Source organism: Furipterus horrens, unplaced genomic scaffold, assembly GCF_987537825.1.
Source record: "Furipterus horrens unplaced genomic scaffold, mFurHor1.1.pri manual_scaffold_3, whole genome shotgun sequence".
Lineage (NCBI taxonomy): Eukaryota > Metazoa > Chordata > Mammalia > Chiroptera > Furipteridae > Furipterus > Furipterus horrens.
Genome location: NW_028327173.1, coordinates 3,392,106 through 3,536,284, shown reverse-complemented (window position 1 = coordinate 3,536,284; position 144,179 = coordinate 3,392,106). Strand labels below are relative to the sequence as shown.

The window sequence follows — 144,179 nt, the reverse complement described above, 5'->3', positions numbered from 1 at the left end:
TGCCAATGATTAATGATGTAAATTCCGTCACTTCTGATGATGGATGCAGGGCAGCCGAGGGGCCTTCGCTTAGATTACCCAAACCCTGGCTTCCCATTGGATCTCGGGGCAAATGTGGTCTGTGCTGCAGTCAAGTGTAAAGGTGAAGTTCGTTTAGATCAGGAAAACCTCCTTCCGCAGGACGCTCAGAAGCAACGGACTCGGGCCTGGGCGAGAGAGTGCTCCTGCTCCAACACGTTGTCTTCGGCGGCAGGGCTGCCCATGCGCATCCCAGGTAAGGAGAGCGGCGTGACGCTGCGCCAGCAGGAGCTGGGAAGCATTCACCGCAGGGTGCCACCGCGGGAAAGTCAGAGGCAAGGGAGCAAGGCCCCAGGCCTGGGGTGACGGGCCCTCTAGGTGCTGGGTCAGACGCAGCCCCGTCCGGCGCAGGCCCCAGGCAGGCCAGGTGCTTCCCCACTCCTGCGCCGGTCACGGTGGTGCAGTGACCTGAAGGCCTTCCCCCAGTGCCCCCGCCACCACCTGGGAAGGCGTGTAAATGCTCCCCTTGACACAGACCTTTCTCATACCGCTCGGGAGTTCTGCCTCTGTCCCCCTTAAGTGCTGGGCCTTCGGGGGCTCTCTGCATGCCCCCTACACACACACCGTGCCTTTCCCTCGGGCAGCTTCTACTGACCCCCAAACCCGAATTTCCCGGGCTTCTGCTCACAGGCCCCGCTGCCCGGGTGTTTCCGGAGGCCGCACGGCAGCCCCTCTGCTCCCCCGAGTTGCGCGTGTCAGGGAACACCGGCTCCTCCAGCCGCTGCCCCCGACAAGAGAGCCTGGAGCCGTCCTGGACTCCCTGCCCCACTGACGACCAAATCCTACAGATTCCTGCTCTTAATCTCTTGAGCCTGTCGCTTCTCTCCGGCTCCGCTGCAACACTCCGGTCCAACTGTCACCCAGATTAATGACAGCAAGTCCACGGCCTGCAAACAGTCCTTGCAGTCTTGCCACCCTGGCCCTTCCTTCTCAGCAACAGAAATCTCATTAGCGGCCCTCCCCTCTGTGCCTTCCTAGGCCCATCATATAAACTCTCCCCCACAGCCCAGGCCGGGTGGCTCAGTTCGTTGGAGCATCATCCATACCCCAAAGGGTTGCAGGTTCGATCCCCGGTTGGGGCATGCATGGGAGACAGCCAGTCGATGTTTCTCTCTCTCTTTCTCTCTCTCTCTCACTGAAATCAATAAAGATAGCCTCGGGTGAAGATTAAAAAATATAATTTAAATCCCACCACAGCTGACTGGGCCTTGCATCGCCCGGTGCCTGCAGCCAACCCCAACGCCACCCTAGGCCAGCCTCACGCGTGCCCTCCGCACCGCACGCTCTCTGGACGTCCTGCAGTTTCTTGGACACACCACGCTCTCTCTGGACACCACATCTTCACAGGGTAACTCTCCCTGCCCGGAACAATCTTCCTCTCCCCAGTCCCCTTCCCCTGGCTAACTCCTGCTCATCCTCCAGGTCTCAGCTTAAAGACCACTTGCTCAGAGACATGTTCCCTGATCCTCCCACGCAGGCCACACAGCTCTGCCGTGGGCACAGCAAGTGGCCTGTGATTCTGCCTTCCTACCTCCTGACACGCCTCTGCACGCCCCAGGTGAGCTCGGGGTCCGGGCTGGTCTTGGTCGGCGGGGGCCTAGCGCCTTGCACAGCGCCAGCACAGAACGAGCGTCCATTACTGGCGCTCAGTGGCGCGCAGCGCGGAGAACCCACGTGCACAGTGGGCTTCCTCCCGCTCCTCCGAGGGGCCCCGAGCTACGGGAGTTCACCTCCGGACCCCTGGGGCGCCTGCCGCAGGCCTCAGAGCAGGCGCTCAGAACATGTTTCTGAAGAAACTGGGAAGGAAGGAAAAGAAAACCTCATACGGAGCACAGGGCACCTAAATACCCAGTGGCTTCTTTCCTAAGGCAAAGGCTTAAAAGTTTAAAGAAGGAGAGAGGATTGATGCAGAGAGCGCAGCGCGCACGCAGCCTGTAAATCAAGCTGTTGGAGATGCCGCGGGGAGGCGCCGGCCCCCTGCGAGCCTCGCAGCTGTGACTCGGGGGGGCGGGCCTTACAGGAACTCCCCGCGGCTCCGGGGCCTGGATTCCTGGCACTCCTAACTCAATTTGGCCGCCTCTCTCCGTGTTCTTTCTTGGAAAACGGAGGAGCTTTCTACTGGGTGGTGCCGGGGAAAGGTCCGGCTCTGTGCTGACAGGTGGCAAGGCCAGATGCAGTCCAGCAGGGGACCCAGAGATCTTGTTGTCCTGGGGATTCCCCTGGGGACAGAAGAGAGCCAGGAGAAACAGAGACATGGTGCCCTGCTTCCTGCGCCAGCCCTTCCCCGGTGCGGCGCTGCCTCCCACGCATCTGGGCCTGGGGAGGCGTCCACGGGCGTGCCCTGGAGAGCCTGGGGCCCCGCCGCCGGCACCCAGCGTGAGAGACCCACCCAAGAGCCACCCACACATCCAAAGACTCCAAACGCACAGCAGCGGGGTGGGGGGCAGCCCCGGGCCAGAACCTGGGAGGGGCCTGACAGCGGCATCAGACTCTTCGTTGGAGGGGAAAGGCCTCAGGAGCCAAGCGCCCGAGGGCACAGGCCAGAGGGAGGCGGGAGGGCTGAGTGAACACACCCCCCACGACGAGGAAGGTTGTTTTCCGAGTTTGGCTTTTAGGTTCCTGGAGTAAAAGGAGTGGAGAATCTAATTTTGAAACCTTCTTAAGTATATGTACTTTTTAAAAATAAAACTAGTTAAATGTATCCACTTTCGCCTGACAAAGTGGAGGAATCCAAAGCTCTCGGATTTTAAAAGCTTCCATTAAAGCAGCTTTTCTTTTTTCAAAAAATCACAAATTGCAAAATAAATCAGAAGGCTTCGTGAAGCCCAGGGCCGACAGGAGGCCGGACAGGGCTGCGTGGCCTGCCCTCCCCGTCCCCGGAGCAGCTCTGCCTTTGCGTCGCACGGAATTAGAATTCTGCTGTGTGTTTCGCAGGAGGCGCAGTATGTCTTCATCAGTGCTACAGCAGGCTCGTAAATTAAGATAAAAAGCTAGCAAGATGGAGACAAGAATGTGTTCCTGGGGAGGAAGAGAAAGCAGCAGAACGGTGCCCCAAGCTTGTAGCTTCCGACAGCCCCCGGCTAACGAGGCCCCCCCAGCCCCATTCCCTCGGACCAACTGAACCCAAAGCCCGGCTTTTCCACACCAGGCCCCGCTGACTGCGTCTCAGCGAGGGGAAGGCCCATGACCCCACCACACACAGGTGACAGGTGCCACCTCCCCGCCCCCCCACTTCCCGCAACATTTGCCTGGGACCGGACCCAAGGAGGGACACAGTGCCCTGTGCAGCGCATGCCAGGAGCAGAAGCCAAAATGAACGGAATGGGCGACCCCTCGCTGGGGCCTCTGGCTTCCCCTAACCCAAGTGCATGCTCTTTCCTTCAAGGGCGTAGGCAGCACCTGTTAAAGGTGTCAGGCGCCGGGCTACCACCAGACACAACAGCGGGAAGTCGGAGACGGGCCCTGCCTCTCGCACCCTGCGGTCAGCGGGGGCCGAGACATCGGACAGAACCTGCAGGAATAACCACTTGTGATTATGCTCGGTGCCTCTGTGTGGCAGAGGTCCCCAACCTTTTGGGCACCAGGGACCGGTTTTGTGGAAGACAACTTTTCCACAGAAGCGGGTGAAGGGGGAGTCGGGGCGGGGGGAGGCAGGAGGAGGAGCTCATCATCGCCCACTCACCCACAGGCTCATCCAAAAAGCAACCGGAAACACTAGGCAAGAGAAGAGAGCGGACTGCGGGGCAGGGGAGTTTGCTGACGGAAGCTTCCGGAAAGCAGCTGACCAGGGTGTACTCGGGAGGAAGCTGAGGGCGTGGAAGGAAAGGAGGAGCCGGGCACCAGGGGCAGAATGCCTCCCTTCCCGGGTGGCACCCTGCTGGGGAGGGCGGCCCCAGGAGGCTGGAGGAACAGGGAACCCAGAGGCAAGCTGCTCTGGGAGGTCCCTGCAGGTTCACTCAGCAGGGAACCAAGCAGCCTGATGAAGCAGGGGTCCCGCCACATGGGACTTGCGGGGGCGTGGGTGTGGGTGGCTGACTCCGCACCCCAAGCATCCCGGCCAGGGATTCGAGGCAAGCTGTGGCTGCCAAGGCCAGATGAGGGCGTGGGCCGAGAGCCCAGCGGGAGACCTTGGTCCATGAAACCAGACCCGCTCTGCTGTGGCCTTTGTCCCCAGGAGTGTTCACCTACGGGGGGGATGAAGGATGGCCCTTAGGTCCTTTCTCAGAGGGGGGACGGAAGCAGGGATGTTGCAGCTTACTCAAGGTCACACACACAGGGATGGCAGCTGGGGGGACACAGGATGGACAGGAGAGGCTGGGGAAGGCAGCCCGGCTGGAACCTCATGTTTGTGGTGTGTGGCCTGGGTTCAAATCCTGCCTCTGGGGCTGACCAGTGGTGTGCCACCAAGCCCAGGCTTCCTCCCCAACCAAGTGGGGACAGGTACCCAGCTGAGTAGGCGGGAGGGTTCTGTGACACATGCCGGTGATGAGCAGTGGGTCTGGCTCAGTCCGGAGTGGCTATAACAGCGCATCCCCTATGACCTGGGGCTAGGTCTGCTGCTGAGAGGGCGGCAGGGGCAGGCATGGGGACTTGGGAGAAGGCATCCGCCTGGAGGACAGGTGGCTGGGAGGGCCACCCAAAGGCACCCCCCCAGGCACTACGCCCCTACTGAGTGAGCACCCCAACCCACCAGACTGTCACCAATGTAAATCATCAACTTCTGCAGTGGTAAGATTATTCAGAGACGCGCTAAGAACCATTAATTCCCCGGGGCTCTTTATGTAAAGACAGACCAAAATCCAGAGGAGAGAGTGGTCCCCAAGAGGCCGGCAGGAAGAGACACGCACTTTAATATTTCATTAGTGTCCCATCAGCAACACAACACACGTTTCCCCACTTGGTGACTTCTTGGGAATAATGTCTCATTCAGAAACGAGCGGGAACCCCACTGGCCTGCAAAGCATCCTGAAGCAGCCAGCCGGAAAGGACTTGACCTTCAGGGTTACAGCTCCCCAAGCCACATGCTCCTCAAAACTGGCTCATCTGGGACCCAGAGCCAAGCAACCAAACGGAAGCCCAGCCTCTCACATGTGCCTCAAGCCAGGTCCACCAATTAGGGGATCCTAAAATCTGGGCTGCCAAGGCTGCTCACCCTTCAGTTACTGCACAGGACAGGGGAGGAGAGGAAGCAGGGATTCAGCAAGATGAGGGGTGGGATGTCCTCAGCTATCATTGTGCAAATCACTGTCACATTCATCTGCTCCAGGAGCATGTGCCAGGCGCCTAGTGTGTGCCGGGAACAACGCGCGGGGTGCTGGGCCCGGGGCAGGGGGCATGCAGCCAAGGAGGCTGAGAAATGATGTGGATTTCACAGCAGACCCAAGAGGTTTCCGAAGGATGGGCTGTTCAGGGAGGTTAACGGCCCTCGCCAGCTCCGGCCACAGGCTCGGCTGCCCCTCACTGCTGCTGGGGCAGGGACAGGAAAAGGCAGAGTCGGAGGGCTGTGGCTTCCAGACCCGCCCTGCTCTCGGGCCCCCTTGGTGAGGGATAAGAATGCACACGGGGGGGTGGAGGTGGGGCACTGTGCAGAGCGGCTGTTTCCTGGCACTTAGACTTGTCGCTGCCTCACTCTGGATGGACAGTTGCCAACCACGAGGGCCCAGGGAGTCAAAGGAGTGACACCAGGCAGAGAGCCCTCTTAGCCTAGATGGGCCACCTTCATGCACGTGGCCCCTGGCTCCCCAAACGCCCTCCCAAGGCCGCCTCGCAGAGCCGGCCCCCCACTCCTGGCCCCAGCAGCCGTTGCCATGCATGTCCACGGATCAGAGGCCCCTGGCCTCAGGGACACCGCCCGCCTCCCTGTGCCCTGGTCTCGCTTCAGGCGCAGGATCCCGGCCAGGAGCGGCAGACACAGGGGACGTCCGAGAGGATGTAATTAATGCAGCTGCTCCGAGCAGAAGGTCACACCTTGCGTCCTCATTAGCAGGTGCACCGCACTCTAGGATGACATCCTGGAGGACAGCGCCGGGACACACACTGCTCCCTTTCAGGCCCACACCCTGCCCACCGCTTCAACTTATTCACGGCTGAGCGACTGGGAAAGGTCCGTGGCCCCGGGGCCAGGCCCAAAGCACCCTGGATTCATCAACCAGCTCCACAGAGACCAGCCAGGTGACGGGAGAACACACCCGCATCTTCTAAATATTCCCAGTCAATATTCCGCATGGGTTCCTGCCCTGGTTCACTGTGCTCTGTAAACACGGAGGCACAAGAGGTAGCGTGAGGACGACGCAACCTTCCCAAGTCGTGACATGTCGGAGCGACCGAGGGAGCAGAGTGCTCTTCGAGGACTCACACCAACTCACATTAGCATCTCCCCTTCGACACACAAGCCCAGCACTTCCCTGTTAGCCTCGAACGCAGCAGGAACATTCCTGGAGAGAGGGTTAGCCCTGTACACTCCAGCCCGGCACACGCAGGGTGTGGGCCTCCCCAGGGACCGCACCCGTGCAGAAGTCAGAAGGAAGCGGAGCAAGGAAGAAAGCGAGTTGCCGTATTGGAGTTTTGAGATTACAGCTCTTCTCTCCTACTCACGGGTCACCTGGGGACAGCCCATGGCAGCTCTGGAGTCATCTGGATTGTGACCTTGGCTTTAGGTTAAGGCCAGAGGGGCCACCCAAGAGCGGTCACCATTTCTCAGAGCTGAGCCTGAAAGGCAAGGCGTGGGAAGTTCATCTGTGTACGCGGGTTCATGTTACCTGGGTCATACTTGAGATGACAGGACGGCCCCAGCAGCGTGTGACCTGTTCTGGGGCCTCCTCCTATAGGCCAGCCCACCTGCTCCACTGAAGTCCACATTGCAAAGTGACAGGCGCCCAGCTGCCCCAGCTCCGTGGATGACTACAGCCTCCACACCCTGATCCCACGGACCTAGACCTCTGCCAGGTGTAGCCCGTGGGTCTGCTCTAGGCCCACCCCCAGGTGGAGACCCATTCACCCGAGATCCTCGTCCCCCGCTGGAGAGGTCCCTAGGCCCAGCAGCAGTGACCTGGGCCTTTTCTGGCTCAGAATTTCCAGGGGATGCCTGCTCCCAGCCCACGGCCAGGGGCCAGCAGCATTTCTTTGTGTCACTATGGGGAGTTCTGAGAAGGAAACAATGATTCCGCTTGGAAAGCGTACCTATTAAGTCTTCTTCCAAAGTGAAGCTGGTGTGAGGCCAAACTGACATTTCACGTGTATTTTGAATTAATTCAGAAATACTCTATCCGAATGTAGACTATTAGGTGACTTGACTTCATGTGCCCTTTCATGTACATTACTACAAGTCCCAAGGATCCTCCAGGACTTCTAACAGTTCAGACACCAAAGCAGACGAGTAAGCTGAGTTTTCCCTTCAGGCAAGGAAATTCTTGGTTCCTGAAGAGCAAGAGAGAACATGGAAAGTCAGCCTGCTTAATCCTACCTGCCCCCATCGAAAACATGAGAAAGGGATGATATGAAATGACCAGGGTTCTTGTGGTTCTTACTGTACTTTATCATGTTATTCTTTGATTCAATGTCTTTTAATTAAATTTAAATTGACCGAGCAGTTTCGGCAGTGATTTCTCAGCGCTCGTGTGTGAGTCTGCAGGTGCCGGAGCCCGGCCGAGCAAGTCTGCACCCACACCGGTCAGTGCCGTCCTGGGGAAAACGCGCACACCCTGAGGTGTCGGGCACAGCCCGTCCGGAGCAGAGCTGGGAGGTGAGGGGAGGGGCGCTGGGGCACATTCCCGCGGAGCTGTGGAGGGGGCTCTCCGACACTGTGCGCCCAGCGCCCCGTGACACGGGTTTTGTCACAGTTAAAGCACACTGAAAAATGCTTCTGCCTACCGCCCAACCCTCCACCCCACAAAAGTAAAATGAACGCGACTAGGGTTTCAACTGCCAAGTCTGATTGTGCCAAACCCAGAGAGGGTGGCAGGGCCGCTGTCCTAAGAGGCTTCACTCGGGGACGGGTGGGGAGGTGAGCAAGTAGCCAATTCGCTGACACAGACCCCTTTCTTGGGAGAAGCACACTAAGCTCTCACTTAACATATCTGTCTCGAACACCCGAGGTTAGCGTCTGCCGCAGTGAACAGGGCCCCGTGCCGGGAAGCCGATGAGCTGTGGGCAGGACTGGACGGTGAGCGTGAAGACAGGAGGCCTGGCCACCAGCCTGCCCACCACGGGCGGGGGCTGGGCCCCACTGAACTCTGAGCGCCCCTGCGCCGAGCCCAGGGCAGCAGCCACACTGGCGGTCAGACGGCAAAAGCCCCTTCCTCCCAGGGCTTAGCCTCCAGGGACACAGATCACACACAGACAAGGAGATGGCATGTCAGGCAGCTGCAGCACCTGACAGGCACGTGGCAGTCAGAGGGGTGGGGAGGAAGCCATGAGAAGGGGGCGTCTGAGCAGAGCCGAGCAGCCCGGACTTGGTGACTATCTGGGTTCCAGGCAGAAATGCACAGGGATGCAGGATGGGGAAGCCGAGGCCTGGAGGTTCCGGGCAGTGGGGAGGGGTCAGAGCCAGGTTTGAGAAGTTGGGGGCAAGGCAGAGAGCTGGGCAGTTGGCCCGTCACCATGGGGTCTCTCTCTCTGAGAAACCAGGGCCATAAGGTCCAGCCGGGTATGGCCACCCATACTCCTGTCGGGCTGGTCTGGTCCCTACTGTCAACTTTGTCTTCCACGTGTCACCAGGAAGGGACTGTCACCCCAGGGAATGGTGCAAGCTCGCTGTCTGCCAGGAGGCACATGAGCCTCAAGAAGTGCCCCGGCTTCTGAAGGTCACAGAGCGGCGGTTTGGACAAAGCCCAGCACCCCCCAGTTGCCACTGTCTGAAGCTCACACCTTGCTCCGAAGTGTCCCTGAATTAAACTGCAGCGACCCGCTCTTGTCCTTTAAAATCTCTGTACCCCGTCCAGAAATATGGGAACTGGCGAGGCGGGAGGGGCCGCAGGGAGGGCACAGCTGAGGCTGCAAGTCACTTTGTCGGGTCTGCTTGCAGCGTGAGCGCCTAGAGGTCAGGGACTGCGTCCCTTCGTCCGTCCCAGAGCCCAGATGTCTGGCGACTCAGCAAACAGCGAGTGTTGACGATGCTGCCGGGCTCCGGGGCGGCCACAACTCCTCCTGTGTCACCAGCTCAAGGGCACCGTGGGAACCACACACCGGATTCTTACAAAGCAAAGAAACTGACACATCTCAGATGTTTAAACACTGAGGTCTAAGAATGAACGATGTCTCTGGTGAAGACAAATCTCCATTTCCTCGTCAGCGCCCAGGGACCCCGCTGGACCGCAGCGAGGCTAGGTCACCGCCACGTCCGCACACCGGCCACCACGCTCCGGCAGGAAGGTGGTAAACCTCACTAAAACGCACGTTTTGATTTACTGAGGAAACCTGCTCTGGCCCCAGGCAAACAATCACTGTATGAAAAGAGTCACATGGCACCTCACGCCCTTCAGGGAAAGGCTGCCGCACTCAGAAGCGAGGGGGAGGGACAACTAAATAAAAAATGTATTTAGATAACAGCCACAGAGCATGGATGGGAGGCACAGGTTTCTGAGTCAGCTTCCAAAATCATGCCGCTCCAATTTGCCTTTGAAACAATCTCACTTCGCCTTCTGTTGCTCAAACAGTAATTATTAAAGGCATCAATTAAACACTCCTGCCCGGCCGTTCCCATGGCCACGGTCCCCACCTGTCTCAGGCCCTGCCCGCAGTGCCCCCCACACGCCCCGGCGGTGTCTGCGGGGAGGGCCAGTCTAGAAGCGAGCCCCTCCTCCAGGCCCCCCCACGCCACTTTATTTTAGGCCGGGAGGGAGGCGGAGGAGGGGCGGCTCCCAGGACTGAGGCTCTCCTGCGTCTCTGACCAGCCATCGTGGCCCAGACTCGAGGCTCGGATTGGGCGTAAAGCCTCCCTCCTCTGTGAGAGACCGCACTTCCATTCCTCGGAGCCCCAAGGTGGCAGGCCCCCCAGCCTCCTCCCACCCTCTCTCGGGAAGAGGACAGCCCCGGAGAACCAGGTCACCAGGACCATTTTGACATGGCAAGAAGAGGAAATCCCTCTTCTCAGCATCAACTCCGGGAAGCTTTCAGGTCACAGTGGTCCTCTCTGGCTCGTCCGGAGACCACGGGCAACGTGGGGGGCTCCTGAGGCCAGAGCAGAATCATCCCAGCATCCCGGCAGGGGGGAGAGCGGCCCCGCTGCACACCCCGCAGGGCAGGGCTTCGGGAGGAGTGGGGCCAGAGCCTTTCCAGGGAGGGTGTGGCCACACTGGCAGCCACTCTGCACCTCAGGGACCCTTTACTGAGCGTCTTCTGTGTCCGAGGTCCTGTGTCTGGCCCGAGCACACACGTGAGAGATGCAGGCACTACCCCAAATGTGTAACAGACACAGCCACAAATTATTAATAAATAAATATGCCCAGTGCCACACGACAACCACCCGCCGTGCCGCGGAACGAGAGGGTAATACCAAGGAGAGAACAGAGCTGAAACCCACAGGTGTCCCCAAGTCCCCGGGGCGGGCAGAAGGGACAGGCCAAGGGTTTCACTGCCATTCGAAGGAGCTGAGGCTCCCTCCTGCAGAGCGGGGGTCACTGACGGCAGGAGCGGACTGTCGGGGGACAGGAAGGCCAAGGTGGGGAGACCCAGGAGTGGTTTGGGGTTCACAGGGGCCCACGCTGAGGCAGTGGAGGGACACCAGGAGGAGACAAGAGAGAACACAAGTTCTCAGGCAGAACCAGTGGGTCGTCCTTCCCTCTCCAGGGGGCACGGAAGGGCATCCAGAGGACCCCAGAGCTGTGAGCCTCGGCCACCGGCCTCAGGGACACGCTGAGCCAGAAAGAACCAGGAAGCAGCGCGTTCAGTACAGAAGACGTGGGATGGGGCGAGGCGGGGCCTACGGACCCAGAAGTGGTGTCACCGCTGTGGAAACGGGAGCTTAAGCGTCAGAAAGGAAGACAGGCCAGCACTGTTACAGGAGAAAAGGGGGCAGGGACACCATCTCTAAGGGGGGCCAGAGACCGGGCGGGGTCCGCGCAGGGAGGCAGGAGAAAGGATGGCATCAGAGCCAGCGGAGAACAGGACAGACGCCAGGACAGAGGCTGCGGAGAAGCCAGGGAGGATGAGGGCGGAAGACGGCCGGGGGCCCAGGAACTAGGAGCTCCCAGGGGTCCTCAGAGGGGGCCTTTCTACTGAACGGGGTGGTGGGGGGCAGAGGTCCAGCTTCTGCGGGAAGGAGAGGATGCGAAGGGCAACAGAGAGAGAAGAGTAGCAGGAAAGACCGAGAGGAACCCTGTGTACAATGGGAACAGCAGCACATCTGTGAGCAGGGGGGAGACAGCCACACCACACACGGCAGGTACCTAGATATAGTTTCGACTCAAGAAAAAAGTGAACTGCAAATGTGGGAATGGCAGAAAGACTGGTGAGGGCTGAAGCCATGCCCCCCGGGGACAGCACTGCCCCCCACGGAGAGGGCAGAACGAAAACAAACACCTCGGCATGGTGCCTGACCCAGGCTGGAACAAGAGTTGCTTTTCCCGTCCGGGCCCCACCCCCACCCGCTCAGTCCCTGAGGCTGGAATTCAGCCACATGAGCTTGTAGAAGTGGCTGCCCCTCAGAACTGAGGCGTCTCCCAGGTCTCTGCAACAATGAGGCTCTATAAATGGTGAGCTGGTAAAAATAAAGGCAGGTCCTAGCGGACCCAGAGTCAGAAGCACGGGTTACTTACCTGGCCCTTTGATATCGTGATGCTTTGAGCTGGGTCACACGTCCTCGTGCCCCAGTAGAACAAGGGATAACGTCACCAGGACGTACCACACAGAAACGCGGGCTATGCCAAAGGCACCGAATGGTAACCAAACAATAAACGGCTAAAAAAAAATCAGGACTTACTAAAGGCCTATCAAAGCTGAGTTTCAAAGATACTTTTATTAACGTATGATTAACATACAATCCAAAAGGAACAGACCTTCAGTTGTTTGATGAGTTTTAACAGCTACGTGTGCCCGGGTTTCCACAACCCCCGATGGGATTCGGTGCCTCTCCAGCACCCAGAAACCTCCTTGCTCTCTCCCTCTCCCTGCCCTCAAGAACCCACCCTCGACCTCCATGGATCGGTTTCATCAACACGTACAGCTGGCCCTTGACCACCACAGGTCTGAACTGCGCACGTCCGCTTCCATCGCGTGCAGGTTTCCCTCAATGCCACCTGTCCCGTCTAGGACCTGCGGGGGCAGAGGGCCAACTGTCTGTAGGGCCTACGTGCCATTTAACGCAGGGCGCTTGGGCATTCTCGGATTTCGGCGGCCACTGGGGCCAGGAATCTGTTCCCACAGACACCGGCAGACGACTGAGTTTTGTCGAAGTCAAATGCTGTGAGTTTCTGCCTGGGGGGTGGGGGGGTTGGAACCCCTAACCCCTGCGTTGTTCAAGGGCCCACTGTACTTCTGTTTTCAATATCCATCCGCCGGGGTGTATGAGCAGCATCCCATTGGGACAGTGTGTTTACCCATTTTTCAGATGACGGGTATTTGGGCCATTTCTAGTCTGGGGCCTTATGAAAACATCCTCTCTTGTACGCGTCCTTCTGTGACCATGCGGTTTCATTTCTCTACGGCAGGTACTTAGAGTGGACTTGCTGGATCCTAGCACAGATGTGCGACTTCACAAAAGTGGCCAAGCAGGTCTCCAAAGAGGACACACCACTTACCGCGCCTACCGGTCGACCCCACAATCTCACCAACATTTCACAGTGGCGGCTTTTTGTTTCAGCCATTCCAACGGACGCTATGTCCTTGTGGTTTTAATTTGTACATCTCTGATGAGTGCAGATGTCAAGCATCCTCCCATGTTTATTGGCTATTCATTGATCTTTTGTGAGGTACCTAGTCAAGTGTCTGTACATTCTAACAAATACATATAGTTGTGTAGCCATAGTAATCAAAGCATAGAGAATTTCTATCACTCCATCAATTTCCCTTGTGCCTGTCGGCTACTGAGCGCCGCCTTCACCTCCAATCCCAGCAACCACTGATGTCTCTCCACACAACTTCACCGCTTCCAGAACAGCCCACGGACGGGACCAGGCCGTGAGTGCGGCAGGCAGCCTTTGAAGCCTGGATTCTCTTCACGAAGCATAACGCGTGGCGAGGTGCAGTCATGCCGCCCGGTTTCTTTTTCTTCCGGAGCAGCACCCACGGAAGGTGCTGACTCATTCACCGGCTGAACGACACCTGGACTTTCAGCTTTCGGAACTCATGCCTCAAGCCACGCTCGTCACTCACATACAAGTTTCTGTAGGAACAGAACTTCTCATTCCCGTAGGTAAGTACCTAGAAGTGGGACTGATGGGTCATACTGTGGTACAGACTTAAGATTTTTTTAAAGTGTAGACTTAGAAGAAACTGGCAAACGTCTTTCCCGAACGGCTATCCCATTCTGCATTCGCGCCAGCACAGAGAACCCGGTTTTACCCGGGTTTTTGTTCTGACCACACTCTGCCAGGTGTGTACTGACTTGTATCTCGTCATAGGTTCTAGTTTCATTTCCCTGACAACTAATCATGTCAGGCACCTTTCGTGGGCTTAGCCGTTGTGTTGTGCACCTCAAAGCGTCTATTCATCACACCTCTTGCCCATGTTTAAAATGGGTTGTTTTCATGTTACTGAGTTTTAAGAGTTGTTCCCATCTCCTGGATACAAGCCCTTTATTAGACATATACTTCGCAAAGCTCCCTCCCATTCTGTGGCTTGTCTTTTCACTGTCTTAACAATATCCTTGGAAAAACATAATTTTAAAACTTGAATGAAATCTAAAATCCACTTTTTTCTCTTATGGATTGTGCTTTTGGTATCTAAGAAACCTGTTTGTCCCAAGCTCACAGAAACTTTCTCCTGCATTTTAGTTTAGTCTTAGTTTTGAATCTCAATATAGGTGTATGATCCGTTCTGAGTTACTATTTCCATATGGTTTGGGGCATGGGTTGAAGGTCATGGCTTTTTCACATGATATCCATTGTTCTACTGTGGTCTGTTGCCCCTGGCTGGTTTGGCTCAGTGGATTGAGCGTCGGCCTGCGAGCTAAGTGTCGCTGGTTCGATCTTCCAGTCAGGGCACATCAGAGAAGGAAAACTCTGACTCCCAAAAACCTCCGCTGCCTTGCGGCATACCTCTTCAGGGGAAAGGCTAAGGGAGTAAACCCCGACAGAAAATCCGGAGCTGGAGTCCCTAAGGCGGTTTGACGTTGTAGTCAACACCGGCAACTCCTGCGGCGCACCTGAAGCCAAGCTGTATTGACTCCGTCTTTCCCTTGGACCCTTCAGCTGCGAAGAGAGGGGGGGTCTGCTGCATGGGCAACAGCAGACCCTCCATATCACCCTGCCCAGGCTCTGTAGCTTCAGCTTCACTGGAGAGGACACTCCAGCGTCATCGCAAGATGTCGATTCAACACGGGAGGAGACAGATACCGTGTCACTCCCGAGTCGGACTGCACAGCCATTCTCGGTGGTGCAGATAGACTCTTAAGAAGCTACACCATCGTCTCTCGAGACGGACGGCTGCCGACGACGACTGTGGTCTGTTGAAAAGACCATCCTTCCTCCACTGACTTGTCTTTGCACCCTTGTCAAAAACCAACTGACAGTCTGTGTCGGGGTCCCCTGCTGGACCCTCTATTCTGTGCCCCCAATCTACGTGTCTGTTTTTGTAATACCACAGTCTCAATTACTGGAGCTTTATAGGAAGTCTTCGAAATCGGACAACGTAATCGTCTAACTTTGTTCTTTTTCAAAATTGGTTTGGTTTAGGTCCTTTGTATTTCCATATAAAGTTCACAATCAGCTTGTCTAAGTTTTGACAAGGATGGCACTGAATTCATAAATCAACTTAGGAAGACAGGCATCTTAACAACTCTGACTCTCTCAACCCACAGGGCAGCCCTCAGTGTAAGAAGATCTCCTCTCGTATCTCCCAGCCATAGACTGTAGTGGTCTTCAGGGGAGAAGTCTGGCACAGATTTACTTAGTCTTATTCTAAGGCAGCTGTTATTTTTGAAGCTATTGCAAATGGTACTGATATTTTAATTTCATCTTTATTATTAATATGATAAAATACAACTGACCTCGTATCTTGTAGCCTTGTTGAATTCACTCATTCTTTATATTTAAATTATAAAAGGTTTTTCATAATCACATTGTTTGCAAATAACGGTTAGATTTTGGAGTTAATTTGTCTGAAACTCCCAGAGTTAGGTGCTTTTCAATGACTGCAAAGTGTCCAACATTTCAGGGGGAAAAACCTTGGAGAAAATTAACTTTAGCTGCACAGGCTGAGATGGTAACATTTTTCCCTCGGGGTTGTATTTCCTCTCCTGGTTTGATGGACGCCCTCTTACCGGGGAGGACGGGAGGCTGTCCTCACCAGGGAACCCTGGTGGCCGTGGCGACTCAGACACAGGTCCGAGGCTCCCCCCTGCGCACCCCAGCTCTGTCTCCTGGGCAAGGCTGAGGAACGGCAGCGCATGGCTTAGGGCGTCTCCAGCGTCTGACAGCCGGGTATTTGCCATAAGCCCCTGGTAATGGCATCTGTCGGCCTGGTTAACAAACTTTAGATTTCACAGGTACTTTTCACAAAGCCCTCGATTTCAACTTCTCAAGACCTCCCGAGAGGGACTGCGAAGAACACCTTTTCCACCAGCACGAGAGGCCCGTGAGGAGTCTCGATTACAGGTGCCCTGCAGTCCAACAGTGACACACACACAGCGGTGTTTCCACCACGGTCTGGAAGCAGCCCCCACCGCGCGCCCGTGGCTGAGTGGGTGGAAAAGCTGCGGTGCGTTTACAGTGTGCTGCTACTCGGTCGTAAAAAGGACGGAACTCTTCCCCTTTGTGGCAGCGTGGAGGGACCTGGAGAGCATTATGCTGCGTGAGATACGCCAGTCAGAGGAAGGCAGATACCCTGTGATCGCTCTCATATGTGGGATCTAATGAACAAAATAAACTAACGGGCAAAACAGAAACAGATACACAGAGAACAGACTGACAGCTGTCGGGGCGGGTGAAAAAGGTGAAGAGATTAAGCAAAGAAAAAACCAGCCAGACAGATGACCAGAGGGGAGGGGGTGGGGGAGGCAGAGGAGGATGAGCGGGGGATAGCCGGTGCTGGAAGGAGACTCGGCTTGGGGTGGTGAGCACGCAGTACAGTGCACAGATGACACATTACAGACTTGCATGCCTGAATCCTCTCTTACTTTATTAACCGATGTCACTCCCAATAAATTCAATAAAAATAAAAAAGTAGAAAACACAAAACAAACCTCCTTGGCCAAAATAAGAAGAAAGAAATGTAAAAACCGAAGACCCCTGTTTAGCAGGGAACCAGCGCCAAGCTTACGGCTCAATCGCTGGAGGGCAGAGGACGTGGGAGTAGGCCAGCCGATGAAAGACGGGCCGAGGGCCGAGACTTCACGTGTATTTCTGCCGCCATCCGACTTCTTTCCGTCCCGCAACCTTACGTAATCGGACCAAGGTCCTCAGTCACATCTGCAGTATCACCTTGGATCTGTGTGCAGTTAATTACTGCCTCCATCACGAAAGTCAAGTAATTATTTATCACGCCGGGTTTCTGCCCAGTGGTTTCAGACGTGACTTCTCTATTAGGGGGTGGTGAAACTACATACGTGTGTGCGCTTGTGTGTGGTGTTATCTATATAATTTTTTAACGGAGAAATAACTCCAGAGCACTCCGCTGCCATTCTATCAAATGCAAGGCAAGTGATTGCTGAGTTTCCAATTACGTCCAGCCTTAAATCATCCTGTTGGGTCTGGTTGTATATCCAGCCCTACAGGGAGCTGTGCAGAGGCATATATTTGGCAAGCTTTCAAACCACGGCTACAAAACATGTGCTGAAGAAAATGATTCAAAATACTAAGAAAGCAGTCATTTATTTCAGAAAGGCCGCTCACGTGAGGCAGCAAGCTGCTTCCCAGAACAGGCCCCATCCGTCAGGGACGCGCAGCGCGCCAGCACGCCCGGGCTGGGGTCTGCCTCTCAGCTGTCACACCACAGGCACGGCTCCTCGTCACGCCCCACGCGCCCCGGACCACGGGCCGCGGCCCGGGCACGCTCGCGGGTGGCACAGACCCGCCCCCACCCGGACAGCTTCGCCCTGTGGTCTCGGGCGCGTGGAGGGATGGACGGCAGGAGCACCTTGGTCCTGGGCCTACAGGACGCACTGCTCCATTAGCAAAATAACAATCCAAACAGAACCAATCAGGGACCCGTTTGGGGGTCTGCTATGGGAGCTTCACCTCATCCGCTGGAAACACGATCTGCAGCACCCCCTTCCATCGCCACAACCTGAGGGCGGCGTCCTAGGCGGATCTTGTCCAGTAGACTGAATCGTCAGTGTTCTCCACATCAGCACACACTAAAATCTAACACTTCAGTTTCAGGAAACATTAAACGAGCCGACCAGAGCACGGAGACAGGCAATAAAAGCCGCAGGTCAGCCTCTGAAGCAGCAGGGAGCCCGGCCTCCCGGACACACCCTCGGGTGTACAGGGCTTCTCAGCGCTGACCACGGCGTCTGGGGCGGGCGCGGGGGCGGAAATGCCTGCGAGTGTCTCAGACGAGAGCGGACGGACTTGACAGAGCAAACCAAGCCGCCCGTGGGCACGGAAGCGCTTTAGCTCTGTGGAGGCTGGGGTGAAGCGGACAGCAGTGCGTGCTTGTCCTGGGCCGACACCCGACAGCACTGGAACACGGTCAGCACGTCCGTCCCCAAGGGCAGGACCAGAGGGCCCCGTTCCGCCCTCAAACATGCCATCGGTAACCACACCATACGACACCGGCAAGCATACGGCCACACCGCGTCTAACGGTCCCTGTGGAAGAGCCCCTCAAATACTCCCAGGATTACTGACCGCGAGCAGCCAGGTCTGCACAGGACCATGTTCAGAGCACTCAGTTCACTAAGCCAGCGCGTTACCTTCCAAAGCCATCAGCCCGAGGGTGGCAGCAGAAAAGCGACGTAACGCGGGGGAGTGCAGCAGGTGGGCTCTCGGAGTGTTTCTCGTAAGAGAAGAATGGCTTCCCGTAACCAGGAGACCACACACGACACGTGCTCCCGTCCTCCCTGCCACACACACCAGCGCCCCAGTGTGAGACAACTACCCACTTCCTACGGGCAACACCCTTCAAAGGCCCGTCCTATCGACCCACCTTCATGTCCGCACCTCAGTGCTGCGCAGGCCGGGCCCTGCCGTGGCCGGCTCCCTCCTCCTGCGTCCCCCCTCCAGTCAGGCAGTCAAGGCACCCAGCCTGGGTGACAGCAGGCGCCAGCCCCACGCCCTCTAGCTCCGGGGCTTTGTCCTAGGTCTCAGTTCCCTGTAGGCTCCCTGCGGAGCCCACAGCCCAGCCACCGGCCACGGCGCTGGCACCCCGGGAAGAGCAACAGCGTGGGGAGCTGTGGGGCACTGCCCAGCGCACAGGCCTCCCGAGTGCCACAGCCCCGCCCCAGACCACAGGACGTGCTGGAGGTTCAGGGAGCCGGGGCCCCGAGTCGCTCCTTCCCAGAGGACGTTTCCCGGCGCCCCGCCCCCCACACGGCTCCCTGAGCTACGCCTGGGCACCCTCACCAACTTCCCAGGTAACAGTGACCTTGCCACGTTTCCTCCGAGAATCTGACCTGTCGGCAGGAGGCAAACGGAGGAAGCTACAAGCTGCTCACCCAAGTTCAGGTTTCTGCAAACGCGGCATCCTAGCGGGGCTGTTCCCTAACCAGTAACGGACGGCGTGCTGAGAGTGGCCTCCTCGTGTTCAAACCAAAACACAGAAAAGGCGGTCTGGGTGTCAAGCGAGGTGCGAGTGAGTGCATAGGGGACAGACCACCCCACATGAGCCCAGACTGCTGGGAACACTGTCTCATCTTGCTGGGGGAGCCCTGAGAGTCACACTGATGTCCCTCTGGGGACGAAGGCTGATTGTAAGTACAGCCACTCTGCAAACCCCGATTTGCAACTTTCAATGCCAAAGGCACAGTCAAGAGCAGTGTTTCCTAAACGGTTCCGGAAACCGTGGGGCACCTAGGACTTCAGGACCACCCTTGCAGGCGCTGGGTACACACCGGCTCAGTGCCCTCCTCGGACAGGAGTGGTCTCCAGGGTTCCTCTCCCGCACTCACTGCACCAGCCATGACCTGGGTACCTTTAGGCACCTGCAGGAGGACACAGGCAGGTCCCCGCTGCCCTAGTGAAAGAGCTCGCACTTGGGGTGGACGGGGGTGGTGATGAGAAAACTGTGCAATAAATGAACTGCCACGTGTCAGCGCGATGGGGGGACCAGACCAGACTGGGTCGTCGGGGACAGGCCTCCCGGAGGAGGCGACACCTGAGGGGAAACCTGAGTGGCCGGAAGCAGCCAGCACGTGACACTGGCGGCAGGGTGGAGCAACCCCCAGAGAGGGAACAGCTGATGCAAAGCCGGGACTGGCGAGGGGCCCGTGTCCGACGGACGGGCGAGCGGCGGGGGCTGAGCCCTGAAGCGGACCCGGACCCCGCAGGCCGACGGCTCCCAGCGGACGGGGCGTCAGCGCAGGGTCAGGGCCCGCTGGTGGCGGCCTCTCCTGTCACAGGTCTATCAGCCCGCCCGGGCCCGGCACGGGAGAGGGGAGGGCTGCCCGGCAAAGGCGCGCAGCGGCCCGGAGAGCAGCGCCCGCGGGCGGGCTGCGTGCCTGCGGAGCGGAGGGCGGCGCCCCGGGCTCCCGGGCCGCGGCGTGGAATGCGGCTGAGCGTGAGTGTGCGCCCTCGGCCTCGACTGCACAGCATCCCTCGTGCTCTGTCACCGGCCCGGGACCGCCGTCCCTGCTAACCACAGGGCTCTGCGCCCTCCCCGAGGCCGGGAGGCACACGAGGCGTTAATGCCACGGTCACGCCTGCGCCCCGGCTCCGGGCAGCTTCCGGGCGCCCCGAGGAGCTGGCTGAGCGCGCCCTCCCGGCGGAGAGCCTCGGACCCCGGCCTCGCAGGGGGCCCCGCACAGAGCGGCCGCGCCCGGACCCCCGTCAGCACCCCCCCCCCCCCCGCCCCAGGCTGTTCTCCGCAGACCTTTCTTCTTCCCCGAGTTTGCCGCCACTGGCGGCGCTGCGCTAGTTAGCAGTAATTACGGAAATGCGGCAGCCATGTCTATTTTTAAAAGGGAACCCCATTTAGCGTTCTTATATCCTGAAATGTTTAAAATAGCTAGTCCAGTGATGTTTTCACTTTATTCAAACTGTTTGTGTGGATTTAAATACAGGTTCCGCAGAAACCAAAGCAAGTCAAACATTCCCTTTCTATTAAACATCTAAACCAGGAGATTAAAACCCTAGTTTACTTTTATAGAAAGCGGCCGTCAAATCACCAGAGCAGCAGCCTCACCGTACTTACTCGGAGCGGGGCTACTGTTTAAGGGGTAATCAATTTAAGAAGACAGGGATGGATTTCTTTAAACTCTTCAAAAAAGGAAGACTACTTTTGAGCAAATCTTTTAATTATAGTATCTTCCAAAGAGCCTGCAAAGCCTTTATTCCTTCCAAACCTAAGGCTTTTAAAAGGCAACTCTTGCCCCGTAATTCCACATGAAATATTCAGTACAGCATAATTAAATTTTATTCCATGCTATTTTTATTGGATTTTATTGGGTTCACCAAAATAGAGGGGGCGTCGTATTTAAAGCAAACTTCCCAGCAACCCTGCATTCAGAATGAATGGTTGGTTCTCAAAACTGAACTTAAAATGCAAAACCTACTTCAAATGCCTATTTTAGTCCAGGACAGACGGGTGGGGATTAAAAAGACAGGCTCATTCCTATGTCACGCTCAACCTTCAAGGACTTGTCGTCCCCAGTGCTCCGCTTTCTTAACTGTGAGGGCCTCAAGGCACCTCTGAGCACGCATCTTAATTTCCGACACGTGGACACTGGAGCCTGCTTCATTTTTCAGTGTGAAACTATCTGGTGCGTAGAGCTCACAGAAAGGAACGAAACAGAAATAAAGCCCACCCACGGCTAAAAGAAACGTGTAAGCTGAACAGACATTTGGATAACTGGATCATCTGTGGGGAGTGGGCTTGGTGTGTTTGGTCATTATTGTAAATTATGCAATCAAAATTGTCATTTGTTTTCCAGTCAGTGTCAGTCGGCTGCAGATGAGCACCAAACACCTCCCTCTCAGACAGGCGACCCAGGTCACAGGACTCCGACTTCAAGGACAGGAGAGGAGTACCCATCTCTCAGGTGACCCACAGCGAAGTCCAGAGCCAATGGCAGCGGGGGGGCCCGTCTAGTCTAGCTTCTCAGGATCAGTCCCAGGGGTATCCCAACAGGACATGTGACGATTATGACACGGACTTGCCCACAATGTGCACATGAAGCTGACGCCTTATTTCGAATTCTGCAAACCTATCAACAGGGATGCTCCAGGCTCCAGCTCAATGGTTGCCCAACCTCGCGGTCCGGCCACACGGTCTGTCTGCGTTATAACCCCTAAAAGCACCAACCCTGAAGAGGGCGGCCAGAGCGGCACTAACAGAGCTCCTTCTTACGAGAAGGGGGCAGCCCGCCCACGGGGCTGGAGGCGCGGGCAAAGCTCCCAGGCCATCACCCCAGTGCCGCCCCAGAATCCAAACGCTCGGATGCTTTGTCAGCTTAAAAACAGAAAAGATGGTTCTTGAGTGGAACTGTTACAACTTCAAAAGATTAAAACATGCCTTAACTCTTACACTTGACTTTGGCTTTGTAGATTCGTCTATGTTATTGATTTAAAAAGAAAAAACACCCACCAAGCTCAGCAAACGTGGTCGGTGAGACTGAACAGTCTAAGAACAGCTGCCACTCAGGGTTTCAGAAAGGATCAATGAGATGCACTGAGAAACCAATCAAACCTGATGACAAACTTCAACTTCGAAAACAGGTGTCAGAATCTACATAGAAGCCCTGACCCCCACCATACTCGCAGAAATACTTCCTTATGACAGCCGCTTCTGTCTCCGACCAGACCTACATGTTTAATGAGGAAGACAGCCCACTTGTCCCCTGCGCAGGAGACGTCACCTTCTCATTCAGGTGTCTCAGTGGCTCCTGGAAAACATGTCGCACGTGTCTCACGTCAGGGTTTCTCTGCAGCGCAACGTGTACCCAGCGCATACAAACAGGACGCCACCTCGGAAGAGACCGCAGTCACACCGCGCTGGAGGCAGACCATGGGTGCCCCTCGAGGCGCAAGATGGCGAGATTCTGTTAAATCAGTCTAGTGACTGATGCCCATCTCATGATATGCGGTAAGGATCTGGGTGACACAAAATATTTAAACTGGCAGTTAGGTATCAAAGAAATTGTTCTGCTCTTTAAAAGCAGAAACGTGATCACCAGGGTAGGATTTGGCCAGTGTAAAGGGGGGAAGCATTTTCAAAGCCACGCATGCCGCAGGAGTGCGGGGCGGGGGACCCGGACTGGGGGCTCGGTCGCATCGGCAGAACAGGGCCTGTGAACTGGGGCTCCAATGCTGCTCTGTGGCCTCAACCAGCTCACTCACTGCTTGGCCTCCCTCACTCCACCCAGACACATGAGGGGGGCGGGGGTGTCAAAAATGCAATGCTTTTGCCAAGACCGACACTGGGAGGCGTGAGCAGCAGCCACGAGACCGCGCACGTGCCCCTGAGACACTTACGTAGCCGCCTGCCCCCCGCCCCTCCGCCAGCACTGCTCTCTACCCGCATGAGCAGGGAGACTACTTAGGGGCTAAGGCCCTCGGAGGTCAAGGTTATTCTAATACCAAGGTAAAAACGGAAGGACAGCTGGAAGCAAATGCCACATCTCCAGCAGAATTCAGGTATGCAAGGCAGCCGCTTCAGCCCGAGCTCACTGCCAAGGGCTAAGCTGGCACTTCAGGCCGGCTCTGATCCAAGTTCCCAGGGATTACATACGAGAAGCAACCAGGAAAACGCAACACCTCAAAGTGAGGCTCACGGAGTTAGGTGAGGGGCATATGGACACTGTGCCCTCTCTGCAACATGCTGTAAATATGAAATTATTCCGAACTAAAGTGTTTTTTTAAGTGACCTTTTAAATTTAAAAAGGGGAGGAGCTTTTGAAGGGGAGAAGGAAATTACATGTATTTAATAGCACTCTGCGCCATTCAATTCGTTAAGACTTTTTCACTATCAACTCACTCCAACCCCACAACCATTCCTCCAGAGACTGGAATCAGCAGCAGCAGCCCCTGTCCCACAGCTGAAGACACTCACAAAAGGCAGGGCTGTCCCAGGGTCCCCCTCTTCCAGAGGTGCAGCTGGGATCCCATTCCTGGGCTGCCTGACCCCAAAGCCCAAAGCGTAACTGAGCCTGGTCGAGCGACCTAAGTGGGAAAGGTGGGGCTGCCCACCAATGTTTGTCCACGGGGGGCTCATCTCAAGCTGCACCCAGAGGCCATCAGTCCAGGAAGTGACATGGTTCTCACCCCTTGAAAAGGTAACTGAAGAGCTGCGTCCCACAATGGATGTCCTGGCCCCCCACGGGAAACCCTAACACATTGATATAACTTCGCTACAGCAAGTCCACCCGAACACTCTCTCACCCAGGAGCCGGCCCACAACCCAGGCTGCGACTCCGCTGGAAGGCTGCTGAGCTCCAGGCAAGGCTGGAGGGAGCGGAAACGGACATCCTTCCCGGGGGGCATAAACCACGGGACTCTGCAACCCCCACCAGAACGGAAGGCTCTCAGAGCCAGGACCAGGTGCATGTCCAGAAGACCTGCCGGAAGGCTCATGGGCCCATCCCGCTCGGCCTGAGGTCCTCCACGTGCCACCAGAGGGCACTGACTCATGTAGCCACTCTTGAAAATCTTATGTCACACGTTTTAAGCTGCAGGAATGTTGAATGAAAACTAGATTTCAAATCAATGAAGTGCTAAGTATGTAATTCTGACAGTGGCTTTAAGCACTGGTTGGCCATGAATTTCTACCAAACTCCGTGAAACACACGCAGCAGTGGGGGGTGCTAAAACCAGTACGTTAGTCAAATCTTCACACTCTGAAAAGAAAACTAAGAGGTGCACATTTGCTCCCACATGTTTCGTCACTAAGGCTGTCATCCAGACAGACCTGCGGCATCTTTTACACCGCCACCCGGAAGAACACCAAGAAAACCGCTGCAGTCTCTTCTTTGCTTTAAAAAGCTGCTCTTGATTGAATTACATGTGGACATTCACCGTAATAAAATTAGAGTACAGTTTATTACGCATGATTAAGCCATGATTTAACCGTCCCTGCTACAGTCCTCGTAGGAATAAATGTGAACGTTTACCAGGGTTCATGACGCCCAGTGTTCCTACTCTGAGCACATCACATGCAATAAACATCCCTCTGAGAAGCTTTAAATGCTGTTTTGGTAAAAAGTTCAACCTTGCACCTCTGGAATGCAATCAGAAATTTTCCTTTACAGTTGTATCATCCACGGATGATTTATTTGTCCACAAAACTATAAATGCAGATTTGCGAGCTCTGCCTCATTAACCACCTCCTGCAATTATATTTCACCCCAGAATTCACACTTCTGATACTTTCATGGCTGGATAAGACCACATGATCAAAACAGTTCAGCAATAAGTTTAATGAAAAACGCATTATGCCCAGAAAGGTTTTTTTTGCTTTTGTTTTGCTTCGTGGTGCATAAAAATCTGGCCTTTGCTTTTCACACTTGATTTACAAGAAACTGAAGTACATTACTGAGTTCATCAGAAATGTTGATCAGAAATACTTCTTCTCTACGTGAAATAAAATTCAAGAGCAATTGGGCCTTTGTTTTTTTCTGGTTTTAGCTGATTCCTTCAGTGTGCAATAAACAACCGAACTGAAATTGAAATGAACAAATCCGGACAAATAATACATCCACACCTGAAAAAAGTTTGTTCTTTAAGCAATTCATCACAAGTTAGTGCCACAAATAAACTCACCTTGAGACAACAGCCTACATCTCAGGATACTGTCTCCTTGGTTTTGCTTTTGCTCTTTGCATTTAAAAAAAAAAAAAATCTCCTCAAAAGTCTCCAAGAACAGTATCAGCCTCTGGCCTACCCCAACCCAAAGAAGAAAGAGGGGGTGACTACGACGTCCTGAAGGTAATCTGGAACAGAAGTGCTCAAGTTCGCATCATCTGAACAATCCCCTCCCATCTATACCTTTGGCAATGCCCGTTTGATCCAGAAAATATCTGAGGGTTTTTAACTAAGGCCAAAATGTATTATTTCAAATGATTAAACATTAAGGAACATTTTAAACATCTGCCCATCTCCTCCCTCCCTGTTTTTATTTCTCGATGCTCCTTTCTAGACTCTCACTAGATGGCCTGATGTTAAGTCGTCCAGAGAGAGACGTGACTCAGGTGCCTTCCTCTGTCCCTTCTCCTTCCCCATCGGGAGGCCTGGGTGCTGGGACACAGAGGGAGCCTGCAATCCCTAACCCCAAAGCCCTGCTACGCTCTGGCATGACACAGGTACCCTGCAAGGGACCGCCACTCATGTCACCAATCACAGCAACACTTTCATACTGACGCCCCAATCTCACTGCCTTACATTTTAATAGATCATACGTGAAAGGCAAATCAAAGGAAGACATGCAGAAAGGATGCACTGCTGGCTGACCCCGCCCCCATTCTTTCATCCGCCAGCATTTACTTAGACTCAGTGCTGTGCCAGGCGCTGTCCCGGGTGCTGGAGACACAGGGTGACGAGACAGAGGCCCTGCTCTCAGGAACTTTCATTCCCGCAGGTGACAGGCGCAACCAGCACATAAGTGTATCACTGCTCGGGCAGCAAGCGCTCTTACGGGAAGAGAAGCTGGCCAAGGGCCTGGGAGTGGCATCTGCGTGTGAGGGTGGCTATGGGGGCCTCGTGGCAATAACCCTGGATGAAGCAGGAGTGGGTCACTTCAAACCACTTCATTTTTAGTAACATTTGGTTCAAATTAATTCTGGGTTTTGAGTACAAATAATTCACTAATAGAATTGTCTTGAAGCCAGATATGGAGCTGGCAGGATGGCAGTGCTCTCCCTACAAATTTCGCCAGCGGCCACTCCAACGCAGCTCTGCTGTGCCCAAGAACAAGCGTGCGGTGAGAGCCTGAGACAGAGAAGTGTCAGGTGGGTCCGGACCACCTTTCTATTTGTGTTTCGCACAAGAAAACCTGCCCCATTTCCAGAGGCAGAGAGAGGAGAAAGCTGGATAAAGACAAGCTGGAGTATAAACAAATACATGTATGTGCACATGTGCCCCCAACATACTATATACATATACGCCCACACGTGACTTACTTCCCTACAGTAACTCAAAACTGGATCTTTTATAATCTTTTTTTTTTTGCAACCATTACAAAGTTATTACAGCATAACTTTTATTGGGTTGTAGGTTGTATCTTTATAAGGCCACAAAAATTTTTAAAGGATCAAATTAAAAATTAAAAATTAAAGGTTCAAAGATGGTCAAGGTTCAGATTCAATGAACACTAATTTTAGAATAATTTTTACTATGTATATTCAACGAACTACTTAAGTTTTTGTTTTGTTTTCCTCTAACACAGCATCCCCAGAGAGTCATTATGTACAATCAGCTCTCTAATTCAGATTAATGTGTCTAAGCACATATTGATATAACAGAACACAATGCTTCGAGAGGATCCTCTGCTGAAGACGTTTAGTTGGGTCCCAGGACGAAGGGATGGACGTCTTAACTGTAATTCCCAGCACTTCCAATCGTGACCTCGTAGGCCAGTTTGGCAGGCTGGAGAAACACAGTATTTCAAAGGGGCCCTGAGTGAGGAACGAGACCAGCACTTCCGAACCACACGGGACTGCGCTTCATGTGCGTGGCTTTGACGGCGGCTCTCGGAGCGGCCGAAATGCGCGCGGAGAGGGAGCCTCAGAAGGCCGGCCTTTCTAACCTGCCTCTCGCTTACCTCCCCTCACTCGTGTACTGCTGGAGGGAAAAGTCACCAAGCGCATGATGTGGGGTACAACACGGGACACTGTGCTAATAACCAGTCTTAGGGGGCAAGCCGGGAGGGACGCAGTCTAACCCGTTTTCCCAGGGCGGGACTGATCACAGCCTCAGAATGGTGACGGAAGCGTCACCACTGAATCCGGTGGGTGAAGTCCCGTCAACAAGCGCCGTCACCCGCGGGCGTGTGTCCAGTGCTCAGAGGCCAGTCCCACAAGCCTAGAAACGGTACTGAAAGGACCCATTACGAAAAGAGCTGCGGACTTCTTACAAGGGAAGGCCTAGAGGCACTTATGATCTATTTCCCTAGGAGTTATTCAAATAATTTAGTAGTTAAATTAAGACATCAGAACAACAAATTGAAGGTTTCAAGGCAATCAAATGTAAATCCCATTTTTTTACATAAAATGCGATCCTCTCCGTGGAATCAGACAGCAGCTTCTGACTTGTTTTCCATTTCTTTGCACATTTGCTCTCTGCCACCAAGATTTTAAGACCTATATAAACAAAAACAGTATTCATTCTCTTCCGTAACACAGTTATTCAGTTTACCTTTTTGGCTTGGAAGGACATCATCCTTCCCTCGTCATCCACTCCCCGTCGCCCCCCCCCCCCCGCCCCACACACACACACAGCCACGCACGAGTGCCAGGCTATACTCTAGGGCAACAGAAACGGGAGGCCCAGCCCCTGCCCTCCAGGTGCCCCCAAGTTAGTGGATCACAGACACTGATAAGCAGGGAAATTACAGTAAGACATGCAAGGGCCCTCACCGGGACACGGACAGCGGGGCCCAGGATAAGAGTGGACCACCAGGACAGGCTGTGGAGAAGGGGAGCCTGGGAGAAACGACACCCGGGCAGCAGAAGAGCGGAGGAAGAAGGATGGGGTGCAGAAGGCCAGAGCCTGTGTGTGAAAGGTCGGAGCTGCGAACCGCCTGCGCCAGGGAGCGCGCGGGCCGGCGAGACGGGCTGGTGGGAGGGAGAAGCCTGGGCCTGACCACCAAGGGCCTTGGGGGCTGTCACTTCTCCGCCTTCCCCGGCATCTGCATTCGGGGATGGAGCTCCGGTTACCGAATGCGGATTAATGAGCACTGAGTAAGGGCACAAGTGCAGGAGACCACACGCAGCACCACGCAGAGCGCTGGGTGCGCGGGAGCTGTGCGTGCCCGCAGGACAAGGGGGGTGAGGGCTTGCCTACTGAGGGGCACGTGTCTGTCTCGGTTATGCTGGCTTTGCTGGTTCAAGTGTAAGTTTCAGCAGTAAATTTCTGAAGGGATAAATTACAAGCTTAAATGGTAGTTTGGATTTGTTTGAGGCAAAAGTTAAAACAAAAGCATGCTACTGACCCAGGGCTAGATCAAAACAATGAACCCACGTCAAAACGCTCACCGTCCTAGTTTCCCAGACACACTGACCCTCACTTCCAAACCAACCAGAATTGTGTTGTGTACCAAACTGTTATCATGTTAACCATGCTTTTAAAAAACTAATACCTTGGGTCTCTTACCTAATGTTATAATTGACAAGTGGCAACCTAAAATAGCTCTTCTTTTGCTGGGACACATCATGATGTCATGAAGATTTATGTGGGAGGAGTGACTCTATAAGCAAAACACCACCCAGTGGGGAGAAAAACCTCAGAACAAACTGCAATAAAGCCATTAATGTCCTTTTAATGTCTTGCTTAATTTCCAGTTCTTAGTAGTCATACTCTTCCCCATCAGATGAAAACACTTCAATTAGAACCGAGTTTAAGGAGCTGTCTGTAATGAGTGGCTTTCAGTATCGCTCAGCGGGGTCTGCACGTGGGGATAACGGTGCGGGGAGGGCACTTGAGTTGAAAGGGCACAGCAGTGACCACATGGCTTCTCCGTGAGCTCCTCGAGGACGACTCCAGTCTGGCCGCTGACGACACAGACCCCCAGGTCTCACGTTCTGTGACATTGGCTCCAACAGAATGAACACAGAAGGTGTCCGAGAACATAAGGCTCACAGACACTTGGCTCCAAACGGGCCCTTCCTAAATATGGGGGATGGCAGGGTTTTTGACAATTTTTTAAATCCTACCATGGCAGGAAGCAATCTAAAGGGGATTTAAGGCTGACAAAGGTACCCGACGGGGGTGTCCGTTCCCACTCCCCTGTGGCTCCTGAACGGGAGGTCAGCAGCCAGTGTGCTGCCGGGGCAAGCGGTCCTGTCTGCCCTTCAAGACTGTCGCACTTCCTGGACTGCAAAGCTAAACACAGGAGTCCGACCACATCATCAACTTTCATTAACCTTTAAGGAAACAATGTGCACCAACAGATTACTTTTCCCTGCGTGGTAAAGGCTGACCACATCTGCCTCTCAAGGCCTGGGAGGGGCGGGCCGGCACGGGCTCCGGCCTGTGGGAAGGGGGACAGCCTCCAAGCCACGGCAGGCGGCCCTGCCAGGACTCACGCGCAGGACTGCTGAGCCACGTGGGACTGACAGAGTTGGAGGACTATGCCAAGATAACGGTAGGAATCCAAAGATATGACAAAATAAGGATAAGAATCTAAAGGATACTTTTCCTGGGGAAAGTAACAGCTGTAATGAGTTGCTGCACTGAGTCCGTGTTTCGTTACTGATTCAGTGAAAGGTCTTACAGATAAAAGTGAAAACCCAAACAAAAAGCTGCCATCTGGGGACGAGCCTGTCAAAACTATGGCCTGTGTCCTGAAATTTTACTTTGACCCAGAAATCTTGCCCGAAACCCATGATTCCAAGGAGGTGCCGTGTGAAGCGAGGGAAGACCTTCACAGAAGCTTTGAGAAGCGGGGCCGGGGACGGGGTTGGGGTCAGCAGGTACTTTCCGGTGGGCAGCCAGTCGCAGCGGGGCCCTCCCGCCCCTCCATCCCGCCCCTCCATCCCGCTCCTCCCAGCAGGAGTCCTATGGCCTCAGACCCACAGAGGCCACCTCTATAAAGGCGGCCTCTCTGCTCCTTGAGCCTCTCCCCTCTGATGCTTGGACTCAACTCCACCATCGCCCCCTAATCCACACTGTCCAGGAGGGCGGCCACAAGCCACATGGCTAGTGAGCATCTGAAATGTGTCTAGTCTGAATTAAGATGTGCTGGAAGTGTAAAAACCGCATCAAAATTCAAAAACTTTTGAATACAAAATAAAACTCATGTCTCAAGTTATTATTGATTGCACGTTCACATACGTTGGGCTAAATAAAAGATACAATTATTCTAATTTGTTTCTTTATACTTTCTGAAAGCATGGCTACTAGAACATTACAAATGACACATGTGGCCCACGCCGTATTTCCACGAGGCCTTGGTGTTAACCAAGCGCTCCCTTCCTCAGACCAAGTGCAAGCACCCCACTCTGCCCCTCCAGCAAGCCCTCGGACCCCCAGCCTCCTGCTGGCCCTCACCCCCTCATCCCCATCTTGCATCACTTCCACTCCGGGCCAGCTTAGAGTACATGGTCCATCACCACAGTGGCGCTCAGCCCCCAGGCCACCCCCGGCCCCTCCCGCCCCCCAGTACTCCCTGGCAAAATCCCAAACCCCAGGAGAACCCAGCTCTGCCTCTCCCAGAAGACAGAATTCCTTGGAAGCACCAGCCCCCCTCCCCGCCCTCGCTAGGCCACGCAAGGCAGCCAGCACCGGGCCTTTGTCCGCCCCGCCGCACTGAAGGCCCGCCGCGCCGCCAGGTCCGCGGTCAGCTCGCAGTCACTCTCGCTGACCTTCAGCGGCACCTGACACCCACTCCGCTGGCTCTCCTTCCCCCTGGCTCTCCTTCCCCCGTGGTCCTTCTCATCCCCCTTACTCCTCCTCCTCCTGCCCGGCCCCGCGACCCTCCCTCCCCACCCCACCCCCTACAGGATTCCATCTATCTGAGAGCTGAAGGGCGCTCCCGGCTTAGGCCCAGGCCCTCCTCTCGATTGCAGACTCGCGTCACGCGGCTGCCTAGCCAACACCCGCACCTGGCAGCTTAGAGCCATCACGCCCACCGCCGTCCTCTGGCTCTGTCTGCGCCCGGCCCCCGCGCTGCGGCCCGCCCCGCCTGCCCAGTCTCAGCAAAGCTGCCCGGGAGGAGCCGCCGGCCCCTGCCCGCACCGCCACTGCCCCCTCCCCTGGGCTCCTCCTCGGAAGCACTTCCAGCACTGCGCCGCTCCTGTCCACCCGCCCCAGGCTCCGGGCCCTGGCAACGGCAGTCCCTCCGCGGTCTCCCTGTCTCCATCCCTAGCCCCCTACACCGGGACCAGCAAACTTGTCCTAAAGGGCCAGAGGGGGAACCGCGTCGCCCCGCGGGCCAGATGGTGTCAGACCTGCCCAGCGTGGCTGCTGCCGCTCAAAAGCAGTCGCATAGCATGTCCGTGAAGGGCGCGGCTCCCTCCCCACAAGGCTGGAACTGGGTGGACAGTGACTTTTGAATGTCATACCATTTCATGTGTCACAGAATATTATTCTTCATCTTATTTTTTTCAACCACTGGAAAATATGAAAAGCATCCAGTTTGCTGGCTGCACAAAAGCAGGGGACAGGCTGACTAGGCCCTCGGGCCACAGTGTGGCAGCCCCTCCCGAGACTCCTGCCCGCACGCCTTTCAAAGTGCTCCTTTTAAGCAGGTCTTGCTCCTGCTCAGAAACCCGCGAGGGCTTCCCTTCTGTTCAGTAAAGCCACAGGCCTTCCCGTGAGCGAGGGCCCCGCTGGACATTGCTCCTGGCCACCGCGCCCCCTCCCCTCCACCACACACGCTGGCCCCTGGCTCTCCTCCTCGCTTCTCTGCTACTGCCCAGCTCACACCCACCTCGGGGGCGTGGCCTTGCTGTCCCCTCTGTCAGGGACACTCTTACTTCACCGTGTCACTCCCTTCAAGTCACCCCGCCGGAGGCCCCTGCGCAGGTCTCACTGTGGGAATAGTGCCCGCACCCGGCCAACCACTTAAACAGTTAAAACCCTGTCGAGGGGTTACCTGGTTCCACTGCTCTGTGTCACACCTGTTATCGGCTGACATTTCCTTCTTTATTTAGAAACACACGCACGAGGCTGCTTTCTAACAGAAACAAAACAGCATGGTGCTTAGCAAGAGCAGGAAACCCAGAGGTGGGTGGCCTGGGCTAGTGGGCACCGGCAGCACGCACTCGCGGGGTGACACCGAGCGGGGCGGGCGCGCCCTCTGTCCCTCGGGCCCTCACAGGAGGACAGCCCCCGCCTCCTCGGCATGCGAGGAGTGAAGGGGTTAACGGTGCAGCCGGTTCGGACCCCCGATTGCTCAGTACCGCTTGCTTTGTGTTTGTTCGTCGCCCTCCTGCCCCCACCCAGAAAATGAGCTCGTGGAGGGGTGGTCTTGCCTTGTTTCCTGTTTTATTCCTGGTGCCTAGGACAGGGCCGGGCGCTGGGCCCTCAGTCAGCACTTACTGAACGAATGAGTAAATATTTGAGTTGAGTCACTTTGAGGGTGGGGAGAGCACCCCATCAGCCCCGTGCCATCACCACACAGATGTCAAGGAGGTCACCGCTTTCTTAAAACCCACTAGAGAAAGTAAAACCTCCTCGTCCACGTGGGTCTGCCTGCGGGTGTCTCCCTGTTTACTGCCTCCCCGCCCACCTCCCCGGCCTCCCCCGCGGCAGGCCCAGGGCTGTGATCGGGGCGCTTCTGCTGGGACACTGGGGTCTCCCTCACAGTGGCACTAAGCGGAGTTACAGCACTTCCAGGTTCTGCCATTTTGGTGACAAGGTCTTTAACATGGGGACACTGACACAAGTCCCTGGGACGGCCCTGCTTCCTTTCAAAGAAATGGGGGAGATGAGGTCACCCGGAGTTCAGCAAAGTGGAAACTGCTCTCCTAACCCTCTGAACTGAGGTGTCTCTCTTTGGCACAGAAAATAAACTTCCTCAGTACGGCCGCTACCCAAGCAGAAATGAGTCAGCAAGGTGCAGGTGGTGAAAGCCCACACCACCCACCAGGACGCGGTTCGGCCGCCGGACCGCCTCCCCGCACCCAGTGCCAGAGAGTGGTGAGCGTGGCCCAGCAAACGGCTGCGAAGGGGAAGAAATCGGGGCTTACGGAGTCCCAAGAGGTCACAGTGAACAGGCCCGGACCCCACCAAGAGGTGCCACTGCCGACCCCACAGGGAGGCACCGGAGCCAACGGCTGTGGCCCACACGGCCAGGGGTCTCAGAAGTGGCATGTCTTTTTCTCTCTTGCCCATGGTGGTGGCGGTTTAAATCCTGTGCTGGGCGGGTCGTTAAGGTCGCGGTGACACAGAGCGCACAGAGGACCTGCCCGGGCCAGGCAGGCACGGTCCCCTCTCACAGCGCACCGCTCTAAGGGGGCAAGGCCTGAGAACCCGGGCTGGCGCTCTGACTGATACTGTATTTCGCTGCTGATCCTAAATAACCCTTTGTCAGCTTCTGTGATCCCGCAAAACCGCGTGCCTTGTGCTACACCAGCTGGGCCACGGTAATGTCCTTGACTGGAGGCTTAAAAGCTTTGGTTGGGACGTAACTTTGATGTATTGTATTTCCATTTCAAACTGCAATGACTATCCCTGGATTTGGCATCTCACTGAGTGCTCCCAAAATTAGATTATGGCTAGTTAATGGAGCACCCCTCCCCTTGGAGCACCCCTCCCCTCGGGGGCACCCCCACAAGTGCCGCTGCTCTCTACTTTGCTGGGTCACAAGATGGAAAAGCCGTGGCTGTTTGGTTTACAGGATGCAGGGATAAGAACCATCTGCCTGGTCTGGTGTTTCTTTAATTAAAACTTTAATTACAGACATATCTGCACCGATACATGTGGTCTATCAGCTCCTGTCCTTAATTACCTGTGCTAATGAGAACGGAAAGCAGAGGAACGTTTGCTGAGTGCCTACTATGTGCGAGCCTCAGAGCAGGTGAGAGGAAGGCAGAGCACACAGCCTCGGCCAGAGCGTGACTGTCCAGCCTGACAGTCCCCTTGTGTAAACAGTGACTACAAAAAAGGGAAGGCCCCGGTTTCTCTTTAGGAAACTGAGGGACTCAGAGGGGTAAAATCCTCCAAAGGATCGGCAGGGAAGCAAGAACGGCCGGATGATCAAACCCTGACATCGAATTTGGGGTGCGCATATGTGCTACTTGACTACTGGGTGGCCTATTTCTGACCCCACCTAAAGATGGGTGTGGGCCCTGGCCGGTGTGGCTCAGCTGGCTGGAGTGTCGTCCCATGACGGAAAGGTTGCAGGTTCGATTCCCAGTCAGGGCACATGCCTAGGTTGTGGGTTCGATCCTCAATCCCCAGTCAATTGATGCTTCTCTCTCCCTCTCTCCCTTCCCCTCTCACTAAAAACAATGAAAAAATGTCCTTGGGGACAGATTAAAAAAACAAAAGACAGGTGTGGAAGTCTGAGGCATGTCGCACAGCAGCACGGGGACCCCAGCGGTTTCCCGGGCGCTCAGTGGAGAACGATCCTGTTGCTGCTGCCTCCTTCCACTTCCGGGCCAGGGCCAATTTCCACTGAAGGAACGAAACACCCCTGCTTCCTCCTCCCCTGAGATGGATCCTCTGTCTCCTCGCTGCCCCCAGAGGGGCTAAGTGCCGGCAGAAGGGCCCGCCTGCCAGGCCAGGGCCACACCGCCGGCGGCCTCCCCGAGGGGAGGCACCCTGCTCACCCTGGGCTCGCCCTCACCCGAGGTGACTTACACACGCGAGAGGAGCAGGAAGGAGAAACGGGGAAGGACCGTCACTCTCCGGCATGCAGGGTGTCACAGCCCACGCTCTGCTCCCCCCAGGCTGTGACAGAGGAGGCGGGGCCCTGAGCAGCCTCGAGCAAGGGCTGCCCCTGGGAGCAGGTTCCTCATCACCAAAACAAGGGCGCCAGCCCATGACCTCAGACCTCCCAGCTCTGAAGACTGTGCCGCAGGTGCTCTAACAGCCTGAGACAAGGGCCTCTAGGGCGCCCACTCCGTCCCAGTCAGGGACTGAAGCCGGGCAGTCCTCAAACTGGCTGACTCGGTCACACCGAGTGACCTCAACTTCCAAGGTGAACCACCCGTTAGGACAGACAGACACCAACAAATCTGACCGTGTTTAGGCTAATGAGGGGTAGTATCTACCCTGGAAGGTACCATCAATCAGAGCACCTGCTCTGTGCTAGGCCCCTGGGAAGATTTACTTTCCTGTCTGATGACAGATACGCCCACAAGCATCTACTAAATAGAAGGAAAAACAGAAAAAATGAGAAAGGAGAGGAGGCGGCATTGGGAGGAAGCGGAGAGGAAGGACTGAAACAGGAACTGCATTAAAGAGGGGGGAGAGAACGGGCGGGGGCGCGGGAGAGGACGGGCGGGGGCGCGGGAGAGAACGGGCGGGCGCGGGAGAGAACGGGCGGGGGCGCGGGAGAGGACGGGCGGGGGCGCGGGTGAGGACGGGCGGCGGGGCGCAGGTGAGGACGGGCGGCGGGGCGCGGGAGAGGACTGGCGGGGGCGCGGGAGAGGACGGGCGGCGGGGCACGGGAGAGGACGGGCGGCGGGGCGCGGGAGAGGACGGGCGGAGGGGCGCAGGTGAGGACGGGCGGCGGGGCGCGGGCGAGGACGGGCGGCGGGGCGCGGGAGAGGACGGGCGGCGGGGCGCGGGAGAGGACGGGCGGCGGGGCGCGGGAGAGGACGGGCGGAGGGGCGCGGGAGAGGACGGGCGGGGGCGCGCGGGAGAGGACGGGCGGGGGGCGCGGGAGAGGACGGGCGGCGGGGGCGCAGGTGAGGACGGGCGGCGGGGCGCGGGCGAGGACGGGCGGCGGGGCGCGGGAGAGGACGGGCGGCGGGGCGCGGGAGAGGACGGGCGGAGGGGCGCGGGAGAGGACGGGCGGGGGCGCGCGGGAGGGAACGGGCTGGGGCGCGCGGAGAGGACGGGCGGGGGCGCGGGAGAGGACGGGCGGGGGCGCGGGAGAGAACGGGCGGGCGCGGGAGAGAACGGGCGGGGGCGCGGGAGAGGACGGGCGGGGGCGCGGGCGAGGACGGGCGGCGGGGCGCGGGAGAGGACGGGCGGCGGGGCGCGGGAGAGGACGGGCGGAGGGGCGCGGGAGAGGACGGGCGGAGGGGCGCGGAGAGGACGGGCGGGGGTGCGGGAGAGGACGGGCGGCGGGGCGCGGGAGAGGACGGGCGGCGGGGCGCGGGAGAGGACGGGCGGCGGGGCGCGGGAGAGGACGGGCGGCGGGGCGCGGGAGAGGACGGGCGGAGGGGCGCGGGAGAGGACGGGCGGGGGCGCGCGGGAGAGGACGGGCGGGGGCGCGGGAGAGGACGGGCGGCGGGGGCGCAGGTGAGGACGGGCGGCGGGGCGCGGGCGAGGACGGGCGGCGGGGCGCGGGAGAGGACGGGCGGCGGGGCGCGGGAGAGGACGGGCGGAGGGGCGCGGGAGAGGACGGGCGGGGGCGCGCGGGAGGGAACGGGCTGGGGCGCGCGGAGAGGACGGGCGGGGGCGCGGGAGAGGACGGGCGGGGGCGCGGGAGAGAACGGGCGGGCGCGGGAGAGAACGGGCGGGGGCGCGGGAGAGGACGGGCGGGGGCGCGGGCGAGGACGGGCGGCGGGGCGCGGGAGAGGACGGGCGGCGGGGCGCGGGAGAGGACGGGCGGAGGGGCGCGGGAGAGGACGGGCGGAGGGGCGCGGGAGAGGACGGGCGGGGGCGCGCGGGAGGGAACGGGCTGGGGCGCGCGGAGAGGACGGGCGGGGGTGCGGGAGAGGACGGGCGGCGGGGCGCGGGAGAGGACGGGCGGCGGGGCGCGGGAGAGGACGGGCTGGGGCGCGGGAGAGGACGGGCGGGGGCGCGGGAGAGGACGGGCGGAGGGGCGCGGGAGAGGACGGGCGGAGGGGCGCGGGAGAGGACGGGCGGGGGCGCGGGAGAGGACGGGCGGGGACACGGGAGAGGACGGGCGGCGGGGCGCGGGAGAGGACGGGCGGCGGGGCGCGGGAGAGGACGGGCGGCGGGGCGCGGGAGAGGACGGGCGGCGGGGCGCGGGAGAGGACGGGCGGAGGGGCGCGGGAGAGGACGGGCGGAGGGGCGCGGGAGAGGACGGGCGGGGGCGCGCGGGAGGGAACGGGTGAAAGGCGGCCCTCTAACGTCACCTGGCCCTGACTCGTTTCTCGCCTGGTGTTTGTGTGGGTCAAACGCCCGTTTTCAGGAGCCTGTGTTATGTCCTACAGGGTAGATGGCGGGGCAGGCGCTGGTTTGGGGCGGCTGAGTTACTGCACTAGCCCACGAGGCCCGTTCTAGGTTACCGTGCGGCTGTGACAGAATCCACAGCACTGGCCCATGTTTGGCGGCACGGGTCTACACGTGCACAAGTTATTTACTTATTCGCTTGTTTATAACGTCCTCTTCATGTATTTCTGCACCTATCTGTCAGTGGTTCTCTGCTGGGCAGCCAGACGAGAGTCTGGGATGGGGTCAGTGCTCTGTATTTTCAGGCTGGACAGGCGACCCTGGCCGTGCAGCCACGACTGAGGAAGCTGCTGTTACGGAGTCCCTACCAGTGCCACACAGATGGCAGGGCCTTCCTGCAGGCAGTGGCGGTGGGGGCTGCTGGAGGCCTCGCTAAGTCGGGGTGCTGGCAGCTGGGGATGGTAGCGAGGACAGCTGAGGCCCCTGCTGCCAGATGGCAGAACCTTTCCTGGTCGGGCCCAGGTCTGCACTTGACTAGGAGAGTGACCTGCGAGATGTGACTTACCTGACCTGAACATCAGTGTTCTCGGGCACAAGACTGGGTTAACACACCACCTACCACCCAGACAGACTCAGTAACTAAAGTGTACGAAAGTACTTGGAAGGACAAGTGACAGCAGTGATGTCCTTCTCACTTATCCAGTAGGAGGGAGCACTGAGGCCTCTGGGTAGAAATCTTTAATCAGTTCAACACATTCTGACTCCTTGAAAACTAGTCAGACAAGTTACTGAGGCCAAAGGGACAGAGCGCTGGTGCTGGGACCCTCCCACAGGCCTCTTCTCCTGTGTCTCCACAGCCAAAAGCAGCCAGAACGGAAGCGCCTGTCTACAACGGGCTGAGTAGCTCGTAACCACCTATACTTTTCTTCCCCAAAAGTGAGGAGCCCAGATGTAACTCTAGGCACCTGAACTTGCGCCAGCTCGGCTCCCTGGAAGCACACACGAGTCTCCAAGGCAATGGCAGACCACTAACAGGGAAACCTTCCAAGCCTGACTTGGTGGAAGGTGTATGTTCCCCCCAGAACTCCACTTCACTGAACGCCTGGCTGGGACCCCACAGCCGCGGCCACACTGCGCCCCGGCCCTGCTCTGAGTGCCGACACACACCGTGGCCCTCGAAGTAAGTGCTATCATCATCATCCCCATTGTAAAGAGGAAGAAACTGAGGCACCGGGAGGTTAGGGACTGTCTGAGTCAGACCTCTGCACGGGGCCGAGTGGGGTGCGACCCACGGCAGCCTGGCCCCGGCCCACAGTCCTGGCCTTCTCCACAGGCTTCATCACCACTGCCCCTCAGCGTGACTGCACGTGCCACCGACACAGCCACAGGGCGCGGCTGAAGTTCAAAAGCACCTCTTCTGGGTCCCCCGTGTCTCCGTCATCAGCGTTTCACTTTTCCGGCCGACAACCCTGGAGAACAAGTAGGAGACACGCGGTACCCACGCTTCACGCAAGGCACAGCTGAAGTAAACCAGCGGGTGCCTCACAGGTCCACAGAGCGGGGCAGACAACCCAGTCACTGGTCCTAAGTACCAACGTGGAGGTCTTCCGAAGTCTTCCAGTGTGCGTTTTGGCTTCATGTGACCACCCTGAAAGACACCAATGGCTATGCAGGGACCCTGCTCATCATAAGCAGGTTTCCTGGTCCTCAGACCAGGTTGCTCTCATCGAATCATGGTTACAAAGCTACATCCATGTGGCCGCAACCTCCCAGAATTCCTAAATGCTAACCAAATAAGCAATGATCATTGAAAATAAGTGTCCATACACAAGCTTAGAAACTTAGATTATCTTAAAATGTATTAAGCAGAAAATGTTAAAGAAAATCTAACTGACCTAAATGCAAAATGAAGCACCAGTTTTTTAAATTTTTTTTCTTCACCTACTGTCTCATCAGCTCCTAACTGGACGCCTGAACCAAGTACTGGACTCTGTCCGGATGCCACAGGAGCCCACAGGGGAGATGTCAAGAGGCCCTGATTCTGTCAACAGGGAGCTGTGCCTCTCTGGGGACCCTCAGACAGCTCCCCCTCAGGCTCTGGCGAATCCGGGGCTGCTGAGTGAGAGGAGCGGAGCAGACGGCCAAGCACAGCCCTTGGAGCCCCGAGCTACGTGGCACTCGTAGGGGGGGCGGGGGGTGGATGGCATCCCAGGCTCGAATACGAGATGGGATGGGGAAGCATTCCTACCCCGTGTGAAAGCATGTGCATTACAAATCACCTTAAAAAGTCAGGTCCCAACTATTGGGACATGTACTGCATGTCCTTTCTGGCTCTATGACCATAAGATGCTTTACCCATTTGCGTTTCTCGGCTCTGACATTTTGCGATTCTGTGAAGACACCCAACGGGCCATAGGCAGTCTCCCAGCTATGTAAGTATCACAGACGAAAGCAAGCTGGTGAGCCTGACGAAGAGTTCGTGAGCATCCCGATCACCAATGAACAGCTCGCTACAACTAATTTTAATTTGTGGTTCTAATGAATGACATAAACTTTTATAGGCATCAACAAAGCTCAGAAAGGACTTACATCCATTTCAATGCTCATTTAGCAGCTTCAGCTGTGTGCAATTAAAGCATCAGCATTAACTGTTAGACAATAAAATAATGAGGTACTTAACAAATAATCTGTGCTTCAGTGGGCCCTGCTAAGAGATCTCACATGGTATTTTTTTTAAGAACACAATTTCCTGGGAATACCTTGCCAGTCCAAAGAATAAACTCAAGTTTGACTTTTGTTTTCAGATTTTGGGTTGTTCGCTTTGGAATAAGAATCTTCTAAAAAGAAGACCACAATAAAAAATGCACTGTATGGAAAACAGTCCTAAAACAGCACGTGGCATCAAGCAACCTGGTGCACAAACCATCACAGCCAACCAGACTTCAGCAGAGACAGAAGGACAGTTTTGATTATGTTGCTTATTCTTAACTTATGCCTCAAATAAAGAAATAAAATATTAAAGTGGAAAGGTGAATTTTGGAAATGAGACAACTTTCTTATCTTCCAGCCCATACATGGAGTTAAAGGGCTACATTTTTTCACCCAACAATACTTGAGAATACAAAATGTAACCGAAGGTTGCAGAATGTGGCAGCTAAGAGTAACAAATTCAAGTTGCTACTATTTCTGAAAGAAACGGGAGTTAATCTGCAAAAAGGGGGCTGGTGGTGATGACGGGGAGGGTGTCGGAGGGAAGGGGTTGTGGTGCCGTGTGTGTGTGTGTGTGTGTGTGTGTGTGTGTGTGTGTGTGTGAGAGAGAGAGACAGAGAGAGAGAGAGAGAGAGACAGAGAGACAGAGAGACAGAGAGAGACAGAGAGAGAGAAAGGGGGCATGGGGGGGGGGACAGACAGACAGAAAAAAGGAAGGGGCCTGAGAGAGACAGAGAGAGAGAGAGAAAGGGGGCATGGGGCGGGGGGACAGACAGAAAAAAGGAAGGGGCCTGAGAGAGACAGAGAGAGAAAGAGAGAGAGAGAGAGAGAGACAGAGAGAGAGAGAGAAAGGGGGCATGGGGGGGGACAGACAAAGGAAGGGGCCTGAGAAAGACAGAGACAGAGAGAGAGAGACAGAGAGACAGAGAGAGAGAGAGAAAGGGGGCATGGGGGGGGACAGACAGAAAAAAGGAAGGGGCCTGAGAGAGAGAGATCTGTGGGAACAAATTACTTTAGCTATTGCAAAATATGAATAGAAACAGATATACTGTATGGGGAAATGCACTCATTAAACTAAAATTTTAAAAGGATGAAAACACAGATTACATTTTATTTTAAAAACTGAAATGAATTTTAATACAGAAAATGAAGACAGCATTTTGCAAATTTATCACTCAAAGGGATATCTCTATTTGAGGAAATCAGCGCATTACACTTTGAGAGATGAAATGTTACAGCTTGCACACCAAAATTAAAAAATGAAATTAAATTAAAAAATGAAATGGTTACCAAGATAATGCAGGTCAGGGGATCAAAGGTGAAGGGTCACACATTATTAAAAAGAAATCCAAAAGGACGGCTGCATCATGATCTCTGCAAAACAAAGGAGCTCCAGTAAGTAAAACTGATATCTCTGAGAAATTAAAATTTAGTTCTTGAAGAGTCCCTGGTAATAGAACACAGTCATTCCCGATTTCATGTAGAGCCATTTTATTTAGGTACAAAACCAAATTTTAATTACCTGTTACCAACAAAATTTTTTTACAAAATTAAACATTCAATCATATTAAAACCCAGAATAACCCCCGTCACCAATGACAGAAGTCCCGACACTTCTGCTGGACTCCACGCCCTGTTTTCTGGAAACGACAGTGTGTGACCAGTTGCCAACATATCAGAAATCTAATCTGGTCACGGCGTGGTGAGGTTTTCTTTTTTTTTTTTTTTTTTCTCTCCTCAAGGAATGAGTTCCAAAATTGAGTTTTGCAAATTTGTTTCATTTGAAGTAGCTGCATAAAATTTCCATTATTGGAACATTTAGTATAACAATGTTCTAGAGACAGCAATAAAGTGATACATGATAAAATAAACTGTGTAACTATATCTATTAAGAACTGTTCTCACATCAACTCTCACAGCACAGGGTGAAAAAGACATTTTAAGCAAAATAACTTGCTAGTCCTCTCGGAATTACACAGAACTAATAATAGAAGCTCAACACCAGGACTATCTTGCAAGGGGAAAAAAGCATCTGGCAGGTTAGGTCTCAATTTCTTCAACAAATGTTAAAACTTACTTATCCTCCCCAAAAACAAACCAAAATAGATTATGTTTTAGAAAGAATACGAAGAGCTACGATTCTGCTTTGCAACATGTAGGCACCGCCTAAATCACGCCAAGCACAGCTCCGCAGCCCCAGCAAGCCTGACCGCCAGCAGCCACGGTAATTTCCACGTCCGTCTCACCAGCCGACAGGACGGACGCCACAAGCGCGAGTCTTCCGTCTACAGCGCGGCTCAAGCAGGCCGCCCTCCCCGACTCCAGAGCCAAGGTCACAGCAGGCGGTGCAGGTGCCGGCTCCCCGCCAGGAGAGCGAAGGGGAGCACAGCTGGCAGGGACGAACCGTGAGTCCCAGCCCCCTAGTTCGGTTTCATCCCACAATACCTAACACTGAGTTTACAGCTTGTTAAAATCAAATTCCAAAAATATTACGGACTTAAACACTGACAACTGCCCAGAACGGCTTTATTAGAAGGAACGGCACACCCTTCCTGGTGGCTTAGTGCAACTGGTAAACCCAGGCAGCCTCCTTCCACTGCGCGTCTCTTCACTGAGTTTCAGATGTTGAATTTTTTTCTTTACAAAGTGAAGACCCTCCACCAGCAAAAAGATTGTTAGAATTCCCTTTATTAAAATATCAGACCCCAACCTGCAACATCTCCAAAATCTTGCCTGTCAACAAACTCCATAAACATCAGGTTTCTGTTTCCCCTGACTAGGTTTTGTTAAAAATAACTTGCGGAGTTTCCTACACTAGATACAAGTGAGTTGGTGCCATGAAGCCTTGTTCCTAAAAAACATGATTTTTTTTTAAGTTCCATAGCTACTGAAAAGTAAACTAGCATTTCATTTCTCTGGAACACTCATCTCCCATAAAGTCTGTCACATATGTATTTGTTGCTGGGAGGCATGCAAGCAATTCTGCACACCACAGAGGAATCGATACCCCATCGAAAGGAGGCATGCGTTATTACAGTAGCATTGTTATTCAGACCACTTCAGCATCTTTGTAAGAAAAGGCAAGAAGCCAGCAGTATAACATTAGTCAAGTTTTGTTTTACTAAAAAATTTCCTATTAAAAATGAGAAAAAGTCTATGCATTCAGATCGAATGTCTCATGTACCCCTCTATTACCAAGACACGTGGGTTTATTAAGTAACTTCTTCTTGAAAACAAGAGTCTCGAGTACGCGCAGAAGCTTTTCAAAAGTCTTCTAAATCATTTCTAAAATTCACTAACCCACAAAAGTACGTTAGCCCAAATTTTAGGTAACTTAAAATCACTTGTGAAGGATTTTAGCTGATGTTTTCCAAATGAGTTTACTGTTTGGGCTGGAGGAGAGTAAAGGCTTCCAGGATTCACTGCGTCCCCAACACCAAGGATCCCGGACACGTGGCAAGTCAAGAGAGGCCTGGAGGCCAGCGCACACCTGGGAACACCGGGTTTAGCCGTGACCAGGAGCTGCAGCCGGAGCCTCTGTGCTGAGGCAGGTGTCTGGAATCCACGCACATTTCCCACAGACACAACCTGACAACTGCCTGCTTCACCCCAAATCTGTTCAAGGGACGTTTCTGCTCCAAACGCCAGAAGCCGTGGGGCCTGAGGAGCTTTGTATTTTTTCCAAAGGACTTGGACACAAAACAGTCTCCTGGGCCCCTGCCCGAGAGCCTCATGGGCCAGAACGGTCCACCTTCCCCTCTCCAGAGCCGCCTCCTCTTCAGGAAGGCCAGACATGCACCAGGATGGGCTGACCTGACGGACACTGCACAGGTAGGACAAAAGGGGCTCCTTGAACCCAAACGAAACCCCTGCCTGGTGGACCGACACTGTCCCGTCGAGGGGAAGAGGAGGCTGGTCTACTGCAGGAGAGCGCCCTTCCAAAATGGCAACCAGTAACTGAATTAGAGGGGAAACACTCCAAATAGTCCTGACCCCCCAACGCTTCAGGGGCATAACTAGCAGACACGCTCCCACAACCTAACGCTGGGAAACCGGACCCCCACACTGCTGAGTGACGTCACTCAAGGAAGGAGCACACCCAGCGTCACTTTCACATCAGAGTTCCAGCAGAGTCAAAAACCACTTTTCCTAGGAAAGCCTCCCCCGTATGAAGGTCTCGATGCCCGACAACTTTTCACACGAACGTGGGTTTCCACACGCTCAATTTGTGCTCTGGGCTCAATCACTTTGGGCGCCAAGGACAGCCCGCATTGATAAGCACAGAGGACTGGTTCATTTCGCAACCACACAGACACAGAACGAAGAACACCACTTCTAATAAGGTTAAATCATGACAAGTGCTGCCATTTTCACCACAATCACATCCGTTTCGAAACAAAAACTCACAGCAGAACAAGAAAGAAATGAAACGGAAGCACCAAGACAATTCAGAGAGCCGGAGAAGCCAGGAGACAGTGGAAGAACCTCCCACAATCGCCCTGCACGTTTCACTAATTCTTCACAGAATGGCTATGACCTCAACAGCACTGCTCTCTGCGGCAGAAACTAACCTCGGTGAGCGTATTCAGAGATGAAAGAGAGAAACATCCAGCCAAAAACTTATTACAGGTGTGGATGGAAAGGTGGCCACATCCCACACCGGGCAAGCTCAGGGGCGGCCTGCTTGGCGGGCCTTACACACTCAAGAGACCGAAAGTAACCACACAGGATGGTCTGAAATTAAAACTTCCTAACGCAAAACCATGACGGCCTGGGTCAGGGCACATACAACAACCAACCAATAAACGCAAAAACAGGTGGAGCAACAAATCAATGTTTCTCTCTCTCCCCCAACCCCCTCTCCTCTCTCCCTCTAAAAATCAATAAATGGATCTAAAAAAAAAAAAGCTTCCTAACTAAAATCAAGTCAGGGCAGGTGGTCATGTCCTAGGCCAGTACCTTCCTGACAGAGGTCAGTCTTTACCTTAAATGAGCCTGTCTGCTGTCTGTCTGCATCTCTAACAGGCTTGCAGGAGGTCAAGGTAACTTGCTGCTATCATGTTAACTGTTAACTATCCTAGAGCGATTACCTGTCTGCTCCTCCTACTTTTTATCCAGTCCCAGAGACTCCCCCTCTGCACTCTCTCATCTCCCTCGTCTGTCACCAACAGGTCTCACAGAACCCCTTAGGTCTTCTCTGAATATAATGCAGGGCTCCCCAACCCCCGGGATGCGAACCGGGAGGGTCAGCGGCCTGTCAGGAACCAGGCCACACGGCAGGAGTGCAGGTGGACCAGCCCCTGCTGCCCGAAAGGCCAGGGACCGCTCTTCTAAGTACAAACTGAGGCGCTAACTGCCCTTCTCCGGGGCATTTTCTCAGTCGGTTGAGATTTTGCTTCCCGGCAACTGTCATCAGTTTGGCTGAAATAAACTCATAACAAATGTCTACACAGGGATGGAGGAAAAAAAAACGCCAATTAATCTATACATTATAAATATGAATAAACTGTCACCGTGTCATTCAACAGAACAGATCATTCGCTCGACTGAAACGCCCCTGAGCAAAGTCCAGCCTTGAGCTAAGTGAGGACTCTGCTTTCCTTCAGGGTTAGAGCTGATGTCAGTTTCTCGGCGTGTCAGAAATACCGAATGTTGAAAAACCAAGCCAAAAGCATTTGGTTTTCAAGTCTGTGACTCCTACAACGTGCCTGGACTCCCTCCTGCCCCTTCCCCTCCTGACCACTTGTCCACCTTTCTGAAAACAGACTTCCTATGCTGAGCTTCTCAAACAGAATCTGTTCTATTCGTGTCTCCAACGTTTCTATAAATAATACAGCAATCCATACCTACAACCGTCACACTGTTCCCACCACAGTCCTCAAAAAGGAACCAAAGCTCACTACCAGCTAAGGAGTTTTCCGCCTAGACCTTTGTCCCCAACAAGGCGGTTTTTGTCCCAACAGCTTCCAAGACTTGACAAAGGGAGGGAGGCAGAGAGCACAAGGGAACTTTAAAGAGTGATGCAGACGTTCGCTGTGGTGGAAGGTGACGGCTGTGTGCACACACACGCATGCTTATCGACTGTCCACCTCAAGTGTGAGGACTCATTACATGCCAACTGCACATCACACGAGCTGCTTACAGGCGGGGAGGCGGGCGCCGGGCATGAGCTCTGCCTCTCCATGTGGCCCCCATGCAGGGAAAGCTGAGCTCTGGGGGCCACCTTCCCTGAGCCAATGACCCCAACTCTGGAACCACCTGCTGCTGGTCTTCTTGGTAGGTGACATAAAAGAATCCTTGTTGTTTGAAATGAATAAATACGTAAGTACTATATAGTTAAAAGACTTGCTATTGTTACTAACTTTCATGTTAGCCACAAACATGAAATTACCATATTTTCTAAATTGAAAATCAGGGCAATTTGACATAGTTTCTCTAAGAAGAGACTATGCGAAATCAACTTCTGACATACTCCTAGCTTTGCAAATGACATTTAAATTCACCAAACATTCGTAAATTTCTCTCAGATTTGTATATATTATGTCAACCGTGTCACAGCCAATACCCCATTCCTTTCTGGTACTGTCCCACGAGGGAAAAAGAATAACAGGACCTATGCCGAATTCCCCCAAACACACAAGGGAAACAGACTGACCCAGCGCTGCCTTTACTTCTGTACTGGTGGCTTCTGCGCTCACTGACGTGCAGACCAGGGCCCATGTGAATGCCCCCTGGCTTCCTGCATGTCAGGGTCATCAAAGCGCCTCCATTTCCAATTTCCTCTCTTCACTGACTCTCAAACTGCAGATGGACTGAAATCCTCTACTTAAGCCCAGTCATTTGTAAAAACCGGTTCCCGAGCCCCACCCCTATGGGGGTACAGCTGAGCGCATCACAAGAGGGGCCACGCCCCCTGCACTCTCAGGAGACCCCCATGAGACTGACCAGAGGAGGCCACCGTTCTCGCTTTCGGGAAACCACCCACCCCCTGGAGCCCACGCGCGCCCGCCTCCTTCCGCACCAGGCCCGGCTGGCAAAGCCGCGACAGGAGGGTGAGCCACAAATCCCACCTGGTGATAGCTGTGTGGTCCTTCTCCCAAGACTATTAAATAAAATTCTTAATGCCAATACATGCCTAAAAAGCCTTTAAAACCCAAAAGAAGAAAACTATACTGACAGGCAGGGTGGCTACATAGGAAATACGGAGTCCTTTCTGGGCTTTAAAGTCATGCCAAGTGATTCCGGGTCCAGGAACAGCTCTTCCACTTCCTACTCCTACAACCTTGGACAACTCATTTAATTTTTAAACTAAGTCTCACTTCCTTTACTTATAACATGAAGGTAATAACATCCCTACCTCATCGGGGCGCTGAGAGAATTAATGCAAGTAAGTGATAAAAACTGCTCAGCATGGTGCTCGGACGACCTAAAAAGCAGTGGCCGTGAGCTCCGGCTACTGTGACTGCGATGCTGATCTGCTCACATCCCCTTATCTGATCCTGCCCAAGGCTTACAAGAGGGCCACTGCTATTCCTGCTTCTGCAGACGACAAAGGTTAAGTCTGAGACACGCTGTGCATCTTAAAAAAGAGCAGAGCTAGAATTCAAGCTGGACCTGCCCAGACCTGCCCGACCCCACGCCTCCCGCCCTGCAGGGCCAGGAAGGCGCCCCACAGCCCGGCGGCCTGTCTTCCCCGCGCCCCACACAAGGCGCTCCCAGCAATGAATGAACAGGTAGGTCCTCAAGGGTGAGACACACATCTAGACCCACTGCTGCACCTATCACAGCACCCTAAACAATACACTTAAAAGGGTACACGTGGGATTTAAATCAGTGGAATAACAGAAATGAGGACAAGAACTTATTTGCATATTTGTATGCAAAAAAGGAAGAGTAACTGTTTTGATTCTACAGTTCTACTACTTTAATTAAAAGACAAATTCACTCACCCACAAATATTTCCTGAGCCCCTGACTCTGCACAGGCTCTGCACCGCGTGCCGGGCTGCGCAGTGAAGGGCAGAGGGTCTCAGCCGTGTCTGTCTACACCCGGAGGCGAGGCCCCGGGAACACACTGAGGGAGATGCACATGACACCACAGACATCCACGGCAAGGGACGCTCGCTGATGCTGCTGGGACCGAGGCCTTTTCCCAGGAAACACCCAGTTAGCTGAGACCCGAAGCCTGGCAAGGTGAAGGGCGACCATTTTCTAAGCAGAAGGAATGGCGTGTAAAAGGCAACATGGCAAAGAGGACCTGAGGGTGTCGAAGGAACTCGGAAGGAAGACTCCAGTGGCTGGACCAGAGAGCCAGAGGTGGGGCAGGCAGGAGGCTGGAGGGTGACAGCAAGAGGACGCGGGCCTGGGGGCCACGGTGGGAGCTGACACAGCACCAAGTACAACGGGAAACCACTCCAAGGCTCGGGGGGGCGGGGACCAACACCCAGCTGGCATCTTCAAAAGACCACTCTGGCATCTGGGGGGAGGAGCCTGGGCTGGAAGGGGACAGGACAGGGGACAGCAGTGACAGGGGTCCGGAGGTCCCTCAAAGCCACCCGGCGGGGACTGGAGGGGTGGCTGTAAAGAGTGATTTGGACAGGATGGAAACCTGGGAACACAACCTATAGGTCTGGATTCAAAAATGGTCCCTAAGGGGGAAAAAGTCAGCGACTGTACCGGGAGAACACTGCCCAGCCCGGGCTCAAGGTCACCACCACCAGGGCTAAGTCACGCTGATGCGGCGTGACGGGAAGGGCACTGCACCTCTGTGGTCTCCCCTCCCAAAACCCACAGCCCAGCCGAACCGTGAGAAAAACAGCAGACAAACCCAAACTGAAGGACCTCACACAAATCAGCTGCTCTGTCAAGGTCAACCAAAACAAAGCAAGTCTGAGAAACTGTCACAACCCAGAACAACCTAAGGAGACATGACAACCAAACATAATGTGATGTCTTGGACGGGGTCCTGGAACACAAAAGGACACTTGGGGAAACCAAAGAAATCCAAATACCGGGAGCGCGGTTTCTAACAACACATGGATACTGGCGACTGGCCGGGACAAAGGGGCCAGGCACTGTCAACAGGGGAGACCATGACTCTGAAACTGTCCTAAGTGTAAAAGCTCACGTTAACACTAACCACCGGGTCTGACCTGGCCCCTGGGAGTGAGTGCCCTCTACTGGGACGGGCAGACAGGGAGTGGGCGGGGAGCCCCACCGCAGACCCGCTGAGAGGGCAGCCGGTCAGGCCCCCCGGACGCCCGGCAGCCGGCGCTGGTGTGGGGCTCAGCAGAGAGCTGAGCTCAAAACGCAACCCCAGGAGCCCTCGCAGGCTGCACCTAGGGAAGCAGGGATGGCCGCCAGAGGAAAAAGAAACAGGAAGTGAAGGGCTTCGGTCTGATTCCTGAGCAACAGCCACAGAGCAGTCACACGGAGCAGAAGGTCTAGTCTCAACTGAGCCCTGGCGACACACGACCTTCACATGCCGGGCAGAGGAGACCAAGAGGGACCATCCAGCGCATGGGAGAAAAACCAGGGGCCACAGGGAGAGGCGCGGCCCACTGGCTTAGGGACATCTGAAAAAGCAAATAAAATAAGCACTGAAAAGTCTCCTTATGTGTAACAGCCCAGAGGTCAAGGGTGAGCTAAGGAGAAGCTCAGCGGAAAAACGGAAGCGACTCTCCCGGAGCCGGCCTCTCAGATCCGTACAGCCAGCTTCACAGCGACATTAGTCACAAGACCCAAAGGTGACAGCGCCCAGGTGCCCGTCGACAGATGAACAGACAAGTGTAGTATATACTTGATGACATATTAGCCTTAAAAAGAGGAAATTCTGGCACATGCTACACTGTAGAGGAACCTTGAGGACATTTTGCTGCGTGAGATAAGCCAGTCCCAAGACGGCAGATGCCAGCTGGACGCCACTTTTAGGGGCACCCAGAGGAGGAACATTCACACAGACAGCAAGCAGAATGCAGGCTGCCAGGGCCTGGGGGAAGGAGGGAGAGGCAGTGAGCGTTCCACGGGGACAGTTCCCCTTTGGCAGGAAGAAGAGTGCACGGCAGGCGGGTGGTGGCAACCGCGGCACAACAATAAGATTAAGTTTTGTGTTATGTATACTGTACCACAATTATAAAGTTTAGAAGAAAAAAGAACTCTAACTCCCAAAATGTTAAATCCATGTCAAGCTACACGGCCCCACAATGGGAAAGTCAAAGCTGGGCGGCGCTAACCACACCAGCACGTCCCCACGTGTCCCCAACGACATGCATGCGACGCAGCGCACATGCGTCCCAGACGTTCACCCCTCGTGCTCTGCCGAGGGGCCGGGCCACACAGCTGCGGGTCAGCGGCCTCTGGCCCCACACGCCCCAGAAGCACCGTTATGTCTGATGCGTCCTAAGACGTGAGAGAGCCGGGAAGCCATGACTAGAGAAATGAAGGTTGGCTATCACGTCAACTCGATTTTCAGTTGCAAGAAAGGTTGTTTTAATTAGTTTACTTCATCAACCCACAACTACTGCTGCCAAAAAAAAAAAAAAGATTGTGTTCTCAACTGATAAAACTAGTAACAGACCATTCAGAGAAACAAACGAATCTCTACTACGCAGTCGCGCTCCGTCTTTGATAGATCTGTAAGAGAAGAGGGACAACAGTTTCTCTTCACCACGTTAGACTGACAAGGACCAAACCAGTGTGTCAGCAAAGGAGAAAACACGTGGTCCTGACGCAGGCAGAGAGGGAACAGCTCAATGGACAGAGAACATCCAGATAAAGCACAAGGTGAAGGCAACATTTGAAAGCTGTAAAAAGGATAAATAATTCAATAATAAGCATCTAATGGGTTGGGGCAGGAAATCAGCGCTCTATCTCACCTGGCCTATTTTCATATGTGTGTGTGTGTGTGTGAGTGTGTGTGTGTGAGAGTGTGTGTGTGAGTGTGTGTGTGAGTGTGAGTGTGTGTGTGTGAGTGTGAGTGTGTGTGTGTACACTTATCTGTATTAAACACCTAAGGATAAAAATTCAGAACAGAAAAGAAAATCTAGGCAGAATACTTAAAAACTGTGGTGGGGAAGACTTTTCTAGGTACGCTATCAAGGCCAGAAAAATTCAGTTTGATGGCATGGCTCAGAGGTCTGACAGAAGCATATAATGAGTATTAAAATTAAGAATAAAACATAGGAGGCCTAGCCAGGAAAAATTGATGCATACATTGTTGTTTTCTTGTTTTTTGCTTAGTGATTTTAGGGAGAGAGGGTAGTAGGGAGGGAGGGAGAGGGAGGGAGAGTGGGGGTGGGAGACCAATTTGTTCCTGCACTCACAGATGCATCACTGGTTGCTTCTTACATGTACCCTGACCGGGGAAGGAAACTGCTACTTCGGCATTATGGGGTGATGCCCTAATGAACTGAGTTACTCAGCCAGGGCTCAACATATACATTTTTTAACAAAGAAAAAACACATGCTCTGATCAGTGTGGCTCAGTTGATTGCATGTCATCCCATACACTGAAAGGTTGTGGGTTCGATTCCCCATCGGGGCACATATGGAAAGCAACCAATAGATGTTTTTCTCTCGCACCCCTTCCTCTCCCTCCAAAATCAATACTTTTTTTAATTTTAAAAAGAAAAGCACATAAAAATCAGAAAGAAAAAGGATGAAAAATGTATTAGAAAAAGGGCAAAAGAAAGAACTGACAACTCAAAAAAGTAACACAAGTGGCCTAAACATGCTATGTCTCAGGAATACACAAGAAACACAAATTAAAAGGAGACATAAAATATTTACCTAGTCAATTGAGAAAGATTTTAAAACTGATAATACAACTTCCGGCCAAGATGGAGGTGTAGACAGACACGCTGCGTCTCCCTCCACAGCTAAGAAGGAACACAACTACCTCAAAACTAGAGACAACCAGAAGTTCCAGAAAACCAAGCTACATGGAAATCCAACAAACAAAGAAATAAGAAGGAATACTCATCCAGACAGGTAGGAGGGGCGGAGCCGGGGCAGAGAGGACGCGGTGTGGTGGTGGCAGCGGCAGCAGCGGCAGCAGCAGGCCAGCAGAAAGCACAGTCGCACATTTTAAAAAGTCAGGAGGGACACCTGGGGAGCGTTTTCAGCACCTGACCAGACCGCACAGCTCATGGTCCCAGCGCCGGGGAAAATCAAGCCTCATTGCTTCTGACTGTGCAGACCCGTGGGGGTTGGGGCGGAGGCAGAAACTGCCGGTCTCTCAGCAGAGTCCACTTGTTTAAAGGGCCCCCACGGTCCTAAAATGTCCACAGACCCACCCACTCTGGGAACGATGGCCAAGGCAGCAGCTAGAGGGGTGCCAGTCCCATACAGAAGTGGGAGAACTGCCTGGAAAAGGGGTGAGTGCTGGGCAGGCGGCATTGTTCCCTCTCAGACCCCTCCCCTGCATACAGCGCCACAACGTGGTGAAACAGGTCGCCCTGTACTGACGAATCCCTAAGGCTCTTACAACGTAACAGGTGCAACAGCTCTACCTAAGACACAGAGGCAAACACACACAGAAGCCTGTCAGAATGAGGGGACAGAGAAGTGTGGTCCAAAAAGGGGAATAGATCAAGGTTCCAATGGGAGAACTAAGGGATGAGGAGATAGCCAACCTCACAGAGGAGGAGATAGGCAACCTAACAGACGCAGAGTTCAAAACACTGGTGATAAAGATGCCCACAGGTTTGACAGATAGGCTTAAGTACAGCAAACGCATAAGGAAAGAAGTGAAGGCTACACTAAGTGAAACAAAAGAAAATCCGCACAAAACCAATGGTGAAGGGAAGGAAACCGGGATTCAAAGCAATGATTTGGAACATAAGGAAGAAAAAAACAGTCAACCAGTACAGAATGAAGCAACGAGAATTGAAAAAAATGAGGAGAGGCTTAGGAACCTCTGGGACAACTTTAAAAGTGCCAACATCCGATTCATGGGGGTGCCAGGAGGAGAAGAGGAAGAGCAAGAAACTGAAAACTTATGTGACAAAATAATGGAGGAAAACTTCCCAAATATTGCAAAGGAAATAGACATACAAGTCCAGGAAGCACAGAGAGTCCCAAACAAGCTAGATCCAAAGAGGAACACACCAAGACACATCATGATTAAAATGCCAAAGGTTAGAGGTAAAGAGAATCTTAAAAGCAGCAAGAGAGAAGTGGAGAGTTACCTACAAAGGGATGCCTATAAGACTATCAGCTGATTTCTCAAGACACTTTGCAGGCAAGAAGGGGCTGGCAAACAGTACAGTAGTCCCTCTCTATATCGCGGTTCACTTATCACGGCCTCACTGCATTGCGGGATTTTTAAAAATATTATATCTAATTATTTATCGTGGATTTTTCGCTATAACATGGGATTTTGTAATACTGTATACATATGTTGTTAAAGTTACGCAGGTTTAAGAGTATAGAATAAATGTAAGGTTCCTACTTCGTGGGGGCAGTCTAGAACATAATACCCGCGATAAGTGAGGGAATACTGTATTCAATGTGATGAAAAGCAGGGACCTATAACCAAGATCACTCTATCCAGCAAAGTCATCATTTGGAATGGAAGGGCAGATGAAGTGCTTCCCAGACAAGGTAAAGTTAAAGGAGCTCATCATCACCAAGCCATTATTACAGGAAATGTCAAAGAGACTTATTTAAGGAATAGAAGAACAAAACTATGAACACTAAAATGACAATAAACTCACAACTATCAACAACTGAACCTAAAAAAATAAAAACAAAATCCAACTAAGCAAACCAGAATAGGAACAGAATCATAGGTATGGGGATCATTTGGAGGGTTATCAGCTGGGAGTGGGGAAGGGGGAGAAATGGGGAAATGGTGCAGGGACTAGGAAGCATAATCGGTTGGTACAAAACAGACAGGGGGAAGTTAAGAATAATATAGGAAAGGGTGAAGCCAAAGAACTTATATGCACGACCCATGGACATGAACTAAGGGGGTGGGATTGCTGGAGGGAAGGGGGTACTGGGCAGAGGGGAGCAAAGGGAAAAGAATTAGAACTGCTGTAACAACATAATCAATAAAATATACTTTTTAAAAAAACTGGTAATACCTAGTGTCAGGGTCCGGGGAAATGGACACTCATATTTGACTATCAGGAGTACAAGCTGGTACAACCATCCTAGAAGCTGCATCACAAATGAGTAACTCTATTGGTAGGCCTCTCTTCTAAGACAATAACTGGATGAGTATGAAAAACTATGTGAACAAGAATGGTAAGTGCCTCATTGATCATAAGATCAAATCTGGACAATCAATAATGGTTGGTTTAAAATTTTTATAAAATATCCATGCTCTAAAGTTATGTACCTCCACACCCACATGTGCACAGGTATGGAAAGTCACAATAACAGCCTTGACTGGTGTGGCTCAGTGGGATGGAGCGTTGTCCTGCTAACCAAAAGGTTGCCAGTTTGATTCCCGGTCAGGGCTTGGGTTGCAGGCCGGGTTCCAGGTAGAGGGTATGTGAGAGGCAACCAATTGATGTTTGTCTCCCTCTCTTTCTCCCTCCCTTCCTCTCTCTATAAATAAACAAACTAAATCTTAAAGAGAAAAGTGACCACAACAGATTATGGTACAGAGGAAAAACAGTGTGTTGGGGTGTATGCTCACACACACGCGAGTACATACATACATATATACATATATGCACACACGCACGTGCAATTTACATATGCATTTTTTTAAGTCCAGAGGAAGATACAAATCAAACTGTCGTTTTCTGGTTATATCCTAGGGTATACAATTTTAAGAAAAAGCTTTAAATTTTAATCTTTACACTATGTTATTAGCCTTTTTCCAATGGCTGTTTATTACTTTTATAATTAAATGTTTACATACTTTCTATGAAAAATATAATAAAGTAATTTCTATGGGAGGTGGCAGACCAACTCTGGCAAAAGGATGCAGGTGATTCTGTATGTTTCTTTTCCCTCATTGATAGGTGAGGTTCTTCAAACAGTGTATGGTCCTAGGACGCCTGATGCAAACTTTTCAGCAAAGGCCCTATACTCAGCAGTCAGCAGAAGTTAGATCTTGAGCTAAGACAAAGGTCTACAAGGCACTGGAAGCCTCAAATACAGTGCAAGGCTCCACACACAGAAGACAATCTTCTTCACGCACACCTAATGCAGGAGGAGTTACACGATTTCAAGCAAACAAGATCTTCGTGGGCTAAACTCAGCGAAGGCCGCAGGGAACACTTCAGGACAGGCCCCACTGAGACGAGAAGAGGAACTGCAAGAAGCGTAACGTTAAACCCGACGGACGCATCGGCCGCAGCTGAGCTCCAGCTACGCTGGTCCCACTGCCCTAAACCAGCACCGGCACCGGCACCTTCAGGCAACAGAGCGCTGACTGCAAGACAGGCTGTCGGAGAACTTTAACATATAAATCAATATGTGATTCCAATTTGATTTTAAAGTTACCAAAAGGAGTCACCTCTCAATGCCCCGAAGGATAAGGAGACCTGTAAATTATATTAAGACAACTGAGCAATATCCAGTGGACAAAACACCATGTAACTAAGCTATAGCAAAGAATTCAAAACATAACTGAATAGTTAAGCCCTTTAAAAGCAATTACAGTATTCCCTCACTTATCACGGGCATTATGTTCCAGACCCCCCGCGAAGTAGGAACCTTACATTTATCCTACACTCTTAAACCCACGTCACTTTAACAACATACATACACAGTACCGCAAAATCCTGAGATAGAGCGAAAAATCCGCAACAAATAATTAAATATAATATTTTTTAAATCCCGTGATACAGTGAGGCCGCGATAAGTGAACCGCGATAGAGCGAGGGACTGCTGCATAATTAAAGTCTGAAGTGGGGATACTGGTACTAATATCCCTACGTAAGTCTTCATCCGCGGCTGATACTGTTTTGAACCCTGAGCGTGATATGAGAAAATACATACTGGTCCCCAGCCCTGGTTCCTGCCACAGAGTTTCCTAAGACCCTTTGTGATTCCCCAAATGGCAAGAGTCTCTCTCGTTCTAGTGTCGGGCCTCTGAACCCGGTCCCTGACACGGGCTCCTAAACGCCTGTGAGTCCTGAGCAGGAAGAGCACCAGCAGCACCTTCTGTTCCAATGAAGTGACTCTGGGTGGGCTGCTGGGTAGGGGCTGGTCACGGGAAGACCAAGCCATTATCAGAACGGTGGCATTTTCTGCCCCTCACCCCGCTCTCCAGAGAGGGGAGAAAGGCTAGAAATGGAGTCAAGGATTGAGCATGAGACGCATCCACAAAACCCCAACAGTACAGGGTTCAGACAACTGCCGGGGAAGGTGACACCCCTCAACCCCACGGGACAGACGCTCCTGCGCTGGGGGCCCTCCCAGGCCCCGCCCTGCGTGTCTTCATTGGCTTTCCATCTGGAACCTTCGTCACACCCTTTAATGAACTGGCGACGTGAGTCAGTGTTTCCCTGAGTTCTAGAAAACTAACCCCGGGAGGGGGTCGTGGGAGCCTCAGATCCACAGCCAGTCAGTCAGAAGCACAGGGGACAAGCTGGACTTGTGACTGGCCCCTGAAGTGGGGTGGGGGACGGGGGGCGCAGTCTCGTGGGACTGAGCCCTGCGGGATCGGACGCGCTCTCCGGGCAGATAGGGTCAGAACTGAGCTAAGTTGTAGGACACCCAGGCCGCGTCGCCAAGAATTGCGGGGCGGGGAGAGAACCCCACGCCTGGTGGCGTGAGCGCGGCGGCCGTGCGGGAGTACAGGAGACACACGGGGGGAAGCGTTTTCCCAGCACATCGGCATGCCACAACTGATTCCCTGCCACCCCTGGGCACCTGAGCCCCTAGCTCACCCGCACGACAGTCACAGAGCACCCACCTGTTGGCAAGCATCATTCCATACTCTGGGGATGCAGCAGCGACAAGAAAACTCTGCCTGCTGTGCCTCGCATTCCAACGGCGCCAAATCCACCAACGCCACCCGCCACTGTGAAACTGCATCCCACTGACCACCCACGCGGCTCCTACACGTCCCCCCTAATGGGCTCCGTCTTCCTTTTTACTATGCACTTAGCACCTTATTTTATTTATCTGCAGTCTCTCCTGCAGAATGTAAGCTCCCTGTAGACAAGGACACCGCACCCCCGTGTCTTGCACATTTCAGAGTTCAGACAAGTCCCACAGGGGCACTCAAACATCTGCCGTTTCTCCTCTCCATGGTCTCCCCTCCCAAGCGCATGTGCCCATAAGGGCCCCAGACCCAGACCCGCCCCCAGTGCCCCCTCCTCCCAGAAGATGCAGAACTGCTGTAGTCAGCGCCCCTCCGGCCCTTCTCCGCCCCCTCCAGCCCCTCTCTGCCCCCTCCGGCCTCTCTCCGGCCCCTCCGGCCCCTCTACCCCCCTCGGCCCCCCTCCACCCCCTCCGGCCCCTCCGGCTCCTCTGCCCCCCTCTGCCCCCCTCCACCCCCTCCGGCCCCTCTCCGCCCCCTCCGGCCCCCCTCTGCCCCACTCCGCCCCCTCCGGCCCCCCTCCGCCCCCTCAGGCCCCTCTGCCCCCCTCTGCCCCTCCGGACCCCCTCTGCCCCCCTCCACCCCCTCTGGCCCCTCTGCCACAGCACGTTTCTCTCTGATGACCCAGCCCATCAGGCTGACTCCCTCACCCCTCGTCACAAAAACGCCACTTCCTAGACGTTCCCCGCCCCTGACCTAGAGTAGACCCTCCTCTCCTGCAGCAGCCTGTATCTTTCCTCCACAGCCCTTCATATGATTTCATAAATGCCTATTTTTATAATTACCTGCTTAATGGCTGTTTTTCTTGGAATTTGATAAACTGAGCCTTGACCGCCAGACCGACTGCCCGGCTGGCTGTCCTTCGGGACTATAAACTCCGCAAAGGTACGGTCAACGTCTGCCTGCTCTCGTGTGCCTGGTGACACACTGTCCGGCACAGAATGTGGAACATTTACGAAGGAAATGCTGAACTGCCACAAAGAAACACGGACGCCGTGGTCTACTCCCTAGGGAGACGCAGCCCTCGCCCCCACCGTGGCAGCCTGGCCCATGAGTGCACGGCGGCCCTCCAGGTGCTTCTCCTCAAACTCGCTGCGCCACCGCCCCCGGCAGCCAGCCCCCACACTGCGACACCCTCACAGGGCCCAGGCCTGCAGGGACCGGACAGAGTCGCGGGCAGAGGCCAGCCGCAGCGGCAGCAGGCAGCACCCCCAGCGCGCCCCACTGCAGGTGGCTTGGGAGCTTTTCTAGGACGCCCCACGGTGACTTTGGGCAAGTCCCAGAGGGCAGGCTTCCATCAGTTCCAGTGGCGGCATGACACCATGGCCACCTCAGTAAGGCCCGTGTGCCCTCAAGACAAGGTCGGGGGGTGGGACCCTGCGCATCTGCTACCCTTATGTGCTTTAGGGTCCTCACTGGTTAGGGTCCTCACTGCTCACCAGCCAAGACCCCGCTGCTTTAACTCCCTGTTCTAGCTTAAAGTTCTTCGGTTAAACGCTTTCACTCCACTGTTGGGGTTTTCTTCCTTGCCTGGATCCAGACCGACACAGACTTGCAACCACTGTGCATGTGGCACCGAAAGGGCCACGTTTCCGTTCCTTCCCCGTGAATACCTACCCCCACGCCCTTTACTGAGAAGGCCGTTGCTTCTCTGCTGCTGTGCACGCCTCCTGGGAAACAAATCAGGAGTCCAGACGTGAGTGGGTCTGCGTCCGGCTGCTCTGGTTCATTGGTTCACTTGTCCAGTCTTTTACTAACACATTATTTTCATTACAATGGCTTTAAAATAAGGCTTGTTATCCAGTAGAATAAGTCAGTTCAGGTTGTTGTTCTTCAAAATTATTTTGACTATTCCTTGTTGTGTACATTTCAAGTCCATTTTAATACTGGTTTATCAAGTTACACACACACACACACACACACACACAATCGGCTGGTGTTTGACTGGTATTACATTGCAAGTGTAGATGAATTTTTTACAATATTGAGTCTTCAAATCCATGAATATGGTATATCCCTCTATTTAGATCTCTAAATTATCTCAATAATGTGTACTGTTTTCTGTACAGATGCCTTGCATTAGATTTATTTTGAAAAATCTGTTTGTTATTGCAAATGTTTTATTACCTTTTCTTTTTGTTGTTGGTGTATAAAATTGCACTTGTGTCCAGCATTACCTTGAATCTTGCAACCTTATTTATTAATTATAGTAAGTTTTAAGGGGATTTTTGGATTTTGTACATACACAAAATCAGTTTCAGTCTTCCCTTCCTGGTCCTTGTACCTTTATTTTTCTTATCTGTTTGACCTAGGTAGGACCTCTAATAAAATAACGAATAGACGTGGTAACGGGAAAATAACATTTCTTCCTCAGTCTCAGGAGGAAACCTATCAACTTCTCACCATTAAACATGATATTTGCCATAGGATTTTCCTAAGTAGCCTCTATCAAATTAAAGAACTTACCCTTTAGTCGTACTGTGTTAAGGGATTTCATTTTGAATGGATGTTCAATTTTATCAAAAGCAATTTTTGCATCTATTGACATTATTTTTCTGCTTTACCCTATTTAGTGATTTATAGTGATTGATTTTTCACATAGTAAGCTTATCTTTATAAAAAGTCTGATAGTCTCCTTTCAAGCTTTTGAAATTTGTGAAGACTTCCCTTACAGATCAGCAATTTTTATCAATGTTCTATGTTCATATGAAAAGTGTATAATCTATAGTTATCGGACGTAGTGCCCTATTTCTTTCCTATTTCATTTTGTTAATCATATATTTCATTTTTAATATTTATTATTTTCAATGTACTAATTCTCTCTCCTGTGTCTAACCTACTATTAAACCCACTAAGAACAATTAGGTCAATCTTATTAAATGTCTTATTGATGTCTTTTATAGCCTTACTCTTTGTTTACTCTATTAGTTAATGAAGTATATTAAAATTTACCACAATGGCTGTGGATTTGTCTATTCTTTGTTAGCTTTGTCAATTTTTGCCTTGTGTATTCTGAGGCCACTCTTTCAGGTGCATAGAGATGTACAGCTGCTGAATTGAGTAAACATTATAAAATGTCTCTCTTTATCCCTAGTAACACTTTTCAGCCCTACATCCCACTTTTTTTAACACAGGTACACTAGTTACCTTTTGGTTAGTGTTTGAATGATTTATACTTTTCTACCATTGTACCTGCCCCTTTTCTGCATCCTTGTCAGCAGGAGAGAGCTGGGATCCACGTTGTTTATCTAAATCTCTCAATCTTTCTTTTTTAATTGAACTTTTTAGTTCACTTTTACTTAATGTCGATTACTGATAGCCTGGATTTAAATATCACCTTATTGTTTGCTTCCTATTTTTCCCACATGCTCCGTGTTCTTCCTTCCGTCTTCCTGACTTCTGTTTGACCGCCACCGCCACCGCCACCAGCGCTCCTCTATTAGTTTGGCTCGTATATATTCTCTGATAATTCTTTTCATGAATATCCTAGAGACTGCACAATGCATCCCGGATTTAACAAAGTCTTAAATAAATTAGTATTTTTACCGCCTCCTGGACACGGCACTGACTGCAGGCCATTCATGCCATTTACACCCCACAGCTTATGCGTTATTACTACGTTTTTAAATTAAACCACCCAAGACATCATTGTTGTTGTTTTACAGTCGGTACTAATTGCATGGACCCTCTCTTTGGTCTTCACTTTTTCCTGCACCTTAAAGCTGTCACCTAAGATCACTTCCCTTCTGCGAAAGAGGAATCTATCATTCCCTGTAGTACAGGTCTGGTGTGATTACTTCTTTCCATTTTTGTTGGTCTAAAAAGGTGATATTTTGTTTTCATTTTCAAAGGACTCTTCGCTAGATATAGAGTTCCAGTCTGGCAGTTTACCTTCTTGTTTACATTTTGAAAATATCATTCCATTGTCTTTTGACTTCTCCTTCTGTTGAGAAGTTGGCTGTCATTCTTATTGCTCTTTTGAATGTAATATGTGATTTTTCTCTGTTATCTTTCTTGTTATTTTGGGTTTTCCACAATCTCACGTTTCAGTGAGACTTCACTGGATCTACCTGCCCACTGTGGGATCCATGTTATCCCTCGAGTCTGGTGAGATGCTCTGCCTGTTACAACCGCTCAGCCGCGCCTCCCCGAACACTGCCTCTGCGCCGCACCCCCCTGCTTTCCCACTGAGATTCCCGTCACAGGTTTGTTCAGGGCCTTCCCTGACCATCACATCTCTTCCGCGTTTCCCGTACAGTTTTTCTCGACATTTCATCATTCTGAATATTTATTTTCAATGTATTACTACTAGTCTACTGTTAAAATTCCACCAACTGAGATCTTACTATCAATTCATTTATCAGCCTTCAATTCTAGAATTTACATTTGACTTGCTTTTTTAGCTCCAGTCCCCTAGTCCTTAATCTTATCTCTTATTTACTGAAACCTATTAGCACAGCAGCCCCCCCATGATCTGTGGCTTCACTTCCCATGGTTTCAGTGCCCTGTGGCCAACCACGGTCCAACACAGGAAGGCAAATTTCTAGAAATAAGCAATCGGTAAGCTCTAAATTGCACGCCGTTCTGAGCAGTGGGATGCGCTCTCACTCCGTCCTGCTCTGTCCTATCTGGCACGTGAATCGTCCCTCTGACCAGCATCTCCACCCTCTGTACCCGCCCAGCTGTCACCTAGTAGCTGCCTCAGTTATCAGATCGACTGTCACAGAGTCTCAGAGCCTGCGTGCGAGTCACCCTCATTGTACTTAGTAATGACCCCAAAGCGCAAGAACGATGATGCTGGCAATTCTGTTGTGCCCAGGTAAAGCCGTTAAGTACTTCCTTTAAGTGAAAAGTGAAGGTTCTCGGCTTCACAAGGGAAGAAAAGAAATCACAGGTGAGGCCGCCAGATCTATGGTCTCTCCTATCCATGAAACTGCCTGAATTACGCTAACCTTTATCCTAGGTATGGGTGTCCAGGGAAGGAAGGCAGCAGAGATGGGGCCCCATACTCCCCGGTTTCAGGCCTCCACTGGGGGTCTCGGCATACACCCCAGGGATAACGACTTTATTATCCAGATCCCTGTGCATCCACTTCCATCGTCTGGTCATTCTCTTGGTTTTCAAACAAACTGTCTTAAATTCCCATCTGCCCAGTGAACGTGAGACATTGTAAATACATGCAGAGATCATCTGAATCGCTGGGTGATGTCATCTTTGAGAAAGTATTTACACTTGCTTCGGTCCAGGTCACCTTGATGCAATCAAAGATGACAAGAATCTGCAGCTGGACTTCAGGACTTGTGAGAGGCTGTCTTCTCGGATGCAGGCCTTTGGGACCCCTACTCAGAACCTAAGGAGCCTGCCAAGGCCCCCCTTCCTGACCTGAGCCTAACTCCGATTTCTGCCCTTCACGGTCAGCCCCTTGAGTCCACCACATCTCTGCTGAGCCTCCCAGCTTCTCATCTGCCTGCGTCTTCGTGAATCAGCTGGTCTGCAGAGCTGGCTTCGCATCTACGAGCCCCCCTGCTGGCCCAGACCCTCGTCCCGCAGCGCTGCCCCGTCTCGCGAAGCTCTCAATCGCCTTCACACAAACTCTGTTTCAAATCTGGTCCAGCTCTTCTACTTGCAGGGAAGAGGGCCCAACCACTCCGTCTACCATGAACAAAAGCCCCCCCCACAATGTTTCCTATCTCTGTAGGGTTATACCTGTTGATTCCTGCTGTCATCTTACAAACATTTTGGAAGTTTAGATAAATACAGCTCAGTGAGCAGTTGCTATCCCAATTACTCATCACTGCTTCACCAGAAATCTCTAGTTACTGGTTTTTATTGACAGATCTTCTATATATGAGGGGTAGTAAACCTTTGCCTATCAAACATGTGGCAAATACTTCTCCCGGTATGCCATTTACATTTTAATTTTACAGTATTTTTACCACATAGAAATGATGGATTTATATATAGTCCAATTCATCAGCCTTTTCCTTTCCAATTTTGGTGTCATGATAAAAACACTGAAGACTATGCAAATATGGACCCATATTTTCTTCTAGTACTGTGCTTCTACTTTTCACATTAAATGTTTAGGTTTATTTTGGTATAAAGTATGAGACAGAGACCTAAGCTTATTTTTTTAATTGGTAAGCCAACTGTCCCAAATCCATTTAAATAGATAGCCCTCCATTTCTCTGAGTACCTTAATCACATATAAATCGAAAGTATTTTAACGTTTATGCAATTATATTTGCAACCGAGCACCGATTCCTGGGGCTCCTCCTCCCTGCGACCGTGTCCCCCCTTGGTTCCCATAACCCGCAGCCCGGGTCTCCCCCCCCCCCCCAGCTGCTCACACCCCCCGCGGCTCGCTCACAGGCTCGGCTCCCTTCCCCTCTCCCCGTCCTGTGCCACCTCCCGCAGGCACGGGCCCGCCCGAAGCTCTCGTTCCTCCCGCTGCCCGCGCGGCAGCCCCCCCAGCTCCCCCCGGACTCCCGGAGCCCCTCCCACGGGCCCTGAGCCCACCGGGCACCCAGACGCCCAGCGCCGGCCGGAGCCGCCCCTCTCCGTGCGCCCGCTCGGCCGGAAGCCCGGGCACTGCGCGGCTCCCCCGCCAGCGCGTCTCAGGCCACGCTAAACCCGACTGATTCCAGCTCCCCGGGCAGACCCTTCCCTCCACCCGCCGAAACACAAACACACACACGAACGAACGCGCAGGTCTTCGTTACTCCGGGTGGGAATTCCGGCACAGATTTCCGGCTTCCCTCCAAACAGGCTCACAACTGCCCGCAGAGCGGCCGTGCACAATGAGAATCCGGTGTTCCCTTCTTTGAGTGACATCTTTCCATGGACCCCCAGGGCTTCCGAGGTAAAAACGTGCAAACGCCAGCCCAGCGAGGCCCGCAGGGCTCAGTGCGCCCCGGCGGCCGCCCCAGTGCCCCGCGCACTTCCTCCTTCTCCGTCCTTCGCACGAGCGGCTCCTTCGGCCCGGAAGGTCCCTTTGCTGCTTCTCTCTGCCCAGGAAGCTTGCAGTCACCTTCAAAGTGCAGCTTCGGTGTCATTCTTTACCAAACACCCACCACTTACATGCCCCAAATCCCCCGCGTCCACACTCCACAATTCCCTCAGAGCCCGCACGGCCCCCCACTGCCGCTCTTCTTCCCGGCCGTCTTCCCTCCACGACCGTGACCCCCTTATTTACTTCCACGGCCAGGCTTCCCTCGGGGCTCGAGGCGCACAGTAGGCACTCTGACTGGTCACTGAGCAAGTAGATGAACCAATACAATGCTTAGTTAACAAATGGGGTTATCAAAATTATCAAAACTGTGTTTCTCAATGGAAAACTAGAAACAGTGACATTTTACTCAAATCATAAAACACTCAGAACCTCATTATGTAACAAATATCTCTCTGACGCTTACAGTTCAGAGGCACCGTAAGTAATACTAATGTGGCTTTATATCATAAATTTAACCCACGCAGAAACAATGGTTTAGGGGCTCCTGTCAGTGAAGTTAAATCGGCTCATTCAGACAGGCGTGAGGTGGCATCTCACTGAGGTTTTAATCTGCATCTCCGACGACAAGTGATGCTGAGCATCTTTTCATGTGCCCATGGGCCCTCTGCATGTCCTCCTTGGAGAAGTGTCTGTTCAGGTGCTTTGCCCATTTTTAATTGATTTGTTTGCCTTCCTGGTGTTGAGGCACATGAATTCTTTACATATTTTGAAGATCAAAACCTTGTCCCAGGTGTCACTGGCAAATACGTTTTCCCAGACAGTTGGGTCCCTTTTCATTTTGATGATGTTTTCTTTAGCCGTGCAGAAGCTTTTTAGTATGATGTAGTCCTATTCGTTTATTCTTTCCTTTATTTCCCTTGTCCTAGGAGATGTATCAGCAAAAATATTGCTGCGTAGAATATCTGAGATTTTCCTGCCTATGTTTTCCTCTAGGACTTTTATGGTGTAGCGACTTATATTTAAGACCTTTATCCGTCTTGAGTTTATTCTGGTGTGTGGTGTAAGTTGGTGGTCTAGTCTCATTTTTTTGCACGTCCCTGTCCAGTTCTCCCAACAACATTTATTGAAGAGATTGTTCTTACTCCATTGTATGTTCATGCCCTCTTTGTCAAATATTAATTGACCACAGAGACCTGGGTTTATTTCTGGGCTCTCTATTATCATTAATAAATCAACAAACAACAAGTGCTGGCAAGGATGTAGAGAAATGGGAACCCTAGTGCACTGTTGGTGGGACTGCAGACTGGTGCGGCCACTGTGAAAACAGTATGGAATTTCCTCAAAAAACTAAACATGGAACTGCCTTTCGATCCAGTGATTCCACTGCTGGGATTATACCTGAGGAATCCTGAAACCCCAATTCGAAAGAACCTGTGCCCCCCTGCGTTCAGAGCAGCGCTATTTACAGTAGCCAAGTGCTGGGAACAGCCTAAGTGCCCGTCAGCGGATGAGTGGACGGAAAACCGTGGTGCGTTTACACAGTGGAGTCCTATGCAGCAGAGAGAAGGAGCTGCTGCCCTTTGTGACGGCGTGGACGGAACTGGGGAGTATTACGCTACGTGACATAAGCCAGGCAGTGAAAGACAAATACCATATGATCTCAGTTGTAACTGGAATGTAATGAGCAAAATAAACTAACAAGAAAAAACAGAACCAGAGGCCTGGAAACGCGGAACAGACTGACAGCTATAGGAGGGAAGGAGAGAGGGGGCAAGGAAGGGAAGGGACTAGTCAAAGAACACGCATGAATGGCTCACGGACAGGGGCAGCAGAGAGCAGACTGACTAGGTGAAACGGTGGGCTGGGGGAGGGGCGCAAAAGGGAAAAAACTGGGACACTGTAATAGAATAAACATTTAAAAAATTTAAAAATAAAATACATCAATCAAAAAGTCATCTCATTCAAAAAATATGGTATTTCCAGTCTTTGCAAATGGTACAAAACACTCTTTTTTTGAACTTCAGTGAAAACCTTCACACCCCTTTCCTACCCGCGGTACGACCACAGCCCTGGGAAGGAAAGCTGCACCCCTTTACTTGGACAACTGAGTTCTCATTACAAAAAGAACTTAAAAAGTCGTAACAAACATTCAAATGCAAAAAGGTTCCATGTAAACAGAGAGCAGACACAGGCATTTTCCAGTAAGTTTTAGGTGAAGAGGAGGTTTTAATTTCTTGGATTATCAAAACAGAGTTGATGTCAAAGTTTTAATGAATCTGTAAAATCAATTTTTAAGTACAAAGAAATCTTAGTTCAAATTTTGAAATCAAATATACGCAGTAAGAAGTGATAGAAATATCCCATTAACGAATTCTCAACCCTTCCTCCCAGACCTGTCGGGAGGCCTGGAGGCCTGGCTCACAAGCAGGCCAGTCGCTGCCCTCCAGCGTCCCTGGGACAGGTGGGTGGCGCACATGCGGACTGGGAGAAGCCATCACTGCCCCCCTTGGGGATCCCCAGGAAGAGCCTTCGAAGCACCCACGTTAGCATCGTCTGATCACTAAAAAGCTAGAGAACGAAGCCTACAGCTCCCCCTGCCCCACGACTGGGTAAACCGCCCTGATTTCACCGCCGGCCACGCTGGGCTGAGGCGCGCGGCCGTTCCACGCGGGATAAAGCAGGCGCTTGTGGGGGCCCAGCCTAATGAGGAAAGAAGTGTTCTCACACCCAAACTCCTTTCCACAGCTCCTTCTGGCTCCCAAAGGTAACCAACCTCCTGACCTGTGTACTCTTTCCTTGCTTTTCTTTAAAGGTTTCAGCCTGTGGCAGTTTTGTTTAAGTAACAGCTTTAATGAGATGTCATTCCTGTATCACAGAGCACTTCTCCGAGTCTGCCCAGCATTTAAAAGGCAAAAGTGGACCCAACTCCACCCTCTGAAGGCCTGTGCCATTAGAGGTGACAACAGAAAGAAACCGAGTGTCAGAGGGTTCCAGCTTGTCCACACGTTTCAGTGTCCGAGATTAGCTTTGTCCCCATAGCTGGCCCTACTGACCAAACAAAGCACCCGCTGCAGCCCCCAGCCCCCACCTGCCACTGGATACTGGGTGGGAGACCTAACAAAGCAGCAGCCTCGCAGAGGTGACAGTCTGTCCCCCTAACAGAAGGCTAGGCCGGCCCCCGAGGCCCCGGAGACCCCCTGCAGGCTGTCCCGGCCACCCACACTAGTGCCTCGGGATGTGCACTTCGTAACTCTTCTCCCTCCGACTCCTCCCGGGGCTCGAGTTTTTCCCACGTTCTCCACAGTCGTAGACAGCCTTATTCCTGTCATAAACAAACCCTTATTCCATAGAACAGTGGTTCAGCTCCCCTAACTGGATCCTGACCGACACACTCGAGCTACTTCTGTTTCCCTGAAGGGTAGCTGAGCACTGACTCTTCTCAAATTTCACAAACCCAGAAGCAACCAGCACCCTGAGAGACTCCTCCATGCCACTGCACGTGGCTGTACGCTGTTCACTTCCCACTGTTCCTCAGTAATCTATTATGCACTGCGTGCCATCTTACGGGAACAGCGCACACAAACGGGGAAAGGGCGCCAGTCCCCAGTGCATTTACGTGTCTGCACGCACCGCACGCACGACCAACAACAGAACACCCCCGGCCCCAGGAAGCCGCGCGCACCCGCCCTGCTCCCCGAAGGGAACAGGGCTGGACCCCAGCCCGGAAATGCACCTTCCCCACTTCTGAGCCGGCCTGCACCCAAGGCCCGAATCACACAACATGCGAGTCTGAGTGCCGGGCCCCCTTCACATCACACTGGGCGTGGGTCACCCGTGTCCTGACTGGGCAGCACTTCCTTCCTCTCCATGGCTACACCTGACATCATGCGCGCAAGTCACAATCCGTTTTTCCATCCTGCTGCCACCAAGCCTCTGGGCACTTCTGGTCTTCAGGCCGTGGACTCGCGCGCCGAGAACGCGCTCGTACCTGTCTCTGGTGCACACACGCGGGAGCGGGGGACTGCGGAGACAATGGCGTCTGCGCTTCTACTCCCACGTGGGGGCCCCGGGGCAGAGCAGGAAAGCTCCCGCTGCTCCGCTCCCTGCTGCACGAGACAGTGTCGTTTCTAACTTAGCCGCCTGGGTGTATACCGGCACCTTGCTGTGGTGTGACGTGACAGTCCCTGATGACTCCCGAGGTTCAGCACGGTTCCCTGTGTTTACTGACCTTCTGCAAAGTGCCTGTTCGCGTCTCTTGTCCGTTTTTCTACTAGGCTTGTCTGTCTTTTTCTTACTGACTTCTAGGACTTCTCAAAATATCCTGATTGTAGGCCTCTGCTGGCCAGTCCCACTCAATGGCCCAACTTCACATTCTCTTACTGGTGTCTTTTGAAAAAGCGAAGTCCTTTTCATGTAACCCAACAGAGCAGCCTTGGCTTCACCCAGTCAGCGCTCTTTGTGCCTCGGTTTAACATGTAACTCCTACATGAACAGACAAGCGAGCGGACGGTTCGCAATGCGTTACGTTAGCTGTTCTGCTGTTAACTCACGACTCCTCGGAACCACGAAGTACGGCTCTCCCAGGTGCGCAGAGTGCTGGAGGCACACGGGGCGGAAGGGGGGCACCAGGCCCAGCAGAGAGACCCGCGGGAAGTCAGTGCTGGGCACCAGGCTGTGTTCACTAGGCAAGCGCGCAATGACTACCAAGAGAGCTCTTATACCCACACCCAGTCCTCACCCACACACACGTACACATACATACATGTGTGTGACATTTATCCACATGCACAGAACACATACATGAATGCATTAAGACATAGAACATTTCCAGCCCACACTTAAAAATTAAAGAAGTCAACCTGACTGAAGAGAGAATTGCATTTCCAATGCAACTCTGTAGAAGAATGAAAAGACAGAGCCACACTTCTGAAGACTGGCATCAATTTACAGAAAATCACAAGACTTCAGCTGTACAGATGACAAATGCAAAAAATGTCAAACAATAGGAAACCGAAAGCTGGCGCGCGGGCGCGGAGGAAAACAACTGCTCTGGTAAAAGACGGGAAGCGCAGTGGAGTCACCCTTCCCTGCCTCCCTGTGAACTATCGGAAAGCCACCTGAACTTGCTGACACCGGGAGACCAGGTCAGTGTCAGACAGGGAAGGAAACTTGGGAAATTCACAAGCAGGGTGGCTGCAGTTCCCCTCGCACTAGTGAAGTCCCCTCCACGGAAGAGTTACGAGACCACCAGTGGCCAATACCTACTCTGAGAACTCCCTCCCTGAGGTGTGAGCTAACCTCTTGGTCACCTCTCCACATCCTTCCCTGACTACGCCAACATTATCAAGTTTCCTAGTACCTGAAGCTTCTCAGAAACTGATCATCTTGCAAAATATTGTCTTTTCAAACTGGATGACCACTGTATCAGGACCGCTCACTGTCCCAGTGTTTAGGGACTGGGTGGGAAATGGGAGCACACACCGCAGAGCCTTAAGGCATGGGCAGAGGAGAGCAGCTAACTGGAGATGAACTACGGGAAGGAGAAAAAACAGTTCATTACAAACAGGCGCTCCATCGTATGGGGCTGAAATATTCAGGAAGGAAAGAAGGATAAAGGCGGCTACGGGAAAAGCAGAAATGGATAACCTCTGCCCTAACAGACACCAGACTGACTATTACCCACAGCTTACGAGAGCTAATCCAAATTCAGAAGTGTTAGCTGGTTCCAAACGATCTGTTCTAATAACGTAATTGTACGTTTAATAAAGCTCACTTGTCTATTACAAATGTTCCCCTCCAGATCGCCTTCTGCTTACTTTTAACCACCATTTATTTAATTGCAACTCAGACGTCCTCTGAAAGTAGTCAGCGGTAGACTGAAGGTGGTGATTCTAAATCCTGGCTGCACTTGAGAATCTCCTAGGGGGCTTTTTAAAATCCCCAGCCCGGGCCCCACCCGAGACCTCAGTTTGACCTGCCAAGGGTGGAGCCCAGGCCTGGCATGCTGAGAAAGCCGAATCCTCCTTTGGGGCCAGGGGTGAAAACCACCGTCAGAGAGAGCACCGGACTGGGGCAGAGGCTGGCTCCCGAGGCTCTCAGGGAGGGCGTTCGTGCCATTCTGCACAGGACACCCCTCCCCACGCACTCATTCACTGTGACACCCAAAGTGTGCTCCCACTTTTTTCTAAAGATCCTTTTAAGGCTCAGCAGCAGCCCCGCTGAGAGGCCCATTCCAGAGAACCCCAGGTTTGGGCTGCACTGACCTGTACTAACGTAAAACTGCAAACTGCCCCTGTTTCTAACCCCGGCTTCTGGCACGTGGTAGGAACTTTGTAAGTAACTGGAGAATCATGAAAGAAAGGACAGGAGGAATAGGGAGAAATCTGAGAAAGTCGTTTTCTCGCCTTGCCTCAACCTGCCACTCGGGAAACTGCTCATCGCCCTCTCTGAGACCACATTTTTAGGGGGCAGACCCAGCTCCTGCATGTCCAGGGCATTCTACCCACGAGGCCCTGCTCTGGAGAGGCGCGTGGAAATGCTGTTTCTTCTTTCAAGAACGCACGCAAACGCAGACCGGTGCGCTGAAGGGTGAGGCGGGACGAGGACCCCAGTGTAACCCCTCCCAAGTAAGGACAGGACTTGTGAGTTAACTCTAAGTCGTGGGAACACAGACACGTGTCGGGGCACTGGTGGTTCCGAGTGACCACTACCCGGTCTCTGCAGCCGGGGAGACCTTACAGGAGGGCCCAGTGCGGCCGTGCTGGACACCAGACCCACGCGACCGAGACGGTGAACGCCCGTGAGGGTGCAATGGTCAAGCCCACTAAGTTCACAGCAACAGTCACGCAGCAACAGGTCTGTGTGTGGCGGGAGGGTCCCGCGGTGGGAGAACACAGCACAAACGAAGACGTGGGAGAACTGCAGGGCTGGAGCCCAGGGCACATGGATGGGGGCCTGAGGTGAGGCCAGACTGAGCCGGGATCTGACAGCCGTCTTAATGTGCTAAAATTTCGATCCAGAAAACAGCAGAAAGCAACTAAAGAGTGTAAAGCTGGGGAAAACGTGACTTGATTCACGTTTTACTGTTTTTAAAAGATAACTGGCTGGGACCTGCCTGAAGTGGCTCAGTTGGTTGGGCATCATCCCATAATCATAGGGTTGTGGGTTCGATCCCAGGTCTGGGTGCAGGTACATGTGACCTCCAGTCTGGACACAAAGGGTCCCCAGCCTGGGAGCTGACCCCTAGTCTGCGCGCCAGCCCCCGGCCTAGGCACGTGCAGGAGGCGACCAACCGATGCCCCTCTCTCGCTTCGATGTTTCTGTATCTCTCTCTTCTCTCCCTTCCTCTCTCTCTAAAGCAATGAATAGAATGTCCTCGGGTGGGGATTAAAAGTAAAAATAAAACAGGTAACTGGCTGCTGTGGGGATAGAGGTCCAGGTGGAGGCAGAGAGGTCGCACAGGAGGCTGCTGTGGTGGTGCAGGTGAGGGTGGTGACAGTGATGGGGGGAATGGAAGGAGTGCCGTGAAGACAGCGCAGGTCCACGAACTCGGATGAGAAAAGAACTACATCCTCATTTCATTAACCTCCAGCTGAAATGCAGTCGTTTTTAAAATTGTGGATAATGGCAACAGCCCTCAGCAATATAGACACTACCTGACTCTTTAATCTCAGATTTTTTTTATCCCAATTACCGCTGTCACAATATGAGGTCCCGTCTGTGTGTGTATCACTTCCTCATTCTCTGGCAGTTACAGACCCACCACCAGGGCTGCAGTGTGCACGCTGCACCATAACAAGTCTGCGTTTCAGCCACGTCTGGGTAAGCGTCCCAACCCAACCGGCCCCTGCGCAGCCCCGCACGCACACGGTCTGCCACAGACGTGGGCTCAGCTGCACCCACAGGCGTCCCCACTCCACCGGGGAAGCACCTGAGCAACCCGTGACAGAGACAGAGGGGGACTCGGTGCTGGGACACCGAGGAAAACGAGGGCACCCGCAGGGCAGCAGAGGTGGGGACAGTCGGATGCCTGCACGGCAGCTGCGTAAGCATCTCAGGAAGTCGGGCGGAATGTGAGACACAGTGGTGTCCGAGCGACGTGGGAAGACAGGGTCACTCAGAGACACAGCGCTGTGTGGGGAGACGCTGTGGGACAGATGCCCCGAGTCACTCCACCCTTGAAAGGCCGGACTGAGAAGGCAGGCCTGACGTCAGCGGGGAGAGGGGGAGGACCACCCGGAAGGCGGCATCATCACCAAGAGGCGTGTCTGCAGGGGGAAAGCGGCACCCATGGTGAAAGCTGTTAAGAGGCTCCAGAATGTCCCCTGGGCTTGGCGACGTTGGCAAAGATGGACAGGGAGCACCGCAGAATAACTGGGATGTGCGGGAGGAGAGGAAGGCATGGCCTGCTTTCTTGAGAAGTTTCCACGTTGAAGCTTAGAACAAGGGGCTACTGATGGAGAGGCCGGTCCTGCACGTTCGTCTGAATGACCCGGTACCAATGGAGGGGTCCAGGCGCAGGAGATTGCAAGGTGGCCGCTGGACTGAAGTCCCTCAGGGAGGGGGCTGGGCCCCAGAGCGCAGGTGAGCAGACTGGCCTGGGCCGCAGGAGGGAAGACCCTGCCCAGCTCAGTGGTGGTGACAGCGAAGGGGCTGTTGAGCGGGAAGAACGCAGAAGGGATCGGGGGTCCCGGAGAGCAGGAGCCCACGGCGTGGGTAGAGAACACTGGAAACCTGTGGGTAGTGTTAACAGCCCACTTGCGGCTGCTGATGAAGAATTCAGAGAGATACAAGTCTGACTCATTAGCCTGCTTTTCTCCAGCAGCACTGAGCTGCGTGGGTGTGGGCAGAGAAGCCAGGAGACGGGGCTCATTCAGGACTGGGATTGTCCAGCGGGTGCGACAGGAGGAGAGAGGGCAGGCAAGCCGGCGTACCTGGAAGGGAGCGATCATGCACCGTGGACCCTGGCATTTAGCAGGGTAAGAAAAGAGGAGGAAAAGAGGGACTCCTGTAGCTCAAGAAAGGGCATGAGGAGTAATTAGGTTATTAGCTAGAGAAGTGAGGGGTCACCGTGGGTAGGAGCAGGAGCTCTGCCAGCAGCCAGCACCGCAGGTCTGCCCCAGCAGGCGGCCGCCACAGTGAGGCAGGCAGAGCGGCCGAGAGCGGCCAGAGCGCCCGGGGCCCCGGAGAGGAGCGGCGCGAGGACGCGCGATGCCTTGCCTCCAGGAGGGAACGGCCCGGGTGCCCCACTAGCTATGAGACGGCCCCTCTAGAGCACAAGGGCCACAGGGCAGGGATCTGTCTGCCTCGCCGGCTTCTGCCCAGAGCCTAGTGTTCAACAGACTGCTGAGTATGAGTGTTATTAAAACGTAACAAAGTAACGGAGGAAACCGAGGCAGGAAAGGACGGCAGCTCTGCACTGCACACGGGACGTGCTCTCCGCCGTGGCACTGAGTGGGGGCCAGACCGCACTGGTCCACGAGGAATAAAAGGCTCAAGTTCTGCGCTGACTTCAGAGATTTGGCCAACCACCCGTGGGGGGATGGCCACAGCCGACCAGGGGAAGCGCGGGCCTGCAGCAGCTGCGGACACGGGTCTGGCCCCTGCCGCAGGCAAGCAGAAGTCATCAGCGCCTTCTGCTCATTTCAGACTGACTGTGTTCATTCTCTGCTCGGCAGGCTCCACCTCTATCCACCGTTCCCTGGTTTCACTCCGGGCTCGTCACAGGTGGCCTGTTCCCACGCGCGGCACAGCAGCATGCTCAGGCCCCTGGCCTGGCGGTCCCCCTGCACCTCCGGGCTCCACCAGGGCCCCCGCCTCCCTCTCCCAGAGCCGCGCCTGGCGTGTTCCTCTGTCAGTCATGCCTCTTCGACTTTAATGCTTGCGGTCCCCACATCCTCACCTCCTTCCAACGGGGCCTCTGCACTCAACACTGCGCTTCCAGGTGCCCAAACCCAACGGTGACTTCTCTATCCTCGTTGTACTCGGCTTCCCAGTGACCTCTGTGGTAGGAAGAACAGTGCCCCCCGAAAAAGTATCCACACCCTAATACAGATGTCACATGGGCTTCCATCATCTCTTACCAAGAGTGCCAGTTAGTGCAAACAGCCTCCTAACTAGTCTCTGCTTTCCCTAGAAGCCGCAGAGCAGCGAGAAAGGCTTCGAAAATTTAAAAACCCATATCATGTCACTCACTTCCTGACAGCTCATTGTCCAGTGACTTCCTATTACTGTTAATGTAAAAGTGCAAGTCCTTCCGCCTGCAAGGATCTTGGAGACCCAGCCCTCCTACCTTGCCGAGCTCACCTTCCAGGTGCTCACTCTGCTCCGGCCGCAATGGCTGATTGTTACTCGAACCAAATATATTCCTGACTCAGGGCCTTTTCACCTGCTATACCCGCTGACTGAAATGTTCTTCCCCCAGGTCCTCAAGTGGCCACCCTCTCTCACCATTCGGGTCTCAGCTCCAATGTCACTTCCTAAGAAACGCCTCTCGGCACCAGCCCACAGTGCTCCCAGCTCGGAATCCTGTTCTGTTCCCTTCTTAGCGCTCTCTGAAATTCTTACCTACTAGTTTACTTATGTACTGTCTTTCCTTCTAAACTGTAAAATCCATGAGAACAAAAAATTGTCTGTCTGGTATCCTCATCATCCTCAGCCAGTGCCTGACACGTATTAGGCCCCCAGAGCTACTGCTAAATGCATAAACGGCGGCGTGAAGTGCAGCGGAATACAACATGCAGCCAATAAGCATGATGCTGTGAGCCACTGTCAGAAAGGCCTGAGAGGCATACAGGACACTAGGGGAACAGCCAGGTTACAAACCTACACGTACAGCAACCCTATTCTGAGTTCACAAATAGGAAAGGTGACCTCATCGGCACAGAAAGAGCCAGCTGTTCCTCACTGACAATCTGGCCTCTTTCTGCCGGGGCTGCGCTGTGGGACCTGGGCACGGGCGGGGTGGGGGGGCCTCTCCCCCAGGCTCCTAGTTTCCACGGGGCGAGGGCTTCTCCACAGAGGCCACTCCGGGTTTCCTGCCGCCCCTCACTCGCACCTCAGACAGGAGCAACTTCTCTACCGCCAAGTGTGGGTGCAGCACTGAGTGTGCGCGCGGGCTCTGGGCACCCGCGTGCATGCCAAGGGCACACATCCTGCTCCTCCCCTCCACTCCGCGGGTTCGTCAGCGGTGGCTCGGCTCCCACAGGCTTGTTTGGGGCCCCCAGTGACGACTCCTCAGCCACACTGGCCAATTCAGAGACAAAGCGCCGGCAGCACACTGGGGCGGCAGCCTCATCACTGCCTGCTGACCGGGTCTTCACACGCTCCTTCGGTGACAGTCACGGAGCACCCACGAGGCGCCAGGCACTGTTCTAAGCTCCCGGGACACGTCGATAAGCAGGGCAGATGAAGACTCCAGCCCACCCAGACCTTACGATCTCAGGGACAACCAGGCAACACGCAGTAAGAAGAAGCGACTCCCACAGCGTATCTGGCGCTGACAAACGCTAATTCCCAAACCCTGCGTCTCCCCACCCTCCCTGACGAAGTAAAAAACACAGAAGCATCACACGGCAGGTGCTCCAAACTGCTTCAGAAATGGATTGTTAAAAATTACTGGAAAATGCTTAACTATAAAAATGTTAATTAATAATAATTAAAGCATTTAACAAAAATGGTTCTTAAATAAACCCATCAGAGTTAGGAAGTCTAAGTTTGGTTCACCAGGCCAACCACAAAACAACGCTTCCCCGTGCACCCCGACGAGGGCCCTCCGGCGCCAGGGTCAGCGGGCCGGCGCGGCAGCACCCCCAGCGCGCCAGGGGACGGGGCAATGGTGACACTCGGGCCCTAATTTTAAAGGCTCAGCTTAATCTGAAGCCACTTTAATGTATCTTTTCTCTGCAATGGGAAGTGAATGGCATCTTCCCTTTCTTTCAACTCTTTCCTTATTTTTAAAAAGGTAACTACAGTTAAGTGCTTTTCCCCTTCTCTTTCTGAAAACAGCCTTTTGCAGTCCCTTCTAAATAAGAACCCAGCGTCCAAAGGAACAGCCTCCGCTGTGGCCAGCCTCTCTGAAGAGCTCCTGTCCCCCATCAAAAACACCTTGCCCTCGACCTTCTGGGGTAGGACTTGCCCCCTTCCCTGCAGTGTCACCCACACTGACCCCTTTAAGAGGGACCGCTTCGGTCATGAGCCGCACACAGAATGATGGGCTCTCTTTTTCCAAATGGTTTGGCCCTCTGAAATACTCCTGGAACCAATAAGTAATTATATGTGATTAATATACCAAAGTCCAAAAAACTATTTGAAACAATAAACAAATATAGTGACGTTGCAGGACACAAAATCACTACAAAAATCTACTGCTCTCCTATATACTGACAATGAAACTTCAGAAAAAGAAATGAAAAAGAAAACTTCTTTTGCAGTTGCCACCAAAAAAATTAAATACCTAGGAATAAACAAAAGATGTGAGGGACCTACATATTGAAAACTACAAAACATTATTAAAAGGGATTGAAAAAGAATGAAACGGAAAGATATCCTGGGTTCATGAATTGGAAAAATTCAACATATAACCCAAAGCAATCCCAATCAAAATCCCAGTGTCTTTTTTTTTTTTTTAAATCCTCACTTGAGGATCTGTTCATTAGTTTTTTGGGAGTGTGGGGGGGAGAGAAACATCGATCAGTTAGCTCCCCTACACGCCTAAACAAGGGATCAAACCCGCAAGCCAGGCATGAGCCCTGACCGGGTACCAAACCCACAACCTTTGGGTGTACAGGACAATGCTCCCTCCAATCAACTAGCCACCCAGCCAGGGCCCAATGTCATTTTTTAAAGAAACCACCAGATTTCTATGAAACCACAAAAGTCCCCAAGCAGCCAAGGCAAATCCTGAGAAAAAATAACAAAGCCAGAGGTATCACACTACCTGACTTTAAATTATATTACAGAGATACAATAATCAAAGCAGCATGGTTTCGCTGGTTCGATTCCCAGTCAGGGCACATGACTAGGCTGCACATCAGGTCCCCAGTTGGGGGCACGTGAGAGGCAACCACACAGTGATGTTTCTCTCCCTCTCTTTCTCCTTTCCCCTCTCTCTAAAAATAAAATAAATAAGTAAACAAATGACCAAATAAATAAATTATTTTTTTTAAAAACAGCACCGTATTGGCAGAAGAACAGACACACTGACTAATGGAACAGAAGTAAGAGCCCAGAAATAAAACCACAGGAACATGAACAAATAATGCTTGACAAAGGAGCCAAAATCCACGATGGAGAAAGGAAGGCCTCTTCAGCAAACAGGGCTGGGAGAACTGGAAAGCCACACGCAAAGAACGGAACTAGATTACAGTTTTTCTTTGTGTAAGAATTAACTCAAAATGGACCGAAGACCTCAGTATGAGATATGGGACTATAATCAAGTACACAGCAGAAAACACAGGCCCTAACCTTGCGGATCTTGGTCAGAGAGAACATTTAATGAGTTTGACCCCACAGGCAAGGGAAGTAGAGGCAACAACAAATGAATGGGACTCCATCAAACTAAAAGCTTCCTCACAGCAAAAGGAACTGACTACAAAACAAAGAGTCGACCAACCGAGTGGGAGATGCTATTTGCAAGCAGCAGCTCAGACAAGGGGCTAGTATCCCAAAATCTATAAAGAACTCATACAACTCAACACCAAACAAACAATCCAACTAAAAAAATGGGCAGAGGATCTGAGCAGACACTTCTCTCAAGAAGGCGTACAAATGGCCCTCAGACATATGAAATGATGCTCAACTTCACGAGCTATTAGGGAAATGCCAATGAAAACCACAATGAGACACCGCAGCACACCTGTTAGAATGGCCGGTATCCACAAGACAGGTGGTAACACGTGTTGGAGAGGCTGTTGAGAAAAAGGAACCCTCCTTCACAGCTGGTGGGAATGTAAACTGGTTCAGCCACTATAGAAAACAGTATGGGGGTTCCTCCAAAAACTAAAAACAGAGTGACCGAATGACCCAGCAATCCCTCTTCTGGGTATCTACCCAAAAAACTTCCAAAAGCATTTATCTGCAAAGATACACAAACTCCTAGGTTCACTGCAGCGCCAGAGGGGCCTTCGGTGGAGGACTGGACACGACGCGGCGCAGACAGACCACGGAACTCCGCTCAGCCACCAGAGGAGACGCAGCACTGCCCTCTGCGGCAGCACGGACGGACCCCGAGACTATTATGCTGACATAAGTCCGCCAGGAACAGCGAAGACCCGTGTGATCCCACTCGTGTGTGGGACGTGAAACTGACACTCGTGGACGCAGGCAACAGTGAGGCGGTTACGAGAGAGAAGGGGGCGGAGCGCGGAAGATAAAGGGGCCAAGGACACGGTGAGGGGAGACGACCTGACCATGGGGACGGGCACACAGCGCACGCGCAGTCACGTGACACAGTGATGTTCACTTGAAACCTACATGACTCTATTAACCAATATCACCCCAATAAATTTAATTTAAAAAGTATAGACTTCCGGCCAAGATGGAGGCATAGACAGACACGCTGCATCTCCCTCCACAACTAAGAAGGAACACAGCTCCTCAAAACTAGAGACAACCAGAAGTCCAGAAAATCGAGCTGCATGGAAGTCCAGCAAACAAATATATAAAGAAGAAACACTCACCCAGACAGGTGGGAGGGGTGGAGCTGGGGCGGAGAGGACACGGTGTGGTGGTGGCAGCAGCGGCAGCAGCAGCAGGCTGCTGGAAAGCGCAGTCACACATTTTAAAAAGTCAGGAGGGACACCTGGGGAGCATTCCCAGCTCCTCACCAGACCGCACAGCTCACGGTCCCAGCGCCGGGGAAAATCAAGCCTCATTGTTTCTGGCTGTGCAGACCCGTGGGGGTTGGGGCGGAGGCAGAAACTGCCGGTCTCTCAGCAGAGTCCGCTTGTTTAAAGGGTCCCCACAGTCATAGAACGTCCGCAGACCCACCCACTCTGGGAACGACGGCCAGGGCAGCAGCTAGAGGGGTGCCAGTCCCATACAGAAGTGAGAGAAGTACCTGGAAAAGGACGAGTGCTGGGCAGGTGGCATTGTTCCCTCTCTGACCTCTCCCCCACACACAGCGCCACAATGTGGTGAAACGGGTCACCCTGTACTGACGAATACCTAAGGCTCCGCCCCTTACAATGTAACAGGTGTGACAGCTCTGCCTGGGACACAGAGGCAAACACACACAGGAGCCTGTCAGAATGAGGAGACAGAGAAGTATGGCCCAAAAGGGGGAACGGATCAAGGTTCCAGTGGGAGAACTAAGCGATGAGGAAATAGCCAACATAATAGACACAGAGTTCAAGACATCGGTGATAAAGATGCTCACAGGCTTGACAGATACGCTTGAGTACGGCAGATGCATAAGGGAAGAAGTGAAGGCTGTGCTAAGTGAAATGAAGGAAAATCCACACAAAACCAATGGTGAAGGGATGAAAACCAGGGTTCAAATCAATGATTTGGAACATAAGAAAGAAAAAAACAGTCAACCAGTACAGAATGAGAAAGTAAGAATTGAAAAAAATGAGGAAACTTCCCAAATTTTGCGAAGGAGATGGACATACAGGTCCAGGCAGCACAGAGGGTCCGGGTGAGCTGGACCCAGAGGGGACCACACCAGGACACGTCATGACTGAGATGCCAAAGGTGAAAGATAAAGAGAGAGTCCTGGAGGCAGCAAGAGAGGCCGGAGAGTTGCCCACAGAGGGTGCCTATAGGACTATCAGCTGATTTCTCAGAGGACACTTTGCAGGCAGGAAGGGACTGGCAAGCAGTATTCAATGTGATGAAAGGCAACCTGCAACCAGGATCACTCTATCCAGCAAAGCTATCACTTAGAATGGAAGGACAGATAAAATGCTTCCCAAACAAGGTAAAGCTGAAGGAGTTCATCATCACCAAGCCATTATTATATGAAATGTCAAAGGGACTTACTTAAGAAAAAGAAGATTAAAACTATGAACACTAAAATGACAACAAACTCACAACTATCAACAACTGAATCTAAAAATACAAACAAAATCCAACTAAGCAAACCAGAACAGGAACAGAATCACAGGTGTGGGGATCACATGGAGGGTTATCAGCTGGGAGGGGGAGGGGGAGAAATGGGGAAATGGTGCAGGGACTAAGAAGCATAATCAGTTGGTACAGAATAGACAGGGGGGAGTTGAGAGTAACATAGGAAAGGGTGAAGCCAAAGAACTTACATGCACAATCCATGGACATGAACTAAGGGGGTGGGATTGCTGGAGGGAAGGGGGTGCTGGGCAGAGGGGAGCAAAGGGGGAAAAAACCGGAACTACTGTAACAACATAATCTATAAAATATACTTAAAAAAAAGTCTGTTGTTTTCCTTTATACTAATAATGAACAAGTAGAATTTGAATTTTAAAACACAATACAATTTACATTAGCAAGCCCCCCAAAATAAAATAATTAGATATAACTCTAACAAAATATGTACACACTCTATATGAGGAAAACTATAAAACCCCGAGGAATTAAATCAAAGAACTAAATAAATGGAAAGATTTTCCATGTTCCTGGACAAGAAAACTCAATATTGTCAACATGTCAGATCTCCCCAACTTGATCTATGGATTCAACACAATCCCACTCAAAACCCCAGCAAGTAATTTTGTGGTTATCAACAAACTGCTTCTAAGTTTACACGAAGAGGCAAGAGACCCAGAATAGCCAACTCAGTACTGAGTAAGAGCACAGTCTTCCAGGCCCACTACAGAGCTGCACACTCGGGACAGCGTGGACGGTCGGAAGCACAGACGGAGCAGGGACACAGGACAGAAAGCCCAGAAACAGACCCACGTGATACAGTCGGCTGATCCTGGGCAAACAGGCAAAGGCAACAGAACGGAACAAAACCCTTTCAACAAACGGTGCTGAACAACCGGACAGCCACATGAAAAAGAATGACTCTAGACTCACATCCTTCGCAAAAACCAACTCAAAATAACTCGCAGACCTAAATGTAAAACACTGCACTACAAAACTCCTCGAAGACAACCAGGAGCAAAACTGACGTCCCTGGGTGCAATGTTACGCCACCAATGGCAGGGCCCGTGAAAGAAATAACTGATAAGCTGGATATCATTAAAATTAAAATTTTCTGGCCTGTGAAAGTATCAAGAGAATGAGAAGACAAGCGACAGACTGGGAGAAAATATTTTCAGAAGACACAACCGATAAAGGCCTGTTATCCACGATACACGGTGAGCTCTCACAACCCCGCGATCAGAACGCAAACCGCCCAGCACACACGCCCCGCTCATCTGAGCCGCCCAGCCCGCGAGCGGGGCCTTCCCGGCCTGCTAAAAAGATTTCTCTGTGCCCTTTCTTTCTCATTGTTTCCTAATGTCTAAAAACATTAAAACTGGGGAACTTAGATTATTTTTTAGGAACGTCTTTTCAATCTTGGAGAGAGCTTCCTAAGTCCCGCGCTAACAGAGTCTGCCCTCGGACCCGCCCGGCCCGGGCACCGAGAGGACGGACAGCGGCGGGCGGGCCGCCGCGACACCCAGCCTCAGAGGCCCGCTCCCCCAGCTGTCTGGGCCACATGGCGGTGGAAAGAACGGTGGGGCGAGTCTACCCTTCATGCTACCTCTTCAAAAATAAAAAAATCACAAAAGCTGGAACATGCTTCCACACACCCCTACCACTGCCACCAAGCCTCATGGGGCTTCCTGGATCGCAGGACTCCGACAAACAGTTCAGATAAATACCAAAAACCAACGCTGCACCCCTTACTTCTAGTCCACGAGACACGAGGAAGAGACCACAAAGCCCCGCCGGACCCCACGCAGCCGAGGGAAGCCACCGTCCTGAGCCGCACAGGGCGGCAGAGCTGAGCTACAGCCAAGCGAGGTCAGAGCGCCCTTCCAGGAGGCTGCCATTCCTCACGGCCGGGACTCCCAATGCGCATTCGCGGGCTCCAGCCCAGGCCCACGGGAGCACCCACTCGGGGGTGGGGCCGGCGGCCTGTGCTGTAACGAGCTGTCCAGGCGGCCCCACCACCAGCTCAGCTTGGAAACCCCGGAGCTGGGGGCCAGGGGCCGTCCCGTGCGCCCTTCCCGTTCGTCTCAGCCGCGCGCTGGGGACCCAGCTTCCCCTTACGGGGCGGGACGGCACCGCCACAGCGGTCCCCCACCATCGCTGCAGAGAGTAGGCCATGGGACCCCCACAGGGCCCACCGACAGAGTCCGCGCAGAGCAGTTTCAGTGCCGCCGAACACTAAGCCGCACGCCCTCGCCACCCAGCCTCGGGAAGCCGGGCCCAGACGGGCCCTCATCTGCACTTGACCACTTTCAATAAACAATCTCGGAGACAGCCAGCGTGCTGAGGCCTGGGCAAAACAACACCCTGTTCCAACTTCAATGCCAGTGCTAGACAGGTAAAGAAACTTGGAGAAGATACCAAAGAAGAGCCTGGAGCCCCGGAAAAGAGGCCGCCCGCCCCCTGACGGAGCCCGCCCCACCAAGTCAGGGGGACAGAAAACCCCTCGGCACTGGGGGATGAACACGTTGTGGGATCCGACGGTGCGACGGTCGCACAGCCTGGTGTAGACACTAGAGACCACTGGACTGTACACGTTACAAATAAAAACAAAGAAAAGGAAAATTAACAGTAAAATAAACCCACAAATGAACTGCTAAGTCAGACCGAAGCCTGTCCGCACTCCCAAACAACTCCAAAAGCCAAGAGAGCAGACCGGGGTTGCAGACGACTCTTCAGAGGTCTCCGAGCACAATCACCGAGGACTCAGGCCAAGCAGGCGGCTCACCTAACGCTCGCTGGCCGCGGGCAGAGCCAAGGCTCCGCCTCTCTGACTGCCAGCTCTGCATCTTTGCCCAGACCTTGGTGACCCCTGGGCTCACTAAGGAAGTGTGAATTTCACACCTTAACTTAGTATATTATCAGAAAAAGTAAGGCCTACAACAGACACACCGTCACACACAAAGCCATTGCTCGGGTCTGACTGGTGATCACAATCACTTGGGGACCCAACTGTTCTTGGACTAATGACAAGAACCAGAAGTGACCTAAAACTAAAGGCCGTGTTGGGCCAGGGCCTAACAGCAGACTCACAGAGCCGCTGGCCGAGCGGAGCAGCCCAGCGGGCAGAGCGTGGGACGACTGCAGGGCACGTGGGGGGGCCGCGCCGGGCCCAGAGGCCTGCCTGAGAACCGTCAGCGTACGTCCACAGTGCGAGACACAACTTCGTTCGGGCAAAGCATCGCCCGCTGTATTCAATTAATGATAATATAAATTTTATTAGTTCTGTGATTTCTTTTCACATAGTGTATATCTATTTGAGTTTTATATTTATAGAAGAACTCCCAGGTTTTCTGTGTGCGTCTTTTTACGTATTCCGCCCACTCAGCAAATATTTACTGAACACCAGCTATGGGACACGCAGTCCTCTCTATACTACATTTTGAAGTAATGTTAGAATAAAACAAGTGAGGTCAAAATGGAGGTGGGTCCACAGGAATCTTCTCCCTTTAGAGAAAAGGCTCGCTAGCATCTTGTTCCAATGTCACGAACGTTCCTCTGCTCTCAGCAGGTGAGATGCGCTTCCCTACCGTCGCTCAGAGCCAAACCTGCCTGTGCGGACCCTGACCCCGCTCACCCGTCAGCCTCACTGCTGTGGAAGGACATTCTGCCCCCAGCATGCCAACACATCCGATCTCCCTCTGCCACGACCACGCGGCGTCCACACTGACTGACAAACAGACCTGACAGAGCTATGTGCCCACCTGAATTCTGGGACCCATTATCTTACTTCATACCAAGTTCAACAAGGGATTATGGTTAACTCAACTGCTATAAAATTATGTTTAACTTGAAATTTGGTACCTTATATTATATTCAAAATTCAAACAGTATCACTCTTAAAATTTGGCTCTCTGTGTTCCTATCTGCATTCTCCTCCTTGCAATTTAACCAGAAAAGTGCTGCCTGGACTCAGAGAATAATCTGGGACCATTCAAACGGTGGGCACTGCCAAAAGCTAAAACAAAAGCAAGCTCCGTCTCAGGGGTAGCTACTTTCCAAGTCATCAAGGCTGAAACAGCTTCCCATGCGTTTTAGTTCAGCTCACATTTTGGAAGTTTGAGAAGTGCTAAATGGTCCCCACAAAAATGTGGGTCTGATTTCTAAAAATAACATATAAGTACACTAGCAAACCCACTCATTAAAAAATTACATCCTACTCTGGGCAGAATGGCTCAGTTAGGCATTGTCCCACAGAGCAAAAGGTCGCTGGTTCAATTCCCAGTCAGGGCACACGCCTGGGTTGCGGGTTCGGCCCCCAGTCAGGGCTCACGCCTGGGTTGCGGGTTCAATTCCCAGTCAGGGCTCATGCCTGCGTTGCGGGTTCGGCCCCCAGTCAGGGCGCGTATGAGAGGCAGCCAATCGATGCTCCTCTCTCACACTGATGTCCCTCACATCAAGGTTCTCACATCGATACTTCCCTCCCTCTCTCACTCCTTTCCCCTCTCCATAAAAAAACTTTTTTTAATTACATCCCTAAGTCTATGACTTTTAACATCTATGATTTTACCAGTTATACAAAGAAAAAAATTAAAAATACAAAAACACTCAAAAATATATGCCTACACCAAAAAAGTCATTAATGAAATCTTTTAAAGGTGGCTTCTTGTTGTTAAAATAACTTAAATGAAATAAAATTTAATAATTCTCATGGTCTTAAAGTGTGTTGTTCTTACGTGAATACAAAAAGTTGGGGAAAATGTATTCAGATTTGAAAAGGGTCATTTTCTCCCTCTGAAAGGCATTACAGTCTGGGGGCATTTCTTCTTCGGGACCCGAGGTCCGGCTCTGAATGATTCGGTCTGTAGCTGTACTGCTCTCTGACAGACGTCTTTACCAGTAAAAAAAAATGCACTTAATACGGAAATTTCTGAAGCTCCCACCAACTAAAAACCTTTGATGTAACTTTAAGATCAGTACGAACTAGGATTCTATTTTGCTTGTTTACGCTAGAGAAACTCGGTATATGAGCAAAAACAAGCAAAAGAAAGACCATTAAGAGTTCAAAGCTGGCAGCACACACGGAGTGAGCTGCACAGACGTAAGGAGCGCATTTTCGCCGTAAAGGGCCCCACGCGCCGTTAGCTGGCTGCCGGTGGAAGAACACAGGCCCGGCTGCGGCAGCGCTATTTCAGTCAAACAGCTAATTAATGACTAAACAAAAGAAATTTCAGTCCCAACAACATACATGGAGCACTAATATGTGTAATTATGAAGTAGTCATTTGTGCAATCAGAAAGTGGCATTAGCATAATTATGTCTGGCTCTGGGCCTTAAAAATATTAACTTAAAATGCAGAAACCTTGTAATAGTTCACCTAATGAAGACGTGAATACCAAAATGATTATGAAGTGAGAGCTGGTTCTTTGACAAATGTGCTGTTTAATACATTCTTCCTCTCCTGCCCTGAAGATAAAAAATCAAGCCCAACCCTCCAGTTACCCAGGGGTACAAAATTTCTACTTGTAATATATTTTCTTCATTATCCACAGCCCATGTATTAACATTCATTATTAAAAATCAAAACTATTTCCCTAAAAAATGAGGGTTTGCTACTTAAAAAAGAACTTCATGCAAAAATACATTAAGTTTATGTATACTACTTAAAAATGCAGGAAAGAAAGACGCCCAGCACTTCTATAGAAACAAAGGGTCACTGAACAGCGCATGACCTCGGGAACGGCCACCTGGGCTCCTCTCTGGGACAGAACGGGAGCGCGCGTGCCCCACCACCAGGCTGTGGGCGCGGACTCCCCAGACCACCACTCAAATGCCCTCCTCCCCTGTGCGAGGACCACCACGGAACCCACAGGTTAATGCAGGAAGTGCGGGGAGGGTTCACGGCCAGCCCTCCCCACCCCACCCCCACCCCCACGCCCCACATACAAGAGCTGCTCTACCAGCTCAGCTGCCGGGACTGCCGCCACCGCCCTCACCGCCGTCCTCACCTCCTTCCGCAGCTACAGCAGCCGAGGGGAGGGCATGTGTGGGGGAGAAAGTACATCTGCAATTCATTTGCTTGTGGATGCATTTACTCAAATGGCATTCAAGAAGGGAAGGAGATTTTACCTATTCCAATGAGTTAGAAAGCTTAAAAGTAGCTTAACTAGGCCCTAAGATCTCTTATCTTTATAAGAGTCTTCCTTTTCCGTGACGTACAGCTTCACCAAATATTGGCATGTGAACCCACAATACAAATCCAATGTTAACTCTTTTTAATCCAAAACTAAATCACAGAATGGTTTTGCAAGTACCCTAATGTGGTTAAGAGTTCTGGGTCTTTGATTAAAAGCCTAGACAACACACAATAGAACAAATGTTTCTAAGAATTAAAATCAACATAGAAATTAAGGTCAGACCAAGACAAGCCCTACCAAATGTACTACCTTGACCAAATTATTCAACCACTTCCTTTTTATTGATTCGAGAGAGAGGGGAAGGGAGGGAGAAAAAGGAAGAGAAACATCGATGTGAGAGAGAAAACACTGATCGGCTTGCCTCCTGCGTGTGTCCCGACCAGGAACCGAACCCACAACCCAGGCAGGTGCCCTGACCGCGAATTGAACTCAAGACCTTTCGCTGTGCAGGACGATGCCCAACCAACTGAGCCACACCGGCCAGAGCTTATTTAACCCTTTAACCAACACTCCCTCACCTGCCAAATAAAACACTGCACACCCTGTAACGCTGCGACAAGGCGCAGAAACAGTTACCCCCAGGACTCCGTCACAGCAAAGAGCAGGTGCCCCACAAAGGGCAGCGTGTGGACAGGCACAGCCTCCCCTCCCTCTCCCAGCAAACTCCCGACGAAGAAGCTAGGCCTTCGCAAACCGCCACAGCTACCACCGCGCAGGTGTGAGTCGAGGCGCTGCTCCAGATCCCTACAGAGGAGTCATGTCACAGCCAGGCACCCCACTGGACACAGCCCCGCGGGCCACAGGGGCAGCGAGGGGAGACGGGAAAGAGGCGCCCGTGGTCCCCATGGGCCTCTGCAGCGGCAGCAACACAGCCCCAACACAAGCCGGCCGCCGGGCGCAGCAGCCCACTCCAGCTCAAGGGACACAGCAGTCCCCGCGGCGGCAGCATGGCCACGCTTCGCTCCAGGAGCCATCCCAGAGACCTCCTGGGCAGGTCTGACTGCCGGGCCACCGCCTTCCCAGGCCCAGCAGGCCCCGACGAGATGCCAGGCGGGCCGACGTGCGTTCCCTTCGGGGGCTAGTGGCACCCTGGAGGCTGAGGGGCGGAACGTGCCCAGCTAGGTCAGAGTGGGGTGTGCTTCGATCAGGGCACTGACGATCGGTTCCTCCTAGGAGCCAAGCCAGTTAAAAAAAAAAAATGAACGGGAAGGGGTTTGGGGGCCTGGGTAAAGCGGGGAGGGACTAAGAAGCACAAACTGGCAGTTACAAGTGTCCCAGGGACAAAGTACAGCCTGGGGACACAGTCAGTCATCTGTGGTAACTGCGTATGGGGTCCGGTGGGCGCCAGACTTACGGGGGGGTCACTTTATAAGGTATACAAATGTCTGATCACTGTGTCATACGCCTGAAGCTAACACAATACTGCATGTTAACTGCGACTGAAGAGCATTTTAAATGCAATAAGATTTTAAGATCCTTTGCTTTGGTTCTTGTTTACCGTTACCTCATCCACTCTGCAGAATGAACCGCCCCTAACCTGAGTCTTCTGCTGTCCCGCTAAGGCTCTCCCGTCTCTCCTGAAGCCCCGAGTGAGCAACAGCAACAAGCCAGTGCCCCTACACAGACACACGGGCCAAGCCCTCCATCCGAGGCTTCCCAGTTCCGAGCGCCACAGCCCGCCCCCGGCGCCGCTCTCCCCGCCCTGCTCCGGCAGCCCTGGGGCTGAGCACAGCCACCCCCATCTCTCAGACCTCAGCTTTCCACGTCGCCCGCCACGGACAGGGACGCAGGGCCTCCCTTTGGACTTGGACTTCAGCAACGTGTGACCTAAACCAGTGGTTTCCCAGAAGCTGTAAGTACTGGGCTCCTGGGACAAAATACAGAACTTATTTTCCTTTTAATCTCCTCCTCTATAAATATTCTTTATTGGGTGCTTTACAATGTATCTAAAATATAATGTATCTAAACATGTACATAATTTAGAGGTAAATAAACCTGAACTTAGTTGAAGGACTGTGCTGCAAAGTTTCAAAAAAAGTTTTGAAATCAATGACCTAAATAATCTACCAACTAAGTTTCTAACACTGTTACCTCCAGCTTTATAAAATTCTTCAGATGACTGATTTTAATTAAGCCATAGCTATTTCAAATGTAACTTCAAATCATAATTAAAATAAATTGCCAACTTCATATAAAATATAAAATTGAAAAAATGTGCTCCTAGTATGTTTTGATACATATAAACTGGAGATAATATAAAATAATATGGTATCAAATCCATGTTTCAGGGAATACAAGGAAACATACTGAATTTTTAAATAACTCATAACCTAGTTGTGACCTAGTGAATGGCTCCCAAATTATTATATTTTACTGACAGAATAACGATCTATGACTAAGACTAATTTCCAGCATATCTACTTTGTTTTCATTATCTTAAATATTTAAAATACTTAATAAATGACCGATTGAAACACCAGGCCTCTAAACTAGCCAATGTTTTTCAAAGCCAGTGTTCTGTCTGAAGGGGGAATATAATTCATATAAATAATCAAAACAGGCATACCTTAAAAGATATTTAAAATCAGTTGCGCTGAGGTAACAAAGCTATGAGGGTCTAGTGAGTATTTCAATCAGTAAACTGGGATACGTAAAGAAACTTTCATCTGTAGAACCTCTTACAACTCGAAACAAAAGCATTCTGAATCGAGAAGGTAGAGCAACATAATCCTTAGAAAAAAAGGGTGAACAGGCACAGCTGTTCTCCTCCTGCGCCCTTTAACGAACTGGGTGCCCAGCCCAGCGTAGGGTGTCACACTTAACTACACTTGGAAGTCAAAGCTGAGCCAGCAACACAAATGGGCTACAACAAACTCTGCAAATCCGGCGACCCCAGCCGTCTGAATTAAAGGACTACAGTTCCCCAAGAGACGGACACACACCCAACTCTCTCCACCACACTAAGTCGGCATCGCCCTAACGTCAAATATTCAGAGTCCAAACTAAGAAAGACGACAAAACAATCCACCCCGAGTAGTAAGGCTCCCAGATTAAGACTTACGAAAAAAGGAAACATCATTCAAGAAGATAAACCTTTACGCATTCCAGTTCATCAAACTTCTCTCTACCTGGAGGCCAAATACAGAGTTTGGCAAAAGCTGGTTTACAGTTCTGAGTATGTGAAACACAAAGTTTATTCTTCTTTATTATTAATTAATTATTGTATTATTTTCCACAGGAACAACTGTAAACCTACTTTTGCCGCACTCTGTATACAATCTACTACACAGCCTTCAATCTCAATAAAACGTCCTACCGTTACGGAAAACCACGCAAACCGGCTGCATCAGAGGCCTGAGAGCGGCCCTGCCAGTGGGAAGCCTGCCCGTCCCGGCTCCACCGAGACGTCACATCGCCCAGGCCCTGCCCGTTCTGCGGGCACTGGGCTTATCTTTACTATCTCGTGACAACGTGAGCACTGACGTTTAGTGGGGGTGCAGGCAGAGTTAGCCACCAACGCAGACGCCAAAATGCAGGCAAACACAGATTCAGGAACTCATGCTACCTCAGTAAGTCACTCAGCGTGCACATTTTATATTTTTCAAAGCAAGCAGATCAGAGATAGTTCAAGAAACATGTTGATTTCTGTCAAATCGAGATTAAATATTCTTTTCGTTCACAATTTCCTAGTTCAATATTTCAAATTTAAAGCTAATATAAAATAGTACTGTGCAAAATGACCTGAGAAGTTGGCCCCTCACGAAATGATACCCCTGAAAAGAGAAGTGCATCTACCTCGTTAGTGTTCCAGCGGTGCCTCTCTTTGGGTAAACTTGAACATTTCGGCAGACATTCAAGCAGCTTTTTCGGTAAAAAGATTTTTACATGACTACTATTGCTGTTCCCATGATCATCTACAAAGAAGAAAACAATAAATTCAGAGAAAAGAATAAGAGAAAATTTCCTTTAAGTACACTGGCAAGACCAGAAGCAGCCGCTCAGGTTAGCCCCCGTGAGCCCGCGAGCATGGTCGCCCCTCAGTTAACAGGACTCACGCACACACGCACTGGCCGGGGCAGCAGGAGCCCGGGCCTTCTGCTCCCTGACAAGCCAGCGACCAGGGGCCCTAGCAGCTGCCCTGACCAGAGCGTTACTTTTAAAGGTTCTTGCACCAGGTTTCCATGAAGTCCATCAAAATCGCAAAATGATTTAACCCCACAAAACCCAGAAATCTTCTATTAACCAGTTGAAGAGTTTTAAGTTTTTCTCAGGGAAGAAGAATTCTAATAAAATAGGACTATTTTATTCATAAACTAACACTACTTCAGCCCCTAGAATACAAATGAGACTTATCCTGTCAAAAGCAAATTACAAATCTTATAGATATAAGGAATTCAAACCTGCAGTTAGCTAAGAGACCGGCCTTTCCAGCCTAAATAAAAAATATACCATTTTAATTAACTTGATTTACATACATACATATATATATCATTAATGCATTTCATCAAAATATAACTGCTAAATTGGTGAAAGAAAGACCCACTACTTTCAAACTAGACGGCATGGTCGCACTGCCTGATAATCAGTCTCCCTGATACTTTTTCTAGAGAAGACCATTTCCTTTATGCATTATTTCATTCATTTATCCATTTGCACATCATTTCCTATTTCATTCCCGTAACGAAGTCCCTTTGCCTGGCTGAAAATTTCTTGCCAGTTTAGGCACATTTAGTTCCAAGTTTCAAATTACCCGCTCCCGATGTTTTAATCACCAAATGGAAGCCCCAATAACCAAAGGGTGCGGTGCGTAACCAGGTACAAAGGAGCAATGCATTCAACACTCAGCACTGAATTTGCTCCAGAAAGTCACAGTTGGAATAACTTATTCTCATATTAACAAGATATAACAAAAACACTGAACTCCAAGTCAAGAGTCCAGGATTCAGGCCCAGTTCTGCTACTTACTGATTGTGTGACCTTGGGTAAGTTACTTAATATCAGTTTTCCTAAATCAAGATTTAAATCATCTCTAATTCTCCTCCAGGCATAAGTCCCTACATACCTACCAATTAAACAGCCTTATGTAGGCATCAGGTATTAGTTAATAATGTTAAAAGTGAAATACAACAACATATTTTTCCAGTCATTTACTATAATGTTGCTTAGCACAGTCTATTTTTTGAACAGGTGAAAAAACATAAAAGAATAAAAATTATTTTCTACAGTCACAATAAAATCCTCCCCAAACATTTTTCACCTGATTTACACATTTCTTCTCAAGGAAAAGATCTTAACAGGAAAATAGTGGGCATAGAAATAAAGTCTAAAAAAATTTACTACATCATATGAAAATATTTTATAGGGAGTAACTTAAGACTGAATTTTAGCGTGCTAAATCCTTTTTGGTCCATGAACTACACAACCAATTGAATTATAATGCCCATCTTCTATTTCTATAAGCAGTATAAAACTTGAAAAACTTCAGAACTGACTGCTTTTAAGAATCCAAAATTTTAATCTAATAGCAAAATAAAATTAAACTGTAAAAAAAAAATCTTGCTATGGAACCAAAAGGAGTGTTCGACTAAGAGAAGGCCATAGAAAGTTCTGTATTAATTAGAAGCCTATAAAACCCACGTGACTGTATGTGCCTGCGCGTGCTCCCTGCACTCCATCCCAAGGGGGGGACCACGGCCCGTGAAACTTGAAAGCGCAGAACACCAAGCCCCGGGAGCCTGTCCCACCCTTCCCTTCTCTCTGCCCCTACCGTGGTTTTACTCTTATTTTTAAAATCTCCCACGATGTGTACAATTATGAAAGTAGAGGAGAGATTCTAAAATCTATATTCATTCAAATATTCACCATTTACAGGGTGCCTTCTACAAAAACAGTGTTATGCTAGGTGCTCCGTCAGCGGCATACCCTGAATTGTATGTGTCTAGTCATCTCACTGAGAAAAAACACTTAAAATACAATTTTGAACAGTAACGAAAGAATATTAAACCTCAGGTTCTCAGGTTCTGTTCACAACCTGACGTCAGTCAGCCATCCCTTTAGCCTCTTTGAACCACCAGCTACCCCTGTGACATATAAAGCCTATCTGTGTACAGGCGTGTCTACTTGTGTGTGCTGTGTGCATGGGCGGGTGTGCGCACATGCGTGTGGAGAGGGAGAGCGAGGGGGAGAGAGCCCTGCTCATCAGTACCAGTAACCGCTCCAGGGAAGCCTGCCGTCGTGCACTGGGCCGGGGGGCCGGGCCAGGCGACTGGGCCGGAGGCGTTGGAGGGAAAGGAGGGCTGGGCAGACTCCGGCTCGGTCACATCTCTATAGCGCGCGTGGGGACGCACGGCATGGGGTTCAGCAGGCCAGTGAGTGCCCCTTAATCAGTTCTGAAACTGGGCTATTCCCAGCATTTCAGGTTCGCGCTGAATATAAATTGGATGTTTTTAAGAAACATTAACTACGGATAATTTTCCCACTGTGCATTATGAAGATGGCAATTTTAATACTGGGAAAAAGAATCTTAGGAACTCACAAAGGCAAAATGTTAAAAATCTTATTTTCAAATTTCAGTTTTTCCAGTTAAAAGCGTGATATAAAGTAATTTTGCTTTTCCATTGGAAAAGAACTGCTCACATGGCTACACTGTATGGAACTGTGCTTATTAATTAAGAGCGACTTTTGCACATTTCTGGAATGACTACACACGCTACAATAATTAGAGGCCCGCACGTGCCAGATCCTGAGCCCACGGCCCGGTGCCGGGGCTGCAACGGCACCCGAGTCAGCAGCGGCCGTGGAGGACGCGCCACTCTCCGCTGCAGCTTGGGGCTGAGCGCGAGGCCCTGAACGCCGGCGCCGCAAAACGGCAGCGCCCCCCGACACGGCACCAACACTCCTCTGTCATCGCCTAACATGATATTCATGTATGATGTGTGCCTTCAGAAAATTATTTTCTAACCTCCTTCACAATAAAAATACCTTAGTGAGGCTCCTGAAACTGACAGGTGACCTCCTTGGCTGACAGCTACAATTCTAGAGAATGAACCTCCCTTTCCAGCCAGCCTTCAAGTGTTTTCCAAATAATAATTTCAGACACATAGTATAATTTAACTACAACTTCTAAAATATACAAAAATGCTCACTCACTCAATCAGGCGAAAAGCAGAACTCTTGTTTTCCTGTTTTATCTCTAAAATTGAGGCTCACATTGCCAAACCCTTCCTTCATTTAAATCCAAAGAAACATACCTGACCCTTTCCGTGGGGCACACCGTTGGCTTCTGCACAGCGAGCTGTGACTGCATTAACTCTGACCTGGAAACAACCCACCCATTGTATTTTGATTCATAATTAATAAAAACTAAATAATTTTGATTCTGTGAATAATTACAAACACTGTTATCCAATCGAGTTGATTATGATTAACCTCTCAACCTCTAGACCAAACTGCTCAAAATAAGTCAGTGTAACAGTGTATCAAATTGCCAGATCTTACTGGGAATATATTTGATCAACAACTTGGAGTGGTAAAATTAAAAGGAAGCTCTACAATTTTCTGTTTAGCTCTAATGATTATGTGCTTCGATTTAATTAGCAGGATAGGAACTGACTCAGGAAAACAACCACACACTGTTCCACCCAAAGCAGCACCGGGCTCCCGGCAGCACATGTTGCCGCTGCTGATGGAAGGCCTTCGAATCACTGCTCATCCCAGATAAACATTAATTAAGCGCCCACTATGTGCCGACATTGGTATGATTCCCCTTATTCTTTTCCAAAGAGACTCTCCAAGGTGAGTTAAACTCAGTTGGAATTATCCAAAAGATAAAGTTTAAAAAAGGAAAAAATAAGCTTTTTTCATAGAAAAACATAACTAGTTCTGCTATTTAACAACCCCCTTCCTCTTCTTAAGAGTGTGTGATCATCAAATCTTACCCTTTCCATTTTTAGGGGGCCCACATTTACCTTTTTTTCTCAATCACATGATCAAATCTCTGGCCCAGGTTTAGGTGAACTCATAACCCAGGTTCAATCAACTTCTACTTGTCTGCGTCTACGTGTTTGTCTAAAAATGTGTGGGTGGGGGCAGACCAAGTGGTGGCACAGGAGCCTTGAGATCGGGTGCCTCTGCTGGTGCCTGGGGGCCTCTTCTATGTCACCCATTCGGTCTCAGTCGGAACCCCTACTACCCCCGAGGGAGTCGGCATCTGAGGCTCCCTCCGTCAGGCACCCAGAAAGGAAAGTGCATGGCACCCTCTCATTTAGTCCTCACAAGAACCCACCCATCAGGGCACAATCACCCCCATTCTACAGATGAAGAACCAGGGGTCAGATTAACTTGCCCAAAATCTACAGCGTAAATGGCTCGAACGGGATTCAAACCTGACCTGTGCACCTTCCCACCTGACCCCTGCTCTAGGCCGTCTGGAGTCGGACCCTGAAATTACAGAGTCCTTGTCTGGCATCCAACACTTGCAGAGTGCTTTGCATTTCCCGTGCGGTTAAACCCTTTGCCTTTTTAATCCTCACAGAAACAGTATGAGGAGAGTATTACTCTGCTACCCCCAGAAGGATTAAGTAACTCATCTAAGATCACACAGCAAGTTAAAGGCAGAACCCGGGTCTTCTCAGTCCTGATCACAGGCTGTTTCCTGGCGCTGCGACAATGGAGACCCTCTCGCTGCCAAGCCCACCCCTTCCTGTAAGTCAAAAGCTTGTCGAGTCCTACCTTCTAGAGGTGGCACGGTGTTGAGAACACAGTAGGTGCTAGTTCCGCAGAACACACTTTGGGAAACGCTCTAAGGAAACAGAAAATAAAGTGTAAAACTAATCTTTGAAAAAGACACACACTGGCTCTTCTGTGGTCTTCCTGCCGAAGATGCACAACCTGGGTCGACCCCGAAGAACCGTCTACAAAATGACTGGCCTGTACTCTTCAGGAGTGTCAAGGTCATGCAAGTCAAAGGCTGAGAGGGTGTCTGTATTAAAGGAGCTGGGGGAGACAGCGGAGCGCAGCCCAGGGTCCTGGCGGGAGCTTTCCCTGCCGATGTCACCACTGGGTCAGCGGGCTCAGCAGGAGCAGCGTCGGCAGTGAGAAGGCACAAAGGCCTCGGTGGCAGTGTCCTGACTTTGACTACTGTCTTGTGGTTATGGAGAAGAATGTTCTGGTTTGTAGGAAATACAACAGTATTGGGGGGGGGGAGTGAAACATATTGGCAACTTATTCTCACATAGTTGGGGGAGGGTGGGGGGGTGGGATTCTTTGCACCACAGTTTTTCCATACGCTTCAGTGTTACAAAACTTTAAATCTATGTGTATGAGAAAGATACATGCTGGGAACATGTAGCATATGTAAAAACAATTTTCAGCAGGGAGCACACGTGTTGCAGACAATGCATGGTTACCAGGAAGAACCAATGCCAGGTTCATTTTGCAGCTCGGTCCACATTCAGCGACATTATCACCCATCTCCCCACAGTGACCCCCACACCCAGCTCCCTCGCGCGGGTCTCCTCGGTGCCCACTAACAGTGTGGCAGGTGCGGTCAGTCGGGGAGGGGCTGAGGACCAGGTTTCTGCTCTTGGGCTGCTTCATGTAGATAAAATTAAAGTTTTCATACAGAAAACCCTACACAATGGTAACTTTTAAAAAAGGGAAAAAATTTTTGTGAGTCTTGCCAGCCACTTATTTTCAGTCCTAAGAACATCCTTTTCCTTTGGTGGCAGTATGAAATAAAATGTTTAGATCATTCTTCCTGCATTACAAACCACGTACTTACATACTTAGAAATCCAAGGATTGTTTACAAGTCTGACAACCACCTCGACATTTTACATTTACCACAGAAATAGCTCGGTTCCCTCACTTACTAGGTGTCCTTGGGAAAGGAATTTAACCTCTGTGTCACCTCACCCCCTAGCTCACAGGGCCGCTGGGAGAAGTGAGTGGGGTAAAGCATACCACAGTGCTGTAAGTCCCAGTACTGCACCAAAATAAAATGTCCCTGTGGTCAGTAGGGTAATCTTCAGCAACGTTAACATTTTCTAAGAACAAACAGGATGGCCTGAATTTGGGGGGCCAAAAAGAGCTCAAATCTGACTAATGTCGCCTCCCCTTAATTTTTAACTTTTCGACTCCTTATATCCATGATCAAATGCCCTGCCATAAATAAGCCCTTCTCCACAATGTGACTCCTAGCTCCCAGGATAAGCATCAGCTTCCTAATTACTTATTTTCGGTTTCTGGAAAGTTCTTGTTCCGGGACTTTTACTGGCCTTCTTCTAATTTAATAATGGTAATGACGGACTGGCGACCTGTGGTAGCATCTGTAGTAACGACCTATGATCTGCGGACAAACCTGAGAATCCACAGACCCTCGGGAAAGCCAACACGCTCCCCCCAGCACCACGCGCATGCAATGACGCCAACCCGCCGTGAAAAGAGGTTCGCGTGAAGCCGGCAGCACCGACCTCACGGAGCTCGTGCGCAAGCTCCCAGCAACAGCTTTCTAACCACGTTAATGCAGCGTCTCATCTTAATGTGGCTTCTGAATTGAAACTTGAAATTTTATGGTGTTAAAAGAATGTCTTACATTCAAGGCTAAACATTTTCTGGCTTCCTATTACCAAAAAAGATAGCGTAAGTGTACCACTTATCAAGACATCTTAATGGCCTTAACATCAAAAGCTTTACAAATCACTCATGTGCAGTGGGGCGCACTAATAAATGGCTTTGGGAAAAAAAGGACTTTTATACCTGACTTCAAAGTCTGATGATAGGTAAATCAGTGGTAAAATATACCAAATAACAAATAAGGAGAATTAAACACCAAAAAACACGTAACAAATATCACAACCAGCCAACCATGATCCCTCCACAGCACTAGCATAATAAACAGGCTGCATGGTTTAATTTAAGGAGGACAGAAACTCAGGGCAAGTTGAGAGTGAAACCAAATGTCATTCCATCCTCAAAAAAAGCAGGTTCTCAAAACAAATAGCAAAAAAAAAAGTTGATTCACATAAGAAACGGCAACCCCGCACCACGCCCAGCGGCCAGCGCCGGGCTGGGTCCGTGCAGAGCGGGCCCCAGGGCTGAGGGGCTGGAGCGCAGGAGTCTGTGCCGGGCGCCCGGCCCGCCGCGGAGAAGTCCGGCCAACGCTGACGCCCCGCCCACGGAGCAGTGCGGAGGGGAAGCACGAGCTCAATGTCAGGGCGGGCTGGGTTCAGGCCTCCCCGCTGCCGCCCCGGCTGCCTCTGAACTGCACCTCGGACCTCTGGCCCTGCGGGAGCCTTCGTCCCACTGACCCTGCCGGCGCCGTCTGACAGCCTCTTGTAAGACGCGTGCCTCTAGCATAACCTCTTCTCTTAGTTCCAACGCACCTAACATGTGCCGGGCACTGTCCCAGGAGCTGGGACCCAGCCCTAAACAGCACGGACGGGAGTCCCTCCTGCCCTTGCGGGGTGCGTGCCGGGGGCGGGGAGGGAGTGCGGGCGACAAGCGCTGAGAAGGAAAGAAAACGGGGCGGGTGCCCAGATGAAACACCAGGCAGGGTCAGCCCTGTGTCTGAACGGCTACCCCGTGTGGGGGCGGGGCGACGCCGCTGGGGCACCAGGATCCCAGCTTTTCTCACGAAGCAGGGCGTGGCGCTCAGCTGGACGCGATGTGGTCACCGGGACTTTTCACATTCTGACGCCCATGCTGCCGTCCTGACCAGCTCCGTCAGCATGTGCGGAGGTGGGACCCAGGCATCAGGGTCTTTTAAAGGTTCCTGAGTGACCCCAAGATGTATCCCAGGATGGGAGCCACTGAAATAAACACTCGTGTGATTCCAGGCAACTCACTTTCCCAGTTTTCCCCAGAGTAAAGTGGGAGGCCGGCCTTGCGCGGTGTGGCTCCGCCTTTGGTGTGCCTGCGGGTCACCTGGGAACTGGTTAAAAGGCAGGTTCTGACTCACAGTTCCCTCCAAAGCCGCCGGGGAAGCCCAGGCACCATTTGGGGCCATGCCTGAGTGTCAGGAACTAGATAATCTAGATCAGGAATTCAATCTAAAAAACACCCTTCCAGGCCCTTCATTTGCCTCTGTAAATTTCAAATACACTTTCTCTTATTAAACAAACAAACAAACAGACAAAAGAGACCGTCTCAGTCCCATCATTCCTCAGCCGCACAATGCCAGGAACTCCTAGGTAGATGAAACACGGACCTCTGTCTGCGGACACAAACTACTGTAACGCGGAGCTACACCAGAATACCCCAGCAAGACAGTTAAAGGGAAGCCCAGGACGGCTGAGCATCCCAGCGTCCAGGTCTCCAGCAGTGGTCAAGAGGGGAAGAGCGCATGCTCTGTGAAAGAGCCCCGCCTCCACAGAGACTATCCCGCGAGAGGCAGCACCAGGGCAAATGGAACGAAGAAGTGACACATGGCTTCTCAAAGGCTGACACGAGGGGCAGGTGGCAGCGGCACGGCAACTCGGTCCCCTGCCTGTGTACCCAGCACAAAGCCTTTGGGACACAGACTGTCTGATTCGCTCTGTCTCCCTCCAGGACGCTGCACACAGACACCTTCCTTATGTATGCATGCAGCCTTTGCATGTGGGAATAAATGAAACAAAATGCTGTGTGATAAGAAGCAATGGCAGGCTTTGAACGGGCGGTGTGATGAGAACTGTACTTACAGTTCTTTGACGGCGGGGCTGAGCCTGCCGCCGTCCCCATGGATCCTCGGAAATCTCCCCGAGGGCGCACGGGGCTCACTACATGGGGGGGGGGGGGGGTGGCGAGGCCGCGCTGAGTGCACTCAACCACCGTATCAATTAGAAGTGATGCAGTGAAAACAAGCTGCTTATAAATTTTACCATGACATAAACTGATTCTCAAAATTCACTGGTACCTATCACGTGACACATAAATCATCAAAACTGAGCCGAGTCCACAATCCTGAGCCCCCTCACCAAACTCGCCAGTTTGGCTGAGCATTCCAGGAGTCGCGCCTGCATCAGTCAGGGGGGCTAACTCAGACCAAACCGTGTCCTGGCTCGAGCACCACTGACTATTTACTTCCTGCCCGTGCGAAGCCCCAAACAGGTGTGCCTGACCCGCAGCGCGCTCTCCCCAGGCAGCGGCTCTGGCGCTGCCGCTCCCCCGTCCTGTGCGGGAGCCCCCCGGGTCCCACTGCACCAGCAGCGGGGAGGGACCGGGCACAGGCAACCGCGCCTGGAGGGCTGTACGGGCCAGGCCTGGAAGTGGCCCACTTCTCTGCGCTCTCTGCTCCATTGGCTAGAATTTGGCCACAGAGCCACACCTAAATGCAAGGGAGGCTGGGAAATGCAGTCTGGCTCCAAGCCCGGGAAGAGGAGACGGAGTTCATCCTGATCCGCTGGCGGTCTCGGCCACAGCGCCATGTGTAATGGTGTGGTTTTTTTAATTACAGAAGAGTCATTCCTTTCAGAAATGTCTTCTGTTGACCTACAACTCCACCTTTAATCCCCAAAGCCATTCAGCACCTAAAACCAATCTAGTAGTTTTTCTTCTGATAAATTATTTTTCTAACCTACTCAAAATAAGAATATAATAACAAGGGCACCCTTAAAGGGATGTCTGGCTTTCCATTCTGGTATCTCCGGTACTTAATGGCTGGCTAATAATAGAAGCTCAAATTTTTTTTAATTTATGACATTCCCAGAGTGCACGGAAAGAAAAAGACGGGTCTCATCGCTTGCCCTGGTGACGGTAAGATTTCCTGAAGGCCAGCAGACGTCTTAAGAACCTCCCTCCCTCTCTTAAGGCCCCCCTGAGCTGCCACCCATCCTCTGGTCCCTGAAAAATTAAGTAGTAAGACGAAAGCTAATTTAGACCCACTAAAAACTCAGTGGGTAAAAATACTTATCGGTGCTCACAGATACCAAGAGAACGCAACTCCTATTTGTGGCGAGAGTACAGGCCTGCTCGACAAGAAGGGGACGAGGGTCTGTCCCAGGCCATCCCTGGAGACCCCCACAGAATGGGACTAATGACCTCTGAAGATGGGAAAACCGGCACATGCTCCACATAAGGAACGTTATGCTTTTTCTGAACCCCAAAAGGTTAGTGGGGGAACAGATACGTGGTACAGTGCAAAAACATTTTCTTCTTATATATTACCTCTCTTCAAGAAGTTTAAAATATACTGTTAAGTGGTTCATTCCTACGAGACAGAGACTAAATGAAAGCACATACCCAAGTTAACAGGGGGAAGTCAGACAGGCGGCTGCCTTCGTACTACAAAGGCCAGCTAATAAAAAAGTGAAGCGGTGACCTCGAAGGTATTTAGGGCACAAACCATTTCAGGCCCTCAAATTGAGTTCAACACCTAGAATTGAGTTCAAAAGCAAACAAGTAGCTAAAACAGACCACAAAACTGCTGAAGTTCTAAGAAGCTTACATAGGAATTAATACTACATTTCAAGCCTGATTTATGACCTGAGAAATCACATTAATTGATTCACCATTACCAGATTCATGTAAAGCATATTTAAAGTGATTTCAGAATAAAAAAAATTATCCTTTCTAGATATGAATCACGGTATCATCAAAACTTTCATAAATTTAATTTGGCTAGGAAGCCAGTATACTCAATATTCTGAAAATAATCAAAGAGCACTTATTAAATGTCCACATTTGTACAACTACATCCCAGGAGAGCATACTCAGAAAAAAGCTACACAGAATTTAAAATGACATTGTTTTACTAGCACTTTTCATTACTAGTACTAATGATAACAATTTTTTAAATTCCTCAAAGACAGAGCACTGGAAAATACCAACAAAGTCAACCCAGCAGAGCAGGCATTCCATCTGACATCACGTACGTACAACGAGCATTTTCACACAGAAACCCTGGCCGTGGTCCCACAGGCAGCAGAGAGGACCGCACACGTCCCCGAGGAAAGGAGACGTCGAGGCACACGGGCACCTGCCACGGGCACAGCCAGGAAGGCGCAGAGCGAGAGCCAGGAGCAGGCCCCGCCCCTCCTGTGCCGCCTCCACAAGGACACAGGCCCTCTCCAGGACACGGCGCTGCAAACCTCCGGGCAGAAGCAGCACCCAGGCCGCCCTGAGCACACCGGGAGCAGGGTCAGAGGCTCCCTGCCCGGGGACCGGAGCTGGGCTCACCGTCCTGAAGGAGGGCAAGCGCACAGCCCCTGCGCGCGCCCGGGCGCCGAGCCGGGGGCAGTTCCCCTTGCTTCTCTAATGCTCCTTGGTCCATGAAGCACAGACTGACTCCCCGCCACCTATCACTGCGTGCTCCTTCCCAGGAAACTAAAAGCTCATCAAAGCCAACGGAGGGAAGGGCACCCACGCGCAGAGCAGAGCGAGGAGGCGCGCGCCAGAGAACGCAGCCACGCCCCCCAGGCGCAGCCCGGCCCCACGGGACCTCGCCTCACCCTCGCCCGGCCAGAGCCAGTGAGGAAGCCACGTGCACTGAGGCCCGAAAGGGGTCTGTACAGAGTTCGCCCACAGAGGCTCACACACTTCACTGTGAGAGGGGCTCCCCGATCCGCGTTCCAGGCTCCATGGCTGCGGAACTACGCCCAGTTCTAATCAGCTTAATGATCAGATTGCCAAGCCCAGAGAAGGTCAGAAGCAGCAAATCAGAGGGGAAAGAACAGCTAGAAAGTGACAGAGAGGGGGAAGCAAAGGAGTCACAAGGAATAGCAAGGACAGATTTTGAAAAGAAAAGAAAGAAAGAAAGAAAGAAACACTAAAAACTGGATACAAGTAGTTGAAAGGTACAGCAGTTTGAGGTCATTTATCATAAAAGCAAACACTCTACTCAAAAGGCCCTGAAAACATCATGGTATTAGATAAAGGCCAGTTCAGTAACTCAGTACAACACAGTGACCCCAAGCTAACAAGGAACATGGATGCTAATGTCCACATGCTCCACGGACCAGGGGCACAGGAGCGCAGTGACCGCCATGTGTCTGCAGTCGCTTTCCGTCCTGTGAGATACGTCCATGTGAATTACCTTACTTCATCCTCACTGTCATCGCAAAGCCAGCAGTACAGGTGCCTCCCCTGGCCAGGAACATGCTGGTAAGTCACTCACCTTCAGCAAGGCAGCGGGTTTACCAGTGGCAATTGTTACATGCGATTAACGCGTCTCACAGGAGAGGCCCCTGGCCCCCGTGCTGGGATGGAGACAGCAGGGCAGGTCCCTTAGAAGAGTCACCAACACCAACAAGGCTGTATCTGAACCTTTCCTGAAACCTCACCTCCCAAATGCCCCTCCCTAATAGCTCCATCCTGCCACCTGCAACCCATGGGGCCTCTTTCGGAAGAACTGTTCTAGTGCCTTCTAGTGCCAGCACCCCTCTAATGTGGACAAACTTCGTGGAGGGCCAGGCGGCTCTGAGTTACCACACAGCTTAAGGCGTCACCTCCGTGACCAGGCAACACAGACCATACCTCCAGCCCTGCTAGCAGGCGTCCCTGCTGGCTCTGAGGAGACAGGGTGCCACGCGGGAGAAGCCCACGCGGCAAGGAACGCAGGGGGCCTCTGGCCAGCGGCCCGCGGGACAGAGCCCTGCCACCTACGTGTGCCCGGCAGGGTGGCCTTCCCCAGTCGAGCCGTCAAATGAGACCCCAGCCCGACCCACTCCTTGACGGCAGGCTCATGAGGCTCTGAAGCAGCAGGCCGTCAAAGCCCCGCCTGAACTCCTGACACACAGGATCCGATGTTACGTGTGTCCTGTTCTACGTCACTAGGTCCGTGGGACCTTGTTACCACAGCAACAGATAACTGTGCGTCAGGCCCCAGGGATTTATCTGCTCTAATTGGACGGATCAGTCGTTTCACCAGCATTTCTACCAGCACTCCATGCTTACCACAAAATCCTTGGAAGAATTATCTACCTTCTTGCTACCTCTTTCTCCTTCTCTCAACTATCAAATCGACAAAAGCATTACCTTCTTCTTAGTCTTCATTTTATTCAAACTCTGCAGCATTACAGCTAATAAACTCCTTACACCTCTGCACTTAGCATTGCTGACTTTATGTTCTCGTCCTGCTACTTCTCCGACCCTTCTTTCTCGGCCCCCACTGCCACCCACCCCTCTGGGGACACTTAAAGGGCAGCAAGGCCTAACACCGCCAGAACGCATGGCGCCCCGGCGCAGCGAGAGCCTAAGGAGCTGGGCACGGCCGGTGAGGGGCGAGGAAGCAGGAGGGATCGGATCAATCCCGCTCAGCAGCAACGACAAGGCCTCTCCCAGGACAGCGAACACAACCCAGACTCCCAGTGTGACTTCCGAGGCCCTACGGCCTGACCCCACCTACTTTTCCAGGCTCATCTACGCAGCACGCCGGGAAGGCCAGCCACCCGCGCCTTCCTGGCTCTGTGCCCTCGCTCTGCTTTCCTCTGCACGGATGGAGTTTCTCCTCCAACCTGCCAGTGCTGCCAGGTCAGATTCCATCTCCTTCAAGGAGGCCTCCCAGGCCGTCCCGGAGCTTGATTACAGCGCGCATGATGACCAGCCTTGAATCAGTCACATCCACATCTGCCCCCCTGCAGACGGGAGGCTTCTAGAGTACGGAGGGACTGAAGTGACTCTTACTCTCAAAGACTAGGGAAAGTGTTCAGGAAAATAGTCACTCTATTGCATTCCCAAGAAACCAACCATGGAAAACCACAAGAAAACAATTATTTTAAAATTATACTAATACAATCCATTAGAAGCCTAGATTTATATATGTTTTCATTTATGTTTTATCTCTAAATAAAAAGAGCTACGCACTGCCTCGTTAGATTAAAAAAAAAAACAGGAACTAAATAAGCTCAGAAAGGCTGAGTTACCTGCTTAAAGTCACAGGACATTTAAAGGCCAGAAGGAAGACCAGAGTCAAGTCTTCAGAAGACTCTTTCTCCAAAACTATACACAGCCAGAACGTAATCTAGGATACCCACACGTCGCACTAACCAGCTCATCCAAGTACCTGAAACTCCTTTCCCTTATTTTTCTCTCAATTAAGTCCCATTTTCCTCCATAGTTTAACTCAAGAACCCTCCCCCAGCCTCTCAGATTAGTGAAATCCCTTTACGATACACTGTCCTTCCCTTCATAGCATTTATATCTTCACAGTGCTGTATGAGCTGTAATTTCACATAGCACCCTGATTAATGTCAGTTTCCCCGTGCGCTCCATGAGGGCAGGGACTGCCGCTGTCCTCCACACCGGGCAGCACTTCACTGCTGTCTGTTGAGTAAATGAACTGACTTGAGAGTCTCACAGTAACTGACACTCACACGGCCTCCACGGGACTACAAGATCCTAAAATCTCTCTGACACCGTCAATAATAATAATTATATAAATTTTAATGTCACAGTTTTATTGTAACATATTCTATCTTTAATAATTAAATATTCGTATAAAATACCTGTTAATTCTCTATTAATCAGAACAAGTGTTAACTAGAATACCACGTTTTTTCTAAGCATTCAAGACATTAAGAAACTTCCACAGCAAAGGAACACAAACCAAACAAAGCCAACCTACAGGCGTGTGAATTAGCTGTTTGCCTCTTAGAACCTGAAAAGTCCTCTCCCAGCCTATCAATGATTTAGTACCTCACCAGGCAGCCTACGTAGTAATAAATTAAAACAACGATTTTTTTTTTAAGGCAAGAAGCTTGGGTGCTTGAGTTGGCCAGCAGTTCCCAAATAGCAGATCCATAAAAAGGCTTTAGACTCCCCCCAAATTGATCCACAGATCATAACCCCTATCAATATCAAAACTGCCTGTTTTGTAGAAATTGACAAGCCGATCCTAATACTCGTGGAAATTCAAGGGACCTACAATAGTCAAAACAGTCCTAAAAAAAGAAGAATAGAGCTGGAGGACAGGCATGCCCCGACCTCTGAGCTTACTAGTGCGGTGCTGGCATTAAGGACAGATGTATAAGTCAGCAGGTTAGAACTGAGACTCCACAAGTTTATGCTCAACTGACGGACAAGGGCGCCAAGATACTCCAACAGGGAAAGAACAGTCTTTTCTACAAGTGGTGCTGGGACAACTGGACACCCACATGCCAGAAAGAATGACACTGGAAGCCCACCTACCGCACAGCATGTACAAAAATCAACTCAAAATGAGCCCGACCCAGATGAAAAAGCTAAAACTATAACAATGCTTACCAGAAAACACAGGTGTAAACCCTCCTGACCTTAGATTAGACGACGTTTCTTAATGACACCAAAAGAGCAAGCAACAGAAGAAAAACCAGATAAACTGAACTTGGCTGAAATGTAAAGCTCTTGTGCCTCAAGAGACACTATCAAGAAAGTGAAAAGACAGCCACAGAATGGGAGAAAATATTTGCAAATCATCTATGATAAGGGACTGATATCCAGAACGTATAAGAAGGCCTACAGCTGGCAGCCGCTTTAGAAAAGTTTGGCAGTTCCTCAATTAAACAGAGTTGCCACGTGACCCAGCAATTCCAACGCAGGGCACACCCCCGAGAGAACTGTAAACATGTTCACGCAAAAAAACATGGACAGTGTTCACAGCAGCATTGTGCATAATAGCCAGAAAGTGACAATAACTCAAATGTCCATCAGCTGATGAAGAGACAAACAAAATGTCACATATCCCTACAGTGTTGTTTCACTATACAAAGAACGAAGTTCTGACAGAGGCTACCCACGGACGAACCTTGGAAGCCTTACACCGCAGGAACGAAGCCGGGCCCCACGGGCCCCGTACTGGAAGCGCCTGTGGATATAAACTACCCGGAACAGGCAAATCCGCAGGGAGAAGAGACTGCTGCCTGCCTAGAGCTGGGAAGGAGGGGGACTGGCTACCAACAGGAAGAGGTTTCTTTCTGGAGTGAAAGTTCTGGAATTAGACAGTGGAGGTAGTTGTACAACTGTGTAAATATATTCAATGCCACTAAATTATATATTTTAAAAGAAAGAATTATATGGTATATGAATTATATCTCAATAGTTATTAAAAAGGAATCAAATCCCTTCAAGTACTAAGAACTTCTTTGACGGCTGGATTTCTTTTTTACCCTCACCCCAAGGACACTTTTTTCATTGCTGAGAGAGAGAAAGAGAGAGAGAGAGAGAGAAACATCAATTGGTTGCCTCTCATAGGATCCCTGACCAGGGATCCAACCCGCAACCTAGCTATGTGCCCAGAACTGGAATCAACCCCACAACCCTTCAAAGTTCGGGATGACACTCCAACCAACCGAGCCACCCCGGCCAGAGCAGATGGCTGTGTTCTTTTTTAACCATTACATACTCTCCTCTCTCAGTAAGCAGGACACACCAAGTGCTGCTTTCTGAACATACTCAAGGCCATCCCCACGAAGCATCAGTTACTAAGCAGCTGCGTGTCCGACGGCACACAGGTGATGGGCCTTCTCGGCACGGCCACGCCACCGCTCCCTCAGTCCCCGGCCCGCCCACTCTGGTTTCATCTCCTCCTCTACCACGAGAACCAAGAGCAAACAGAGCTGGGAGAAGGAAGGGCACACCGAGGAAGAGCCAGACGAATGTGCGTGCCGTGCCGGTGGCCACGCAGGCACAACAGAGGCTGTTTCCTGTGGTCCTGCCCTCTCCCTCTTCCAAGGCAACGTCTCCCTCTCTTACTTTGGACGCCCGTCCCCAGCCTTTCAGGTTGAGTGGTCTACAACCAGGGGAAAGCGAGGAAACTCACCCAAGGACCCAACTAGAAAACCTCAGGTGACACTGACGTCCCCAACAGCCTACTACAGCCTGAGAACCCGCCCAGGGCAGAGCCGGCAGAGCCGGCAGAGCCCAGTGTGCCCTCGTTCCGGGACGCCCTGCCTGCTCTACCACCGCTCAGAGCGCAAGCCTGGGGACAGCGACTACGCCCACAGGTGACTCACTCCACACACCCAGGCCTCCCGGCTGAGGACGCGTGGCCTCATGTCTGTAGCTACAGCAGACAGATTCTCCGCAGTTTCCCCACTACAGCAAATGAACATAAGAAACCCACTTGGGAGTCAACGTTCTTCCTTCCACACTGTTTGATGGAAACAGGGTGAGGGGCCAGGACCCCCTGCTATGGTCCCTTTCTCACACAATCTCCTTTCTTTCACCCTACGCGCCTCGAAATGGTCAGCAGGCAAACGGGTCCTCCCCACCCTCCCTAGAGCCGACTGAACAGGCTGAACACTAGGCCACGGAAGCAAAGCAAAGCGGCTGGTCGGGGATCCATGCGGAGCACGGGAACTGGACTCGGACACACGGGAGCCAAGACTGGGCCATGGCCGGTCCCAGTGACATGGAATTACGAGGGAGCAAGGAAGCTTCCCGTAAGGGGAGAAATCTCATCTGTGAGGAGCAACAGGGAACAGCAGAGATGGGGGCCATGGCACCCCAGAAGGGACCCCAGCTGGGGCGGGACTCCAGGGGAAGACCCTACTCCAGACTCCCCACTTCCGTTTCGGTGCTGGGAGGCCAAGGCCGCTTCTGCTCTCCTTATGCAAAACCGCTTCCACTTACCTAACCGGATGGCCCGTATTCCTTCTATCAAAACTGCTCCCACTAAAGTAGGGCCAGCTGACCGGTCCTGTGTTCACTTTCTGTATAAACGACCCTCAGAGTGTACATGTGTGTGTGTGTGTGTCTGTGTGTGTGTGTGTCACAGACAGACAGATAGACATGGTGAGGGAGAAGAGAGGGCTGGTGGCTGGGAGGAAGATTTTGGCACTTTATTTAAGGCACAACCTCCCTCTTAGGGTCACGAAAATATATTTACTGTTAGGACCTCCTGCTATTTTTCTCATTAGATTTTGAATCCACTTGGGAGTCTTTTTTTAATTGTGGTAAAATATCTGTAACATAAAACTTACCATTTGCACCCTTTTGGAACACACAGTTTAGTGGCATTAAGTACATTCATGCTGCTGTGCCCCATCACCACTGCCACTGGTTATTTTTAAAAGCACTCGGAAAAGCATGACTTTCACTCTGATTAACAAATGACTTCCGCGCATGCCTTTTCACCCAGTGACAAGGGCAAAGAGCCCCATCAGAGGTGGGCCCGTGAGAAAGGCGGGCTGTGGCGAAGGAGGCGGAGAGCATCCGCAGCCACCTGGAGTGGCACCAGAGCAGCTAAATCCATCCTCGCTCCCTCTAGACATGGCCACAGAGGCTGGAGACTAAAAATACCTGGAGAGGACAGATAACAGCTGTCAAGGATATTCAGCCCAGTTAGAAAGGTTGCCACTATCACCAGATTTGCATCAGAAGACACCCATCCAGGCAGCCCAGGTCCGATGCAGAATAATCAGATTCAGTAGAGAAAGACTGATGCTCCTCGCCTCCCGGGATGTCTGGAATAAATCTCTGGGCCTTGAATTTGGTCAAGTAACCTATGATCAATTTCTGGAGGATCCCCAGGAAGTTAGACGAGCACTCCAGAATGGTGAGTGCCCACTCGCCGCCTTCTGCTTGTCATACTCCCCTTTTAAGCACAACAGCCTCTATCAATAAAATTAAACGAGGAAGAGACCTGCATCAGAAGCTTTGTCAAAGCAAATAATTCAGCCAGCACCCTTCATAATGGCAGAGATGGAAAGGATCAGGCAGAGAATCTTGGCAAGAACACCGGGAACATTAACTTGCCCCTCAGCAGCTTTAAATATGAACGAAACTTTCAAACAAAATAAATTACATGCGAGGCTCTCCAAATGCCAGGCTTGTAGCAGCCCAGGAAGTACACCCAAGTGAAGACCCTACATGATCAATCACAGCGGACCCGCCGAAACGCCCCACGTTTCTTAATGGGAAATTATTTACTGAATTACCAGCAATCAATGCATTTTAATAACAGTTATATTCATCAACTCCAGAAGAAAAAACTCAAAGCACATAAATACCACCACCTTAAACATTAAAAGTCTGGGGCTAGCAGACACTTCTCCATCTGTAATCATGTTATTTAGGTCTGTTTTCCCAGAACTACGCACGCGCATCCACACCAGGCTAGAGAGCTCAATGCGGCACAGGAGTAACCGAGCACAGCGAGCCCTGTGTGCTGTGCATCGTTTCAGCCACTTCACCAAGTTCATACACTTGTCAAAGCGGCGCCTCCCGACGTGTCGGACAGACGAGAAAACCTAACCGACCCCAGGAGGGCGGCACCCACCCCGCAGCCCGAGCCGCGCAGGACGCCGGCGCCACCAGCCGGGAAGCGCGACTGCGCCCAGCCGCCGCCACGCTCTGCCGCCCGACGTCGGGCTGGGGGGCCGGGGAGGCCGACCCTGGCACAGCCCCGCACCACCACGCCAGTGCCCTCGCGTTGCCACCCACGCGCTGCCTGCGCGCGCGCCGAGGTCCGGGAGGAGCCGGAGGGCAGGCCGAGGGGACCAGCAGTGGGGACGTGGTATCCGGGGGGAGCCGCAGGCCGCGGCGCCCAGGACGGAGGCTTCCAGCGGCTGCCCCCCCCAGTGGCACCGGGGCAGCGGGAAACCGCACCGAGGGGCGTCCTCGGTCCAGGTCACGCCAGGTCACGCGAGCTCCCGGAGGCTGAACGGGAAGCGCCCCGGCTGGGAATCCCGCAGGTCAGCCACGCCTCCCGGCCGGAGCAGCAGTCTGGGGGTTCGGTTCCCGGCAAGGCAAGCTGAGACCGCTGCCGCCGCCGCTGGTCTCCCCGATATTTTGAAATCTGATATCGAAATCCTGAACTTCTCATAAACCCTAGTGACACATGGTTTTAAAACTAGGGGGTGTCCACACATACTCTCTACCCTTAAATATTCCTTCCTTCAATAATGTTTACAACCAAAATCCGTCCTAGAAATTATATTTAAGTAATTTGAAAGTGATTCAGTTCTTAGAGGAAGTAATGAATGTCATCTATGTCATCTTCGGACGCTTACTCGTGTCTCCGTGCTGTGACTTTTCTCTCAGAGCGCTTCCTTACGGGAGGGTGCTGAGTACCAGACCACACGGGTATGTTCCCCAGCAGACAAACCGGCTCAGCCCGAAGGAGCACAGAGCCGCACCTCAGCAGGGCTGGGAGGAGCCCCATCTCCGAGTGCTCCCGAGCTGAGAAGCCCCCCTAGGACCCCCTAGGAGTAGCCCTGGGTACCAGTCAGAGTGGCTGCAGCTGGAATCCTCTCCCCTCGCCATCAATTGGAACTGAGCTCCCGTGAGTTCTAAAGAGAACACATTCTAAATAGAAACATCGAAACGTTCCTTGGCAGTGAAATACCTGGAAAGTCAACAAACCCCCAAGAAAGGGGAGAAAATGAACTTTTTTAAAGCTCACCATTCATCAGCTACGGAGCTCGCAAGAGGCCACGCCAGAGGCAGGGCCCCGCGCTCGGCCCTGCGGAGGAAAGCCCGGGGTGAGGCAGCTCCCAGGGCCGCTCGCACGCACCCTGACCTCCGCGCGGACACCCCTGGAGGAGACACCAGAGTCAACAGCTACACGAAGCACCGCCGAGGGGAGATGAAACCCAGCCCCAAGCGGGCCTGCTCCGCGACTGACAGTAACAGCCACAGTGCACGGAAAACATCAGGATCAAAAAAGCCACTGAAAATATTTCAAGAGCAACAGACTGCCCCTGTGAAAGGCCACATGCATTCCAGAAGCACTCTGAGTAGAACCTAATTTAATCTCCAGGCCTAAACTCTCTGAAATAAAGCAGAATGCTCCAATTTAGTCAAATTGCAACAGAAATGCTCCTTTATAACAAAGAAGCTACAGCCCAGCGCTCTGCACTTCATGGGAGAACAAAAATGTGGCGTCAGTGTGTTCACAACACAGCTCACCCCGCAAAATCATGATAATGAAACTGACTGTTTTTAGGGTTCACTCCGTTTCGCCAGAACCCTTGTCCCAACTACGCTGACGTGCATCAGCGTGAGCAACTGTCACTCTGTCGAAACCACCTGAGCATCTTGTCTTTTGTTTTACCTTTTATCGCTGATTTATGGGCTGACTGATGGTAAACCGATCTGCGCTGTGTGCCAGAAGGCAGCTCAGGAATATAAAACAAAAAAAGAGATTTAGAAAATCAAATTCATGAATGGAAATGCTGACGTCACAGTTCAGCTCCCAGCAGAGTTCAGCCATAGTCCGTGAAGAAACTGGATCTCTGGGGATGTTAAATCACCCCTCATGTAGTTAGGACGATAAAACAGAAAAGCCCTTGCTCAGACCAAGGGAAGGGGGGAAAACAGAGATAAAAGCTGTATCAGCGACCTCTGCACTAAACCAAAAACGAAAACTGCACTAAGTATATGCCACAAACAAGCATAACCTCTAAACCACGGAACTATTTCATATTGTCGTTAAAAATATTTTTAAGGCTCTGATTAGTCACCACTAAACCACAGGACACAGTCCCGTCCCCGTCCGGAACCCGCACCCCCATGTGCCATCTCTTTCAGAAAAGAGCGCACAACCTGCCCAGTTTCAGTTCTTCACTCAGCTCCCTGGCCACTCGACCCCCGAAGTCAAGCAATTCGGAATTCAGCGGGGTGGGGCTCAGGACCTTAGGCAAGCTACTGGAATCTTTACGTGAAAGGAAAACAATGATATTACCTAATGATGTAGTATAAACTAATAAAAAATATTATAAAAATTTGATTTACTTACAACTATTAAAAGCGACTAGTGGTACAGGTTAGTCACATTTTCCTCTCACGGCAGGACTGAAAATACAACCAGTAATACAAACCTCCATAAAGCTTAGACACAAGTCACTAAGATCCACTTGTTCAGGACACTTAAGGAACTGATCCCTAGATCCCTAATGTTTCCCAGGAAACGTACGATTATTCCACCCGTAGAAAATAACTGACCCTCGGATCCTTGGTGATGTCTCCAAAGCACATAACTACAAGAACATTCTCTCTTCTTTACCATTCAGGTGGCTTAAAATAGCCATTCACCCAAAATAAATTTTTTAAAGTTTAAGCAATAAAAAATTTTGCCAATAAAGATTTGAAAAAGAAGATCTTATTAAGTTAAAATGCAAACACAGACCAGTTTAATCTGTAAATCTGAAATGTTAAAAGAGATCAGCTCACATTTCCACCACAAATATCTTTGATAGAACATCACTACCCCCTTGTGGATTCGCAATAAAAAATCCTTATCTTCAATCTCCACTTTTTAAACGTTTCATTCTGCTGAACTTCCATTAGAGTTTACATTTTCTTCACTAAAAAGGGCTATTTTATTTCAATTACTTTTTAAAAAGAGAAAAAACACTTAACACTTTAAGACAATCAATCCCATCAACTTCTTTATCTTCTGAGCATCCCCATTTTGGGAGTGTTCTTTGTACAACAGGGATATTTGCCAATTACAACATGGTATGCACATCAGCGTTCCATTTTTCCTTACAATATCTGAACTGACACTTCCAATCATCACTTTGAGATTATTTTTAACAATAAATGGGTAATTTCTTCACTATTGCATCTTTTTTCTTTCTATTGGATAACTGCACACTCTGTACCAATTTCTTTTTATCAATTCCAAATGGTTGCATATCCAAATGCCCCAGAAAACCAATGGTGCACACACATCCTCAGAAACAACTTTTCAGACAAGGACTAAAAATCAAATCTAAGTTTTAAGATCAATTTTTGATTGTATACCTTCAGAAATGCTTCCTAGCACTCTAAATCAACTCCAATGAAGAAAAAAAGCATAATACCTATTTTTCATAACTAGAAGGAAAGGCTTTGGTTACGTTTTCTTTTCTTTTTTAATTTCAGCTGCAAAGTACCTCTGCTTGTATGTATCATTCTAATATAACGCACAGACACACTCTTGCTAAGTGTACACTGTACAAAAGCGAGACTAAGCGTAACCGTCTGGGTTTCCGTCACTTGTTACAGACAGCAGATTTAGCTGAAAGTATGAATCACCTGCACAATCACGTACAAGCTACAGAGAGACAGACAGTCCGAGTTTTGCTTGTGGGACGGCGTTTCCGGGACCGAGCTCCGCATTTCGTCTTCGGTGTGGAACACGGAAGGAGAGCCACGGTTATCTCCTATTGCTATGAGAAGCCCAATTCCAGTATTCACTCCAAGGGTTAGGTGGGAGCAAAGGAGGAGAAATGATCCACTTTGCAAGTGTCTTTAAGTCACTACATACATAATCTTACCTGTGGTAACTGATAAGGAAAAATGGAAGAGGCGATGCCTGGTCTATTCAATGCCTGAGCGCTCTGCGTTCCAAAAGGTTTTTCACATGTCAACCCCTGAGGACTGCAGGCACAAAAGTATCAATTCAGCGGCGTGTGCAGAGCTGGCGGCCGCGCCGGGAGCAGAGCAGTCCGAGCCGGCCTTCCTCGTTTGCTCTGCTGGGGCTGGCAGGGCTGTTGCACTTGGACATGTGCACTGGGAGGCGAGACCAGTGGTGAGAGAAAGACCCCCTGGTCCCCAGGCGGTGACACATTTAGAACTACCAAGAACTCAGTCGCAAACACCTCCTTCCAGCGTGCCACCCTGGGTACTCGTCACTGCCAAGCCACGCCACCGAGGGCCGAGGGAGGAACGCAGCCTGGAACCAGCTCATCTCCCTCTGCGAGCAGTCTCGGGAAGGACACAGTGCATGACTCGGAAGGCCTGGCTAAGTCTGAAAGAAATTAAGATGTGACTGCACTTCTGCACGTGAGCAAAGGACTCGTGTATAAGAGAGCACACAACCCTACCGGGGGACAGAAAACATGGGGGTGAACGCAGGAGAATCATTTTAAAAAGATCTCTGGTCATTCCATCTTATGTCAATCAGCTGAAAGTAAATGAACAATCCTCTAAAAAAAAAAGAGTGAAGAGGGAAGCAATGTGGCTGACACCTGGCCTCTGTTTGCAGTGGGGTACATAATATTTCTTTTCTAGTCCAGGGTAATGAGCTAAAAAACGCTCAGGAAGCATTACCAGTCTTTACACAAGGAGGCCCATGACCTTCTACAAGCAATGGCGTTCAAAGCAGAAAGATGCAATACAACCTTAGAAACACACGGCCAGCATACTGATGGGGAAAAAGAGAAAAGAAAACCATGGTATACTTTGTCCCACAGGGTAAAAAATGGGACTGCTGTCCACTGTCAATACACACAGAAAAGCACTCTCCTTACAAACACAAGTATCACTGGATGGGAGACCATCTACATGTGCACCAGCCCCTCGTTCTATGACAGACGGTAACAGACCCTAACACAGGACTGATGGATACAACACCCACTGACAGCTCAAAATGCAGGGGTGCAGCAGCACCTGAGCAATCTCTACCCTGAACCTGATTAGGCAGGTACTCAAAAGAAAGAAGAAGAAAAGCTAGACCAGTGAATGGCTGTGCCCTCTGACACAGAGCAAGGACACTCCCTACTCAACCCCCCAAAGGGCAAAGATGGGGCTCTAACAGGCAAGGAACCCCAGAGACCCCACATGCCCTTGTGAATGAAGGGCCCGACGTACTATTATACTTGTTGGCTGTGCCCAAAGAAATTTACCATGATTGAGCCAAAGAGACAGAAGGACGACTACACACAGCAAAAACAAATTTCCAAAATCCTACACGGGGAGGCCCAGCTGCCTGAAGGACACGGTGTTTCACCCAGGGACGCTATCCAGTTACAGATATTCCTCCCACCCCTTGCCTTGTGGCTGAAACCCCATTCCACCGCCCTATCCTCAGGGAAACAAAAGTAACTCTGCTTCTTCCTACAGCACAAAAGGAAGGGGGGACCCCCTGTCCACTGGATGATAGAAAGGCGGTAGATACAGTGGAGCTACAAACACTCCTTTATAATAACGATGGCAATAAAAAAATACCCTTATGAGGAAAAGAGAGGGAAGTAGGACTGAAGTCATCTAGAACATCAAAACAAGGGCATGGTTAGTGATTCTAGAAGATTCAGAACATTTTAGGAAATGATCTGTTTTAATGGAAATACCAAAGAAACACATATTGCCTGCCACCACAAAAAATACGCAGTCACGCGTCCACGTGAACCAAGGACTGCCGAGCCACAGACGACGCCAGTCCTCAACAAGAGCTCATCTTCAGAGCAACACCCAGTAGTGCTGGCTTCTACGGATGTTGTAGAAGGGAATCTGATTAACACAGAAGGAAAAGAAGAAGCGCATTTCAGGTCAATTCTCTGCTATTATCACCATCGTTATGTATACCATCCTACCTCCAAAAATAATCTGAGGCTATTTACAAAAAAAAAAAGAAGAGTGAAAGAAAGATAAGACACAAATAATAGTACCATTAAAAAGGACAGAGAATTAAAAGTCACGTAATAACCAAAAGCAGAGATGATTATACCACACCGCTAGCCTAAGAATGGTCACCGTAATTATGCCCTGGCTGGTGAGGCTCAGTGGACTAAGCACAGGCCTGAGAACCAAAATGTCACTGGTTCGAGTCCCACTCAGGGCCCGTCCCTGGGACGCGGAGCACGCAAGAGACCAGCAATGGGTGTTTCTATCACACATCAATGTTTCTCTCCCTCTCCTTCCCTCTCTCTAAAAATAAATAAATAAAAACCTAAAAAGAAATTATTTTTTTAATAAAAGAATGGCCACCACAAGTAGGCATTAAATTTAGCTATAATACTTCCTGGCAGCAAAAACGTAACAGAAGCTCAGGCAGTGCTTACTGTCTGACAATATGAAGCGTAGCAGGTAACAGTAAGGGGAAGGTATTTTCCTACCACTCCCTTCTGCAAAGGATGCGCCTGGTTTTGTGTTCCATACAAGACCCAGAACGCTGCTGCGCAGACGTTAAAGAGGCATTCCAACCGACCCTCTATCTCATGCACGCGGTCTCAGGAAAGCTGGCAAACGTCTCGCCCGGGGCGTCGTCCACCCCTGCACGCCCTAACTCCTGCAGGCTGGGGGAAAGCTCAGTGGAATGTACACTATTACAGTGTATTTTTGTAAGATGATAATCCAAACAATTAAGTTCAGAAAAGAATTCCCTGCAAGAACACACAAAAAGACAAGAACAAGATACACCAAAATGTCACTCGTATTAAAATACTAACAAGACCCCTCTGGTCTCAAGCAAAGTCCCGTAACACCCCCAGACCCTCACACGTAACAGCAGCTCAGTGAACGTCTCTGGAATGGTACATACTCAGGGATGGGAACATGGATGTAAAAACAACTTCCCTCCAAAATAACAAATTCAAGGGTCCCACAGCGGCGGCAACAGGCACAAGGAGGAAAGGAAGAAAACATGAGCGTCACCTTCCGTTGCTCTTTCCACCGAGGAAACGAGAAAGGAGCGCAACTGCACACAGAGGGGTCCTTCCCCCAAACCTCAGACAGCGGGAGGCAACGAAGGAGCGGGAACACGCGAGGCCGCGCCACGGGACACTCGCCGTCAGTCAGAAAGAGTCAGGCCCCACCAGCACGCGGGCCACACCCGCATGAACAGAGGACTAAGTGATGCCGCTTGACCCCGGAGAACAGGCTACTTTAGAGGGAAAGGACACAAACGGGAAAATGCAGATAAGCACGATATGCAAATATGTCTCAAAGAGCAAGCAAAAGCCACCCTGGTCTCCTGAAAAGGGAAATCCGACCCAATCAGGCCTCGCGTGGAGGCTGCTGCGACCACATCAACATTCTGAACCCCCGAACGATGAAATGGAGAAACCCAACATTTCCCAGAGGCAGGAGAGCAGGTCTTGAAGAAGAGGAGGGACAAAATGTCGCGGGGTCACCCAACCTTGTCCAAAAAGCTGGGGGCTGGGGGGTGCGGGGGAGGAGAGGGTGATGGAGATCAAGAGAGCCGATGCCGCCCGACTAGCTGCAAGGGAGCACGTCACACCGGAAGAGCAAGAGGAAAGCTGATCTGCAGGGCTCTCTGCGGACAGGGGACAGAGACGCACGGCTGCACCGGACGCACGGGAGAGAGCCCAGCCTTACCCCCTCAACACAAGTGTGTGCTTCCGACCTTCACCACCTCCTTCCACGGCCCCGGGACGGAGCGCCCGCTGAGCACGGGGAACTCCCGAAGGTGTCGCTGGCCTGGAGACGGGCAGGCAGGGACCCCCCAACAGAAGGGCTGCCTCTACTGGGGAAGGAAGCACCAACATCTACAGCAGGTGGTCACTTCTTGTTCTCCAAGGGTCACTAAAACCACAACCTAAAAATACACAATGCCATCAAGCTGAGTATGGAACCAGACTGGATGGAAAACATGAAACCCTTTCAAAAACCAGAAGAAAAGCCAATTGAGGTCCAAGTGCTACTTGGGGGCGGTGGGCATTGTGCCCACTAGACACCTCAACAGGAACCAAAGGGCAAGGTCCGCGAGTCAGACGAAGCTGACCAGTCCTCCAGGTGGCCCTGTCGCCTTACCCGGTAACCCAGGAAGGAAGGTCCAAAAGCTTCCGAGTCCAACAGAGCTCACTGGGGAGGGGGAGGCTCCAAACGCAGCCTGTCAAAAAGTAAGTGACAGCAGCTAACAACTGTTCCGAGTTTTGTGAAAGGAAGGGAGGGGACCAGAGGAGACTCACATCGCTGCCCCCGCCCCAGAGCCAAGGACACTCAGCCAAAAGCACCAACTGCGATAGTCAGGAAGAGCCCAGGGTGCAACCTCTCCCACCCTGTCACCAAGCGTCACAGGCCCTCCCCAAGGTGCCTTTCCCGAACAGGCACGACCTCTCTTGATTGTGTAAAGGGCCAAAGTGAAACAGCGGCATCCTGGTGGCCGCTCACTGCCCACCGTGTCACAGAAACACAGATCCGTCCGTCCCACCCACTGCTCACGCGCCCCAAATCCGTGAGCACCCTTCCCCTGCAGGGCAGGGAAGAAATGGAGACGAGGGCTTTTAACCCTCCGAGGCACCGAGCCGAGAACGCCGCCGCTCAAGCCAGAGCGCCCAAGTTTGGGTGCGCACCGGCACGTCCTCCCCACTTCGTGTGAGCACCCAGGGTGTCGTTCTGCTTATTCAGTCCGGTACCAATGACAAACGCAGGAGTGGTGAGAGCTGGCCGTTCGTCAGTGAGCCTCCGAGCCTCCTCAGCCCGAAGAGTTACCAGCAGCAGTGAGACAGACAGACGGACGGATAAAACCTCCCAGCCCCCACAGACACCCAAAATGTACAGTCATCTAACCCCTGCAGACTTCTGCACATATGTCATGGGTGTGATTTCGTCTACGAATACAATCCTACATGCGTGTATATATAAACATATGCATGGCATCATGATCATCCCTTTTTTGCCAAAAGAGAATCAGAGCAGCAAAAAATAGTCAGCGTCCAAATGTCCCCTTCACCTGAAAGCCACAGGGTCAGAGGGAATGTTCGGGTCCCACGAGGGACAGCGCCAGGGCCCCGGGAAGGTGCCAGCACAAGGAGCACACTAGCAGCCCCTTCCCGAAAGGCACGTGGGCGACCCGGTGTCTCCGCTCCCTTTTCTGGGTGGAAAGGCATATGGCTTCTCCTTCCCCAGCCAACATGAGTGCAATTTAAGAAAATTAGAAAAAGTCAAGGTAACAGGCTTCCTAAACATGGCTGACGGGGAAACAGAAGCCAGAGGGAGGCTACGGTTCTCCTAAAAAAGAAATGGGAAGTTTATTTCCAGGGAAGGTTCAAAGACTCCTGACTGTGGGGTGTGCACGCCCAGAAGACGCGGTGCTTCCCCCGAAGACGACGGCAATCGGCCCGCCAAGAGCCCAGGGCCCGGGGCCCTCTTCCCGCCGGGGCGCCGTCCACGGGGGAACGCGGCCCCCACCGAAGGGGAAAAAGTAAGCCGGAGGCCACCTGACAGCCGGGTCCTCCCCGGACACCGCAGGCGTCGCCGGGGTCCCCTCTCGCTCTGGGAGGAGGCACAGCGGGAGCCCTGCCCTACATGTGACGGGGCGCCCGGCCTCGCCCCGACAGCCGGGCCGGGCAGGGAGCAGGGCACGGGGGCGGCCGCGCCGGGAAGGGCGCCCCGGCCTGCCCAGCCTCTCCCGGAAGAAAAGGAGGGCCGCTCGGAGGGGCTGCAGGAAATGAGCTCACCCGCGCCCGGGAAAGTGTGCGGGCAGCGTGCATCGCCCGCGCGAAGTGTCTGCTCGCCCGTTCAGGAATGACTTCAGCGCCGCGCAGACCCCCCGCCAGCCGCGGGGTGCGGGGCGAGGACCGCGGGCGGCCCGGGTCCCCTCGTCCCGGCGGCAGGGTCACCAGGTGGCGCGCAGGGGCCCCAGAAGATGCCACGGAGGAGGGGAGGACGGGACGGACCCCCGTGCCAGAGAGGGACCGGGGTCACGGAAGGTAAAGGGCACGGGGGTGCGGAGCGCCTCCCCGGCCGTGCAGCGGGGACCCCACCCTCCCGGCGGCCAGGGGCGCAAGGGCAAGAGTGGGACGAGGACGGCCGCGGGGGGTGCGGAGGCTCCGCAGGCCCCCTCCCGGGGAGCGGAGGGGGAGGGGGCGCACGAGGCCCGGCGGCCCGGGGCCGCTCCGCAGGACGGGGTCCCCCTGCTGGGGAGAAGCGCGAGGACCCCGCCGGCTCTGGGAGGCGCCCACGGGGCCCGAGGAGGATGCTGGCCGGGGTCCGCCGGGCCCTGCCGCCCGAGCGCCGGCCGTGCCCCGACGGGGACCGGCCCGGGGCAGCGGGGCGCGGGGTCGCAGGGGGCCCGAGGCGGGTAAACTTTCCGCCCCGCGGCCCCCACCAGGCCGGCGCGGGGGGGGCAGGCGGGGGGCGGGGGCCGGGGGCCGCGCCGCGGGCCCGGGAGCGGCGGGGAAGCCCGGTCCGGGTGGGGGAGGCGCCGGCCCTCCCTCCGCCGGCTCCTCCTCCTCGCTGGGCCCGGCCCCCGCCCGCCGGCCCCCCGCCCCTCCGGCCCCAGCCCGCCCCCGGGCGGGGGGTGTGCGGCTCCGCGCTCCGCCGCCCCGCGAGTCACCTCGGGACCGGCCGCGCTCCGCCCCCCACCCGCTGCCCCCTCCCCGGCCGGGGCGCCCGCCGCCCGCCGCCGCCGCCGCCGCCGCCGCCGCGCCCCCGCGCTCCCTCCCGGCGCCGCCGATGCCCGGGATGTCCGGCGGGGCCGGGTCCCACCACCCCCAGCCCTCACGCTCCGGCTCTTACCTTCCGGCTTGTTTTCGGCAGCCATTTCCCCTCCGCGCGCCACATCCTCCTCCTCCTCGCGACCGGGACCCCGAGCGCGCGCCTCGTACCGCCGCCGCCGCCGGCCCAGCCACCCCGCCGCCGCCGCGCACCCGCCCTGGCTCCGCCCCGCGGCCCACGCACTGCGCCTATTGGGCTACCCGGCTGCCACTCATCACTCCCACCACCAATCGCCCCGCACCAGGGGTCTCACTACTCTCCGGGAGGAGCGTCCTATTCATCCGGCCCATTGGCTGGTCACCACCCAACGGAATGAAAGGATTGGTCAGGAGTCAACGCCCCCTCCCCACCCACTCCCAGGAAAGCCCGCCTTCCAGACCTAAACAAAGCTCCCCAGTAGCCAGAGCCTGAAGGAATTGCCCAATCAGGAAGGGTCCCACACGAAATCTTTCCTCGAGGCCGAGACGTGGCTTCCTGATTGGGCGTTACTACAGTGTTTCCCAGGCCGTCCAGACCAATCAAAGGGGGTTCCCGGAACTTGGGAGAGGCGAAGAGAAGCCCCGCCCCTGAGCGTGACCGTCATGAGGAAGGCGCTTGTTCATTGGCGCGCTGGGGCTTTTCCCGCGTGCTCCCGGGGCTGAAGGACGTTCCCGGGGAAGCCGCTGCTAGCGCGTGGGGTCCCGACGGCGGTGGAGAACGCGGCGGGACCTCCGGGATCTCGCAGCCTGTGGCAGCCAGGGGACAGCGGGGGGCCGAGAGGCTTCGGGGTAGAAGTCAGCCAGGCGCTGCTCTCCCGACCCGGTCAGCCCGGCAGCCCGGGCGTCGCTGTCGGCCGTGGGGGGAAGGGCGCTCCTCCCACCAGCACCCGCCCCTTCCCCTCCCCCCACCTCACCGGCGCCCCGCCCCCTCGGCCCGCGCCGCCGCAGCCCCACGCGCGGGTGCCCGGTCCAACCCGTGCCCGCCGGTGCCCGCCTTCCGCTCCCCATCCCTGGTGTGCGCCGTTGTCCCCTTTTCTCGCTGCTTAAAATACTGAAACTTTATTTTGGTCACGTTGGCCATGTGACCCACGGAGCCGATGACTCATGAACGCCTGTCCCAGGATGAGGCCGCTGCCTAGCATCTCGGAGGAAGAGAAGCCTCGCGCGCCCGCTCGGAGGGCTAAGCCAGCCGAGTTGCCTTCGGTCCTGGGCCCCTACTCATGGCTTTCCCAAACGCATATGCCGGCGTCCGCTCCACTCGCGCTCCGTGCGAGGCGGGGGAAGCAGCTGGGCGCCGGCCTGGGGGAGGGCGCGCCCGGGAACAGCTTAGGCAGGACCCGTCCTCGGGGCGACAGACACGGCCGCAGCTCTCTGGACACCCGTCCATGCCTAGCGGACCCGCGCACCCTGCACGGAGGAGCCTCAGGGCGGACGCGATTGCAGAGACGAAACGCCCCCTCCCCGAGAGATGCGGGAACTGTGCACGCGGGCGGGTGGTGCCGGAGACAAAGGGGGGGCTGGGATCTCAGAGTTGAGAGCCCAGGAGGAAAAGTGGAGCGCGGAGCGGAGCTCCCGTCCCCTCCGTGTGCGTCTGGTGTGCTTTGCACCGAGAACAGTTCGTTCCTTTGCTCCCGTGGGTGACAACGAGCAGAGTCAGCGAAAGGTCCCCGCTGAAGTGTTTTGGCATCGAGATCGGTTGTCAAAGTGAATTTTGTGCCAGTCTTAACCTGTGTTCTTTTCTCTGGTCTTCACACGCAGAAATTTCTTAAGTTTTCCAGAAATGAAGATGTCCCGAAAGGGTGTCTTGTATTACACCCTCATTCTTCAACAAACTTTAATTTTATGAGCCTCCAAAAATACAACATTTTAACAACTAGGGTACAATATTTTATCGATTAGCATTCTTAATGGCACCTATGTTGACAATTTGTGTGGTGAAACACATTCCTGAAAGTGCTGGTGGCAATGAAAATTAGTATAACCTTTTGAAAAGCAATTTTACAGTATGTATTAAAAGCCATAAAAAATGTCTGCATCCTCTGACCCAGTAATCTTACTTCTGGGAATCTATTTTAAGGAAATAACACTAAATGCCAAAAAAGCTGTCTGTGTGAAGGTACTCTTCACAGGATCACTGTGTTTATTACAAAAAAAAAAAAAAAACCCCGAACGTGCTAACGTTGGATATTTAGTAAGTAAATTGTGTGATGTCCCCACAACGAAACATTATGGTAGTTGCAATCAGACACGAAAGGAAAGCTTACCTACTGCTAGGTGGGGAGAGAAAGACATTCAAATTTATGGTGTTCGTTTATTGTCTATGGTATAACCCTAAGTCTAAAAAAAGGCATTTTGTAAAAAGACTGATACAAAATACTACATCCATCTGGACGATTATGAGTGGGGTTTGTTTTTTTTTTCTTAATTGTCTACTTTTTTGTAATAGTCACCCATACAGCTGTTAAAATTAAAATATGTATTTAAATTTAAAAATAATTGTATCTGTTGCCTACTACAGACCAGACACGGTGTTAGACCCTGAAGATGTAAAGGGGAATGAAGTGGTGTCTCCCTCCAAGGGACTGGTACCCCAGCAGGCGTTCACACACATAAACAACCGGCAGGTGGTCACGGTGCAGCTGGGACACAGAAGGTAATGAGCATCATCGGGGCCTCAAGAAAGCGTCACCGTCACCATTGAAGTCACCTGTGGAGAGCACCTGAGACTCAGGCGGTTCTCACTTGCTGTGGATTCACAAGGTCGAAGCTGTTTTCCTACTAACATTATAATATGGCGATCGCTCATGCGTGTACAGTGGGGTTTTTCGGAGGCTACATGATATATGATGTCAAAACAGGCTGAAAGCGGAAGCAGCCGGGAGAAGCCAGCAGTCTTCTATTAAGTAAGATATTAACAAGATTAGCAGCTCTGTAAAATGATGCCACTCATCACTAATTTTGTTTTGAAATTTTTTAGTTATTTTCACAAAATATGATATATGTTAACATGGAGGCAGCTTTATTATTTTTTAATGAACTAATCAATATTTTTAAATTTCTATACAGTACATAAACTATGGGTAAACAAATCACATAACCAAAAGCCCTTTGGGTTCCTCCCTAAGTTTTAAGAGTTTAAAAGGATACTGAGATCAATGACTTTGAGAACCACTGGGTAGAGGATGAGATGTTTGGGGGGTTGGTTGGTTGGTGTCTTTGATCAGGCTGCTGTAACAAAGTATCCTATACCGGGTGCCCACAGTTCTGGAGCCTGGGCGTCTGTGCTCAGGGTGTACTCCACATGTCCAGGAGCAGAGAGGGGCAATGAGCTCTCCCCTGACTCTTACAAGGGCACTAATCCCCACCTGGGGCCCCATCTTCATGACCTCCTCTGATGCTAATCACCTCCCAATGCCCCACCTCCTGCCACCATCATTATGTGAGGGGTAGGGTGTCAACAGGTGAATTTGAGAAGGACGCAAATAGTTAGTCCATAATAGCTGGTGCTTGTCTTTGCACGGGAGGGTAACCAAGAGGTGGGCATTTCCAGTAAGGGAAGGTACACTGGACACCCCCCACTCTGAGTCCTTGTCCACCTGGGTCTTACTGGTCTTCAAGGGAAGAAGGCCACTGTCAAGGAACAGATGGAAATAGGTGAATAATGGGAATACTAACTTGTTCATTTTTAACCTCAAAAATATTTTTAAAAGAGCTTTCTTTCCTGGTCAGCTTTCTGAAGTAATTATAGTGACTTTATTATTACTGGTGATGATGATGATAAAAGTGGTTGGACTTGCTTCCGTAGTTGGAGAGTTAGTGAAGCCCCACATTGCTGGATTGAGAGAAGAAATCATTGGACTGAACCCCAACACAGAGGCTTAAAGGCTACTTAGAGGGCCCTGACTCGTGTGGCTTCGTTGGTGGGGCCTCGTCCAGCAAAGCGAAAGGTCACCGTTTCAATTCCCAGTCAGGGCACACGCCTGCGGTGTGGGTTCGGGGCCCTTAAGAAAGGCAACCAATCGATGTTTCTCTCCCTCTCTTTCTCCCTCCCTTCCCCTCTCTCTAAAAATAAATAAATAAAATCTTTCTTTTTTGAAAGACCCCTTAAAGGACAACTGGTGATACCAGGCTCACTTCCCCGCAACGTGGGACAAGAAAGGAACAAGCCGTTCTGACCCTGCCGTTCTCCGCCTTCCTTACCTTTGAAAGGCTGCGTTGTTCGACATAATGACATGCCGAAGTCCTACGTCCAAAAACTTTCTCCCCTCGCCTTTTCTTTCATTATTTTTTTACTTCGAGATCATTGGAGACTCCCATCGTCGTCGGCGGCAGCCGTCCGTCTCGAGAGACGATGGTGTAGCTTCTTAAGAGTCTATCTGCACCGCCGAGAATGGCTGTGCAGTCCGACTTGGGAGTGACACGGTATCTGTCTCCTCCCGTGTTGAATCGACATCTTGCGATGACGCTGGAGTGTCCTCTCCAGTGAAGCTGAAGCTACAGAGCCTGGGCAGGGTGATATGGAGGGTCTGCTGTTGCCCATGCAGCAGACCCCCCCTCTCTTCGCAACTGAAGGGTCCAAGGGGAAGACGGAGTCAATACAGCTTGGCTTCAGGTGCGCCGCAGGAGTTGCCGGTGTTGACTCCCATACAGTTGTAGGAAAGAACGCAGAGAGGTCCTGTGTCCCCTCGCCTTTTCAGGATAAAACACAATGAAAGCATGAGCTTGGTTAGAACCAGCCTTTCACGACCCTGCAAGCCTTCCTCTTTCCTCCTGTCCACACCCACCGCCCCCACGCACGGTCACATCCGCCGCTGGTGTCTGGGGGTGTCCACTCCCAGTGTGCAAGGGGGAGCCTCGCCACATACTCCAAATATAAGGAGATCTTTGGGCCTCGCAGGGCTGCCTCTCAGTTCCTGTGAGAGAGCGTTCGAACCTAAAAGGCCTGATTTGTGGACCTGGAACCTGTTGAAATGTACAAATAAATAAGTAGTTTCGTAGGTCCAATATTTACTGAAGTGTAGCCAAGCCAGAATGGACAGTAATAGGTCCAAGGACCCACCACACCACTCCTGGCGACTCTGTTTTCCTTTAGAATTGAAACCAGAACACAACATTATCCTTCATGGGAAGGGTTTCAAGAGACATTCCTTAAACAATAGTTACAATCATAAAACCTTTCCACGTTGTTCAACTATTGAATAAGACAAACCTGAGTGCACCTGAACTCCAAGCGCCTTGGAGTTAGGGCTAAAAGCCTCTGATGGGATGTATCTCACCTGGACACCCCACTAAAGAAGTCAACCCCATTGTTTTCTGGACTTGCCCTTTAAAACTAGAGTCTCTCCGCTCTCTCTTGAGCCTTCTGGTATTACAGACTGGGAGGTTTTTCTGTTGGATTTGAACTCAGAACCAAAGAAATGACTTGTTTTCTAAAGAGGGAAAGATTAGCACCCAGAGAGCTGCTTGATTTCAGAAGTTGACAGATACAGGAGACCTCTGCTTCCTGCGTCCTGGGACCCAGAGACACACCAGTGCAGGTGGCTCCAAGAGGCTCGTGGGGGTGACGCTGGCCCAAGTCACCCCCCGGCTACCACCGAAGCCTGGCGAGATCATGTGGAGGGCTCATAAGTTATGCGCTGTTTGCTTACTTATTTGCCCCTCTTCTTTCCAGTGTATTATATTTTGACCCTCGGTCTTCCAAGGAAACTTCGTTCAGTTATTGAAAGTAAAATGACCTGTGAAAATGCCCGAAGGAAAGAGCGGCTGGCGTGTGAGCGGGCACTGCTGTCCGTGACGACCCCCCGGAGCCCGGAGAAACGTCAGCCTGCCACCACCTCCTGGAGTGAATAAACCCGGTGTGGGCTTGGAGGCATTTAACTGGCATTAGCTTTTCCATGTGCCAAATGACGTGAGCAATTTCTTTCTCCCTAAGTATTAAGCCGTGGGATATTATGCAGCCAGTAAAAAAGTAGGGGAGAATCAGTGTGTGCTGCTCCGGAAGGTTCTCCAGCTTAAATGTTTACCTGCAAGAAGCAAGGCACAGGCATAATGTATAGTATTCTCATAGATGGATAGAGGGACCGATATAAATAAAATATTTATCGCATATATAGGTATTCTTGTATGTACAGAAGGGGTTTCTGGAAGAATAACAAGAAATTTAACTCCTACCTATGGTGACTTTTGAGGGTGGAACAGAGAAAAATGAGACTTATTCTTCTGATACGGTTTGGTTTTTTAACAACGTGCATTCGTGCGACAGATATTGACTGGTTGCCTACAATGGACCAGATACTGGTTCTCGCTGTTGAGGACTCAGCAGGGAACAACACAGACTAGAAGCCCTGCCCTCGTGAAGCGGAGACGGAACTGGGAAAGGCAGATGATAAGCAAACACAGGATCGGAGGTTAGAAAATGTTTGAGGAAAAGCTAAGTAGGAGGAGAGGTCGGAGTGATGAGGGGGCCGTGTCAGGTAGGCTGGGGTCTCTGTGACGGAAGGGAGTGGGAGGCAGCCATGCAGTTACGGGACGTGGGGAAGGGGCAGGAACAACAGCGCAGGCAGAGGAAACAGCATGGTGTCGTAGGTCCCGCAATGTGGCCATGCAGAAGGAGCCCGGAGACGGGAATCCAGAGAGAGATCGAAGGACAGATCGCTAGGACTTTGAATTCCATCTGAAATCCTTGGGTTTCCTTCTGAGGGCCCTAGAAAGCCGGTGGAGGGTACTGAGCTGGGACTATGATCTCAGTGGGGTTTAAAAGGGTCACCCTGCCATGACGTAGAGAATAGATGGCGAGGGGTCAAGAGAGGAAGCAGAGAGACTTGTTAGGAGATTATTGCAGTCAGGACGTGATGGTGGTTTAAACAAGGTGTTTCCTGTGGCTGCTATAACAAATTACCTTAGCAGCTTAAAACAAAAGAATGTATTCTCTTACAGTCCTGGAGGCCAGATCCAGGACTGTTCTCTCTCCCCAGAGGCTTCAGGGAAAATCCATTTCTCTACTCCTCCAGCTTCTGGTAGCTGCTGGCACTCCTTGGCTTGTGGCCACATCGGTGGTCATGGCCAGCATCTTCACTTCGCTCTCTGCTCCATCTTCACATCACCCCCTCGAATGTGTGTGTGTTTGTGTGCACCACACCTCCCTCTGCCCTTCTCTTCTAAGGACGTTTGTGATGGCATTTAAAGACCACCCAGGTAAGCCAGGATAATCTCCCCCATCTCAAGATCCCTTACTTCATTCCACTGGCAAAGACCTATTTTCCAAATAACATAACATTCATTGGTTCCAGAGGTGATGACCTGGTATCTTGGGCGGGGCGGGGAGGGGCATTATTGGGTCTACCAAACCAGGAATTGGCTTTTTTTTTTTTTTTTTTGGATAAAGGACTAGATAGTAAATATTGAAGCTTTGCAGACTCTGTGGCTCCTGTCACAACTACTCAAGTGTCACAAGTGCCATCACAGTGGAAAGGAAACCATGGACCATATGGAAGCAAATGGACATGCCTATACAGCCATCCCTCTATATTGCAGTTCACTTATCGCGGCCTCCCTGTACCGCAGGATTTTTTAAAATATTATATTTAATTATTTATCGCGGATTTTTCGCTATATTGCGGGACTTTGCGGTACTGTATACGTATGTTGTTAAAGTGACGTAGGTTAAGAGTGTAGAATATGTTTAAAAACATAAGTAGTGTTTATAAATGTGTGGAGAGGGTTAATAAGGGAGTGGGAAAGGTTAAGGGACTGGGAACGGTTTATAAGTGTGTGGGAAGGGTTTATAAAGCCTTAAAATATATGTAAATACTAAAATAAATGGAAGGTTCCTACTTCGCAGATTTTCACCTATCGCAGGGGGTACTACAACGTAATACCCGCGATAAGTGAGGGGACACTGTATTCCCCCAAAGGAACTTTATTTATAAAAACAGGCAGCAGTTCTTAGACCAAGGAGGAGGTCTGAAGAGGTAGGTGGATTTGGAATATGTTTCGAAGATTGAGATATTGCTCAGGTTTAGCTGAGGCATCCAATATGAAGAAAAAAGAAAGAAATGCTTTGGGCCCAGGTTTGATGACAAAGATTTTGGCCTGAACGATTGACTTAATGGTGTTGCCACTTAACGATTGGGGAGTGGGGAGCACGCTTAGGACGGGCACCCAGAACCCCACTTAGGACATGCTAATTCTGACATGTGTGTGAGATACCCAGGCGGAGATATCAGGAAGACCACTGGGTAGACGCATCTGAGGCACAGAGAGGCTGTGGCCGAAGATACAAATTTGGGGGTAATCAGCATCCGCTGGTATGTAAAACCAGGGGACTAGGCAAGGTCTCCAGGGAGAGGGAGTGCAATCCATTTTTTCACTCAATCATAACTTTCAAAAAGATGTTTTTTTAAATCATGACGTTGCCCCAACCAGGTAGCTGAATTGGTTGGAGCCTCATCCCAACACCAAAAGTTCATGGATTCAATCAATATTCAGGGTACATTCCTAGGTCGTGGGTTCGATCCCCAGTTCGGGTGCGTACTGGAGGCAACTGATCAATGTTTCTCTCTTACCTCTCTCTCTCTCTCTCTCTCTCCCCCTCTCCCCTCCCACCCCCCAAATCAGTAAACATATCCTTGAGTAAGGATTTTTTTTAAATCCTAACACTCCTACAAATATAAAGTGAGTATGTGTCAAGAATTTCCTTTAGCTCTCGCATTAACGAGGGAACCAGTAAGATATTAAAACTACTTCAAAGGACAAGTTGAAAAACAGAGATATATCTCCAGGCAAGCTAGAACACTTGCTAAAAGACGCAAAATCGGTTCATATTTATAGGGCAATGAAGTGTTCTATTTGGGGTCATCTTCCCACAGGGCAAAAATCAGCAGCACATATGGGCAAGAATCGTTCGTATTACTCTTTCTACTTCTCCTGGGTCCATAGAAAGGCAGTGAGAGGTGCTCACTCCCGTTCAACCAGATCTTCCCCGAGGGTCCAACCGGCAAGGCCCGGCACTTGGCCAAAAGGACGATCTTGCTTTTTTCCAAACCTTGGACAACTTTCCCTGACACTGTCATTCAACATTTATTGAACAACTCCTAGGTGACCGCAATGCTCTCTGCAATAAAAGTACATGGCTGACCGAAACACAGATTCCTAGGCGCTTGCCTTCTCATGGCAGCCGAAAGAGAAGAAAGAAATTCTAAAGTACGTGAGAGGGCAGGCCACGGTAGGCTGGCAAAAATTAGAAGTGGAGGGAACAAGGAATACCACTGTCTGAAAGATGCATTTCGTTTTACCTTATTGTGATTTTTATTTTTCACAAACCCGCATGTCGAGGGCTGACCTTCAGTAGATTCCAGAGAGGGAGCTGCTCTGCCACGTACAAAACCCGGACCCGGACACGGGTCATCTATGAATGGCTTAGCGCAAGGTTCCCCACCAGCGTGGGAACGTTGGTGGCCTGACTGGCAAGGGGGCGGCCCTCTTCCCCACCACCGCGCTCCCGCAGGGCTGTCTTCACCAGACCAGGAGCAGCGGCTGAGTCTTCAGGCCAACGCAGACCCTGAGACCGGGTGCTGCCCCATCGCTCTGCCTGGGCGGGATTCTGACTTGCAGGCATTCATAGGAATCCCACAGATGATAGTGGCCACCCCATGGGCCGAGCACAGACACCAGCCGTCTGACCCTGCGGTGGGAAGACGCATGTGCAGCAGCAAGGAGTCGGTGTAGACGCCATCGGGAAATTGGCATTCGGGCCGAGGCTGGCAGGGGAGGGGGTCAGCCGTTCAGCTATTTGAGAAGACGGTTCAAAATATAAAGAGTTCAGAATTTTTTTAAACAAAGGTTAATTTTATTTTTAATTAGCGAAGGGGGAAAAAATGAAGGCAGTAAAATTGGAACGAGAGATTGAGTCAAAACAGTTTGTTTTCCTGCCGCGATGTGCTCCTTCCAATTCCAAGCAGACTGGGGTGCGGGGAGCACAAGACAAATGTGAAGTCGGGAGAGTAATTTTAACCGTCCTGATCTTTTCCCCTCTCGGAATGAACGTTGGTTCTCCTTTTTATTGGGAGACAGGCCCATCTGCCTGGCCCTCCCACCCACAAGGAATCAGGCTGCATGTGTGACCGTACTTAAAGGCAAAAATAAATTTTAGGAGTCAGTAGCCCTGCAAAAATAGGTTTCTCGAAGGAGAGTTTGCTAGCTAATGAAAGTGCTGCTCTGGAGTAGGCCTGGCGCTCCCGATCTGATTTCTAAAACTCTGCCATAGTAGATGTAGGCAAATGAGGTTCTTTTCTCTGTTCTTTATTGGGGGGCTGGGTGGGGGGCTGGAGTGATTTTCATTTTAATTCAAACCATGTAAAGCAGAGCCTGAAGACGCGTGCAATGATTTCTCAAAGCACAATTTTCTTCTGTGGCCAAAGATTTCTTTTTCATCTTGTCAAACATAATCACTCACAGATAAAGTCAATTTGCTCTTTTTGCCACTGTGCCTTTGGCCAGCTGACTAACGTTTTTCTGGGGCAGGTTGGGATCCATCATTCAGCACCCCGAGATTTTTCAGGCCAGCCAGGGTTTAGGATTAGAAGCGATGAAACCTCAGCCTGCCCCCTGATGGGACCCTCCCACCTGGCCAGGAGGAACGGACCAGCGACTACGGAAGAGCAGTTGGGGAAATTTACCAACCCGGATCTGGAGAAACGTGTCCATTTGTCCACCTAACTAGAAGTCACTTGTGCTAATTATTCTACACTTGGCGGCCCTTTTCCTCTTTCCTGACAGACATCCCCGTCAAGTGCACACACACGTCATGATTTTTACCTCCGGACCCCTTGGGCCTCCTGGGGGCTTCACGGAGAAACCTCAAGCCCCTCTTGCACTTTCTGCTCTAAGGCCCCAGGTGTTGACCCTCCGCTTAGCACCTTCAAGTGACCTGAAATGCCACATTCTTTCCACCAGAGTGGTGTCTTAATTGGCCCCATCTGCAGAACCAACCTCGGTCTGTCTGTGCTCCAAAACAAAACGGGCCGCTTGCCCTTCTCATATCTGGAGCTTCGAGAACAAGAGGCAGATTGCAGTCCCCGGCCCCCAGGGGCAGCAGGCGGGGACCGGCCAACCACTTTTAGGCCGGCCAGCCAGGCTGCTAGAACAAATGTCAAGGGATGGTTGCTGCAAAGGAGCTCTAGAAATCATGTAAAATTGTTCTGTCCTTTTAAAAATGGAAAACGCCCTGGCAGGATGATATATGATTCGCCTGGCTGCACTTTCTCTCTGTCTCCGTCAAGGCTTGAAAAGTACTGGCACTTCTGCCTTTTCAAGCGGAGCTCGGTGGAACTGGACCACATCTAATGCCTGTACAATGCAAATGAAGATTGAAACTGTTGTTGCCTTTGATGTGTGTGACTAAATGCTCAAAGGTGATATTTTCTTTTTTCGTCCTCCAGTGGGAAGAGCCTCTTTAAAGATACCTGTTGGCTCCCTCTTCCCATCGACAACCAAAGTTAATTCCCGCACTGGAGACGAAGGGCCGTTGGGGTGCAGGCATGATGAATGACGTTCTCCAGAAAGAGTCCCCTGCCTGTGTTTGCCATGATTGTTAAACTTCTGGAGGGAATTAAGAAGCGTGAAAGGCACGGTAATGATGGGTATCTGCAACGAGCCGCTCAGGCTTGCCTGGAAAAGGCTGGAGAGTACGTTGTGAGAGAGAAGCTGGGGAGGCGGACCAGTCATCGCGCGGATTCGCCAGGACTCCCCCTCTTCCTGGAACCGGAGGCAGGAGGGGCCTGGGAAGGGAGCAGCGCTGCCGGACGGGATTGGAGCAAGCCCACATACCGGCCACTTGGTCTTACCCCTCGGAAGTCTTCCGTGCCAAGAGGGGAACTGACCCCAGACAGGGATGGTAGAGTCTGGGCTGCCCTGCATGCTGCCAGAGCTGCCAGCCTCCACATTGACTGGGCCAGGCTCTCTGATCTGCCTTCAAATGAGAAGCGGAATTATAATCCCCCTCGGCTACTTTTCCTCACAGGTCCCTGTTCAGCAAGGCAATCTACCAAAGAAGCTTCTATTAAAAAGCAAAACGAAGAAACAAACAACAGCAAACACACAAACAAACATTTGGAACCATCTATAAATCACAATTTGGGTCATTTCGCGTTTACCGTCTCTACATTCCCCTTTGCCCTGGTAAATGTCTGCAGGGTCTCACTCGGGTCATTTTGGATGGAGTCTTAGATAGTGGTTCCAGGGTAACAAGGACTTCGTCATGTTTACTGCTGCGTGCCTGGCACCTAGACTGGACCGCGCCCAGGAGGGTGTGCAATAAATGCTGAATGAATGAGTGAATGGATGAATGAGTGAATGGATGAGTGAGTGAATGAGTGAATGAACGAGTGAGTGAATGAACGAGTGAGTGAATGAACGAGTGAGTGAATGAGCGAATGAATGAATGAGTGAGTGAATGGATAAGTGCATGAGTGAATGAGTAAGTGAATAAATGGATGAGTGAGTGAATGAATGAGGGAATGAACGATTGAGTGAATGGATGAGTGAGTGAATGAGTGAGTGAATGAGTGAATGGATGAGTGAATGAATGAGGGAATGAACGAGTGAGTGAATGAATAAATGAATGAGTGAATGGGTAAGTGCATGAATGAATGAATAAGTGAATGAATGGATGAGTGAGTGAATGGATGAGTGAGTGAATGAATGAGGGAATGAATGAGTGAGTGAATGAGAAATGCTCTGCAGGAAACGCACACAGAGGAGAATTAAAGGCAGCCTTGGAAGGCTGCCGCAGTAATGTGCTCAGGCGGCTATAACCAAGCACCACAGATGGGGCGGGTTACACAACAGACGTGCATTTTCCTCCAGTGCTGGAGGCTGTGAGTCCGAGATGCAGGGGTGAGCAGGGTTGGTTTCTCCTGAGGCCTCTTTCCTTGGCTTGTAGACGGCCGTCTTCGCCTCGTGTCCTCACGTGGGCTTTCCTCTGAACATAAGCGTCCGTGGTGTGTCTCTCTCTGTGTTCAAAGTTCCTCTTCTTCTCTGATTTGTAAGATTTTATTTATTTATTTTTAGAGAGAGGGAAGGGAGGGAGAAAGAGAGGGAAACATCAATGCAAAGTCCCTCTTCTTATAAGGACGCCAGTCACACTGGGTTAAGACCCGTCCTAGTGATCTCATTTTAACACAGTCACCGCTTTCAAAGTCCCATCTCCAAATGTGGTCACCTCTGAGGTACCCAGGATTAAGTCTTCAACATGTGCATGTGGGGGGGAACGCAGTTCAGTTTATAACTTATATGGAATAAAAGGCAGTACTCTGGTTCTTCTTAAAACAGAAGCCCGGGCCCTGGCTTGGTGTCTCAGTGGTTAGAGCATCATCCTGATGCACAGAAGTTGCAGGTTCAACCCCAAATCAGGGCACACGCAAGAGCCAACCCATGGTGGCATAAAGGAAGTGGAATGACAAATCTATCTCTCGCGCGCGCACGCTCTCTCTCCCCACCCCTTCCTCTCTCTCTCTCTCTCTCTCAAATCAATAAATTTTTTTTAATTTAAAAAAAATACCCATAGGTCCCATTTCCTGTCACATAACCAACACTACATTTCCTGGTCTTTCATCCCACTCCCAGCAGAACATGGTATGTAAGTGTCCCTTCGGTGTAAAGCCGGCTGCACTTTGCCTTTGAAGACTCTGGTTTTCAATCTTCTTTCATCTGTATCCTGAGAAGCACATGACATGTTACAGGTGCTGGTGCCCTCCCGGTTAGGTCACCTGGGACAAGTCATTTGACATTGCTTGGTGCTTGTCACCTCGTTCTTATAAAGGACTTAATGGTTCTGGCCCTGCCTGCCTCACGATATCACTGTGACGGCCCCGCAACATCGCATCTGCGGGTAACCCGGGGTGCTTCTGCCTGCAGAGGCATATACATCGCAGGATCAACAAAGTCCACCTTTCCGTAGCATGTGCTCTGAAATACGCTCTTTCTAGTCCCATAACCGCAGATACAGGAGGAAGAGGATGGAAAACGGGCGTGAACTGCAATACTTCTGAAAAGGTCAAACAAGGTGCGTCCCGGCTGCAGCCCGTGTTTCCGCCACCCCAGGCAGGAAGTCGGCCAGAGCAGTTCAGGCAGCGCTGCTCACGCGCCTGGAGAGGGGTGATTCTGCTCTCCATGTACGGATACGGAGTGATCGCTAAGATAGATGACAACGTGAAAAAACCCAGCCGCAATCCAAGGTATGGCCATTTGTTTTTTAAAAGGGGGGAGGCGTTTATAAATGCTTTTGGAGTGATACACAGGAAACCCATGTCAGGGTTTCTTCTCAGATCAAGACCCCGGGGCCTGGGAGAGGGGGTGAGAAGAGACATCCACAGACCTTCCAGCCCACCGAATATTTTTACACGTATTTTTCAAATGCATTGCTTTTATTTTCTTCCTTTGTATTTTTTCCATCACCATTTACCCCCTCATACCCTCTTCCACCTCCCTCTGCCCCGTCCACCCCTGTCATCACCACACTGTCGTCCATGGGTCCTATTTCTTTTTGCTCAATCCCTCCATCCCCTCACCACCCCGATCCCAGAGCTGTCACCTGCTCTCTGTCGATGAGTCGACCTCTATTTTGCTTGTTAGTTCAGTTTGTTCATTAGATGCCACATACGAGTGACATCATATCCATCCTCCTCTGACCGGCTTATTTCACTTAGCGCAATGCTTTCCAGGTCCATCCACGCTGTTGCCACAGTAAATTTTCTTCTTTCTTACGGTCGAGCAGTAGTCCATTGTGTAAAAGTACCATAAAATGCATTGTTTTTAAAAGCAGTCGTCCTGATTTCTAAATTTATTCATTATCATTATTCAAATGATAATAATCTTCTGAAGAAAGACACAAAATACTGGACAACGATGATTAAATATGAGTTACTTAATAGTGAAGTTAAAAGTTTCACTTCCCTCTCTTGTTGACATCAGCAAATTATTCCTCTACCCTTTCTGCCTTATCCAGAAAAAAAAAAAAAAAAACGCATCTGATCTCACATCCTGTGAGATTCTCCCTATAGTCACATTTAATCATAATATTTTAATTTGAAGTCCACAAAAGTAGAACGACGTTAATTTCTTTAGTAGAAACCTACATGGGTATGGGCAGCAGGACCATGAATAAATATAGTACGAGGTGAAGGCTGTCCACTCACTCATCGTATATTAAACAAGCACCCACTGGGCATGTTCTCTGACACCAAGCACACATGTGGACCTCTGAGTGCAGAGCTAAATAAAAATGTAGAATAAAAGCCGTCGTCCCTGTCCTCAGACTCTCCAGACTCGCGAGAGACAGAGAGAGAGAAAACACACAACTGCAACTCAAGGTATGAAGCGTTTCATCTCCTGGGACAGCAGGTCCCGGGCACAGAAGGGCGTGGTGAAGACACGGGCTCCGAAGCAAGGGGACCTTGAGCAGGCTGCTTCTCTAAGCCTCGGCCTCCTCAGTGGCCACGTGGGAGTCACGAGAGCGTCCGATGACTAAAAACGAAGTGCTTACAAACCACTCACCCTAGCGCCTGACAGACGTAGTAGCTTTTTCAAGTGTTTTTTAACTTCTGTTTCCAGTAGTTGAACATACAAATCCAGAGCTCGGGACAATGGTCTGAATTGGGGATATACCTTTGAGAATACACACCATCCAAGCAGGAGGTGAAATCGGGATATCGATGAAGTTATAGCAGAGAATGTAGGTGGCATATATGAAGTACATGATGTTTGAGTGTACAAGTATAGAGAACACATGAGCATATGGAGTACTTGAGTATATGAGTACATGGAGTACATGAGTACATGAGTACATGAGTACATGGAGTACATGAGTGTATGGAGTACATGAGTACATGAGTGTATGGAGTACATGAGTACATGGAGTACATGAGTACATGAGTACATGAGTACATGGAGTACATGAGTACATGAGTACATGGAGCCCATGAGTACATGAGTACATTGAGTACATGAGTACATGAGTACATGGAGTACATGAGTACATGGAGTACATGAGTGTATGGAGTACATGAGTACATGGAGTACATGAGTACATGAGTACATGGAGTACATGAGTACATGGAGTACATGAGTACACAGAGCCCATGAGTACATGGAGTACATGAGTACATGGAGTACATGGAGTACATGGAGTACATGAGTACACGGAGCCCATGAGTACATGGAGTACATGAGTACATGGAGTACATGGAGTACATGAGTACATGAGTACACGGAGCCCATGAGTACATGGAGTACATGAGTACATGGAGTACATGGAGTACATGAGTACATGAGTACACGGAGCCCATGAGTACATGGAGTACATGAGTACACTGAGTACACGAGTACATGGAGTACACAGAGTACACGAGTACACGGAGTCCATAAAGCACACGAGGATGTGGCGTCTTCGACCACATGGCGTACATGAGCGCATGCAATACATGAGCACACGGCACCCACGAGCACTGGAGAGCCTGCGCAGACCTAGAGCACCCAAGCACACGGATGCGAGACCGTGGGTGCGGCGTGGGCCTGGCTGACGTTGATGAGGGGGTGGGACACTGAGGACAAAGTGCAGAGAAGTGAGAAAGTAAGAAGGAGAGGGGCGTGGACTACAGAGGGGAGGGGACATTGTCCCTGGGGTCGAGCACCACAGAAAAGCCGGGGCAGAGCCACGTCACACCCACCGGAGTAACCGCTATCAAAAGCGAGAGAAACTGGAATACCACGTGTTGGCAGGTGCGTGGGAGAGCTCCCAGAGCTGCATCGCTGGTGGGGGTGTGAAACGGTGCCACGGCAGGTCCTCAAAATTAGACGTAAATCCACCATATGACCCAGCTGTTCCGCTTCCAGGTAGACACTCAAAAGATTTCAAAGCAGGGACCCGCGCAGACATTTGTGCCCCTGTGTTCACAGCAGCGTAGGTCACGACTGCCACCAGGGAAAAGCCGCCTGGGTGCGCATCCATGGACAGAGGGACGAACAAGCCAAACGCGGCAGACCCACGCGACGCGGTGCTCCCACCCGTACGAAAGAACGAAACGCTGACGGTCTGCAGCAAGGCCTACAGCCCTGAAGACATGACGCTGCGGTCCAGAGAAGCCAGCCGCAAAGGGACAAAAGCTGTACGATTCCACTGGGGAACCGAGAGGGGTCAAATTCACGGAGACAGGAAGGAGAATGGCGGACACCAGGGACTTGGGGGAGGGGAAACAGGGAGTTAGGGTTGAATGGGGACAGCCTCCACTGGGGGCTGGCGGCCCCCTTGCCATTGGAGCCCAGGAAGCGCAGTGTGTTTTCTGTGAGCCCCAAGGTGCAGGCCTTACCTCCCATGCTCTCTACCCTTTCCGTGTGACCCTCCCAGTGCTCTCATTCCTTGGCCTGCCTAACCTTGCACTTGACATTGGAGTTCATTCAATGAACATTTATTAGCACCTACAAGGTGGCAGGCCCTGGAAGCAAAAGCAACGGACATCCCTGTCCTTGTGGATTTTAACATTTTCGTAGTGGGAAAGAGATAATAAAGTTTAAAAGTTAAGCACAGCCCTGGCTGGGGTGGCTCAGTGGATTGAGCACAGGCCTGTGAACCAAAATGTCACCAGTTCAATTTCCAGTCAGGGCACATGTCTGGGTTGCGAGCCAGGTCCCCAGCTGGGGGCGTGCGAGAGGTGGCCGATAGGTGTTTCTCTCACAGGTGGATGTTTCCTTCCCTCTCTTTCTCCCTCCCTTCCCCTCTCTCTGAAAAATACATTATAGTAAAGAAATAAAAGTTTAGCACGTACGTCAGATAGCAGTGAGGGCTGTGGGAGAAAAAGTAAGGCAGGAAATGGGGGTGAGGGGAGCAGGAGTGAGGGGTGGAATTGCTATGTCACTGGAGGGAAGGCAGCAAAGACTGAAGTGGGCACAGGGCTCCTCGGGGAAAGAGCAGGGGAAGGAGCCAGTACAAAGGCCCCGAGGTACGCGCTTCCTTGCGGACTGGAGGAAGAGCAAAGAGGCTGAGCGGCTGTAAATGGGCGAGCCCAGGAGAGCATGGAGGGACAGGTGCTCAGAGTCCAGAGGAGGCACCAGCAGGTCAGAAGAGGACCGCAGCTCTCGTGCTAAGCGCAGTGGGAAGCCCGAAGATGGGATAGGAGGGGCACTGTCTGATGCATGGGCTGGAATCATCGCTCTGTCCCCAGTGCGGAGAGCAGCCGGTGCAGGAGCATGGCGAGGGGGAAAGCAGGGAGACCAGTGGCAAAGCCGTCGCGCAGCCATGGCAAGAGGTGACAGTCAGCCGCACCGGAGTAAGAGCGGGGGCTGGGCGCGCAGCGAGGCGTCGGGCTCTGGATCGATTCGGAAGGCCGAGCAGTCTGCCGGCGGGCTGCATGTGGAGTTCAGGAAACAGGGAAGCATGAAGAATGATTCCAAGGAGGAAAGCGTAAGGGTGGGGGAGGATGACGCTCGCCCCTGGAGGCCACGCGTCCTCTGGGCCCGTCCTCTCCCTGGACACCTGACTCCTTCCCAACGCAGGCGCCCAGCGGCACTCAGCACACGTGACCTTGGAGCTTCTCGGCCATGTCCCAAAGCTCAAAATTAAGGAGTTACTTTTCTGTTAGTCTGCCACCGGCACGTGGAGAATAAACCTGGTGACTAGTAACCATTTTGGAGACAGTGCCTTTTATTACAGAACTGGATGCAGCCCAAACACGGCGCTACCGCTTCTTACCCAAGGCAGCGTCAGCGGGCTTCAGGCGCCAGGGAAGAGTGAGGGGCTGGCCTCAGTCCTTCTCTGTGAACTGCAGACAGTTCTGCAAATACCTGTCTACGTTCGGAATATTGAGTGGTCACATGGGTCAGAGTGGCGTGTCCCTAAGAGGGTGACGCACACTCGTTTCTGGGGGGATGGGCCTCTAGGTCAGTGGATCTCAAACTGGGGTCCCTGAGTCACCGGCGTGAACTGGGACACTGTTAGCGGTGCAGATCCTGGGGTCCCCCTCCAGACCCACTGAATCGGGAACTCCTGGAGAAGAACAGGCCAGCAACCCGGGTTTGAATAAATCCTCCAGGTGATTTCAACACGCACTTCTGTTCGGCTGCTCCCACCCTGGGCTCCCCCACACCCTCTGGGAGGGATGAACTCTAGGAGTCGGAGGGGTGGGTGTGCAGGGAGCTTTTAGATGCCTTTCCCTTCTAGGTGCCCTGTCTGTAGATTGCTTAATTTATAAATTGGCTCTGCTTTGTTTTAATCCTCCCCTGAGGATGTGTTTATTGATTTTTAGAGACGGGGTGGGGGGGGGGGGAGAGAGAGAGAGATGTGACAGGAACGTTGACAGGTTGCCTTCTGTAGGCTCCCCGACTGGGGATCAAACCCGCAACCCAGGCATGTGCCCTGACCAGGGATCAGACCCACAGTCTCCTGGTGCACAGGACGGTGCTCCGACCACCGGGCCACCCGGCTGGGGCGGCGCTGCTTATTTAATATGCCCACGTGTAAGCCGTGGGGACCACATCCAAGCATCCTGTTGTGGGTTCTTAGCCAGTTACAGGCGGACACGGCCGGGGCCCTGGCAAGCACAGCAGCCGGATGAGTCGCGATTCCAAGTGGTAGGAATGGTGGTGTTGAATCGCTCTCCCTCCCGTGCCAGCTGCAGCGTTCCCCGGCAAACCGGGGGGAAGTGCCGGCTGCTGCTGTTTTCCAAACACGCCCTTTCTCAGCGTCAGTGTGATCCAGCGAAAACCAACTGTTCCTCTGGCACAGCGTCCTTTCATGGATCACTGTCTAAATGACGATCAGGAGTCCCTTCTGAGCTAGCCCGCCTTCCAGGCCAAATGCCTAAGAACTCAGACCTTTTTCTTTTTTGTAATAAAAGTTTGTCCTTACAGCAAGCCCGCTGTGTGCTTCATGAGACTGGCTGGCCTAACATGTTCATTCACATGGAATTATTCCTTCTTACTGCCCCACAGGGTGGTGGCCCGTCCATCCAATGGGACTGGTGGCCCATCATTCCAATGTGACCGTCTTGCCATGCAGGGCTAGGTCCTTGGGATTTGAAGAGAAAAGTCCACGCCAGGAACGTCACGTGAGCAGTGGGTGCTCAGGCAGCGTTGAGTGGGTGTCTGTTTTCTCACCAGCCCGATGACACAGGTCACCCGGCTCTGTCCCACCTCCCAGAGCTGGAAGCCCTGGATCACAGAGAAGATGCTTGTTCCAGGGAGCACAGCGGATCTGTGTCAAGGGCAGGGGGAATTCCCACCTGCACGCTGCTCCTCAAAGGCCATTTTTTCTGGGTGAAAATCATCCCACTTTATCATGACAGACTCTGGGCAGAGGAAGGGGATGCTTTTGTCAGAGCTCTCCCTCCTCGGGGGACAAACTGAGTCCACTCCCGAACACCAGGTGGGAAGGGGGCTTGAACATAAGCAGAAAAGAGCCTCTGCCACATGTAGGGGCCATGTCAAGGGGTCACCAGGGCCCCGAATGATGACTCTCACCTGAATACAGCTCTCTCCCTCTCACACGCCCTGCCCCTAAGCGGCAGACTCTGTGGACAGCCAGCGCCAGAGCCAGGAGGAGGAGGCAAGAGAGATGCCCAGGTGCGGCGTTTCCAGAGGCGCCCACCCTCAGGTGCCCACCCTGCATGTGCGCGACCCTGGCAGCACGCACCTTACAGCTGGGATGGAAGGCGTGGGACCCGTGGCCTGGATTCTTATCCTGTCTCTGCCGAAGTCACGCGGCGGCATTGGGCAAGTCACGTGGCTCGGCGAGCTTCAATTTCCTCCTCCGGAAATGTGCGCGACACCTGCCACGGCACGTCGTGGGTTGTTGTGAACGTCGGCGGACGCCTGATGAAGTTCTGATGAAACTGCATGACACCCCAGAGCGGAAGGCACAGCCCCGGCCACTGCGTCGTCACCCGCACGGACCGGCCCCGCGGCCCTTCGGCTGGCCAGTGGTTCTCGTTTGCGAGAGTCACTGTCCTACCCCCGTTTGAGGTTTAGGGCGGCACAGTCACGCCCTGCGGACTTCAGCGGAGACATCCAACAAACACGACCATATGCTCATGCTTTGTGCAGATTCCAAAGATTCGGTTCCCCTCACTCAGCTACCCTCGTGCATTCACTGACCTCCCAGAAAGTCTCTCTCTCTCTCTTTTTCCCTCTCTCCCTCCTCCCCACGCCCCCCCCCCTCTCTCTGGGATAGCTGGCGAGAGAATCCAGCCTGAGTCCAAAGGCCTGAGAGGCAGGAGCACCGGGCGTGGAACTCCCAGTGCGAGGGCTGGCAGAGACCAGATGAGATGCCCCCACGGAAGCAGACAGGCAGGAAGCAGAAGGAGGCGAATCCTTCCAACTCCGCCCTTTGTCCACGCAGGTCCTCAGTGATTTGGACAACGCGCACCCCCACACACGGACTTTATTGAGTCCACCGATTCAAACGCCACCTTCTCACATGCGCCCGGAAACAATGTTCCATCTGGGCATCCCGTGGCCCGGTCAGGTTGACACAGAAAACTAAGCACTGTCAGTAACCCAACAGCTGCATTGTGAGTACTCGCAGAAATGTCGTACCCGTGCGAGGGGGAACAAGGAAGACGCTGCTCCACGGGAGGGCTCCCTGGCAGCTTCACGGGGAGGGCGGACGAGACGGGCCTTGATGGCCTGAGGGGCAGAGCCATCCCGTAGCACGGTGGTGGCCTGTTTATTCATCCACAGGATGGGGGGGGGGGGGGGGTGTCCCTGAGGACATCGTAGGAAAGCACAGAGAGGGGGTCCAGTCCTCAGAGACAAGAGGAAATGGACCGAACAAGAGAGAAAACACATACATCGGTGCTCAGAAGTCAACACAGCAGGGAAAGGAGGTGGAGAACGCCTTCCCAGGTGCCTGGGGTGGTGGGTGCGCGCACTGTTTTAGCCGGCCCTGTGGGGCTATCCAGGGGAAATGCATACCAGGCCCTGGGAGCGGCCCGTACAATGGCCCAGAGGGTGGAACGAACTTGACCTAAGGAACTGATAGGGCCACCAGGCAGGGAAGGATGGAGCCAGAACTCCAGGGGACTTGTTGGCCCTGAGGAGGAGTTTGGGTTTCATTATAAATGTAGTTGGCCCTGCCAGGTGCTTCAGCAGGGTGAAGTGTCAACCCGTGCACCCAAAGGTTATGGATTTAATTTCTAGTCAGGGCACCTACCTAGGTGGTGGGTTCGATCCCCAGTCAGGGCGCGTACCAGAGGCAACTGATCAGTGTTCCTCTCTCTCTCTTTCTTCCTCACTCCCTTTTTTTCTCTCTAAAATCAATAAAGATATCCTCGGGTGAGGATTAAATATATATATATATAAATATATAAATTAAATAGACATATACATATATAAATGCAGTTGAAGTCCACTTGTAGGATTTGCATTGGGGGAAATCATATGATCGAAACTTTTTGAGAGCCAGGACTCCGTTTCTCAAGAGCATCCAACCACTTACTGCATTGAATTGAATTTCCTCCGCTCCTCCAATGTCAGCCAGATGACCTTGGCCCAATCCCATCACCAACAACTCCTCCTCAGGGTCTTCTCTGCAGCTCACAGGCATGAGCCCAGGACTTGCTGGATGGAGACTTGCGTTGCCTCATGGGAGAGGGAAGGCGGGGGACGGTTGCCGGGTGCGTTCTGGCGCCGGCATTTGCACAAATCTGTGACCTCGAACTGCTGAAATGGTCACAGAGTTCTCCAAGCTTCTCCTGGTGCTCGGTTCCAATTGGATTATTACAGCCCATTTCTCTCCAGAACGACCCAAACCCCTCCCTCCACTCTCAGCCACAGAGGGGAAATTAACAGTCACATAAAAAGTTAAGAAGGTGAGAGAACATTATCACTCTTGTCAACAATAAAATCAGCTGCTGATCTTCAGTTGTGAAGACGGGCACATCTATTATTTATAGACACAGATTGTTAAATATTAAATACTCGAACCTGGGACAGTGTGAGGGTAAAACCAGGAGCGTGAACTGGTCCAAATCATAAAAATGGTAACTCTTTGCCAGGGTGGAGTGCACCTGCATTTATTACCATTTTTATTGTGCTATAAATTAAGACGGGAAACCTGAGGTGTGTCAATTCCACGTTCTAAGAGATACGCATTATCTCTGGTAAGGCATCTGTTTAACTCCGCTTCCCAAATAGATACTGGCCCACTTGCCTAGAACTATGAACTACTTCAGCTGGGAAGGTGCTAAAAGACGAGGTTTTCCTCCTTATTTACCGCATGAGGGCACGGCAGGAGAGTAAAACGTTTTTCATGAGCTGGCAGTTTTTCTTGCACTTACTTGCATGTCTGACCTCACATTGGTCCAAAGGTCTGCGTTGATGAAGGCAGAAAAGACTTCTTAAAAACCTTACACGTCACTCATGATGCCAAACATCTTAGTTTTTATATGATTCTGACGTCCTTCAATTTACCCTAATACATGTCTGGCCTGAGTTTTTCACGCAAGTTTAAAAACTTGAATCACTGTCATTTGCTTCATAATATGAAGCGAGATGCCATGAGGTCTGTCACCATCGAAGCGTCTACTCAGCCTGGCCCTAAAGCTCCCAGCCGTAAAAGCTTGATTTCTTGATTTACTGCTTATAATAAAATGATTTCTCCCTCTTCTTGCAAAGATGATTTGCACATCCAATTTGTTTTCCCCTTTAAAAAAAAAATGTGTTGAAGTTAACCAAAAATTTCCAGTGAAGCAGTTGATTCAAATACAAATTCTGCCCATTCACATAGGCAGCCCTTACGCTTCGTAAGTGCTCAGCAGGAATTGTGCATTAAATTATCTTCCTCAAAAACTTGCTGATAGACTTATCAATATTTGGATTAATTTTAATGTCAAAGAAGTAAACTCCTAACATCTCCCTTTGAAGAGCCAAGGAAACCTACAACTTAATTCTCTAACAATTTTAACCTTGATTATCCCTTTTCCTGATTGAATGCTA

General features: G+C 51.8%; 1 protein-coding gene across 3 annotated transcripts; it reads right to left on the bottom strand.

The window, feature by feature from the left end:
- Positions 1-27,491: 27,491 nt before the first annotated feature.
- On the bottom strand, positions 27,492-120,369 carry LOC150014115 (calmodulin-binding transcription activator 1-like). Of its 3 annotated transcripts, XR_016509617.1 has the most exons (5): positions 120,241-120,369; positions 94,889-94,958; positions 89,954-90,072; positions 41,234-41,317; positions 27,492-27,618 (listed from the first exon to the last, which is right to left on the bottom strand). XR_016509617.1 is itself a non-coding variant. In XM_090268519.1 (4 exons), the coding sequence occupies exons 1-4, from the start codon at positions 120,283-120,285 to the stop codon at positions 41,309-41,311; spliced, it is 243 nt and encodes an 80-aa protein (XP_090124645.1). In that variant the 5' UTR covers positions 120,286-120,369; the 3' UTR covers positions 41,090-41,308. The 3 variants fall into 3 exon arrangements, 2 of the variants coding, with proteins under 2 accessions (XP_090124645.1, XP_090124646.1); XM_090268519.1 differs by lacking the exon at positions 27,492-27,618 and having other exon boundaries at positions 41,090-41,317; XM_090268520.1 differs by lacking the exons at positions 27,492-27,618; positions 120,241-120,369 and adding an exon at positions 119,181-119,250 and having other exon boundaries at positions 41,090-41,317.
- Between the last annotated feature and the right edge of the window lie 23,810 nt (positions 120,370-144,179).

Bases quoted from the DNA above. Each gene is read 5' to 3' on its own strand.
- LOC150014115 (XM_090268519.1), bottom strand. From the start codon at position 120,285: ATGTGGCGCGCGGAGGGGAAATGGCTGCCGAAAACAAGCCGGAAG. The intron at 94,959-120,240 runs GTAAGAGCCGGA...CTGTTTCCTTAG, and splicing joins TGCCGAAAACAAGCCGGAAG to AGCGTTTCCCAAAGTGTGTT. The intron at 90,073-94,888 runs GTAGGACTCGAC...TCTTCTTTGTAG, and splicing joins CACCGTGCCACCTCTAGAAG to ATGATCATGGGAACAGCAAT.